This window comes from Pteronotus mesoamericanus, unplaced genomic scaffold, assembly GCF_021234165.1.
Source record: "Pteronotus mesoamericanus isolate MK-2021 breed Mesoamerican mustached bat unplaced genomic scaffold, CSHL_Meso_final contig_116, whole genome shotgun sequence".
Taxonomy (NCBI): Eukaryota; Metazoa; Chordata; class Mammalia; order Chiroptera; family Mormoopidae; genus Pteronotus; species Pteronotus mesoamericanus.
In genome coordinates, this window is record NW_026555027.1 from 29,927,090 (window position 1) to 30,071,268 (window position 144,179).

A 144,179-nucleotide genomic window follows, 5' to 3' on the forward strand; every position below is an offset into this window, starting at 1 on the left:
AGAGGGCTCATGCTCAGCTCCCAGCTTGCTGTAATAAGACAGCCCGGAGTATGGCACTGTGGAATTGTGGAGTCAAGTTTTGTTTATATGTTCCCACTTTGGCTGGGGTCTTGCTGTGGTTACAGTTTGGGGTTTTTATTTTCATGCTACCGGGGTTCTTTTGTTTTGACTCCTGAAGGGAGGAGACCACTGGGACGAATTTTGGCAGATTTGTCCATGTACAGGTGTCATCCAATGTCTAAGAAGAATTTCTTTTCTATTGTAATATTATTCGGCCTTTGTATACTTTAGGCTACGAAGAAAAATGGCCTCTAAATGGTTTCCTAAATTACTACATGCTCATGTAATTGGGATTGTTTTGCCAAAGCTCAGGGAAATGGTATGAAATCCTTTATATCCAAGAGTTGACATCTTTACGTCATAAGGATTTGGCAAAGAAAGGGAACACACTATTGATACAGAGAAGGGAGGTGGCTCCAAAAAAAACCCTCCCTGATAACAAATCACAGGAAGAAAAGGAAAATGAGAAAATGAGTCCATTTAATGCCGTGAACCCAGAGTACACAGGATTAGCAGCAGGAATATTTCCCCTGTCATCACCCCCATTACTAGATACCCCTAAAATAAAGCAAAGAGTGGAGGCAAATCCACCCCTGTATGAAGAAGTAATTGTGTCCCCCTTGAAAACCTTGTAAGGCACCCAATTTGACCAGGGAGCATCCATAACCAAAACGGGAGAGTTCCTTTTAAGATATCAGGTGGTAAGCATGACTTTTATTGGGCAAAGTGTCCTGGATATCAGAAGGTGGCTCCGATGTTTAGATAGAGCACTGGAAATTAATTCCTCCCAGCTGGTGGACATAGACTAAAATTCACCATGTCTGAGAAACAAGGAAATTACAACACCCCAGTGTTTCTTAGAAACAGTGTGGGGCAACCAAAAGGAGAGGCGGGACCCAAAAGGAAAAGAGAAAGACCCACTAGGTACCAATCAGAGTGCCTACTGCAAAAAGAAAGGCCATTGGAGAAAGGACTGCCCAAAACTCAAAAGAAGAAATAGAAAGGATTGAAACCCTTACCAAGAAATGTTAGATGGCGGGTACCGGCAGATGGCAGGGTGCATGGGAAAATATCAAGCCATTTTATTAGACAACCCAAACGTTGCTTTCCAAACAACCACTACCCTAAAACCAGCCACCGTAATCCCAGATTCAGAGGGAGACTCAGACGTCCAGCATGTTTGCTTAAAAATCACTTGCCAAGTTTAATTCAGCAGACTGGGTCTATTGGGCCAGGTGCTGACAAGACCTCACTTAGAATTATATACAGATGGGAGCAGCTTCGTGGAGAATGATCAATGATGAGCTGGATATATTTTAGTCACCATAGGCAAGCATTCAAAGCAACAGTGGCCAGTTGTTCACTTCAGAAATCTCCCAGAAGTCAGAACAGGCACTACAGATTCAATCAAAACTATATACATCTTGGAGAGCCCAATCTACAAGGAATACAGAGAAAATGAATCATACAGTAAAAAAGATCTTGGTAAAAATAGGCCAGTAAACTGGAAAGTACTACATTAAGCAAAATAAGCCAGGTGGTGAAAAGCAAATACCATATGATCTCACCTGTAAGTGGAACCTAATGAGCAAAACAACAAACAAGCAAAATAGAACCAAAGGCATGGAAGCAAGGAACACACTGACAGTGACCAGGGGGAAGGGGAGAGGGAGATGATGGGGAAAGAAAGGGAAGGGGCAAACCAGAGAACACGAATGGAGGCCTCATGGGCAGGGACAATGGGGAGGAATGACTGTGGGAAGGTTGGGGGGATTGAGGCTTGGAGAGCAATGGGGCTAAAGGAGGGGCAAGTGCAACTGAACAACAATAAAAAAAAACCAAACAGATTTTTAAATGGGACGAGACACTCCCTACTGCCTTACAACTGATCAGGATAGCACCCCAAAGCAAACTTAAACTGAGCCCTTTTGAAACAGTTTATGAGATACCCGTCCTAGTTTCTGTTTTTAGGAACACCTCTTTTTGATTTAAAGCATGAATCAAATAATACGTACAATATCTATAGCAAACACTAACATATTTGCATAACTTTGCTCATTGCAGGTCCATCTATACACCCGATGAGCCCTTACACTTGTTCCAGCTGGGAGACCAGGTCTTACTGAAGACCCGGAAGACTCAGGGTCTTCCCTGAAGCAATGGGTTGGTCCGTATGACATCTTGTTGACAACATGCTCTTCCTAAAGGTCGCAGGGGTCAAGCCTTGGATCCACCACACACAGACAAAGTGGTGTCACCTAAGGAGGACTCTGATATTGCGGCTGCCGTTGACACTGCAAAGGAAAGCTGAACCTGAACTCCTGACACAGGTTTAAAATTCTTCTTTTGGAAAAGGACAGTACCTCTCAAAACTAAGTGACAATGTTATTTTTTATTTTATTCTGCACTTCCCAATGAGTGAATCCTGGGAAAATTTATTCTGATCCTGGTGTGTGACTCAAAGCCCCACTCAAGGTTAGATCATGGGGATCTTTTAGTCTCCAGTTTCTGACCCCTCACTGCACACTTGAGTATTTACACATATGTCTCACATTGAATGCTCCTCAGCGACACAATCTTCTGAATCATGAAGCAGTCTACCAGCTTCGCTTATTAGAGCAGTGCAGTCCTCTAGACAACCTGTCTGCCACCGTCTGAATCTTTCTTCCTTGTGTAAGGCTTCCCTCCATTTCTGGCACCCACCTTCCTTTTTTAGGTAGTAAGTATCTCTGGACCCAGAAATAGGTTAAACTACAACCTTTGACAGCAGGGAGTAACTACAGAAGAAAAAGATCTTCATCCATTTACCCTTGTAATATTACAAGGAACCAGAGTTTTGAGAGGGAATTAGAACTATAAAACAGTCAGCTGGAGCACCGGGGAATTTCCTCCATTGCCCAGGATGATGGTAGGGGGAGGTTCTTACACTGCGCATGCGAAAAGCTAGCAAGATAGTTGGATAGGGGGAAGAAAAAGCCCTCTCTCCTCCAGTACCAGATTGGAAGTAAGACCAGGGGAAAGCAGGCACATGTGTCACAGAAGTCAAAATGGCAGAGGGCAAAGTGCTGGGACAAAGAAGTCTGTCAGTGTAGCGTGGGGAAAGATGGGATTGGTTGGGAGGCAGACCTACCAAAGTGTGCAAAAGTTTGAGAAGTTGATTGGTCATTTTGAGAAAACACCTGGTCCATCTCACATCCAAGCTAATATAACCCCAGAGGAACAAAGAATCTCTCTTGCTTTGTGACCTGCACTCACATGCACACTTGCCTGTTCTCTTCATGGCCACATGGCCTTAGCAGCACCGTCACCTGTGGCCTCCAGGAAGGAGCCTCTCTTTCTCTCTCACCCGCCTGGTGATGAGCACACAACCATGTGGCACCAGCAGCGGCATGTCCATGGCTTTGTGGGCTCCACATGTAAGGTCTAGGAGGGAGCCTAAAATAGAGAGCATCTGGGAGCAAGCTAAGCTACCTTGCTGGGGACTAAAACTGCTAGTAGCCATCTGCAGGCTCCAAAGGACTCTACCTCAAAGTGGAGCAGGAACTCTGGACACTGTTTTTTTTCCTGGACTTGCTGAGAAAATGGTTGAACTTTTTTCATTGCTGCAGAGATGGGCTTTGGGACTAGAATCCAACATTCTTCCAGATCACACATCACCTAAATAAAACTTATATCATTTACATCAGCATCAGCCTCACACATTTGGCTTTTGTGACAACAGGCACCCAAACTTCCATCTTTGTTCATTACAGACTTGGGGTGGTAAATACACAACACCATATACAGAGGATATATTGTAGTATTATGCACCGGGAACCTACGTGGTTTTATTAACAAATGTCACCCTAAGAAATTCAATAAAGTATATTTTTAAATAAAGGAGGAATGAGAATAGGTAAACTGATTCTTTGTTTAGTACTTGAGTTTTTCAGATTCCATTAAAAAGCAGAAGGTGGGAGAAAGAAATAGAATTTTTGTCTACAAAAATGAAAGAAAGATTTTACTTCTGTTTATTTTAATTTACTATGCACCAACGAGCATGTCAAATTATAGTACCCTAAACTCTATAAATGCTAGTAGATAACATAAGTGAGGGGTGATAAATAAAATGTATCACACTGAAATACAAAAATTAAGGGCTTTAGACTTAGGCAACCCAGAAAGATCCTAATTTCCTCTGTTTTGTGCAATTTGGTAGCTCTTCCAAATTTCTGCACTCTAATTTTTCCTATCATACATGGCTCTCTGTTTTGTGATCTAGTTAAATGAAGTATAAAGTTGTTGACTTTTTGATGAGTAAGTACTCAGTAAACATTAATTTTCTTGTTTAAGAATGCTAGAATAAGAGAAGGAAGTTTCTATTGAACATTATTGAAGAGTTATGGCTGCACTTCTTTGCTCATGACTATTTAATATAACTTATAACCAGGAGCTGGGTGTTAACAACTCAAGTACTTACATAAGTCCAAATCTCATGCTCTTCTATTTTGCATTTCTTAAGTTAACAAGAAAACTAAATAGATATAATAAAAATATAAATTAGGTGATGGAGATAAGATGAAGGAAATCACAGATTTAATAGAGAACTGCTCACTTATACACAAAAATGCACCCACTATTATTTAGATATTTATGTTTTTGACTAAAATTATTCTCTTACTCTATTAATTGAAGTTTAACTGATAGTTTCTGTTGACAATATCTTAAGCACTTTACCACAAACAGCCAGTTATTAAGCTGTCAGTTTAAGGGAAAATGTATAATGTATATAGCAATTTTTCTGTCCATTTAGAGATGTCAAATGAAGACTATTTTTGAGAAGGAAAGTAAGAAAAATCATTTTCATCAAGCTATTCTCAGTTGTAAGTCATAGAGATTTTATTAGAAAAACATTATTCTATAAAATAGTAAACAAAAACATAATTTAAGTTGTCATATGTAAAAATAATGAGCAATTGTTGCACTGATCATTAAAAATGAAAACTCTGAGAGAGTTTTAGCAAATTCTGAAGTGCCTATTCCAATTTCTTTCTAGTCATTAGCAGGAGCAGATAAAAACACAAACCAAGACAAACAAGTTTAGGTCTATAAATCAAATTTCTGGAATGACAAATGGCCACCCTTAATTCCAAAACAAATACATCATATTTTAGAGATTCTCTATTTTGAATGGGATCATTTATCAATGACTTGAGATAACTTAGAAAACCTTAAAATGTGTGTAATATATTTAGTAAAAAGTATTATTGGTTCTGATTTATTTTCTTTGCTATTCTTAGATTATAGAAAATAGGTAAACACAAAATTTTCAAATTTTGGAGTAAACCAAAATTAATAGTAATAATAGCAACTAGTATAGCTAACTTATGCTTAGTAGAGTACAGAATACATATTTGAATTAGCTACATAATCTATACAATAAACATATTAGGTAACTCCATTATTACCTTTATTTTTACAGATAAAGAGGATTATGGACAAAGTCACTGACATATGTATTTTTCATAAGATTCCTAGATGACACTGATGAAAATCAAATTTTCAAATGCTCCCTAAATAATATTTCTCCTAAATTTAATAAACTAAACATTATCATTTTTTCACTGTCTTTATTTCATATATCACAGAGTAAAATATGTTTTGATTTTATTATGGTCTTTTGCTTGTACAGTTTATTTAACATCATAATCCTTCTTTCCATTCACACATTTGATGCAAAAGTATTTAAAATATTTCAACTTCAAAAATTACTTGAGTATACACATTTAGAAGCAAACATGTTTTTACAGAATAAGAAAAACCGTACTATAAATTCGTTGACATGAGTTGAATTTTTGTTCATTGTGAAGATACGGGCTCTAAAAATAATATAATTCATATTCCAAAGGAGGATATTGATATAATGTTAGTGCAAGTATAAGAGGTAGGAACATTCATCTACTTCTACAGAGAAGTGAATATAGGGGTAAATTCTTAGGGGCAGCAATATTTTTTGGATGTACTTAAAATATGCATGATGATAAGTTTCAGGGACATTATGACCTATATCACTTACTTGAGACCAATGTGTTTTGGAAAGAGAATATGCTGAAGATCTCGTTTTAAAGTAGAAAACAATGGTTTTTATTTTGCATATTCTTTGAATTAAAGTGGGAGCAAATATACATAGTCGCCATGAGCAATCTGTACACAAAGAACTTCGGCATATTTGTAATTAAAAGAATAGAAGATACTATTAGCTCATAATCATTAAAAACATATACGATTTTATTTTTACTTGCCCTTGCCCTGATTACACCTTTCTTTGAAGAGAAATGCATTATATACTTTAAATGCTAATGTCGCAACCATTTTTAAGACATAATTATTAGTGAAAGCATTTCAAAAAATTTTGTCAGAATTTATATTTTGTTTATTTCAACTTAGGCATTTAATAATACTGCGATGTTAAGCACAGTTTCCAAGAAAAAACAAAAACAAAAAAACTAGAGAATCATGGAGTGCTTAATTATGTTACATGAGTAAGTACATTACATGTGAGGTTTTTTTCAGCAATTGAAAAACAGCTACCAATATATCTTTTAGATGTTAAAGGACCACTTGCTTAAATCTGTTTTAGATGGAAGCCATCTAATTTCCTTCAATATTCTCTGTAGAGTATACTTTAAAATTTTTCAGAAGTCCAATTCATTCTTTTTTTTCTTTTATGGTTTGTATGTTTTTTCTGCTTATGCTTAGAAATCTTTGCTAAATTGTCACAGAGAATTTTCTCTTATGTTTTCTGAATTCAGCTCTTAATTTAGAACTATGAGAATATTTTTATAAATTTATTATTGTGTATAGATTCCTTTTTTATTCTTTATATATATATATATATACATTCTTTTTTTAACTCCAAATATCTTAAAACTACCTTTTTTCTATTGAATTATCTTGTCAGTTTTGTCAAATTTCAATTTAGCATAAATGATCTCTTTATTTTGTTTCATTGATCTGTATGTCTGTCTTTATTAAACATACAACATTTTCTTCACTGCTACAGCTTTAGAGTAAATATATTTCATCCATTCTGTTCTTATTGTTATAATTATGTTGTTTATACTCAGTTTCTTACATCTTGATATACAGTTTATAATCAATCATTTTCTATGAAATATTCTGCTGGAATCATAATTGTAATTGTCTTGGTTGTATAAGTCAATATATACTTTATCAAAACAATATGGCCTCTTTCATTCCATAAACACTTAAATCTCCATTTACTATAATCTTTATCAATTTTTTCTCAGCAGTATCTCACAAAGTTCAGGATACAGATATTGAACATGTTTTGTTAAATTTACCTTTAAATGTTTCATATTTGGCCCTGGACGACTGGCTCAGTTGGTTGAAACATTGTTCCATGCACCAAGAGTTTGCAAGTTCAATTCCAAGTTGGGACATATACATACACACGCTGCGGTTTCAATCTCCAGTCAGGCCGTGCAGGAGAGGCAACTGATTGATGTTTCTTTCTCCTCTCCATTCTCTCTCTTTAAAATTAATAAACATATCCTCAGGTGAGAATTTTAAAAAATGAATGAATGTAAAGAAAGGTCATTGAGACATTAAAAAAGGATATTGAAAGTATATGTGAAAAAAGAAGTGAAAAGTATTTGGCAATGTGCAGAATATATGTGTCACAAAGCCAAACAGCTTTTAAACACATTCATAAACATTCTATTTTACTATTACAGGTTGTTTCTTTATGGGGAAAAATGATATATTTAAGAATCCATCCATATATATTTAAATATATGCAAATATATAACTGTAAATGGATATAAATATACATAAATAAAAGCATATGCACAGACATGCACATGTATATACATTTATATTTGAGTATCTGGATAAATAACATGATAATATCAAAACTTCCTGGAAATTAAGTGTATGTATTATCTTAATTAGGTAACATTTCCCTTAAACATAACCAGGTACTGTTAACTAAAATGCCTGAAGGTATAACATCTTCCAACTCACCTACATGTGCAGTTTGGGGCCTATTTAATTAATACTTTTCATCTGTCTTTCATCTGGGGGAAATTTAAGAAAATCTTGCTTTATTGTTGAATGAGAGAAAACACAGCATAAGTGTCATTTGAAAAATTAAAAGCTCAGTATTCAATAGTGTTTTCATTTCTAATGAAAGACAGTGATATCTGGCATATTGTCTTTATTTTTTACCAGGGCTTTAATTTTTACCAGGGTAAGAAGTTCCAAACAGAAAAGATTATTAATCTAGATGAGATCGGGCACATTCAGGGTAGTATGGCTTTAGATGAAAAGATTATTAATCTAATACATTCGTTCAGCATGGATGGAACTGGAGAGCATTATGCTAAGCGAAATAAGCCAGGGGGCGAAAGACAAATACCATATGATCTCACTTATAAGTGGAACCTAACCAACAATACAAAGATGCAAGGAAAATAAGACCAGCAACACTGAAAGGAAAAGAAATCAACAGAGACAAGAGGGAAGGAGGAGGGGCGGGGAAAAGGAAGGGAAGGGGAAAGTCAAGGAACATATAGCAAGGATTCATGGACAAAACCAAAGGGGAAGAGCTGAGGGAGGGAAGGAGGGAGGGGGCAAGGGAAAGTGGTGGGGGGTAGGCAGAGACAAATGTGTTTGAAAAAATAAATTAAAATAAAATTAAAAAAAAGAAATTATATAGTCTTTTGTTTTACAGATTCCAATTCATAGAAATTTAGTTACTTTAGTTAATGAAACTTTTCTCAGTGTTCCAATCTAGCTGTCTGTACAAGAGTAACTTTGAACATAACCAAACAAACTAGCAAACTAACATTCATTCAGCATTTATCTTGTAATACAGTATTGGTTAAATAACTAGTTTCTTATCAAAGAGACAACAGAAAAATTAGTGAGAGAAAAACTTTGAAGTCAGATTGCTTGACTCCATTCTTTTGTCCATTTTCTTTATATTTAAGAAATTATGCTGTTTACTTAAGCCTGAAGAAAAAAGTACACCAGAGTCTGAAGTAATCAATGTTAACTTGGTAATGATTATGTAAATATTGTTTATTAGATGTTTAATACAATTTATTAAAATAAATACTGTTTATTAGTTTTTCAACTAAATTCTGTAGCAATACAAAATTATTTTTCTCTTTTACTTTATTTTTATAAATAAAAAAATTACAGAAATTAACTCATGTTCAAAGTAATCACTAAAACACTGAAATCATATTGTTAAATAGTAACTCATCTCCTTATTTTCTCATCTTTGCCTTACTACACTTCAAACACAAAACTAATGAAATAAAGATCCTGGTGTGTTGTGTATATATTAGCTTACACCATCATCTAAAAATTTAATACAGAATCATGTGACTGAGTTTTACCTGTGAGCTATTTACAACTATGTGACTAAAACTTGGATACTAACACATTCACACATACCCAGGTGTGCATCTTGTTTCAAGCTGTAAAAATTATGATTACTTTAAAAAATCTTAATGTTTGTATAATGTAATTTATTTAAAATATTTATGTATTTTTCCCATTAAATCTATACAAAATCCTATAAGACATAAAGAAGTGAGGTCATTTATGCAAGACTCTAAAACAGGAAGTGGAACAAACAAGAGCCCAAGCCTTCAGTTTATTGTAAGTATATTCATTCCCTCCTCCCCTCACTCTGAAAAAAATATAATGACTTCAGTGGAGAGATCCTGTTAATCCCTGAATATTTTTAGAAAAGTATATAACATCTGATTATTTTTTCGAGTGTTTATTTTTTCTAAATTGCAACTGTAATTTTTTATGGTAATGTGTTTATTAGTGTTGTAGTGTTAAATTTATGACAACATGCACTAATATTAATTGGAAAATGTCTATCATTAGTATGCTATTATACAAACTGCAAAGTTTAATATTAAACAAAAAGGATAATACTAATATTTAGATTATTAGTAAATCAAAAACTTTCGTTATAAATAATACTGAATTTTGGAATCTATTACATAAACCTGCTGTTTAAGTTCCTAGAGCATCATCTTATGAAAAGATCAGTAAGGAGAATACCATGTAGTGTTATCTTTGAAAGACACAACTTTTAATCTATTAGATTGGGATGAGATCCCCAAAGACCATGCATAAAGATATAATAATTGTTAAAGCTACTTCTAAGAAAGGTGACATTCTCTAATGTGAAGGGCTTTGATTTTGCTCTGTGGGTAATGTGCTCAGATCAAGAGAAAGGACAACAGTGGTACTATTGTTTTATTGTTTATTCAATATTATTCATGATTGCAAATATTTTAAAATATGGTTTTGAAGAGCCTACCCATTTAATCCAGGGTGGCCTGGCCTTGCCCCAGAATTTAGAGGTCTGCACTGAGACACCTCTACTGATACTTGCGAAAGACCTTGCAAGGCATTTTTGTATACCATTGAGACACTCCTTGGGCCACAGCTTGAACCTGCTGCAGATCCTTCTCAAAAATGACAATCGTCTAAGTCACCTGGCAGATAGATCAGAGGAGTACTCCCAAGCGATACTATACATGATGTTTCCAAAACTGAAAAAAAGTTGATCAATCATTGTACTTCATTTGATTGTGGGAGGTTCAAGATGAAATATATCGATTGCCCTTCTATTTTCAATGAAGTATCCCAGCATGCTCACAAACTTCTTATTTCTAACTATCTCATGGATCATGAAAAGCCTTTGGAGAGTTTATCTTCCTACCACTGGTATGCAGGGTTTTGGGGATATTTGTGGATCATCTAGTCTTATTTAATGTGATGTCACTAAGATAGTGCACCAGGAGATGTTCTGTGAAATGCATGTATATGAATAATTGATTTGCACTATATAATGACAGAGTGCAGGAGAGTTAACACTGACCCAGGGCCAGACAAAAAATGACTACTACAGTCTGACCTTATTTCTTTAGGGGACTGAAAAGAAAGCATTTGTCAGGCTAATAGCTGGATAGCAAGTGCCAAAGGCTGTGATTTAGAAAAATATACTACAACAAGTAAGAGTGCAAATTAGGGCTACAAAATCTTTTTAAGTTTTAGTTAGTTTATCATGTTCTGCCATAATTAATCTAGCTTTTGCAGATGCCACTCAGATACAATAAATGTGAATATGAGGGACACCACCAGTTTTGCATGCTTTAAGTCTGTGTGAGTGGTTCTAATGTCGGTTATTGCACCTGTGATACAGTATTGCTTCTGTTTTATTAATTTGGTCAAAGGAGGGAAGTTTTAAGGACTTTTATCTCGCCTCTTCCCCAGTAACAGATCTTAGTCCCAGTTATACACTCAGGGATAAGTGAAATAGCCGCAGATTGAATCTGTAAACTCATAGACATCCTGTGAAATAAGCTAGGACCAGAACCAAGAATTTATCACAGTGCTTCGATACAATTCCACTGTAAGAGGGCAACTGTGATTTTAGTTTGGGCCTTTTCATAGCAATGTCTCCCTAGATACTATAGCCAACAGCCTTTGAAAGATATCTTTCCTCAGTATATAGCTACTTGACAAATGGCCATCAGTATTTTGGGGGAAAACCCAATGTTTATATTTGCTTTAATATTATAAGATCCTTCCAAAAGGAGACACAGCCACCTCCTTTGAGATTCTTTATGACTTTTAAGTTCATTCTTCTTGTAAATCCCTTTAATCTATAGAGTAGATTGGCCATGATTTAAAACATATACTTTGCTACCCAGAGTGTGAGTAGCATAGATTGTTCTACTCAGCATGTATGACCAGGCACCAAATGTCTTTGGCATCATCTGGAAGACTTGTTATATCACTTAAACTTCTCAATCAAAAACCTGCATTTTATCAATATCCTTAGATACTACCTAAGTATATTAAAGTTTGTGACACATCAACTTTGTACAAATATATTACCATTTTTATTAACTAATATTTTAAGTTCCATCTTTTCTTAATCTTGAAATGAAGATGTGCAGTTGGTTGAGGATAAGGACTTAGAAAATTATTTTTTTACCTTGAAAAACAGTCAAAAGATCACAAGTTACTGAATTAAGAACTGAAATTATAATTTTCAGATACATGTCTATTCATGTATAGTAACTATTTATACTAGAGTTTTAGTTTATAAATTATGGATTCATATATCTGTTGTCTCCTTTGTATGAATATTATTATTAAACATTTCACAGAATATACTCACAAAGTGTTCTGTTAATAAAAAGATATATGATTATAAAGAGAGAAATATAACTATTTTTTTATTTCTAAGAGTATTTTAAGTAAAAGATCTTTTGCTCAAAAGGTAATAACTGAAGTACATTTTGAATCAAAATGCAAAACTATACTTGTATAAGATAATACATCCTTTTTATACTTAATGGTATGGTAAGTTAGACAGGAATTCTTGTGTCCCTTGAGTTCAATTAAATCAAATAGTTTGTTTAATGTTTTTAAATTTTAAGGTAATTTTTGTTTAACAGCATAAGAGCACATTTTCCAAATAAACTATTGAGCTTTTTTTTAGGACTCTGTGGTATAAACTGAAGTTTCTTTATTCATTATAATCTTTAAAATAGTTTGAATGGAAAATAAACTTGTGCGTCATGTTCCACAAATAAAATTACAGAAAAAAATTCTATTTTAAATACTCTTAAACTATATCACATCTATGCATACAACATCTACATCTACATATGTATATATGGGGAAACATGCTAGGAAGATAGATACAGCTAGCTATACACAAAGACATCAGTATAAACATTTAGATAATAAAGTATTTCCTGCCTATTGCAAAAATTTATAATTTGGTAATTATCATGAAAGTTACAAGTCAATTATCTTAGACTCACAGAAACACTGAAGCTCAAAGTGGTGAACTGCCTCTTAAGAAAACATTTAGCCAACAGCAGAGCAAAGACTAAAATCGGGCTTCCTGACTCCTAGCACAGTAAACTCTTCTGAGGTTTTTTATTTAGTTAGTGACTTTCTATTATGGCTCTTCATAGTGCTTGACTGAAGTATATTTTAGAAGGCTGAAAAAGACAAGTAGATGCTACCAACAGAATATATGCTCATTTCAATGTCAAATAATCCAATACTTTATGCAGTGTTCTTCCCCTTTAACAACCCAGTGGGATTCATTCTGCCACTTTACTGTTCACAATAATAAGTGTACCAATTGCATGTGAAATGTTACACTGATTAGCATGAAGGCATAATCAATAAATGGCCCATACATTCAGTATTTTGAAGACTTTGCAGAATGGAAGGTCATACCTGATGAGAATACAGTAGCAAAAGTGTTACCAATTGATTATTGTGATTCAACAGTAACTAAAATATTACCTAAAGTGAAATTTAATATTGAGCTCTCCTTGCATTAAATATTTTATCAGCATCCCAATTCCTAACAGAAATGTAAAATCAGTATCTAACTATAAATATCCTTGAAGTATCGTCCATCTTTATGAGTAGATTAGATCAGTGAGCATAAGCTTTTCAGAAAGTGATGTTGTAAAACATACCTAAAGAGGTGTATAGTTAAATTTAAAACAAATTTTTTCAAGACATATTTATTGTATTCCTAAGCATAATGTTAAATTTAGTATTAAATTTAAAACAAATTTTTTCAAGACATATTTATTGTATTCCTAAGCATAATGTTAAATTTAGTATTATAATAAAAGGGAACAAATACTATGACTGTTGTTTAAAAAGACAATAGTAATAACAATATAAACAATAAAATTTAATTGCTCTGACAAGATTTTCCTTAAGCATTATGATATCATTTTATAAATGTGCAAACTTAGACAAAGAACGGTTAAATTACCTGTTTGGCATCATATAACTATATGAATGTTCATGTTTTTAATATTTATTTGCAAGAAAACTATTCTGTATATGATAAATTGAAGAACCACTGGTTCCTGCTCTTAAAGAGTTCATTATCTAGGGATGCATAGAAAAAAGCACAGGATTAGCAACACAGCTAAGCACATTTTGGTGAATATATAAAACTTTAAACAAAATGATAAGTCTCTATAGAGTTAGTGTTTAAATCTGACTTTTGCAAATGTAGAATGATTCACACATAGGGTTGTATTTGAGCATGAACTTAGGCGGTATGTTTTGATAAACAATAAAAAAATGTTTATAGACTATTTCAGCATTATCGAAGGGTATGAGAAAAGGCAATAAGCAGGACAGGCCCTGGCATTCCAGGTTTTACAAGCAGTCTGTTATCTGCAAAACACAAACATATACACAATAGCAGAAGAGGATATAGTAGCTAGAGACGAGATTATATCAAGTTTTAAGAAGGATCCATATGAAGTACTCTACTGTCCATGCTGAACTATTCTAAAGTTTTCCTATTGGCAATACAAAAGATAAAGAAAAATGACCAGGAAGTTTAATCTGGCAGTAATCTTAAAGTAAAAGGTTATGCAGAGTGGCTGAAATCAGTGGTGTCACTGGGAAGAATGTTGCAAGAACTTAACTGTAGCTAGGTACACTTCTCCGTATATCTAATAATAAATATGTATACAAAATCATTCTCCAAATTGGTTGGTAATGTTAATTATGATAATGACATGCATTTGGATATCACTCTATGGCCCCAATTTGTTTCACATATTACTATATGCAATCCTGAGGGTGAGAGACATTAAAAAAGCATGCAGGTCTTTTATCAGTATCTTGGTGATGCAGAATTTATATTAGAAAAATACCTACTCAAGTTGTACAAGTCATAACTGAAGAAAACAAAACAAGATCTTGGTCTTCTTGACATTATCATATCTTGTAACATTATAATACATTCTAAGTAACAAAGGCAAAATATATCACATTTTAATCAGCATTTGTACATGTTAATATTTAAATTGGATATATATATTTGAAACTGAATAGATTAATGCTTTATATACATTTGCTTATTTAAATTTAGAACACCACAGTAATAATTAATTCAGCAAATACTTATTGTTAGCACAAATAAATCACTGATTAGGAAAGAAACTACCTATTGTTTAACGAACTCCTTGTAGAGAAGAAAAAAAATCAATCTAATAATTATTAAAAATAGTAATTTATCTTTACTCTTTACTTCATTGTAAAAATAACAGTAATTTACATCTTCAATTTATATGCTTGCATCCACAATGGAACAGAATACATTGAGGCAAAATGTCATTGTTTTAAATTTTATAAACTATTGGAAATGCTGTCATTAGTATGAGTCCAGTTCTCATCATCTATTTCAGAAGCAGTCTGGTTGCAGGACATTTTGATATGTTCTTCAAAACTCTGAAATCAAAGTTTTGCTGGAAAGAAGATATGGCTTATGAAAGAATGAGAAAGTGAAGGATTTATTTATAAAAGGTTCAGTTTTCCCACGTAACCAGACAAAAGAAATCAAGGACATTTTTCTGTCAAGGAAATAGATAGGGTTCAATCATGATAAAGCTTTAAAATGTATCTCTAAACACATCTAGATCAGAATGGCACATGGTTGAGCATCCACCAGTATAGTGTCCCAAAATTTTTATGTGTGGATATATAGAAAAGTGAAATGCTCAGTAAGTTGGAAAAAAAAGGACCAGCAAACTGATAAAATATGGGGGCAATCTCCCATTAATAATAATAAAACATCTAAAGCTAAATTATGAAAAACCTAGTTATACTTACAACAAATGCCAACATTGTTTTATGAAAGTACCCCTAGAAAAAAGTTAGAAAGATGTTTAATTTTTGCATGCATCATTCACCATTCTCTGACTCAGATACTCGGGGCATGGGCTGCTGAAAGAAGGCAGTCATTTATTTCCTCACTTAGGAAACTGACTTGTAAGGTAAGATCACCCCTTCTTCAACTTCTGAAATTCCACTTTCTCCAGTATATTTTAAAAGTAAGGTAGGTAGTTGTAAATACCCTAAGTCACAAGCTAAAATCAGGAGTTGACTGTCATGGCATTACACATTTGGAGATGTCTAGTCATGAAGTGAAAGTGAATTATAACTTTCTGTGTACCATAAAAGCTTTAAGATTTTGAAAGCCAGCAAAAAGAAATAAAAAAGTCCTGTAGAAAAGCGAAAAGATTAAAGTACTAAAATCAAGGAATTGTGTCCAAAATCCAGAATTTCTTGATTTTATCTCTGGCTTGAGAACTGAAAAACAGGACTAAAAATCCTTGCTAGGAGACTGAAAGAATAACTATGGGTACTCTTAATTTCTGGAAGATCTTAGTATTCCTTTCTTTAAAAAAAAATAGAAAGCAAGAATATGTGGCTTCATTGCATGCCCTCTAAAATCACAAGAAGAAAACTCGCTAACATTAAATACAAGACAATATCAAATATTTACCCAAAATAGTAAGAATCATAGAATTGAAAAATTTATCCAAATTTATGCTAAAAAAGTAGAGAATAAATTCAGTTAATACAATAAAAAGAAAAAAGAAAAGAAGCAAAAAAATGCAATAAACCAATAGATCAACTGAAGTTTTTGAGCAATTTTGAGTAAAAGCTCTTAGATCCAGTGTTTGAATAATGAAATACCAGATAGTATTATACAGAAACTAAATTCTTCTATATAGGAGAGATTCATAGAGACCCAGCTAAAAACAATAACAACAATGTGCAGGCAAATTTTAGATATTTAGACATGTGAGTTATACAGGTGAGTTTGCCTACAGAAATGCAGTTAGGAAAAATGCCCGGTTTTAAACAAAAATTACTACCTTAAAAAACCTTGCAACTAATTGTATAAACATGTGCTAAAGATCTAATGAACAACATAGTAATTGTAGTCAACAGTAAGGTATTATAAATTTAAAAGTTACTAATAAACTAGATCTCAATATTCTGACTCCCTAAAATGATCATTATGTAATGTGATAAAAGTGTTAGCTGACACTTGAGTGTTAGTCATGTTGCAATATATAAATTTATTAAATCAATAAATTGTACACCTTAAAATTAACACAATATGAAAATTATATTTTAATTAAAAATAATAATAAATAAACCAAATGCTTTACTAGACATGCAAGGAAGCAGATAAACATGCCCCACCTTCAGTGGGGAAAAACAGTAAGTAAAACTTGATTTTAAGAGAGCTAATAAGACAAATACCATATGATCTCACCTATAAAGCGGAACCTAACCAACAATGCAAAGAAGCAAGGAAAATATGACCAGCAACACTGAAAGGAAAAGAAATCAACAGAGACAAGAGGGAAGGTGGGGCAGGGAAAGGGAAGGGAAGGGGAAAGTCAAGGAACATATAGCAGGGACTCATGGACAAAACCAAAGGGGAAGAGCTGAGGGAGGGAAGGTGGGAGGGGGCAAGGGAAAGAGGTGGGGGGAAGGCAGAGACAAATGTATTTAAAAAGTAAATAAATTAATTAAAAAAAAAAGAATAAAGTGACATAAATATATAAAAAAAAGAGAGCTAATATTTTTAATTTGGCAGAAAAAGACTTCAAGAGCACTAATAAAAATCTGTTATAAATTCACAGAGTAAGGCAAGGAAAATAAATGAAAGCCATACTTATCATAAAGGAAGACTTTTTAAAATTTTATTTTTAAAATTCAATGGTGTATACAATGAAAGTATTAAGAAAATTGCAAAAATGCTACTAGAATTAAGTAAATGGATTTAATAAGCTTGTAGAATACAATATCACTTGTAACAATTTATTTTGTCTATACTAGGGATGAGTAATCTAACATTAATTTCTAAAACTCCACTTGTAATATCAATAAATATACAAATAATTTAGCATGACTTGTAAATCTTATACACTGAAAACTACACATCACTGAAATAAAGACGACCTAAGTAAATGGAACACTACATCATGTTTATGATTTCTAAGACTCAATTTTGTTAAAGTGATAATTCTTCTCAAAGTAACTTATATATTCAACTTTATTCCAAACAAAATTTCAGCAAGCTTTTTATAGAACTTGACTATTTTATTCTATAATTTACATACATAAGCAATTGACATAAAAAGTCAACATAAGTTGTAAAGTTAAAAGAATGTAGAGGGCTCACAATACACTATAACTATGCTGTAAAGCTGAAGTAACCAGGACAGTAGGGGATTGTCATAAATATACATATATATCATTGGAACAGCAATGAGTATCTACATGTTGACCCAAACATACATGAATTCAATTTACTTCTATTTGTGTACCAAGGTAATGCATGGAGAAAATATAGTCTTTGCAACAAAAGATGCTAAAATAAATGGCTACTCTTTTAAAAAAAATAGAACATTCACGCCTACACATGTCATATATAAAAATTAATTCCAAATGAATTTTTCTCATATTCAGATTTGTACATCAGCAACAATCAGAAAATTCTAGAAAAAAAACTTGGGGAAAATATATATGACCTTAAGTTAGCAAAGATTTTTTTATAGGAAATTACACAAATCTTTAACAAAAAAGATAAATTAGACTGTCAAATTTTTTTCAAAAGTTTGTTCATTTGAAGAAACTATAAGAAAATGAAGGTAGGGACAGAGAAAAGACCTTTGTACTTGCCTCTGAGACCTCTCAGTGATTGGCAGCCTCGATGGCGTGCTGACTGCAGTCCCATCGGAAAAAAGTCAAATGTTTTCATGACTTGTATATGCTCAGCAGGGAATGCAGCAGGATCTCCATAGTCCTCCTCCAGGTGGAATCTGGAATCCCATCCAAGCTCAACTTTCCTGCAAATGCATTCCTCTCACCCCTCCGGCATTTCATTCCCTGCATGGAAGATTATCTGGGGCCACCTCACAGGAAGACCGTGATGTGAGCAGTCCGCATTCCCATGACCCAGAGCCTTGCTTACTCTCAGAAAGTAAGAGTGGCCTCATTTGTACCCTGGGAGCCAGTAGGTCCAGTGGACCTTGTTCCTGGCCAGGATTTGGGTAGGGCTCAGCTGCTCCAGCTTCTGCTGCTGCTCAATGTGCTCCAGCTCCTTCTTGACATTTGTCTGAGTGACCACGAATGCAAAGTTCAACTGCACCTGAATCAGCATCATTGTGATCTGCCTGCACAGACAAGGCAGCGTGAGGTATGTTCAAGAGGCTGCCTTCCCCCAGCCGATAATCCTCCCCATGTCTTGAGAGCTATCAACCAATAACCAAACTGCTGCACTGCATTCCTCTCTGACCACAATATGATGGTTTGTTTTTCAAAATCTGTAACCAATAGTTCCCATACCTTATCTTGAGAGTTGGCAGCACTCTCCGAACATGGCTTGCTCTTCTCATTGGGCAATGGTTTGGAGAAGCTGAGTCTGGCTGGAAAGCTAAGGGCCCATAAGCTATTCCTGGGCAGACCTGAGAGCTCTTTTGGGATCAGGGGGACTCTGTCCCCCAGCTTGTGTGGTCTGGCCTCCTCATACCAGTGTCAGCAACATTATTCGTTCCTCTCTGACCTGGCCCCCAGTTTCTGGGTGTGTATCAGCTGCTTGGAACCCCGGCTAACTTGCTCTCCAACATTCTCTGGCATTCATTTTCCTCCTACATGCTCCCTTATAAATGTTCTTCCCTTTCTGGAAATTCCAAGGAAGCAAGATCTCAGTGTCCATTGGGACTCCATCTGGGTTTGGAAAGAGTGCCTACAAGGAGAAAGTCTGTGAGGTCAGCCTGGCCAGGAACTCAGCCAGGCCCAGGAACTCTGGCTCACCTGGGAAGGAGCTCAGCAAGTAGAAGGTATTTGTGAGGTCAGCGCTTGGAACAATCAGCTGCTCAGGGCAATGGGCAGCAGAGCTCTGGACCCTGCCCTTCCCTCGGTCACCAGATTGACCCCCACACCTTTTTCAGCACAGTTGTTCATAGCCTTATACAGTGTCAGGTCCAGGGACCCCTTACCCATCCTCTTAAGTCCACTCCTCAGCCCCTAGCCACTTGCCACCTATCGTGGCCACTATTTTGTGAATATGGCAAGTCATGCAATATTGGAAGGCTTCCAAGCCCCAGTGTCTTCATCTTTAAAATGGGTAATGATAGAGAAAACACGCAGCTTGGACCCTAGCCTCCTTCACTGTTATTGCAATCACCATACTTACTTCAAAAGCTACAGTGTAAGGAGGAAAAGCCACTGAAATGTCCAGCACAGAGTTTAAAACATAACATACTGTGAAGTCTTCAGCCTGACTTCTTATAACACACTGTCACATAAGCCCTTAGAAAACATCTGAAATGCTACACAAAAGGAAATAAGAAATACATAAAAATGGCTTAATATAAAATGTGAACATGAAAGCAGTAATGGAGAAAATGAGAGACAAAAAAAGGCATAAGACATAGGAAAAGTAATTTTTTATTTGGAAATACTTTCAGAGGAAATGGCTTAATCATCCAGTCAAAAACCATAGATTGGTAACATGGATAAAAAGGACATGTTTCAGCTACACACTGATTATAAGAGATTCACTTTAGACTCAAATAAGTTGAAATTGAAAGGATGAAAAATATCCCATGCGTGCAGTAACCTAAAGAGAGCTGAGATAGCTATACTAATATCAACCAAAATATATTTTAAATAAAACACTTATTAAAGACAAAGAAGAGCATTAAAAAGAGACATTCATCCAGATCTATCAATTATAAATACGTATGCACTAAAAGACAGAGACTCAAAATATACAAAGCAATTATTCATAGAATTGAAGGGAGGAAAAAAACAATTTGACAATAAGAGTTGGAGATTTCAAAACTCCACTTTCAATAATAGAACTTCTAGACAGAAGATCAATAAAGAAATAGAGGACTTCAAACAGGTATGTATATAACACTTTCTCCAACCAGGGCAGAATATACCAATATCCCAAGTGCACATGGAATGTTCTCCAGGGCAGGTCATATGTTATGCCATAAAAGAAGTCAATGCATTTAAAAGACTGGTAACTTCCCCAACCACAATGAAATGAAGCTAGAGATCACAAATTAAGAAAAACTATAAAATTCACAAATACATGAAAATTACACAAGATAACTTTACTCAATCAAAAGGTCCAAAATGAAATCATAGGGGAAATTAGGAAATACTTAAAAAGGTATAAAAATGAAAATACAACATACCAAAACATATGGATGCAGGAAAAGCAGTGTTCAGAGGGTAATTTATAACTGTAAATGCCTGCATTTTTACTAATTTGAGAACTAAAATTAATAATCTAACTTTATAATTTAGGAATTAGAAAAAAGAAACACAAATTATCAAAATTGCTACAAGAATAATGAATCTAAATAGTCCTATAATAACTAAGGAGATTAAATCAGTAATCAAAAACTTCTCAACAAAGAAAACAACAGAACCAGATAGCGTCACTGGTGAATTCTACCAAATTCTTAAACTCTTCAAAAAAAAAAAAAAAAAAAAGAATGAAAACCAGCAGAAGAGGGAACACCTCCTAATTCATTTTATGAGCGAAGCATTTCTTTGGTACCAAAGCCGAAGACATTACAAAGAGACTGTAGACTAATATCCCTTATAAAATAGATGTAGAAATCCTCAACAAATTATTAGCAAATCAAAATCAACAGTATATTAAAAGGATGATACACTGTGACCAAGAAGGTTTATTCCCAGAATTCAAGGTGATATTCTATTAATTGAATGTGTGTGTTCCCCCAAAATTCATACATTGAAACCCAAATCTCCAATGCAATGGTATTTAGAAATGGAGCATTTGATAATAGTTCGGTCATGAAAGGGGAACCTATATAATGGAATCAGTGCCCTTTATAGCAGGTGACAGGAGAGGACTTGCTCCTTCTCTCTCCATTCTATCAGGCGAAGCTGTGACAAGAAGATGACCATCTCTAAATGAAGAAGAGGGCCTTCACCAATAACTGGACTCTGCTAGCACCTTGATCTTGGACTTCCCACACCTTCAGGAACATGAATGGTATAAATGCTTGTTGTTTAAGAAAAAAAAACACAACTCCAGTTTGAGACAAAGTAAATTTTGCAAAGCTTATGTCTAATATGAAACATGTATCTGGACCTATAAAGGACACATAATAAGATGTTCGTCAATTTAAAAAGGCAAACAAAGCAGGTACGATACAAAAAAATGTATGAATGCTAAAAAATATATGAAAATAGCATAAACATTACTTTTCATTAAGTGAATTCAAATTTAGACCACAGTGAGAAACCACTACAAAACAACTGAAAGCTAAAATTAAAAAGACTGACATCAAGTATCAGTGAGGATATAGACATATATTAATATTATTAAAAATCAATACAGTCATATTTAAAAATAATTTGGGACTATATTTAAAAATTCAGGCTCACAACATCACCCTGGAATTTTACTCATAGGTTTTTATACAGGAGAAATAAAAACTGCATTCACATATATTAAGATTTCTGTGCAAACGTTTATAATAGTTCTCTCCCTGTCTGTCTGTCTGTCTGTCTGTCTTTCCCCCACGAGGGGACACAGCAAGAAGGTAGCTAACTATAAGCTAGGAGGGACTGTCACCAGAAACTGTGTCTGATATCCTCGTCTTGCACTTCTCAGCTCCAGAACTGTTAGAAATAAATGTCTCTTGTTTAAGTCATTCAATCTATGATATTTTGTCACGGCAGCCCTAACAGACTAATATACTTATGAGTCTCTGTCCATAAATATTTCAATATGCATTCATTTGTATCTATATTAAACTTAAAATGAGTTCATATATATGTCTGCAACTCCAGCCCAGTACCACATGGATCATTCTAACTTTTTCTCCTTGCTTGTCTATGATTTTCCAATTTGACAGTGATGAAACTGGCTCTCACTTTCTGCTATTTAATTTTTCAATTTCAGTTTATATGTGCAATGGTTTTAATCTATTAACTGATACTTTTATGGAAATACATTTATCAGCTATAGTTGAGTGTTTATTTACAATTTCTTTTGCCTGTTTATTTCATATGTTTAAATCAGAATTTTTTTTTGCACAGAATGCATTCCATCCTGTAATCTCTTGACTTCCTAAGTAACTTCTTTTAGATTAAGCTTCACTCTTTGTGCTATAAAGTTCTATGTCTTTTGACAAACACACAATGTCGAGTGTTCATCATTATAGTATCATTCAGAATAGTGTCACGGTTCTAAAAATAAAATGCCCCTGAGCTGCATTGCACACAGTAGAGTTTCACAGTTCTAAAACGCCTCCTTTCTTAATCTATTCAGCCCTCTCCTCTCCCCAATAAAAAACTGTAATCTCTTTATTGTGTTTACAGTTTTTCCTTTTCAATAATGTATCTTATAACTGGAAACCAACAATACGGAAATTCCTTTTATGTTCGCTACCACTTCATAGGCTTTCCTAAATCTCTCATTTATTTTTCTCTTTATGCATTCTTTGTCCTTCTCTCATCTTTATATTAACTGTACTCCAATTTCCTCTAAAGATTTTTCATTTTATCCTTGGTAAATATGTTTCCAGAATTGTTCTCCAGATCATTTCCAAAGTAACACTTTCAGCTCAAATTTACACTTAAATTTTCCCTGAACTTTTCATTACTGGTTCAACATTTCAACTTCTATGCCTGACTATAACATAACCAAATTAGAAATAAATATTTATATTTTGACCATTGTCTATGCCCAAGTCTAATGCTAGTGTTTCCTTCAGGTTTCTTACTGATTAATTTCTATCTCTCAAAATATTGAATGTATAAACAGGACTACTAAACTGCTTAGTGGGAAAAAATGTTTAAGTGATTTATGTACCCTCTAAAATGGCATTATTTTTTGTAAAAATCTATTTGTATTTTAATCTTATCGAACTGGTTAAAAATTACTATTTGAGACATATTTTTTAATATTTTCCTCTACCTCATAGCAAGATTGTGAGAGTAAACATTATTTAAAGTCACACACACTTGGATAATTTTTCTGCTTGGTGTGAAGAAAGAGGAAAAAGAACATGAAACAGAGTTAACAAGGACCTGTATGTATGCCCTACTCTATATTTAGGCTGTTCACATATATTCTGTGCCTTAGAGATGTTTTCTTTGTATTGTTTAGCAATAGAACTTGCTTTAGTGTCATGATATCTGATTATATGGCAGTGAGTCAAACTGAATCATGGAAAAGAATATCTACATTAATGGACTATATGATGCCTCAATTTGAATTATTTCTTAGCTGCATAAAAGGCAGCTCCCACTATCTCATATTGGTGGGTACTAGTGTGGATAATTTTATTAAGGTTGGGTTTGAAAGGATTAAGTTTGTACTTAATATATTCTTTTTCCTTAGATGATGACGATTTTATTTTTTCTATGTATTTTCATGATATACCAAGACTTTGTTTACTCATTAACATGCTCCAATAGTTTCATTAGCTCTAAAAATAACTTCATTGTTTCCTTTTAATGTTTTTTCACAATTATCTCTCTCTAATCATGGATATTCTATGTTTTTCTTCGTTTATACATTAGCTTTGCAAGCATTTAACAAATCACATATTGTCATGATTCTTAAATTATTGAATAAACATTCTTAAATGGATAAATATTGATTTCATTAATGTCTTTTATTATATCTCTTTATTAATAGAAATCTATTTTCTCATAGCTCTGGAGGAAGGAACTCCAAGATTTATGGTCAGAAGAGGGCTGTCTTTCTGGTCAGCTTCTTTTCATGTGCTCACATAAAAGAGAGAAAGAAAGAGTAAGTTCACTGGTGTCTGTTTTTACAAGGGCCTCATGCTAATGACCTCTTTAATATAATTATATCCCCAAAGCTCCACCTCCTAATACTGTTATATTTGGGATTAAAATTTCAACCTACAAATTTGGGGGGGAGGCACAAATATTCAATCTATAACATTCCTTCCCTGCTTCCTGAAATCCATGTCCTCTTCACAAACAAAATATACTCATTCATTTAATCATAACCATCCCAAGAGTCTCAAATTATTTCAACATCAACTCTAATGTCTAAATTTCAGTTTTATTCTAAATATCATGTAAATCAGATGATATTATGGGTGACACTCTATGACTCACTCTGAGGCAAAATTTCTCAGAATGAGAAAACAGTGAAACCAGACATATTCAATTCTTCCAAAATACAGTGGTGGGACAAGCATAGAATTGACATTCCCATTCAAAAAGGAGAAATCACAAGGAAGGAAGGAGTGGTGAGTCCTGAGCAAGTTCAAAATGTAACAAGAAAATTCTCTTAGATCTTGTGGCTTGAGAATAATCTTCATTGGCTCAACATCTTATCTTTTAGGTCAACTGGGATGGCAAGGTCACCGCTATTGATGGGGTCCTTGGAGGGGGTACTGCCATCCAAGGCTCACCCAGTAATCCCACCACCAAGGCTCTGGGTAGAAGGCGTCCCACCTCCTGAAGCTGAAGCAGTGGCCCTGATGATCTCCGAATCACCTTCAGGGTCAGTGTTCCCTCTTCTTTAATAATACTGCACATATGTAGAACATTAGCTCTATCGTTCTGTCAGGTCAAGTCTAAGTCCAACATCTGATCTCTGTCCCCTTCAGTTCAATCTGGCAGTGTTCCTGTTCACATAAACTCCAAAACTCTTTAACAAATGATTCTTTAGCCACACCCTTAAGTGTTGTCTTCAGAACAAGTTTTCTCATTTAATACCTTGTGACATAGGTTAAGAATGTTTCAGTCTTCAAGTTCTAGTTTATGTTTGCCATTTCAGCTTCAACTTATCTTTGTCTGTTTTTCATTTTACTGTAAATAGTTAAGATGGACTGAACAGTTCTTTTAACACCTAGCTTAGAAATGTGTTGAGCTAGATATTCAATTTCTTTACACCCAAATTCTACCATCCATAAAACATTAGAACACAGTTTAACAAGTTTTGTACTACTTTATAATATGATTGTATTTCTTCTAGTTTCCAATAAAGTAACAAATTTCTCATTTCTATCTGAGACCTTACCAGAATTGCCCTTAATGTCTTTATTTCCAGCAAAAGTGCTTCACAGTATTTAGATGCAATTCAAGTACCTATTCTACTGTCAGCCTTGTAATATGCACCCCAAAGAATGACAGGCAATGGCTGTAACACATTTTAAAAGTTTTGGAATAGTTTCAATGTATTCCTTCAAAGCTAATGTTTTTATGTGATGTATGTGTGTGTGTTTCATGTTTTACATTTATGGAAGCATTATGAAGATTATTCCATAGACATGTTGATCATCAAAATACTAGTAGTGTGTTTCCTGTCTGATAATATCTTGATAAATTCAAGTTCCAATGTCCTCTGACTGACCCTAGATAAATTATTTTTTCAGTGAGACTCATTTTATAAATGACTTCACAGTCCTTGAGCACTAGGCCATTCAGAAAGTGTTACTGGATAAATCATTGAAAATCTTAAAATCTGATAGAGCTCAATAGCTATAGGTAATTCTAAGAAGAGCTAGTGTTTTAAAGAAGAAATGTCTAATTTTCAATACAGTTAGGGTGGGCAACACATTTATAAAATAACCTTGTGAGTTTAAATTAACGTTTCAAACTTTTTTTAATCTGCACCCGAAGACATACTTACTAATTTTAGAGAGAGAGGAAGGGAGGAAGAAACAGAAAGAGAAACATTGATGTGAGAGAGAAACAACAATTGATTGCCTTTCGTACATGCCCCCACTGAGAACCAAACCCACAACATGGGGACTGAACTTGCAACCTAGGCATGGGCACTGGCTGGGAATCAAACCCATGACCTTTTTCACCCAGAGGGAAAGGGAGACAGGGGGAGGTAAAAAAGTAAAGGGGGAATAAATGGTAGTAGAAGGAAGCTTGACTTGATGTGGTGAACACACAACACAAAATACAGATGATATATTATATAGAGTCATACATCTGAAATCTATATAATTTTATTAAGAAATATCACACTAATAAATTCAGTAAACTTTTTTAAAAACACAATTCTTCTGCCTTGATATAACAAATAGTTTAAACTTATTTTATCTCAAATACAAATAGATTTTAAACACTTAAAATAATCTCATTCTTATGTCACTATAAATGAATTTAAGACAAGAATGTGTGATAATATGAATTTTATCACCTTAGCTTATTTAATTAAATTAAGATATATTAGAGGGTAAATAAATAAAATATTAACAAATATAAATTTTTTTGCTTTTTACTCCTCTGACCTTTTCATTTTTAGTGAAATCACTATATATTTAATTATTTTGCTGCTGCACCTCATTTAGAATAGTAAGTTCCAGAAAGTAGAAATATACATATACTTTTTAAAAATATGATCACATTTTCTTTTCCTTTTTTTATTATATTATTTATTTTAAAAATTATTTTTAAAGGTATGAATGACCTTTTTAAAAATATTTTCATTTATTTAGTTTCAGAGGGGGGAAGGGAGGAAGAAAGAGAGGGAGAGAAACATCAATGTTTGGTTGCCTCTCACACACCCCGCACTAGAGACCTGGCCCACGACCCAGGCATGTGCTCTGACTGGGAATCGAACCAACAACCCTTTGATTTGCCTGCTGGCATTCAATCCACTGAGCCACACCATCCAGAGCTGCACATTTTCAATATACTTATTGTAATTTTTAGTTAAATTAATTAAAGGATGATTTTTTAATAAAGTTACAAATAATTAAGAATTATGAATAACCCTTTACCCTGTAAATTGATGAATACATGTAATGTGCCCTAAATTAGCAGGTGAGTTTCATAACACTACATTTTCTTGCTCCAGCACCAACCCTCACTGCTCTAATACAAGATGGTAATTGAGGTGCCATGTATAAGTCACTTCAGATTTACTAAAATATTTTTTGGGACAAGTGTAGGAGAAATATTTTAAATAACATATAACTGTTTTCAGAGACTCCTAAATTATTAATTACAATTGTATGAGTACCTAATATTTAAAGGTATAGACATAGGAAAAACCACACCATTTTCTGCTTTTGTGAGGCCAATAAAGAGGTTCAGCAGAAATAACACCTGCTTGAGTGTGGCTGATAGGGTAATAATACGGATAAGGTAATTTATAGTTTTAATTTGAATATTTCACCTAAAATGACATATGGTGTGCTTGAGTGTAATATTGTTATGTTACAGAATTACATGCTTATGATTTTGTAATAAAACATTTTGTAATAAAAAGAGGCATTATTTGTGCCAGGCATGTATTTTGTTTTGCTTAAATAGAAGTAAAGGATTTCCTTAGATTGACTGACCAAATTTAGGTTTTTCAAAGAGTGCCTTGATTATGCAAATTTTATCACATGTAAGTGTTTCTCCAAAGGACAAGAAAGAGTTTTAAGAAAACTCCTACAAGTAGTAACACAGATTATCCTTTCAGGATATGAGCTAGTAAAGACTTGAGAAAAGCCTCAGAGAAAAGTGAGGTCAGCAGCCATATATAGAAGCATCTAGTTAATACATGGTTGCTGATAAGGACAGAATGGAATCTTATTCCCAGATGATTATTGTTTGCTGAAAGAGTAATTTTTATTTGTATTATGTTGAACTATATGTTTGTAACAATGTCAGTTTCAATAACTAGAAAAATGCATAAGAAATTTTCCATGTTTGAGGAGCTGATGGGATTTTGGGGATACATATTGGTAGTTATGAAGTTACATGGCAGTATCATAAGTAGTACATGCGTTCATCCAACCCAATTTGAGTGGTTGGGCTAGAGTTCTAAGAGCTTCAAAGGTCTTGGCGACTTGTACGACATTCAAAGCAGTTCAGAGGCCAGTTCAGCAAATAGGCTCTAGGAATAAAGAACCACAATTTACTTTCCTCAAATTCTGTTCTACATAGAAAGAAGGCATATTAAGGATAAAGGTAACCATGGTGGCATAAAATCTATAGTAACTCCCCTGAATTGTTACAGGATCAAAGCATGAGACCCAGGGAACTTCTATCACAGCACATAATTTTTGAAGTCAAAGTGAAATGGAGTTCAGAATTTGGAGTGCCTGAGAATCTAGGAAAAACCCTCACTAACCTGGCTTGGGAGGTGGGAAAAGTGGAGGATGGTCATTTAGAGTTACTTTGCTTTACTATGTCAACTTTGCTGGTTTCCCAGTTAGGTTAAATAGCTGTGTCTGCCACTCAGGGCCAGGGAGCTGGGTGTGACTAACCTGTGAGGTAGCCAGGGGCTTGCAGTGCCTGTGGGAGAGCTTGGAGGTGGTTCTCTGGGCATCACGGAGGCACAGAGGGCTCAGACTGAGAGTGGCAACCAGGAGAATGTAACTAGACAGAGGACTGGCAAGTGCCGCTCATTCTGGGAGGAGCTGGAAATGAGGCCACACCGGAATCCAGGTGGGGATTTAAAACTAGGCACAGCAGCCATTTGCACTCTTGGCCATTCAGGTTGAAAGGGTGCATTTTGGATTAAGAGCTGGAGGACAGGGAGGGGGGGATGATGAAGAAGAAGAAGAAGAAGAAGAAGAAGAAGATGATGATGATGATGATGATGATGATGATGCGAATCACGGGACCTGCCTAGCCAAACACAGAGAAGCCAGGAATGCTGAACTGAGACTGGGAAAATGTTCAGCCACAGACTTCTGTTTTGTTTGTTTGTTTGTTTGTTTTGTTGTTTCATTTGTTTTTTTTGTAAAAGATGGTACCTCTGACTGACATATTCTGAAAATGGCCTGATTTGACAAAAAGGAGGCATGCACGCATATGTTTGTGGGTATTTTAAAGGGAGTGGGACATGACAGTAGAATTCCGCCAATGTTCTAAATCTGTATAACTTTTAAATAAACAATTCCTTTCCTTTTCACCAGACTCTGGCATGCTTGGCAGCAGGCAATTGGGCCCACACATCTGTTTCAGAACTGCATGGGCTAGGGATCTGTAACAAAAGTGATGTTCTGCAACATTTTTTAAAATGTAAAATGAGTAAATGTTTTAAAAGAATAACACCAATAAAGACATGCTCAGGCATTGTTTCCCTAGCTGACAGCTACATTTTACTCCCATCCTCTGTGATCCTGTAGCTTCCCTGGCAACTCACTTATTTTTGAAATGACCTGACTACATGTTTTCTCATTATATTATTAACTTGATGAGGAATAGAGCTGTCTTATTTACCTTGTGATCTATATCAGAATATCATAATACATAGAATTATAGTAGTCACCAAATACTTTGAATTGAATCAGATTGCTTCAGTTAGAATATAAAAGGCAAAACATTCATAGTAAACATACCCCATTTTATGTCTGGGACAAAATTACATAGATAAAAATGTACAATATATACTAAAGCTAATTTTTCTTCAAAGTAAGCCAATTGTTACCTAATACTTTCTGTTATACATAAACACTTGCTCAGTGATTACAGGGAAACATATTTTCAATTATTTTAAAGATTCTGAGTGAAGAAATAATAGATGCACTGATTTTATATTCTTTAAATTAAAGGAGCTTCACTGGCCACAGTTAAATATTATAGGCTCAATTAAACACGACAGATTCTAGTGTTATATTTGAGACACTTTTGAATTGTTTATTATGCCATAAACATATGTGCTTTTCTGTTTTAATTATAACATTCCAACTCATAAGTTGTAATAATTATATTATATTTATGGATGTTAGTTTTTAGAGATATAGTGATATTTTGAATCAGAATATTTGCATTCAAGTCAGATCTGTCGATTACTCAGACTAATGGCAAGTCATTTCATAATTTTGAACCTCAATTACCCATTCTACCAAAGTTGAGCAAAAGTATGTGATATGGAAAAGTGCTTTCTAAATGTAAATTATTGCTTGAAATGAAATATATAAAGATATTATTCATGATCTTCAAATTTCTTAATAATTATCATTATGCTGAAAGGATGAAGTATGTTTTCTTTAGAACGTATTTTTATACAGATGCTAGTGCCATCTAATTATAAAAACAGAGCTACATTCATGTATAGTTGTTGAAATCAAATCTCTGGCAAAACCAGCAGTCACCACCAGCCACAAAATCAAATATATAAATATAATAAAAGGGAGAGAATATGGGTTAACAGCAAAAGTAAAAAATAAAATAACATATAAAGTATTGATCAAAGGCATAAAACTTGCCTGCATAACAGGATTCACCTCAAGGCATTTTTAATTTAATTTTGTTTTGTTTCTTTTGTTTTTACACTCAACCACATAGATTCAGCACCCTCTTCTGGATCCAACTTTCCCCAAGAGTGACCTTATTCATTTATATGTCTCAAGAGAGTAAACAAGTAATCATATAAAGAATATGCAATTCTGAATTCTCTTATGAATAATAGAAAAATTTGAAAATATACTGAGTTTACAAAAAATAAAAGCTATAAAATGCTCCACTAACAAAGTGATATTTATCACCAAGAAATATTATTGATATGAAAAAGAGCAAGGTATTTAAATTTTGAGGGAAGGCATTTACTACCTAGAATTAAATCAGTTTTATAACTTGCAAGCTGCTTTAATCTGTCACAGGAGGGAAGCATGATGATTATATATTATAGGTAGTTAAAGGTATGGTTTTTAAAAACAGTTATTTGAGTTAGGATGAGCCCCAGAACATAAAATAGTCTCAGGACCCATCCCATCCATTATGTTTGGAATAATAATCCTAGACAGTTATATGACATAATAATAAATAGTTTCTTAAGTTAACAAATTTAAAAGTGTATTTTTCATTATCAAGATTGCTAACTAGCAGTTATTGGTCATTTAATTGAAGCTCAATTCTAATGGGTATTGACCCTGAAAGAATAAAATTAATACAAAATGCTTTCCCATAAGACAGGCATTGTAGTCAGTCATTTCAAAAGGAGTGATTTTGTTTCACACAGTTTCTCTGTATAAAATCAGAAAAATGAGTTTTAATTCCTGATCATTTTATATCCGGTGGACATACCTGAGACAGCGTGGACTACAGAATTACATATATATTTATCATAAATATATTCAAGAACTTGGGAACTAGATGTTTATAAAGTTGTAAGCTACAAAATATTAAAATAAAAGGTAACTAAATCACTAGAGATCCTAACCACATATCTGTTCACTCATATCATGAACTGCACACTTTTCTCCTGGACACTGCAAACATGATTGCATCCAACAGTATGATGAAATTCCTTCTTAATGGATGTTAGTGACAGGACACAAATTCAGGCCCCTTCTCGCCCCACCCAACTCTTGACATTACCCTGTGCCCAGAAGAAAGTTCCATCATAAAGACACTCTTAATCTCTGTTTCAGCTGCTCTATGATCCACAGTGATGTCCTCAGCCAAATTCGTTGTCCATGCTATGACTGCATGTCTTGCTAAGTCATCACTACTATACTGAAGGATATATATATATATCCATATATATGTATATATATATATATATATCCATAGATATATATGCAACATCTATTGACTACTATATATGCAACATCTATTGACTACTAAGTGCTAAGGTTTTGATTTGTATTAGTGGATTCAATAATGAAAATAAATGTATAAATTATATAACACTTTTATACCCATTTTACAGATGAGAGAGTAAGGTGCATGAAGTTTAAGATTCTAGCCATAGGAAATAAAAGGGTAAAAACTGTACTTCAGAATTTAAATCCAAACAGTTCTATTCTTTATCCAGCAACGATATGGCCTCATAAGCTTTCAATTAATCACACAGTTACTTGAAATAACATTGTTTCTAAATTTTATCCTTTGTGTACCAAATCCTCAGGCCAGTGTTACATTTCTACATTGAACATTTTAGTAGAATATCACATTTTATTAAAAAACTGAGACTTTCTCTTAGATATAAAAACACATGAAAATATTCTCAAGGACACTTTTTAAATAACATGTCTACAATGATAAACTTTACTTTTTGGCATTAATTTATTTTGTTTATTGTTTTGTTGTAATGGAGTTCTTCATCTTTTGATAAAAATACAGTTGTTTCCCATTTGACATATAAACTTAGTTGAATTTATGAATAAAAAAATTATTATTCCTAAAATTTTTCAGGTCCAAAGAAAGAGAATGGAAAAGCATACTCCCTTCTCTCCATGAGGCATGGACTCCCATGTTTCTCCTATCTGTGCGGTTATATTGTCCTGATTTGTAAGGGATAGTAGTGGTTTTTGTTGCTGAGAGAGAAGAAGAAAAGGAAAAAGTGTAATCTCTTCTAGAGAAGCAGTCTTGAATCCTGATTAAAGTACATTGCATAGACATCAGTGCCATCATGGTGGTCAGAACTCAATAACAGTGTCCAGAGAAGCAGCAGCCTGAATGAGAAAGCAGAAGTGTGTATATTGGACTCTTAGATACCTCTCTCTTTATTTGAGTGATAAAAATATTTTGGAAGAAGTAAAGCTTTTGCACAGCAAAATAAACCATCAACAAACAGAAAGAGAATGTACTGAATGGGAGCAGATATTGGAAAACAACACCTCAATAAGAGATTAGTATCCAAAATATATAAACACATACAATTCAATAACAACAACAACAACAACAACAGAAAGCAAACAATCCAACTAAAAAAAAATCAGCAGAAGACCTGAAGAGACACTTCTCCCAAGACAACATACAAGTAACCAAACAAATATAAGAAAAGGTGCTCAGCTTCACCAGCTATTAGGGAAATGCAAATCAAAACTACAATGAGGTACCACTTCACATCTATTAGAATGATTATTATCAATAAGATAAGCAATAACAAGTGTTGGAGGGATTGTGGAGAAAAAGAACACTCATTCACTTCCGGTGGAAATGTAAACTGATATAGCCACTATGGAAAACAGTATGGAGGTTTCTAAAAATATTAATAAATCAAAAAAAAAACATTAAGAACAACCTGATTCCACTTATATGTGTGATATAAAACTGAAAGTAAAAATTAAAGAAACAGGGAAAACAAACAAGTACAAACATATAGACACAGACAACAGTATAATAGTCACCAGATGGAAAAAGGGTGTGGGAGATAGTAAAACATAAAGGGGGTCAAATAAATGATGACAGAAGGACACTTGACTTTGGGTAGTAAATACACAATGCAATATACAGATGATATATTATGGAATTGTACTTGAAACCTATATAATTTTATTAACCATTGTCACCCCCATAAATTTTATTCAAAAGAGAGAGAAGATAAAGAAGTAAGGTGAAAACTGAAACAAGTCATTGTTGAGTCAGATTCAGGTTGTTATAATAGGCAAGCAATATAATTGAACATTGCTATTTTGTTAGTTTTTCTTGTTTTGAAATGCGCAAAATAGTTTTAACTGTCTCCAGCATTTTCACAAACATCATCTGACTCTGTTTTGATATTTCTTATGTTAATTTTACAGGTATGTAACAGTTCTGCCATTTGTTTTTCAATACATTGCCAATTCTTTTATTATCTATTTATATAACTTAATAATGAAAGTGTCACATAAATTGATTTGCTGTCTTTCTATCCACCTATTTATCCATCCATCCGTCCATCCATCCACCCATCCATCCATCCATCTGGACCTGGGTTCACAGAGGTAAATAAAAGGCACATCATACCCATACTCAAGAAGTTTATAGTCAAGGGAGTCTGATGTTAAAGAAATAAGCAAAAAAATAAATAATTACTATGATGGAAAAAAAGGTTATTGTATGTTGCAGTGGATGTGGGAGCCTCCTGGATCTGAGGGTCACTGTCTGGGGACCAGCTGAGCAGGGAGTGGGGCTCTGAATCCCACAGAGCCTGTCCAGGGGTTGTCATGGATGGGGGAATAAACACGAGTCATCACAAACACTTCTCTGTTTGCCAAGAGAGGGAACATGGCTCTTCCCTCTAGTGGAGAAGGTCCCAAACCCCTTTGTCCAAAGGCTTTTATTGAAAGGGTTATTAGTGGGGCTAGGTAATGGGAATACACAGCTTATCTCATTACATCAGTATGTTAATGCTTACAGAGAATAGATGATGTTTTGAAGGAAACAAATGGCAGGAACATACTGATTTACATGGGTCCAAGAGGAGACTAGTAGACATGAGAATGTAGTAAACATAAGAGAGCCAAAGGGTATAGGGTTAAGGTCTGTGAATAATGTAAATTTCCTTCCCAGCATGAGCTGGTTATCCTAGCTTTTGAGGGAGAAATAAAGCATGCCTTAAAGAATTTACTTTTAGGCCTGATTTCCCCTGGGAACCACCAGATCCATTTTAGGGCTGTCTCCAGTATTGTTTCAAGCCTGAGCCAGGTCGGGGGACAGAGTCATCAAGAGATAAGGAGGCTTCTTTCAGAAAGAATGAGGACCCTGGCCATATCAAAGCTGAGCCGAGGGGTGTGGGTCTTTTTGCCCTTTCTCCATGTCCCCCAAGTTTTTTCCCCCCTGATGCCCACTTGCGACTGTGCCTGACTTAGGTTGTCCCTTCCATCAAGGGATTTTACCTGTCATTGACTACCAGTCATCTCCTGGGACCAAGCAGGGTGATATGAGGGTGATGTGGTGCAGCCTCTGCCAGGGGGACAGGTTTTGTCTCCTCAGTGGCCTATTTTCCCAAGGGATCCTTGATTACTTCCAGCCTTGTGGCCCTCTCATGAGTTGGCAGGGCTACAGTTCCTGAAACCAGACAGGGCATTTCCCAAAAATTGTATATACAATTTGGCTATTTACTAAAGGGTTTTCAAGGAAATTTTATCTAACTAAAATAAGAAACCTTGAGTTTGAAGGAGAAGGAAATATTTCAGACAGAGGAAACATAAAGACCTTAGAGTAGGAACAGGTGTGGTATGTACAAGAAACAGAACAAGATTCCATTGTTCTCACTAGCAGTAGAAAAACCAACTCTACCTAAACTTACCACACATAAACATCCAGCTTAGCAGGAAAGTAATAGTTCCCTCAGCTAAGATGCTTCTGAGAGGATCTCCACTAACAGTTATGGCTGTAAGCATTTTAAATAGAGAGAGAGCCCTCAATCCTGGTAGAGTTCTTTAACTGTTCATAGAAGTGTGGCTAGCTTAAACAGTTGACATTTTTGCTAAGGTCCTCAAGACTAAATTTTTCTGCTACTTTGCTAAGTTCCCAGACTTCCCTACATACATCTATACTGGAGAGAAGACAGATGGGAGAAGAAGAAAACTGGAGCTTAACACTGAAAAGAAAAAGAGGGTGGCAAAAACACAGGCCTATCAGAATAAGATTCTACTAATCCAGTTCCTAGGATTCTATCTTGCCTCTTGTATTTTTTCATTCTTTGCACAGGAATTTCATCAATGTACATTAAAGCAATTTTCAACTGGTATAGCATTATGCTGCATTCCACCAAATTTTCCCTCTTGATTTTCAGTCCAATTTCTATCATATCTGCAAATGCACAAATATTCCCTGAATCCTATTTAATTGTGTGATACTTCTCCTCTTTTATTCCTCCTTTTCTCCACTTCTTTCTCTTTTCCTTTAATTATATCATTCTGTTCTTTTCTTATTAATCATAAACATTACATTTTATTACATTATAAATATGTCAAGCTATTGTGATATTAAATGTGGAGTGTTGATTCCTTTTTCCATCTCTGAATGTTTTTTCTTTTACTTAAATATTTTCTTCCTCTTGGTTCATTTAGCTTTTGATGAGATTTGTCAGCTGTAGGGGCCTGAGCCATACTATTTATACAGTCACAATTTATTATAACTCTGTGATTGTGGGAATTTCATCATTCTTGTTTTCATATTTGTTTTATTTGCCAGCATAGAACCAAGAAAAACCTGTATTATTAAAATTCATACTTTCAGACACAAAATTATTACAAAAAATATATAATTGATTAATAAATAAAAAACTATCAGTAGCCCTGATATCTAAGAACTTTTTACACATATAAAATATTAATATATCAACTCTATAATCTATGTCCCAGTGTTGGTAAGGTGGCCTGCCATCTATTTGCACTATAATTATTTCTCTCTCTCTTTCCCTCTCTGTTGCTGACTTCCAAATGTTTTTTCTTCCCTCTACTCTTAGAACCATCTCTTGTCTCAGTCACTGGTCCCTTTGGTCTCCACATCTGTTATTCCAAATCATATTCCTTCTTCTATCTATTTCAATTGATACATTTTCCTAATATTTATTAACCATTGATTTTGTAGCTTATAATGTGTGGTTAAATGATTATTTTTTAAAAATTTATAAGTTAAATATTAGATAATTTTTGTAGTTTCAGTTTCTCTGATCTATTCATAAGCTTTTCCATTGTTACTCTTTTGTATAAACTCTAGCAAATATGTGATAAGTTATCTCAAAGTTATATGTAAAAACTTTCTCACTCATGTCTAGTTTTGGTTAAAATACAATTTATATTTTTCTTAGTCTTAAGGGAATATGTACTAATAGATATTATTTATGAGGGAAATAGGATTTATGGATAATAAATTAATATTTGTTAGTTTTTAAATGACCAGTTATCTCTTAAATGGAAATAAAATAACTATCTATAGTAAATAATATTGAGATAAGAGCACTAACTTTCACAAATGTAGAAAGAAGATAACTGGAAAGAATTTAATAAGAAGGTAAGACTATAAAGAGATAAAGTAATATGATAAAAGTGCAAAGATCTAACACAACACATAAGTGCATTAGTTTCATATTGCTGCTGAAACAAATTACCACTTATTTGCTTAGAACAACACAAATTTATTATCTTTAGTTGTGGATGTCAGAAGTTCAAAATCAATCATTAGGCTAAAGTCAAGGTGTCAGCAGGGCCTGTTCTTTCTTGAGGTTCTAAGACAATATTTATTCTTTGCTTTTTCCAGCTTCTAGAGGCTACCAGTTTCCCCAGTCAGTGACCATATGGGTATAATCTTTGCTACCATCACATTTTCTTTTTGGGGTTTTTTTTACCCCCTTCTATAGTAAAATTGTCTCTTACTATATAAGAAAAATATTCATAGGTGCCAGGTATTAAGGCATAGTCATACTTGTAAGCACCTTATCTCAGCAATATCTTGCTGAATATATTACATTTTTACTATTGATTATGGCATAGGGAGCACACTTTTGCTATAGATATCTATCTTCCTCTTGTCTTTTGAATTTTCCAAAGTTTTACCTTCCTGCTTCATGAAGTGAGCTAAAGTAGACAACTGACAAATGAGCAATATTGATCCACGGTGAATACGTTATACATTTACTTCACCATTTGTTAATCCTTGTTCAGACTTTACAATGTGTAGAATAGAAACAATTTTAAATTATCTAAATTATGTTCAATAATAAATTATCTTATTACATTGATTACTACTTTTTAATGATTAGTACCACATTTCCACTAATTTTTCTATGTATTCATTGTTTGAAGTCCACTGATTACATCTGTTGACTATTCCTTTACAATTTTCTGTTTGCTAGGACAGAATACATTATGTTTTGATGGTGATTCTTTAATGTAGACTAACAAAGTCATATGCAAACAATTTGATTCCCAAGCAATAGTGGCATTATTCTCATAAAAACTAACCTCTTTCCCATAGTATAGCTATTTCTTTACTCTTGTACCTCAAAGGGCCCATATCTGATGTCCATCAAATACTAGTTCTGAGGCCAAAAATCCTTAACTACATAATTCAAATATATTAATCCTCTCAAATATTTTTTGTTGAATTGGAATAATATAACTTATTTTTGCAGTAGTTTCTACTTGCTTCTCGAAGAGTCCAGCTTAAAAAAAAAGATTTTGTGTTTTATTGCTTATGTTCATATTTTACACATAATCTCTATGAAATGGTTGGGTTAACATATACTTAAAAACCATCCTACTAATCAAGCATGAGAAGCCAAAAAATATATACTGCACAGATGGGCAGTTAATTTCTTTCCCATTGAGTTTGCAATGTGCTCCATGATGTTGCAGCAGCTGTGATGAGGATGGTAGATGTCCCCAATCTATGCTTCATTTAACTTCAGAAATTCTAAAAGATTGCATTGTGTAGAAAATAAAAATATCTTTTAAAGCAATGGAGCTCGGAGTCCTGAAGCAGCATTTCATTTTTAACAACTGAAGTTTTAGTACAAATATTGAGACTTGTATATTTCTTTATTTTGACAGCTTTACTGTCAACTTAGATTGTATTTCATCACTAAATACATACTGCGGACCTAGTCCTGGACACCCTATGAAAATCAATGGGATCTTGAAGCAGGAAAAGAAAGAACTGTATGGTAAATATTGTGTTTCAATTGTATGCAATTTATTTACTTTTCATAGACACTGATAATACCACATTATATTTGTATAGCATTTTTTTATATTCAAAAGCATTCTCCTGTCAAATGGGAATAAAAATGCTTTCCTTACTTTTTTCACAGAGCTGATGATGTGATTACCTGACATAAAAGAAATAAAAACAGTTTCCAAAGTAAAAAGCACTATAAGAGATATGAGGTTGTCATTGTCATTATACCTGAAGTGAATATTAATCAGTAAACAGTGTAGAGGCTTTTTTAGTAAGGCTTGAATTTTAGTTCTGGTACAATTACTTATAATTACATGTGTGTCAAACTCAGCAATTTCCTTACTTTTGCTTGAAACCCTGGTATTTTTATTGTTTAAAATATTTAAATAATTACAAACTACCATGTAAAGGGTGCATGCGGGGCTGCATGTGCTTTCTTTAAAATTATAGTAGTTTATGTACAGAAAATGCATAGTTTGCCATTGCGTTACTGTGTGAAAGTCATTAAATTTTAGACATCATAAAATCCATTATTTAAAAGTATTAACTGTGAATAGACTGGTGCATATAACACATTCACAATAGATATTAAAGGTCCACATTAAATCCAAGAAGAGGAAATAATAATAGTTGAAGGGAATCATCTTTTGCTTTTCTTCTATTTAGTATACATGCCTAAATGCTATAGTATTTCTGTTTGGACAAAGCCATTTGATGATTGTATTTCTGGTGTATCTGTAATTGCTAAATTATTTATAATAGATCATAATCCTTTTATAAATAATCCCTGTTCAATTTCTAGAGAGAACTCAAGAATCCTCCATATTATCATCTTCCAATCTACAAGAATTGGTCAAGTCACTGTATCTCCAGAGAGGAAAAGTGTTACTCAGATTTTGAGAAAATAAAATATTTGAACTACTCTGACAATGGGTAACAGTGAAATGCTGATTAAAATTTAGAATGTACGCAATTATAGGCCTCTTGGAGGCATCCTCCAACATAACCAGAGTAGTAAAAAGTTGTGGCTACTTTCTTTGGTTTCCTTTATGTGAGAACTCTTTTGTTTTTGCTTCTCCCCAGCCCTCACATAATGGAAAACAAATATAGCAGGGTTCGTTTTCGCATGGAATATGCTCATTAATTTCTTGTATCCCCTTATTTGGAATCAATTCTCTTTCTTGCCTTTTCACTTCCCCAAGGCTCAAGGAGACTAGACTTAGGCATTTTCTAAGAAAGAAAGTCCTTCTGCCTTTTCTTTTATCTCATCTGATTTTCTAGACTCAAAAGCCTAAGGTTGATGAGCTAAACAAACCCCTTTCTTCTCTTGTGGGAAGGGTATCCTTGAATCAATCATTGTGTCCTCTTTCTCTTCTCAGTTTTCTGTTCAGCATGCAAATTTTGTACTTTATTACTTCTTAACTGTCTTATCTTTTATTTGTTTACATGTTTAATGGTTATCTCCCTTTTGTCCCCACTAGAATATAAACTCCATGTAAGCAGAGGTTTTTATAGTGTTTTTCATATAAAGAAGAGTGCTGGTAAATGTCAGGTGCAAAAAAAGTAATTGATATACAAATAAATCAGTAAATCAATGCACAATTTATATTTGAATTTAACGAAAAAACATATTTCCAGACTTTGACCTGCTAAGTATAGGAGAAAGATACTGTTTTTGTGTTCCAGGTAATCATACTAGACTTCTGTCACATAGTTAAGCCAAATATCAGTGAGCAATAAATTATTGCTTGAACGTCTTTGTTACTGTCTCTCTCAGGATCCCCAGAGCTTATGCTGACTAAGAATGGCTGGGTGAAAAATCAAGACAGCCTGACATTACATATAGAAAATGCATAGTTAGGTGTTGCATTAATATGTGATGGTCATTAAATTTTTTGACATCATAAAATCCATTATTTAAAAAAAATTAACTGTGGATAGACTGGTGCAAATCATATATTTGCATTGATATTGCTATCATTGCAAATGATCTATTGATATTAGTACCACTTAGTACTTCAATCGATATTTACAAAAATAGCATAGTTTTCCCGCTGACAAAAGAAATTGTAATCATTTTATAAAACAAAAAATTATAAAACATAGGAAAATTACACATATCCTAAAACATGTGACAAAACACAGTACACATAGAGTACGTTAGGCATTTTTCCTGGGAATATTTATATTTTCAATGTTAAGAAGGTTCACAATTTTTGTTTCTGGGATTTTTTATGCCATAATATCAATGTGCTGGTCCCTATCATGTGATTTATATAGCATGAATTCTAAAGTTTGCATAAGGCAACAGATTAAAAACCATATTGTATTCAGTCAATTCTCCAATGTTGGAAAATTGTTTTTTTTCCTGTTGTGTTCTCATTTCCATAGTTTTCTGTCAGTGTTTGACTAGAAATTATCTAGAAAAGATCCTTGATCTTAGGAAATAGAATTTGAACTCAAACTTTCATATTCTTACTCCAAAATTCTTAAGTTATGAACAAATAAGTTGTATTTCTTAGCATAAAATTACATTATTCTCTGGATTTCTGATGTTAAGGAAAACAGTGAGGATCATACTAGAAACACTGTACAACAGTTAGAAGAATTTTGCGTCAGAAATTTTTTCACATCAAGATCTTTATTTTTAAAGAAAATATACAATAAAAATAAGTACTTATAAAATAAAATGAGTCTAAAATAAGTCAATAATAAGAGACTACTCAAAGATAGGAAAAGGGATGGATTCTGCTGCTCAGAAGCCTGAGAATGATGTAAGAGATCTCTCTGTGAATACGGGGCTGTGGGACCTGTATTCACCTTTTATTAGTTCCTCAGCCTGTTATTTCATCTAGTAATGGGTTCCGTATGGTGTGAGCCTGCTATATGGAATGGATAAGAACACAAGGATAGGTAAAAAAAATAAGCATATATATATCACAATGTTATACACTATATTTATACATGTTGCCCAAGATAACTCTCTTAGGTTTAAAAATACTGGTTTAGATTAAATAAAAATGCATTTTGTTTTAATAGCATTGCAGTGGTTTTATTCCACTAAATATTAGTTAATAATGCTAAAAGAGAAATGAGAATGAAGGAGATTCTAGGAAATCAATTATAAAGAATAATTAGAAAACACTAAACACTAGGTCTTGTTTTCATTGTATTTAAAGCCAGTTTTTCAATCCGCTTATGATTACAATGTAAAATAATAGTTATTCAAATTAATTATAAATTATAATAAAAATATCATAGATATTATTACATCTATATTAATATCAAGTGTGTTTCTTTAGATGGATATTTTAACAATAATCACCAAAAGACCTGCTAGTAATAGGTCTTAATTTTTAAATATCACTGGTATATTTTAAATTTTTAACTGTGTTTAAATGTGGACAAGCCTGAAATTAAATGTTGAAAGCAGTCTTTAAAGCCAAACAGGTGTTCTGGTCAATAGCTTAACTTTGCTGAAATTCAGTGAATGTCTCGAAAACTAATTAACAGTTGAAAAAGAAACCCTCCCTTAAGAGAGTTTCGCTTTTCCTGTGACACCTTTTTGGAGCTGCCATAATCAGAGCTGGAATAACTAAACACCTGCTTTTAAGAGACTCATGAATGTTTAATCCTGATGAATATATTACTCCAGTGAGATCCAGGCAAACAGAGCAGATCAAGTAAACATGAAAACAAAATACTCGCTACTTCAGAGGCATTTCCTCATGCAACCTTCCTTCAATCATTTTATTTCGTTCCTATTAATGCTTGTATTTTTATTATTCATGGTTATATGTGTATGTATGTACATTCTTGCAAAGTAATAAACATATTTAACTATAAATAAGAATATTTGAAAGACTTTTAATCACTTTCTTAATCTGTTAATAATTTGTGTATAATACATTAAAATTGAATCCAAAGTTATTTTAAAATTATATTAACTGGGGCTAATCTTATGGAATTATTTTTTCAGTATAAAATAAAATACTTTCTTTGAGTAACAATTTCTTAGATTGTATCTTAAATATTCCTAATTAACCTTTTGCAAACATGGAAACCATATACTTAGTGGGTTATGTTATGTATGTATAAACCACAGATCCCATCTGATTTAAACAGAATTAACATGTATCATACAGAAATTGTAAAAAGTTAAAGTAACTTGCAGGTTCAGAGCATAAAGAAATGTTGTATGAAATATTAGAGAGCTATATAGATAGATAATAGGTAGATAATTAACAGATATAAACTGCAATTTCAAGCAATCAGATTATTGTGTTTATATTTTATAGCCACTCAATCCTTTTATCTTTATGCTTCTAAGAGAGTATAAATAAAAACAACAAACATATGTTTAATTAAATATTCAATGCTTCAAAAGTTTTGTACAACAGTTAATGTCAGCACACCCAGGAAGACTTTCTGCCAAATTTTTAATACAGTATCAGTTCACAGACATTCTGCATATTTTTTAATACAGCATTAGTTATATTGTAATTGTGTATTTTAGCAGATTTGAAGTCCTTTATTGGCAAAGATATAACAGACATTTAACATCACTTTTTGACACCTTAAATATAATATTTTATTTGGTTTGTGTAACTGAATCCAACTCTATACTTACTCTGCTCACTCAGAAGAAAACTAGAGCTAACAAAAGCGAATATAGGTTGGAATAAGGTGGAACAGAGGCACCTAAAGCCGCAGAAAAGTCAAAGCCAACAAGAATTAACAAAGCACAAGAATGACTGATTTTTTGCCTATACATCGAATCCCACAAGTAATGTTTGTTCCTTTATTTCCACATCTACCATTCATACCTCCACAGTAAGTCACTATCTCTGGTACTTGATTAGGAGGCTCTAGACTCCTAAACTGTTCTACCTTTCTTCCATCTTTCACTCTTGCCTATCTTCTATTTGCCTCAGAAGAGCTAGAGTGAACTCAAAAATACATTTCAGATCACATCAAACCCCTGATAATATAACTTGACAATCAGAAGTAAACCAAACTACTTATCACGGGCTCTGTGATCTTATCTTCAAATATAATGCAATCCAACTCAACACTAGAAATGAAAATCAACTGATAGCCGTGGCAACATGAATGAATTTCAAAGGCATTATGCTGAGTCACAAAAGTCAGTTTCAAAATATTACAGATTATATGATTCTATCTTGTGGTATTCTTGAAAAACCAGAATTACAGTGACAAAAAATTATTCAGTGTTTGCCAGAGGTGAAAGGTAGAAAGGGAGCATGATTTCAAAGGAGCAGCACAGGGAGTGTTTTCAGGTAATGGGATAACAATGCCCTGTTTGAGTGGTCGTGACACAAATCTACAAGTGTGCTAAAGCTGAACACCAAAAAGGATTCCGTTTCTGTTTGTTAATTCAAAAAATAAAATTAATTATATAATAATTGGTTTCAATTTTTTTCAGTTGGCCAAACACAATTTTACATTCTTGAATTAAATTATTCAACTTATCTAGTTAGAGATTATTCACAAATAAAATGAGAACAATGCTATTATTTTTAAAGGACTGCTACCTCTAAAGATATAAAGTGCTGTTTCTCTATCTTATCCACCAGTCTTCTTTGTTTAGTCTTATTTATGCAGTTAGTATAGAGAAATGCATTATTTATATTTCTCAGGAGAGATTCAATTGATCTACTTAGTTGTTTCTGTTAAGGCAGTCTATGTAGCTACCTCGTTTTTGTCAGGCAACCAATTTTGTTGGAATTACCATAGTTTTATATAGCAAAGTGGGTGCTTTGCAAATGATACATACACATTAAAAGTGAGTATAACTGCTAAATCTTTTTCTATAAAAATATGCTGACAGACTAAAATATTCTAATTTACTTTTCAGTGTGAAGGTAATATTATTAAATAAACACTTAAAGATAAGTCAAGAAGCCCTCCTAAAATTTACAAACTATATGGAATTCTATTTTTCTATTTCAGGTATAATAAAATGTTTTTATTATTATTATTGACACTGTAGACATGAAGTCCCTTTTTAAAACAATGAACCTCAGGTGTCATACATTTGTATTTCTTTTTTAAATTATATTATATTGATTATGCTACCACAGTTGTACCATTTTTCCTCCTTTTGTCCCCCTCCATCCAGCGACCCCTACTCCCGCAGGCAATCCCCACACCTCTGTTTATGTCCATAGGTTATACATTTAAGGTCTTTGGCTACTCCATTTCCTATGCTGTACTTTACATCCCCATGGCTCTTCTGTAACTACCTATTTGTTCTTCTTAATCCCCTCACCTCTTCACCCATTCCCCGAAACCCCACTCCAATCTGGCAACCATCAAAATGCTTTCTGTATCCATGATTCTGTTTCTGTTCTCATTTGCTTAGTTTGTTTTTTTAGATTCAACTGTTGATAGATATATATTTATTGCCAATTTTGTTTTTCATAGTTTTGCTCATCTTCTTTTTCTTAACTAAGTCCCTTTAGCATTTTATAGCTGTATTTAGATAGATACCCAACATGTTTATTCAGCCTTTTTGAATTCACAAGGAGCCATGTATTTCTTACCGGTTTAATATAAGGGGCATAGAATATTTCTCCAGGGAAGGGAGATTATTATATTTCTTATGTGTATGAAAGTCTTATAACTCACAGACATCACAAAGTACCCAACAGCTTGTAAGTTATTAAGGTCAACCATAGGATAAAATAAGATAATATAAGATAATCACTTTTTACTGGTGAAATATTCAATTTATTTTATGAGAAAATTTTTTTTGTTAATTACCAGTTTAAGGATGGCAGAAACTAATAAAGCACCCAAGGGATTTTTTTCATCCATCTGTTCATCATTCCAGCTGTATCTGTTTGTGCCCTTGATTGTTTTAGTAAGGGTCACAATTCAAATGATGGCAGAGAAGTGAAGTTTGATTTCATTTAAATTTTGAATTTTTAAAAAATATACTTAAATATTAAATTAGTGTTTTCTGCTTTATTCAGTGATTTATTTTCAGGAAGTAGGGAAAAAAAAAAAAAACAACCTGTCTACTCTGGCCCCAGTCAGTGTGAAATAGGGATGTAGTTCCCTAATGGGATTTCAAAATTAGGCTCTTCGAAAAACAAACCAGTAAAACAAACAAAAATCAAGGACTAGCAAAACATTTTGGCTCCAACATGTGAAGTGCATTTTTAAAAATGTGATATTTATTTTGATAAGGTTATGCTTATATAATCACCAAAAAAAATAAGGCTGTGATTTTGGTGACAGAATATTGAGCAGACTGAATGGATCCTAAATTTCCTAAATAGCAAATGATGTAGCATGTGGGATTAAGTGCGTATGGATGCATTTGTCCTCCGCCCACTTACAATGTTAAGACTGAAATTTATGACAGGGAAGCATGGTATGGGGAAATGCATACTTAATCTCAGAAATCAATGCCCTTAATTCTTCTCCCATCAATAAGCACTCCTTATTTATCAAGATGACTATTTTGTTTTTCTTGTACTACTGATTAATTCTTGGTCCATTCAGTATTTATTCATTCATTTCTTAGAAAGTTTTTAATTTCACTGAGAAGAAGTCCCCTCCTAGAAGTTTTTGTTCCCTGGAAATATTTTCATTCTTTATCAATACTTCAACAGCTCTATTCCAAAGATTGTTGAATTTATTAGGATGACAATGGTTAATAAAATTATATAGGTTTCAAGTATATAATTTTGTAATATATCATCTTTATATTTTATTGTATGTTCATCACCCAAAAGAATATATGCACCCCTGTTTATTTCAGCATTATTGACAATACCCAATATTTGAAAACAGCCCACGTGTTCATCAGTAGATCAGTGGGTTAAAAAAATGTGGCACATTTATACAATGGACTACTACTCAGACTCAGCCTAAAAAAAAAGAACTCCTAGTTTTTGGAGCAGTATGGATGGATCAGGACGGTAGTATTCAAAGTGAAATAAGCCTGTCGGAAAAAAAGTAATAACATTATTTCTCCTCTGTGTAAAATTTCCTCAAATTTATTTTTTACATAGTAGAAAACCAAAAGGTCCAGATTTTTTAAAACTTAATTTGAAGTTTTCTCATCATTCTACTTATATTTTTTTCTTATTTAGTTTAGTGTTTCTTGCAATATTATTTAAAATTGAAATTTCTGTCTGGCATGGACATAAATGTGAAATTTGAAAGTCAAATGCAATATGCTGATTGTCAAAAAAAAAAATTTAAAAAGACCTTGCCCCATGGCTCTTGAAGACTCTTACACACCTTTCTTCACCTGAAGAGTAAAGACTCAAGAGAGTAGAGTAAGGGAACTTTGTGAAGACACTTATTTGCTAAAAATAAGTAGGTTGTTTTAGATTTGCATGCTGCTGCCACCTGGAGGGCAGAAGCGCGGTGTCCAGATGAGGCTTACAGCGAACCAATGCTTCAGAAATATGCACACCCACTGAATAAGGGCTCTTTCTTTTGGGTAAAACGAACTGTTGATGGGAAATGCCCAATCATGAGGATCTCCATCTCAAGAAATCCCTGAAAACCCTATGAAAGAAAAGTGACCTTTAAACACCCAAGCCAGATTTAAAGAATACAGATATACCTCACTTTATTGTTTCACGTTATTGTACTTTGCAGATATTGCTTTTTATTTATTTTATTTTTATTCTTTTACAAATTAAAAATATGTGCTCACTTTGCATCCAGCAAGTCTATTGGCTTCATTTTTCCACCAACATATCCCTGTATCACATTTTGGTAACCCTCCTAATATTTCAGACTTTATTATTACCATATGTACTATCATAATCTGTAATCAATGATCTCTACTGTCACTATTGTACTTGGTTTGGGGTGCCAATAACCATACCCATATAAGACTGCTGACTTAATCGATAAAGTATGTGTGTGTGCTCTGACTGTACCACTGACCTGCTGCCCCCTCACCTTTCTCCCTTTCCTCGGGCCTCGCTAGCCCCTGACACAACACTATTGAAGTTAGGCCAGTAAACAACCCAGCAGATGCCAGAGGGGTGAGATGATTGCAAAAAAAAAAAAAAAAAAACTTACAAGCTCGCCCTTAATGTAGGTTATTGCCTATGCTTCAGATCATGGAACCTACTGTGGGATGAGAAGACCTATTTCGACTGGGAAAAACAATAGATTAAGACTTTCACTATTGTTCGGGTAAGGTTTTTCTACCATATGTTGTTATAAAGCTTAGTTTACAAATTAAATTCATTAAGATAAACGTAAAGTTACTTTGTAATACCTAAAGTTCTAGCCTGAGATTCATATCCTTTTAAAAGATTGACCTTTCTCCCCAAGTCACACAAAAAAACTTATAAATTAATAATTTCAAGAGAATATTACCAAGTAAACCATATATACTATGTGGTAGGAAATGAATAATATTAAGAACAAAATTTAGAAACCTATTGAAAATAATATTACAATAAAATAATCAGAAATACACAATTTATTAGTTAAATCTTTATTAATATTTTATTTTTTTAATTCTTAAAGATTTTATTTATTTATTTTTAGACAGAAAGGAAGGGAGGGCAAAAGAGGGAGAAAAACATCAATGTGTGTTTGCCTCTTGAGCACCTCCTACTGGGGACCTGGCCTGCAACGCAGACATGGGTCTTCAGTGGGAATCGCACCAGTGACCCTCTGGTTCCCAGGCTGACACTCAATCCACTGAGCCACACCAACCAGGGCTATTTATTTTTTAAATTATTTTTTAAAATGTGTATTCTATTATAGTTGTCCCAATTGTCCCACTTTGCCTTCCTCTGCCAACCCCACACTCACCCCCACTCCCACAGTCAATTCCTACACTGTTGTCCGTGTCAGTGTGTCAGTCATACATGTTCATTGTTTTGTGAATTATAACTATATGAACACGGCCCTAGGTATCTATTTACATCTATCTATAGCACTGTCAGGCCTAATAATGGAGGTGTGAGCCAATGGAGGTGTCTCTGTGAAAAGATATTCACATTAAAATATGAAAGATCAAAAGGAGATAAATAGGCAAGTTTGAATATATTAGACAGGGAACAGATGTGAGGAGGAAGAAAGAAGGATGAATGTTCAGTTAAAAGAAGAGTTTACCAAATGTCTCTTATCTGAGTCTCGGTGTATGTGCATGTGTGCAAATGTATTTCAGAAACAACTGTGATGATAAGTTTATTAACAAGAGTGAGATTTATTTTAAAGATTTTGACTTAGCTAAAGATCATAAACTCAAATTCCTCTATAGTCAAAAAGATAACTGAAATAATACTAGAAAATCGAGAACAAAAAAACTCATGCTCATCTAGAGTGAACAGTTACAGATACTAATAATAGTACCATTGAGTACCCATCCTAAAGACCATACCAAGTATTATGTGCTATTACTAATTGTGTTAAAAAACTACAAGCATGCATGGAGACAGATTGTGATATTGTTTCTTCTTTTACTGATGGAAGAAACAGAATTTAATAATGTTACCTTTTTAATACTCATCCAGTTTTAAAAAGTAATGATGTTCCACAGTGAAACATATGTTATTACTTTATCTATAGGTAATTAAATGAATTGATACCTATGTTTATATTTATGGTATTATGAAAGCTCTGATATAAGGACATGAATTTACTTTTGCTGAATAAGGTAAGGAATTGTTTCCTACTGCGCTACTCCACCTGTTCTTTTTGTGAGAGAAACCTGACTAATTCATGTAGGATTTCCTCATAATCTCAACCAATGTGCCTCAAGGGGAAATAAATGATAGGCTCTGAACACCCTAATCTAATCCTGATAAACCCATTCCCCCTTGCTGGTAACTGACTGGCCTAAAAAGGCAAACCTAAGCACCTTTGGTTACTTAATCTGAGAACAATTTAATGTGTTCCCTGGAAAGAAGCTTATTTACTATTCAACTACAGCCTGAACAAAACAGGCTTCCTTCCTCACAGCTATGCATGAGGAAGCCTAGCACCAGTGATGCTGCAGTTCAGAGTCCAGCCTCAGTTTGCAGCGCACATGTTGGGGGCAGGGCAAACGGGGAAGTCAGTGCATTTTGGGGACAAAATGAACTTGTCTTGAATGAATCATCTACCTTCCTTTTCTTTAGGCCTCTGGTTCTGTAAGTTAGTGTATGTGTCTGTGTGTGCATATGTGTTAGGCCAACTTAAGTTTTATTTTATTTCATTCATTTGATTAATTTACTACCAATAGATTCAGCCTCAAACGATAAAGAGGCAGTGTATTAAGGAGAGCTTTCCAAACACACAGGAAATTGGGAGGGAGGGGTAGGAATCTGAAAAGAATGGGAAGGAAAGGAAATAGCATGACAAGTGGACTCAAACTAAAGCAATTTCAATAAGCAGAAGTTAAAAGTAGACTGGTGATGACTTAAAATTTTGGAAAAATATTCTATTTAAATTGATTGCTTAGTTAACAAATGATTAGAAAAATTTATTCATTGACCAATGTAAATATATGTATGTTTAACCATAGATATTTTGACATGATTTTGTTGAGAAAAATAAGTGAAATAAAATCTGAAGAGTCATGGTACTGATAAAATAAAAATGAAAATATGTATAAAATCCTATAAACAAACATAGCACAAAATATTTTCTGAAACTGCATATATATATATATAGTTTCATATATATGTAATCTCCAAGGATGATACATTTCAAATATTAAAGTTTCAAGTATGTACATTTGGTGAGAGAAAAAAATGGTACCAGAGATCACTGATAATATAGAAAAAATAAAATATGTTGGTTTCCATGAATTTTTATTTATGGCATACAGTAAATTAAGTAGTTACTGTTCTTTACCTGAGGTCCAAAAGAAAAAAGAGAAAAAAACCCTTTGTGTATATGAGTATGTATGGTATATTAATATAAATAAAAATTAAATACTGTAGTAAAAATTATAACCTTTCAGTCTTTGTTATATAAAGTGGATAGTCAACATACATATAGATATAATTATAGGTTAGTATACAGAAAAAAAAGAAATCATGCAATAATAAGTGTGGCTAAAGTTTTTAATTTTTTTTTTTTTGAAATTCAGCTAGTCACAAAAGGGCAAGATCCTTTTTACCTGGCTTTTTACCTGGTTTTTCAAACTTCTTGGACCAGAAATGCAAAAAAGAATTGAATTATAATATTTTTTCTGATAATATCAGGGTAGGGATGATGGTATAAGTACATCTTGACATTGAAATACTTGTAGTATTTATCTTTACACTAATTAGTTTATTCTTTTCTTTGTTTCACACCTCAATAAAACAAAAAATAAGGATGTATATACCACATTTTATGGACTGAGAAAATATGGACTTATGGAAGTTTCATAATAATTCCATAGTAGATCATTTTCTAATTGATATGTTCATCCTCTGAATTTTCTTATTGATATTGTTAAAGCTACTAAGTCTCCTTAATAGTGTCTATAACATTAATCTTAATTATGCCTCTCTGTTTTTTCAGAATTACTGAAGTATAATTGACCAGTAAAAATGTATATACATATATTTTAAAGATATAAAACATGATGTTTTCATATGTTTATATGCATTGCAAAATGATCACCACAATCAACTAATTAACCCATCCATCACTCACATAGTTTTCAATTTGGGGATGTTTATGCAGTGAGTGTTCTCATTTTTGTTACATTTTTAACAAATTTAAACTGCACAATACAATTTTTAACTATAATCACCATACTGTACATTGTCTCTAACACTTACTCATCTTATAACTGTAAGTTTTTCCTTTTTGACCAAAAATACCCCTTTTCTTTCAATCATAGCCCCCAATAAAGCTACCACTCTACTCTCTGCTACTCTACATTACTATGAGTTTAACTTGTTAGAATTCACATATAAGTGATGTCATATAATACTGTGTTTTTGTGTCTAATTTAACTTAGCATAATGTCCTACACACACACACACACACACAAACACACACACACACACAAACACACACACATTTTTATAATAGCTGTTGACTGGTGTGAGATAATATCATATTGTAGTTTTGATTTGCATTTCTCTTTGAACAGTGATATTTTGAGCATCATTAAATACCTCTTAGCCATTTATATATCTGCTTTGATAAAATCTCTAGGTTCTTAACCAATTTCCTTAAGTTTTCTTTTTGTTTTTGTTTTTTTTCTATTTAGTTGTATGAGTTTCTCATATATTTTGGAGACTAAGTTCTCACTGGTTATATAGTTTGCAACTATTGTCTCTGATCACATAGGATGTCTTCTCATTTTACTCTTTGTGTCCTTTGCTGTGTAGAATCTTTTCAGTTTGGTATAGCTCCACTTATCTGTCTTTGCTTGTGTTGCCTTGCTTGTGGTGTCAAATCCAAATAGTGGCCAAAGTCAGAGATTATTCCCTATGAGTTCTTCTAGAAGTTTTATGGTTTCAGGTCTTATATTTAAGTCTTTAATCCATTTTAAGTTGATTTATTTTGTTTTTGATGTAAGATAAGGGTATAATGTAATTTCTTTTGCATGGGGATATCCAGTTTTCCCAACATTATTTATTAAAGATATGATTTTTCCCCATTGGGTATTCCTGGTAGTTTTGTTGAAGATTAGTTGACTGTATCGTATGGATATATTTCTGGACTCTCTATTCTGTTACATAGATCTGTATGTCTGTTTATGCCAGTGCCGTGCTGTTTCAATTACTATAGCTAACTTTGTTATATAGCTTGAACTCAGGAAGTGTGATGCAGTCTTAATTTTCTTAATTTTCTCAAAATTGCTTTGGTTACCTGGGATCATTTTTGTTGTTATTCTATAAAAATTTTAAGATTAATTTTTCTACTTCTATGAATAATGCCTTTGAAATGTTGATAATGATTGCTAAGGATCTATAGATTACTTTGGATCATGTGGGTCATTTAAATTGTTTTTGAGTATGCATATTATGTTTTCTGCTTAATCAAACCTGCTACTGACACTCTGCATTGCATTTTTATTTCATTTATTATATTTTTCAGCACCTAATTTCTACCTGGTGCCTTTTATGATTTTAGTTGTATTTCTTTTTAACCATTATAAATGACTTGAGTTTATCCCTCTTTAAAATAGAATTATCTCAATTTGTTTTCTTAGACATTTATCCAAATGAGTTATGTATATTTAATGCATTACTATATCCCCAATTGAAATTGTCATTTTGAGATATTTTGAACTTTCTTAAATTACAAATAAGATAATACTCATAAAATATATTCATTTGGTTCAGAACTATGCATGTGTGAATTTCCTTTCTGTGGGAAATAGCACTTATACTTTCAAATTTTTTTCTCTGAATTTAACAAGACATTATCAAACATACATCGATCCTACTCTTTTTTCTAAAGATGAAACCATAACAGACAAAACATTTACTCATTTTAATCTGCAGAAGGGAAAGATGTGGAAATGTATTCAGAGGAGACTGCACTTTGGGAGAACAACAACCATGTAAAATAAATAATTAGAATGCAGTTTTCTGAGTGATATATCAAAGCCAGGTAAAAATGTTGAGAGATGATAAAAGATATAGCAGTTAATAAATATGCTCATGTATTTATACATTCTTTCATAGAAGTACTTTCTTGCCAAGTATAATTTTTTTCTTAAAGTTGAGAGTTGTAATAATAAAATCAATATTCCCAGTGTCCCAACAATTTTACCCATAACAACACTCAATAGGCCATGAAAGTAATTTTAAATGCAGGATTGGGCTACTATTTTATTATAACCATAACCTAAAGTATGTATTAAAAATAAGTTATCCATTAACCAATGTATAATTTTAGTCAATTATAATATGCACTCATCAACTTTAGTACTTACAGAAAGTAGAGGAAAAGAAAAAGGATGAGGTTGTGGTGGTGGTGTGGTATTGTCATTGTATATTAAAACAAGCACAAATCCTAAATGTATGCTATCTCTGGAAAGCAAAGAATGTTCTGCCCATCATGGAAGTAGCTTCATCAGATGTTTTGTGGGCTGGCCATGAAGTAATGAAAACTTTAAAATACGCAATTGCAGCTGATATGAAAATGTATGCTATGACAAAATAAGTGTGTTTCTCTTATTTAATAGAGCTAAAATACTTAACTACTTTGGAAGTATAGCAATGTTGCTTTCTAGAAATATAAATGCAGTTCAATAAATATCCCAGATATCAAAGACATGAGTATACATTGATTAGTACCTTATTTAGCAAAATATGTTGTATATCTTTCTGAGTAATGTGTGTGTATACATGTGAAAGAGATAGAAAGAGAGGAAAGCAGAAAGAAGCAATTTTTAAAAAATTTTAATTGAATTTATTGTAATGCTATTAGTTAATACAACTTATATAGGTTTCAGATGCCCAATTTCATAATACATTACCCGTATATTATTGCTTATTGTGTGTTCACTTACCAAGGTCAAGTCTCCTTCCATCACCAACTCATCTCCCCTCTACTCTCTCTCCCTCTCCCCACCACTGTTTCCCTCTGGCAATCACCACGCTGTCATCCGTGAGTTTTTTTTAGTCCCTTCACTTATTCCACCCAACCCGCCAAACTCCCTGCCCTTGACAGCTGTCAACCTGTTCTCTGTATTTGTTGGTCTGTTTCTATTTCGTTTGTTTTCTTATGTTGTTCATTAGATTCCACATGTAAGTGAGGCCATACAGAAAGGTGTTTGCCTTTCTATGATTGGCTTATTTCATTCAGCATAAACTCTCCAAGTCCATCCATGTTGTCACAAAAAGAAAGAGTTCCTTCTTTTATACAGCTGAATAATATTCCATTGTGTAAATGCACCACATATTTTTTACCCACTAACATTTTTGTACAGCAAAGGAAACCATCAACAAAATGAAAAGACAACCTACTGAATGAGACAACATATTCTCCAATGGTATATATCTGATAGGGGTTAATATTCAAAACTTATAAATAACTTATAAAACTCAGTACAAACACAAATAAACAAAGAATCCTATTTAAAAATGGATAAAAGACAAGAATAGACACTTTCTCAAAGAGGACATACAAATGCCAATAAATATCTGCATAGATGCTCAACATTATTAATCATCAGAAAGCATACAAATTAAAAGCATAATGAGGTACCATCTCACAACCTGTTAGAATGGTTAACATCAATAGATCAACAACCAATAAGTGCTGGCGAGGATCTGGAGAAAGGGAAACCTTTTGCACTGTTGGTGGGAATGCATGTTGAGGCAGCCACCGTGGAAAGCAGTGTGGAGATACCTCAAAAAATTAAAAATGGAGCTGCCATACGACTCAGCGGTTCTACTTCTGAGAATATACCTGAAGCTTGAAACATTAATTCAAAAAATATATGTACCCTATGTTTGTTGCAGTGTTATTTACAATAGCCAAGATCTGGAAGCCCAAGTGCCCATCAGCAGATGAGTGGGTAAAAAAATCTGCAGTACAGTTTTATAATGGAATACTACTCAGCTGTCAAAAAGAAGGGACTCTTACCCTTTGTGATGGCATGGATGGAGCTGGAGAGCATTATGCTATGTGAAACAATCCAGTCAAAGTAAGACAAGTATCATATGATTTCCCTCAGATGCAGAATCTAATGAAAAAAAATGAACTAACAAGCAAAATAATGACAGTATTTCACAGAGAGCAGACTGACAGCTATCAGAAGGGGGAGAGGGTGAGGTGGAGGAATTAAGCAAAAAAGGCAAAAAGAGAGAAGAAATTCATGGATACAGACAACACAGTGGTGATTTCCAGGGAGAGAGATGATGAGAGGAGGGGGAGGAGAGCATAGGGGACACAAATGGTGACGGATGGAGACTTGACTTGGCATGGTGAACATATAACACAGTGTACAGATGATGTGGTGCAGGATTGTGCACCTGAAACCTGTATAATTTTGTTAACCAGTGGCACCCCAATAAATTTATAAAAGGAAAAAAATTAAAAATGTATCTTTCTTATTACCAAGTGTTTCCACTTTTGGAAATACAACCAAAGAAAACCAAAACACTCATTTGAAAGAATATATGCACCTCTATGTTAATAGAAGTAAATTTTTTTAAATGATGAAATAAATAAAGAAGTTGCAGATAATGCATCAAAAGTATATCACTAGGAAATACAGGGTCTGGCGAAAGTAAGGTCTTCTTAAGTGTGGTTGGTAAGGTAATAACATGGGTCTAAAAATTTATAGTTTTAATTTTAATATTTCAGCTAAAATGTCCTATCATGTTCTTGAGTGAGATATTGTCATGTTACAGAATTACATGCTTATCATTTTGTAATAATGATTTGTAATAAAAAAGATTTTGTAATAAAAAAGTGTCATTTTCTGCCTGACCTCGTAGTATACAAGTATAATATTAACACAAAAATACTGTTGTCTTTACTTGAATTTTACATTTTGAATGGAATTTTATAACATACTATTCCCATAGTGATAATAATTAAAACATAGAGGAAATTTACATTTAAAAACTACTACCAAATTTTCAGAACTCCTTTTTAAACTAATCATTTTGTAGGAACTCATGTGCTATTAGAATTGAGTTAGCATTCACACTCTTACTTTCAATTCCTCAGAAACGTAAATCCTTTGAAATGCAAGGGGATCCTAAAAATAGTCACAGGACAATAAGTATTAATAAGACTCTGCTCATGTTATCAGTTATTTATATTCCATTTTCCCAACTGAGCATCCTACCACCATAATGACTTGAATGCATGCAGTGCTCAGCTGCCGAGGCAAAGTTTACAAGCTGAGTTTATTGCTTTAGATACATTGAACAACAGAAGAGCCCATCAGCACAGAAATGTTAGGATGCCAGAAGTGTGTTCCAATTATCTGCAGTAAGAAATCACTCTAGAGTATGAATATATATCAAACCTTGTATTTTTTTTTGTATTTTCTTTTTCTAAGAAAATAAGTCTGTAACTACCAATAAACTGAATTATAGCAATCATGATAAATTCATTCTCATAACTGAATTGCAAACAATACCTAAATTTGATATTTAAGTTAAATAATCACCACTCCTCACTAATGGTTTTGTAGTAACTTCTTTGCATTACTGGCCCTACTAAAATTTGTGGGCACATTTAATTATGAATTATTTTCTACTGAGTAAGAAAAACAATCTTTATATTTGAGATACAGAACAGTACTTTTATTTTTGGGTTGCATCCCAGACCTTGCATAGAGTATTTCTATTTTTATACCATAGTAATTGAATTTGTGTTCCTTGTGAGTCATTGAGTTAGACATTTATATCTTATTTATCCTTCCTTGAAAAATAAAAAATGTTTTTACATACACATGTATGTAATATATCCATTCCCTAAGCCAAAATAAAGATGAAAGAATTTTCTCTAGTTTGCAGATTTACATGTTCAGCGTTTTCCCCTTAGAATTTCACATGCGACAATTTATAGTCACCATGGATAATGATTTTATATTGTGGTATGTTTCCTTAAGCAGAATATAACACATTCCAAATGCCATACCATACTAGCAAGTTGACAAAATTAGAAATTGTCATCAAAGCATCACTGTAAACACTTAGTTTGATATCACAATTGATTTTCTGGCAATGTAAAAATTTTTGATTTTTGGTAAAAATCTTTAATGTACTACTTCTTTGTCACAGCTTCATTGTAGAAAATAGCACTAGAAAAAATTTTGTTATTTCAAATCAAATAAAATACCTATTGTACTTAATTTTATGTTGATGACTTCAGCAATAGCCAAAGCTTTCAAATATTTGACAAGAAATTTTGGTGTAAATGAATAAAAAATAACTTTTTAAAATGTCACCATTCTTCTACTTCTATATTCTGTCATAGTAAAGGTATCTATATATTTAATTCATGAAATTTGTAATTTTCATATATGTTTCATAAGATAATAATATTGAAGTGTTCTATGTGTGTATATCACCACAACTTGATTAATTTATCAATACAAATGTCAATATAATCTTATTTCTATCTTAATTATTTAATACTACCTTGCAGGAAAAAACTGAGAGCTCAGTTAGAGCGTCCTTCTGAAATGCCAAGATTGCAAGTTCCATCTCTGGACAGGGCACATGCAAGAATCACCCAAAGCATGCATTATAAGTGGAACAACAAGTTGATTTCTCTTTCTAAGGCAAGGTGAATGATGGGTGGAATTTGGAGAAATGAGATAGCATGTAAGTATACAAAGTATTTATCCAGAGAGGTCAGAAAAAGAGGAAAAGGAAACAAAAGTATATGGACAAATACAGCAAATATCAAAATGGCAAATCTAAACTGAAACACATAAATAGCATATACTAAATAACAAGTAAAAATTTTCCAGACACCCCACTGAATGTAAAAGACTGTCAGATTGGAGCAAAAAGCAACATGCAACTCTGTGTAACCTAGTAGAAACCCACATTAAGTATAAATATACAAACAAATTAAAAATAAAAGGATACAAATGATACATCATGCTTACACTAATTAAATGAAAAACCTGGAGTGACTATACTAATATTAAACAAAGTATATCTCAGATAAAATAATAATAAAAGGAATGACTAAGTTTCTTTTATAATGGTAAAATGTCCTTTTTATCAAAATAATGTTGCTGAATTATTAAATATATATACAAATAAATAATAAAGAAATTAAATGCACACTATCATATATAAATTCAAATAGAATTTCAAAATGGATAATAAACATAAGTCTATACCTAAGGGTATAGAACTTAACAGTAAAATGAGAGAATACATCTTACATTAAGTGACAAAGATTTCTTAGTTTCAGCATCTAAAGCATGATCAATAATAGAAAAATTATAAGTTGAATATTATGTGTGGTGCTCTTCAGTGATGTTAAATGACTACAAATACAAAGAATATCTATAGAATGAGAAAAGGTATTTTTAAATCATTTATCTGATGAAGGACTTTTTCTATAATATATATAAAATATCTGAAAAATCAAAAATAAACCAAACATTCAATAAAATAATAGAAAAGTATTTGGTATTTGGATCAAATGATATTTGGATGACAAAGAAGCATGTGCAAATATGCTTAACAAATAGTGATTAGGAAAATTCAAAATAAAACCAAATGCAATACATCAATACACTTTTTAGAATACCTTAAATTAAAATGGATTGACCATACTAAGCACTGCTGAGACATGTAGATGCTGAAATATTCATCCAATGGTGGTAAGGAATGTAAATGCATACACTTTGGAAAACAGTTCGCAGTTTCTTTAAAAAAAAATCATTGTCCACACAGAAGTCCGCACAGGGGCATTTATAGCAGAATTATTCATAATTGTCTGAATTTGAAAGCAACCAATATGTATTTTAGTACGTGAATAGATAAACTGTGGAACATCCGTACAAAGGGATATTATTCAGCCTTAAAAAGAAGAGCTAGCAAGCTATGAAAAGACACGGAGAGAACTAAATACTACATGCTGTGCAATTTCAACTACATGACATCTGGAAAAGGCAAGACTGTGGAGACAATAAAAAGATCAGTGGTTACTCAGGATCTGTGAGAAGGGAAGAATGAATAGTTGGAGCAAAGAGGATTTTTAGGGTAGTGAAAATACTCTGTATGATACCATAAGGGTAGGTACATGTCATATATTTGTCCAAATCCACAGAGAAAAGTCCTAATATAATCTAGAGTTTTGGTGATAATGATATGTCAATATAGGTTCATCAATTGTAACAAAAATATCACTCGGATGGCGGATCTTGATAATGAGGAGGCTGTGCTTAGCGAAGAACAGGGAGTATATGGGAAATCTCTATATTGTCTGTTAAATTTTCCTGTAAATTCAAAAATGAAAAAAATAATATATTTTCCTGCATAAAATTTAATAAAACACAACTGAAAAAATGTCAGTGTTAGGGTAAAATAAATAAATCAGCAATCAACTATCTTCATGAAAAGCACAACTTGAGAAATGTGTCCCTGAAACCAGACAAGACAGAGACCAGTAGCTCACAGAACCTTTCAATTCACCAGTTTACACAGGAAATATCCATTCCACATAAAAAAAAAGAGTTATCAAAATACCAAAGTATCTTCTGCTTAATTACTATCTAGACAATAAGTTGGTCTTCTTTCATTCTTATACTTCATAAATGCCAACACATTAATATTTGCACCTACTCATTCATGTAAATGTAAATTTTTGAACATCAAAACAAAAGAGACAAACTGGGTATTGCATCTGATATTAAGTGTTTGCTTCCTTTTTGGGGCCAAATTTCAAAAATTATGATGTTTAAAAGAGGATTTCATCAATAACCAGAAAATATAACAATCTTTCCCAAATATATTTAGGACATTTGTTTGGTACTAATGCATGTACAAACATACTATGAAGCAGAATGTAAATCACCTATATGCGATGGGCCCTGGAGGTTTACTTCTGAGAGTTTTAGGAATGTTATAGTGGAAAATGAACTTAAGGATAAGCCTTTCTCAAAGTAACTATTAGAAAACTTGATGAGTTGGAGATAAAAGCAGGGATGTGTAACTTAAAATGCCCAACTAGAAAGAGATGAGGGGTGATGTTGGATGAAGTGAGCCAATTGTGTGGCAGCAAGTAAAAGTTCTTGCACGCATTAGGAGACTTCTTTATCTTAGTTGATACCTCTGTTGATATGGACTTGGCAAACCACCATGTATGCCCTCACTTTTGAGGTGGGGTCATACAGTTCAATTCAGTTTTGTGACGTGGGTAGAACAAAGATTGGAAATTGTCTTGATTTTGCTTAATCCTGGGCAGGTCATTTACTCTTGCCAGATATTTAGGTCTTATTTCCCCCTCCCCCGCTTTGTATAGTGAAGGACTTAGGATCTATGATCACTAAGAGTCATCCTTGCTCTAAATTCTGTGACTCTATGTTCTTATCTTTTCTGTAATGTTTCCCTTACTTATCTGACTCATAATGGATGACCATTCTTATGAAAGTATTCTCAGTGTAGTGCTGACTCTTCCTTCATTTTCAATCTAAGATTAAAAAATAAACAGATACTAAACAAAAAAAAAAACAAATATCCATCTAATATAAGACTAAGGCATCTTATTTCTAGTTATTTGTTATAGATAAATAAAAGCTGATATTTACAAAAATACTTTTTCACAAATGTTTATGGAAACCTCTTCTTCTAGTTATGGAATCCCAAACTAGAAACAACCCAATGTCCATATGTAGGTGAATGGATAAATAAATCTGAAAAATGAGTACTATTTAACAATATAAAGACATGGGTTGTTAATTAAGCAACATGGAGTAAATTCAAAATAATTGTGCTGAATAAAAGAACTCAAGTGAAAAGAATCCATTTATGTATATTATGGAATTCAATTCATATAAAATTTTATAAATACAAACTAATACACATTAACAAAAAGCAGACCACTGCTAGCATGAGTTAAAACATAGAAAAAGATAAGAAGAAAGGATTGAACAGATCATGAGGAAACTTTTGCAGTTGATAAATGTTTATTCTCCTGATTGAGGTTATAGTTCACATGTATACATGTATGTCAATATTTATCACATTTTACAAGTTTGCATGTGAAATTAATAGTATGCTTGTGTTACCTTAATAAAGTATGCTTGTGTTACTTCAATATCTTAGTTTTGTGAAAAATTAAGAATTATTCATTCCAGAAGTCTGAGGTAATTTATTGCAAAACATATTTCTGTAGGTTGATTTGAACTATTGACCATGCATAGTATAAAGATGGGTCATTTAAATTTGATGAATCAGTGATACCCTTAAATAATAACTTGCAACCAAGAGATATAGAAATCATGGAAATGTGCTACTGGTAAAAATTATAGCCAACAATTCAACATAATTCATAGCCCCAAATACTATTTAGTATACATACTATGCATATAAACAATGTATGACATGGCAATTTATAAATTAAAGGAGGAAGGATTATTCAATACATGATGTTCAGGTGCAATGCCAACATTTGAAAAAATCAACCAATTTAAATACACAAATTTCATGTAACTAAAATATAATAAATATAAAAAAACTATAAAATAAGAAAATAGCATTTGTCAAATACATAGAATGGAGACATTTATTATTGAAGAAAAGAGAAAGAGGGAAAAAAATCAATTCTTCTGACTACATGATAATGAACTAGTCATAAAAAATTAAACACCTAAAAACAAAATGGTCAGCAATAAAACAGAAAAAAAAATTCTAAGAAGTGATTTAAAAGGATACTTCAGCGAATTTGTGTATATTTTTAATGGGAGTCACCCAGTGACAAGGCCCCAGAATGAGGACATGACAGTAATGAATTTCCCATGCCATTCATATCAACTCATGGATGAACAAAAATCTTCAGCTAGGCCACTGAATTGTCACCAGAAAGCATGCTAGAACTACTTTCTAAGAAGCTGTATGAGTTTGATGGTGCAACTGACTGCATGGATTGTGGAATCCAGAGCTGTCTAGGGCCATCTTCAGTGCCACAAAGAGAATCTGGTTAAAATAGATAAAATAAAAAGGATGCTAGATTTTAAAGATTGAATAAGGGATTCTTAAAACATTGTTTGAACATTTGAATCTGTCTATGGTAAACTCCCTTTTAACTTCATTCAAGAAAGTTCTTTCATTTGAAAATAAAAGTCCTGAATAATAACAACATTATATTTCAAAAACAAAGGTCTCATACAATTGATGAGGAAAAATCCCTTAATAAACAGATAATGAACAGACAATACACACAAATTCACTTCTATTTATGAAACATTTTAAAAATTGATATTTATTTGTAACTGAAGCTAGAAAATTTCATCAGATCTTAATATTTTAAATGACATTTATTTTAATCAAGATTCTACACTTTGGAAAGTCCTTTAAAGGGAGAGATAGCATCTACTGCCACAGGGCAGCTGGCAGGCTGTTTGCTGATGTCATCTGATCTCTTGTTCGCTCATATGTCTGGAGACTGCACTAGGAAGGCTTAAAGAGCAGGACCTCCTTAGATATTGCTCTCTATCCCTATGTAGTTTCTACTTGCGTTTCTGACTGATCACATATTGAGTCATCCATCCTGAGGTGAAAAAAAGTGCATTGTCTCTTATAACCTAAAACTCAGAAGTAATGAAGCATCACTTCTGCTACATTCTGTTCATCAAGGCAGTTTCTGAGACTCTAGTATGTTCAAGGAGGATAATATACACTCTACTTCTCAATATAGTGGCAAGATTCTGAAATATCATTTAAGACTAAAAATGCTCTTTGGCCGGTTTTTGAAAGTACAAGGTGGCACAAGTAAAGCAAGGCTGGAAACTTTCATTAAAAAAATCCTCTCAGAGATTCTCAGTTACAAGTGTTTTAAACTTTTTTTTCTTTCCAAAACACTTTGACACATTTCATTTAAGACATAATCTTAATGAGATTGAGTTTACAGTTATTTTGCATGCATTTATCTCTTCAGATAGTTTTTTTGTTTCTTGAAGACTAAGACAACATCTCATTTAAGTATGTGTATATATGAGACAATTGTTAGTGATTATATGTGTGTGTGTATATGGATATGGGTGTGTGTATATGTATATGTGTATATATATGTGTGTGTATATAGTGTATACATATATATACAAGTATATATATGGATATATATATTCTGTGTGTGTGTGTGTGTGTATATATATATATATATATATATATATACACACACACACACACACACATATACACACAAGAGGAGGGTGTACTCAGCCCACACAATGGGCACACCTAGATGATCCAGCTTGGGTGATAGGGGAGGCTGTGTCACTGGATAGTCATGGGGTTATAAAGTACAGCATCGGGAATACAGTAGCCAAAGAGGATATATGAGGGACCCTAAAAAACTAGAATGTATTTTTTAAAAAATTATGCATTTGTCCTTACATGTTTAAACTTCAGTCATCTTCAAAATACTCTCCATTTGATGTAATATGCCTAGCCATACATTTTCCACTGCTCAAAACAAGTTTTGAACTCGTGAATTTAATGTTTTTCAGTGCTTCTGCCATTTTTTGCTTTACCTCTCCCACATCAGTGGAATCAGTAAATGTTTTCCTTTGAGGACTTTTCTTCTTCCAGAGAAGCAAAAAGAAGTCACTTGTGGTGAGGTCAGGTGAACAGGGAGAGTTGGACATGGGGTCATGCTGATTTTGGTTATAAACTGCTGAATGTTAAGCATGGTGTAGGCAAGTGTGCTCATAAATTACCCATCATGAAATGGGCAAACATATTGAACGAGTCTTCAAAAAATATTCACTGAAGCCAAACACAGCCTCTCATAACAACGCCAGCTGGTACACTGATACAGATGGGTTTCTAGAACACTCACTCATTGGGGGAAGTCTGTAGTACAAGGGGTGCAGCCTCCAGAAGATAATCTCTTCTTAAGGTCCACTATTGTATGCAAGATCCATAACACAGACTTTAGTGTGGGTATTGCCTGAGGGAGTGGAGTCTCGGGGTCTCTAGGTGGAAGGGGGCAAAGGGGGAAAAGTTGGAACAAATAATAGCAAACACACTAAAATATAATTTAAATTTAAAAAAGACCAGCAGTGCCGTGTGACAGAGAGATTTTTATGACAATGGTCTGGTTATATCACTTTGTAGTTGATATACCTCCTCTTGTAGTTGAGCCTTGATTGCTGATGGCAGGTCAATGGGAGGGATTTACCCAGGCCAATCAACTGCAAGGATTGGCTGTGATCTTTGATCACGATGGAGGATCATCTGTGCAGGGGCCCACTACACAGAACAGAACTTACTTCAGTAGGACTCTGGTATCCTCTGAGTCTGCTCCTTGAGCATCTTGCTTGTGCAGGAAGTGAAGTGGTGGTGCGCCAATGAGGTCCGTAACTCTCCACTAGGTGACAGATTCTGGGACCTCCTGGGAGGTAACCTATGTTCTGTCCAGGGCCAACCAGCTACAAAGCAATGTACAGATGTCTGCTACTTTTGTTGGATTCAGGGGTTCCCAACTTTGGCCAAATATTAACTAGGGCCAGTGTTCCTAGTGCCAGGTCTTCAGCCACTTAGCAAGAGGTATGGATGAGGCCAGATGCTGTTTGTTTGAGATAATGAGCCAAGACAAGCCATTTGCACGGAAAAAACACTGGAAACAGCTTGGGCTGGCCTAAAAGTTTAGTGGGTCAGAGTCTCTGGGAGTGACCAGGAGGGGCAAAACAGTGTGAGCCAAGTTGATGGAGTCTCAGACATAGTGGCTGTCAGCTGGCTTTGTGGGGGCAGGGCTCAGTAAAGGAACAATGGCCTCAGCCAACAGTTCTGTCTGAGAGAAAGTTGCCCCTCAGCTCTTGCCCTGATTCCAGATGCTTCAGTTCCTCTTGTATGCCTCTGGTGACTTCTAGGCAGCTTCCCCTGAACTGCAGCTCAATGGGAGTGAGTATGAGTAAGTCTATGTGTGGGCCCTGTTAAGAGGAACTCCCTGGGCTCCAGGAGTTTCTGTTTCACTCATCTTAAATCTGGTTTTAGCAGCCAGAAATTATGGGAACTTATCTTCTTGGCACTGGAACCCTGTGCTGGGGGACCGCACACTCCTGAGATAGTCCTCTTGATTTTTATCCATGTCTCAGCTGCTCTTACCAGTCTCAGTGTGGTTTCTTATTTCCATAATTGGAAGAATGATTTTTCCAGCTTTTCTGTGAGCTTCTCTTCTGAGGAGAAACCTAGAAAAGATAGGCTAATTGGAAAAAGTATGGCTTATGCCTCTAGCTCAAAGGGATAAAGCTATTTGCATTGCACCTCTAACTTAGAGAGGAGCCCTTTCTTATTATTATCCCACTGAAATCAGGCAGACATCTATGTTACAGAGGCAGGGGCAGTTGCAATATTCCTTGCTGTAAAACCTATTACCTCCAAAATGTAAAGGGGCTAACCACACACTATAGCTCTTTTTCAGCAGGTGCTATAAAATTTGGCCATGTACTTTTTACTTTGGAGGGCATTTCTTGTTATGGTCTGAATAATGGACTCTTAAATATTATACAGAAGTTTCAGATTCTACAATCTTCAAAAGAAGATGCCACTATCTGAAGTGCATGCAGCTTACCAAAGCCTCCAGTAGGTTAGCCATTTCATGTGTATCTAGTTTGATCAACATGATGACAATGATATAATGGATCAGTGCGATATTTGATGAAATTTCTAGATAGTCAGGAACACTTTGGATTATATTATGATAGAGGACAGAATATTTAGCATAGGCCTGGGGAAAAACTATAAATGAATATTATTACACAAGGTCTTCTGGGAGAGTCCAGCCATTGCTAATCTAATGAGAATGGTTTGGTGACATCAATGTAACTGTCAGTCAAGGAGAGTGCACTGAAATGCACATGCGTGAACAATGATGATTTCACTGTACTAGTCAGTGAGAGCGGTAGATGCCATTGAGTGAGCATGTATACTGTGTGGCCTTCACATTCAAAGTGACTGAACAAGTAGAGCAAAAAATCTACATCTAATTTTGTGTTAAACTTGAACATTTCTTTGCAGAAACTATTCAGGTGATTCAGAAGGCTGCAGCTATGGACAACTGGTGATTGGCAGCTTCATCATGACGATGCACCGACATGTGTATCATGTCTTGTTTAGAGGTTTTTCAAGAAACATCAAATTACCCAGGTGACTCAGCCCTCCTACAGCCCAGATTTGGTGCCCTCCAGCTTCTGGATTTTTCCAAAACTAAAATCCCCTTTGAAAGAGAAATTTCAATGTTGATGAGATTCAGGAAAATAATATGCCGAGGCCTTATTAATCTATAGCAACAATAAATATGGCCAGTATGGCAACTGAAATTGTGGCTACTACTTGTTTGATTTTCAGTGGTAACCAAAATCCATCAGATCATGGCAGAAGACTAATGGTGAATTGAATGAAGTTGTAATTGGGACCACCAAATTTAGATACTTTAGAACTTCAAGGATTACTTCTTTTATTTTTCTTACCATTACTCAGTCTTGCTCCCATTCCCCTGTAACATGCATTATTGTTTTGATTTACTCTCTTGGGTGAGAGTGGGGAATTTCAGAGATTTTTATTTTGTCTTTCCCTCTATTATAGCTCAACTTCTAGGCAAAGGTCCCAGTGTAGTGGTTATTCACATTGCTAAGGGTGTCACTTCCAATTATAACACTCAGGAGTAGGGAACATAACTATGGAAATTTAGCTAATAGTTTATTTAATACCTGAACCCTGTGTACCTCCACTCAAAGATGGGACCTTCATTACACTTCAGGTTTCTAGGCAAAAATATCAATTATGACCATATGTCTAATAGTCTTCAAGCATCTGGTTGTTCGTTTACAAATGTTATACAGTCATCTGAGAAAATATCCATGGGCCTGTTGGGGGAGGAGCTGAAGGAAGCATATTTGTTTAAGTCATGTTTTCTAGATCTGAAAATTGGTTAATATCTGGAGACTAAAACAGGGATGATAAGTTTTTACTGGGGAAACCACCTTTATATTCCTGCTCCACCATTTATGCTTTCTTCTGATTATAGATATCAAACAGCATTTTCATTTGCTGTCAATTTTGCTCCAGCAATGTCATGTTCCATTGACTAGCTCATCAACTCCCTCTCAGCAAAGCTCCATTTAACTTTCTCTGACCGTGCTGATCTTTATAGGAATTTGTGACTCTCTGGCTTCATGTGGTTATGCAACAACAACATGTGGTGTGGCCTCTGTTACACTTGAGACTCATCAATTCCTTTCTACTATCAGACAAATTCTGTCACTAGGTCTTCTACCTTCAGCTGCAGCCTGTGTAGGAAAGCCTCCTCTTAGTGATGCTCATGTCCCTCCCAGCGCTGCCTAAAGGTGAGTCTTCGGGGCCTTCACATGGAATGATGTTCTTTTGTGTGCCCTTTGACCTCACATTATATAATCATTTTATGAACATGCCCTTGAGCCTTTTTATTCCTTTGTCTGTCATTGGCCAAGGTAACTCAGGCACTTCAACCTCATCCTGTATCAACCATCACTTTCTCTAGATTTTAAAGGGCCACCCTGGCAGCTACTTGGCATAATCTCCAGGTTCCTTGCTGGGGGGTTAAATCTTGTGTTCCATGAAAGTGCCCCTAAACAAATGAATTCTTGCTTATTTTGTTTTTATTCCAGATCCCTGGAACTACAGAGTAAAAACCAGGTGGTGCTGCTTAACCATTGTAAAATTCAACAAGGTCAGAGGAGTAGCCAGACCTTACTGACAGGAAGCTGATATGTTAGTTAATAAACCATGGTGCTGCTGGGGACAAAATCCAGTATCAGCAGTACTCCCTTGGATCCTGCTGTTACATGCTAGCGAATTTTGTAGCTCCTTTGAGTTGCAATCTCTTTCCTCCTCTCAGACATAGCATATTTGCCAGGCTGGTTATGCTGAGATTTAACTATAATTAACCTAGGACATCTCCTGAGAGTGATGACTATTAGCTTGCAGTATCTCTCCGAACAAGGTAATGGCTAGTTCTCAATACATTAGATGGGCCACCTCTGCAGGCTCCACGTGTTCGGCCACGTCTGGGGAGCCCCAATGATAAGGATAACTTGCCTTATTGTCTTTATTTCTTATTTCCCTGTCTTAAGTAAGAGACTTTCATTTGCTAGGAATTTGGTTCTCCCTGGATCTCTACAGTCAATTAAAATCTGAGTCGGACACCTTCACAGATACTTTACTAGATTATATTATAATAAATGGTCATTTTTTTGTCTTGATTCAGGTGCATTAAATTTCAGAAACCAATATCCTACCTTAAAAGTTCACATGTTCACAAAAATTACTGACTTTGTTTTTAAGGTTTATGCAAAAAATCAGAATTAATAAGTTTTGTGAATTTAGAGTTGCAAAGTATTTGTCCCAGTAGATTTTTCCCTTCTAGCCAAAGAAGACTATGATTCCACAAGATATATTTTTAATATAACTACTGACCTTTGATTGGAGGAAAAACAGGATTTAGATTATAACTTTAATTACCCAGAAGAGTTTCTAAAGTGAGATTAATAGATGAAGTGAAATAAAACCTTTTTTTAATAGTTTTTTAAAATATTGGTTTGCTTTCATCTTCCGTGACATAAGTTTAATTTATTGGATGTGATTTATATGAACTGGTTTAATTACTGCTTGGTAGAAATTAGGAGTGCCTTGAGAGGTGAAATATGAAATACCTACTGACATCTTGTATTCCAAATTTTTTGAGGGATTAAAGTTTCTATAACATTCTTTGTCATAAAATATATTTCCTTTTGTTAGGGAATATTCACTAATTATATCTAATACTGATTAAGAAATTATATAAATTATTAATATAATCAGATGACACATTTTAAAACTAGAAGATAAATTTGCAATTCTATATTTAATGGATAAAATTATAATCTTAAATGATTTACTTAATGATTACAATGATATATATGTAATTGTATTTTACAGGTTCTAAAACAAAATGCTTCTTAAATAAGAAAACATAAAATGGAAAAAATATAGAAACCAAGTGGAAAAACAAAACAAAGAAAAGAAAATTAGGAAACCTGAATGAATTGGGCTCCACTGGTCCATCAGTTTAATAGCTTCCTTTGAGAACTTTGGATTTTATCCCCTTATTCTATCACACTAGAGATGGCTACTTAGATGTTGGCAGAGAAAACTCATACCTTATTATAAAACAAATATTCATTTAAAAAATTGATTCTCTGTCCAGGACAAAATATGACATCATAGGAAAACCAGATTTTTACAAATTAAACAATAACACTTTTCTCAAATAATATAAAATGTGAAATAATTATTCATTTGTTTAATGATAAATAAAATTAAATCTCCCCATTTCATCCTCATATAGTTAGCAGTAGTTTTGTGTGTGAGAGAGTGAAATGATTTTCTGTAATGGCAGTAACATTCTAGCAAAAGTAGAAAAGAAAATATTTAAATGGATATGAATAAAGAATTTTATAAAAAATCATGTATAGAATTCTTTTGTGGTCATGTATGATAGTGTTTATTTTGTTCTATATTATAATTCTTCTATAATTTAAGTTTAGGATAATAATAGGTTATAATCAAAACAACATATCTAGTTGTATTTTTGAATTGTTAATTTTCATGTTGATAACACAGATAATACAGAATTTGGTTTATCATTATATGGTTCAGCTAATATCAATCTCTGATAAAAAGATCATGAGGAATAGTATGTTTTGTCATAAAAATTCAAATGTTTGTAAGATTACTTAAAACATGGACCCTTCTAAATTATTTGAAGACTACCCCATTTACAAGCCCATTTGTATTTATATGTATACATATTTTTTCTCTGTTCATGACAATATTTCAAAGCTGATGGAAGCTTACTATCAAAGTTATAGAAAATTAAATGGTGAAACAAAAATTAGAAAATCATAACCAAAGAAGAAAATAGCAAATGTACCAAATACGCATCTCAAAGTTCTTTTTATGCAAATCTTCAAATGTATGTCAGCATTTCACAGACAACCAGGCACAAAAAGAAAAACAGTTATATAGTTCCCATTGGAAAAGATAAGAAATACTAGTTCCTTAGAAGAAAGCTCTATATCACAAAAATTCTGAAAGATACTTCTCATTGGAAGCATTATTAAAATGAAGAATTATATAAGAATATGATATAGTCTTAATATTTCAAGAAATTTTAAGTCATTTTCACTTAGTATTTTTTGTCTTCTAACAAATTAGATAAATGTTAAGGAGATGATATCAATATGTAAATACATAAGGATATGTTTTCTGTTATCCCTTGTTGATCTACTGTTGGGACTTAAACTAAAGCACTGGAAAACATTTATTTTCATAAATACCAGTTTTATAATTTTTATTAAGTGAAAGACACAAAATACTATGAAGATTTATTTGTTTCAAGGTATGGGAAAAGACAAGGATGGAAAATAGTGACTGCTAGAAAGACACACATGACTTTTAACTATCCATTTGGGCTCACTGAGTTATGTACCTTTCCAACAATGCAACCGGACTTATAGTTGATTTCTTGATTCATGTTGAACATGTTTGTTTTGTTCTTAAATCACAGGTACAGAGAGATGAACAGAAGAGCTGGTTCTAATGGAGAGCCAGGTAAAGCATGAGGAATGAAAAGAATGGAAGGAGTCAAGTGGTAAGGAAAGAAAACAAAGTCAAGGAAATTAAAGAAAGGTTAAAATGAGTAAAGGCTAAAAACAAAATATATATCAATATTAATATTGATAGAAAAGAGACAAGCATAGTAAAACCAAAGAAAGAGACAAAATGATGCAGATTTTATTCACTGGTGCACTTTTGGTAGGTTGGACAAACACAGAAAATTTGATATTGCAAACTTACTAAGGTAACTAATTCACTGAAATTGCACAAACAGATCCAAAATAACTTCAGATATTGAAATTATCAGGCAAAAATATACAATTACTATGCTTAGTACACTTGATGCATTAGAAGATAAGATTAAAATTGTGAGCTTAAGACAAGAATATTTGAAAACAAACATAATGAAATAAAAAATATATTATTGTAGTTTAAATTTAAAGCTCAATGGCCTAGCTAATTAAATACACCTAAAACAATAATAAACAATAAGATAGAAAAATGATATAGAATGCAGTTTAGGGAGACAGAAAATATAAAAGAAACTTAAACAATATGAAAGGTAGCATGAGGTACTTAAAGTATACATCAAATCAAATTTAAACAGAAATATAAACAGGTTCAGGAAAAAAGTACTCAAAAAGATGATGGCTGAAATTTTCAATTTTAGATAAAAAACAATACTCCCAGGATCCAGAGGCATTCCAAAGATCTAAGACATTCCATGATGGCACCTAGGGACTAAAGAAAACATATATCCCCCTGGTGGAGTAATTGGTCACTTACGTAGTCCTTTTCTGTTGTTTAATCACTTCATTGTGAGGTAAGTCCTCTTTCCTGAATTTAGGTCATTGCTTTCTTTTCATTATTTCTAAATAAAGACTGTTTGTAGCTAATTTATGGTCCCTATATGCATGTAGTCAGGATCCACTGATCTTTTAATCTGTCCTCTGCACTTTTGATTCTGCAAATACCACGTTCTTAGCTAAGTCCTTTATATAGTCTTTGGCTAATTTATGCACTCCACAGATTTGAATTCCCCATCCTTTGAATGTCAGCTCTCCCTTCCATATCTATCTATCTATCTTTTGCCTTCCTCCTAAGAACCTCTGGATCGCTCACTAGCCACACAGGACCTGAGGAAAGGCGAGGTGCCACAATCTCAGAACCAATCTGTGCTTACCCGTGTTCTGCTTCCATCTTCATAATGCCAAAACTATACAATGTTGTTGTGGGTTCCCAGGATTCCAACAGGAAATAAAGTTCAAGTCTCCTCCATTTTGGCTTTATGTTCATTATATTTGACTTGTATTTCCACATGCACCTCCTTTCCACATAGGTCAAAGTTAGAGTGGCAGGGAATCTGTATACATGAGGTAATGAACTAAACATGGTTTTGACTAATTGTTGAGAGCTGCAAGGAAGAGAAAAAGAAGCTGACTTCCAAAAGAGGAAATATAAGAAAGAATATGACAAATATTTTACCGATGAGAAAAATTAATAAGCTCACACTTTTTTTGTTTTTTATTTAAATGTATATTTTAAAAAGCTTACTTTTAATTGGAAGGCAATATTAATTTTAAATTATTATACCTTTTATAAAAGATATGTACAACAACTTTTTCTAATGAATTAGCCCTTAATATAGTATAAGACAAATATTTTAGAAATAAAAAAGATGAAAGATATTTTATTTTTTAAAAGATTTTATTTATTTATTTTTAGAGAGAGGGGAAGGTAGGGAAAAAGAGAGGGAGAGAATCATCAATGTGTGGTTGCCTCTCATGTGCCCCCTACTGGGGAGCTGGCCTGCAACCCAGGCATATACCTAGACTGGGAATAGAACCAGCGACACTTTAGTTTGCAGACTGGCACTCAACCCACTGAGCCACACCAGCCAGGGCAGATGAAAGATCTTTTAACCAATTTTATTTTTTACTATGCAATCATTACACTTTATTGGGTTCTTAATAAGTAACAAACCAGTATTCATATATTTTTGGTGTTTTTACTAATTCATGAAACGGCATCTTATTTATTTGATATAAAATTTAATGATAATTCATTACTGATGTTAAGTGAACAGGACAATATTTTATGCTATCTCAAGACTGCAATATTTTAATAATTGATGTGTAATAATTTACATATTATTAAATAAAATATGAAGCTTATCCATTATGACAAAGAATAAAGTTACATTAAATTTTATTCAATGATTTTATTAGGAAACTAAAGCATAATTAATAGGAAAATCTTGTTAAAATAATTCAAAGATATTAGAAATTAACACCCTTGAAAACCTATGAGATTTATAATTATTTTAAATGCTATCTATCAATCTTTATACGCAACAACTATATTGTATATATCAAAATATATTCATTTTTTTAAACATGTTAAGGTCATCATCAGGCAAAGGATATTTTAAACAAAAAAAATTTGTTAACCTCATGAAAGTCGCATTTTTTTTTATTAAAACCATAATTCCAGAAGCCTGACTTGGCTTTGAGATATTCATCATTTTTCCACTTAACATTTTATTTTAATGAAAAATTCCTGTGATGTCTGAAATATCACATACCAACTTTCAAAAATATGAAAGAGATATAGTATAAATCATAAATATTTAAAACTTGTAATGAAAAATAAGTAATAAAATCTGATCATATATTTAGCACATTTATGACAATGCTGGAGAGTCCTATGATTTTAGATATGATCACATTCCAACAACAAGAAATCTCAAAGTTCTATTGCTATTCAATAAATGGATACTTAGAAGCTTTTGCCTATTACAATTTATGATTATGATTATTTAGGAATGGTAATTATGATTAAGGGAGTTGAAAGGGCAGAGACATTGGCAAAGAGAACATAGTGGAAGGAAGGTAATAAAACCTTGTGAGTGACATTTTATTGCTAACATCTCTATATAACAAAGGTTCTTGATTGTTTTCTTTATAGTGATGAAGCAACAGGCTATTCTTTTATCTGTTAACAGTTTTACAATACTTGTGATTCTCAATAGGAGGAGACTCTTGTTTGTATGTCAGAATGGACTTTTGCAATCTGAATAATTACATTGACTATAGCATGAGACTAACATCTATAAAAAATAACACTAGTTCCTCCCTATCTCTATTCTTTAACTTGCAAAACTTCTGAAGACATTCTACAATAAAATAATAAAAACCCTATATCTCAGCATGTAAAACTAGAGGCCTATATCAATTATTGGATATATTTGAATATGAAAATGCAAAGCATGATGTTTATGGCCTTAAATGACCATGTGAGTCTTTATGTGATCTAATTATTTAATATTGAAGTTATTTATTTTTATTCAGAGACATACAAATAACCATATTTATCTATATGCAATGAAAATGGTTGATTTTGATATATGAATGTGTACATAGCTATATTGATACTTATTCAGACAAAAAATAGTTTGAAAATGGAAGTCTGTTTTTGGTCAAATTTTGTATTGAGTTACTAAAATGTAAACATTAAAGTAAACCGAACAGAATATCATAATAGCATCTACATTGCATGAAGATCCATGTGGGCAAAATGGTGACACTGAGGATGATATGCCCATATTCTGTGATACCACATACCTCCTCTTTTTCTTCCATTTCTTTCTCTCTCCTTATTCTGTTTCAGATTGTGGTTTTGGAAGTATTCACAGAGTCCAGGGGAAGTATGAAAAGCAAGGCTCAGTGAATTTATGAACGAAGATAATTAATACTTGGTACTGAGTGGTTTGGACAAAAAAATGAATCTTGATCATTTCCCAAATGGACTGAAATCATCATTGATACTATTAAAGTATTAGTGACTGAGTGGTGGTCTGTGAAAAGCATCATTCCTTAATCTTTTTGAAAGCCAGAGGAAATAATAACAGCTGCATCATGTCAAGATAATTTATGCATGAGAACTGAATTTAAAATACCTATATACATAAACTTTTACTTGGTAACTCTTGACTGCAAATATCTCAAACCACCTAAAAAGTTAACAGAATTACACTATGAACTTTTCTGAAATTCATAATACTAATTTAACCTTTCTCTAATATACTCCCATCTTTTTGACATTTGAAGCTCCCTATAGAAAATAAAATGTTCTCCATTGAGAATCATTATCTGAAGGATTTAAACAATATTTATTGTCTAAAAGTACAGAGTATTTTATTAATAGATTAAGCAATATGATTTAAAAGTATATTGGAAATATTTTATTAATGCTACTTGTTTATACATTTAATAGAATTCACATTTAAAAAATACAGTTTATTAATTTTAATCTCCTTAAACAATAATTTCACACTGTTCTACTTAGTTACGACAAGAGCTAACTCCTCACAGTCGTGGTCTTCATCAGCTTCAGTGGCCAAAAGACAAAACTATTGCCAAGTTCCAAATTGAAGAATCGGCACAATAAAACTGGGGAGGGGGGATGTGAGTATATAAGTTAATAATAAAGGTCTCTAAGAAATATACCATCATTTTTTTTCGTTCCTCAAAAAACCTGAAAACATTTACTAGAATTACCTCATATTTTTTCCTCTATTTAAAATAAGTCTTGTCATCTTATTTAAATCTTTTTTAAGACTTAAACCATGTTATAACTTTTTATTGACTTGGCTTACTTTTTCTTAAATTGTGGGAGTTCTAACATTAACTAATGTAAGATTTCAAATGAATTTTATTAATATTAGATTTAATAAAAAATATTAGCTCGTTAGAAAGATTAACCTTGTTTTCTATGTTCAAATAAATTATTTTTGGTGTCAAATTCTTTCATCTAGAAAAATAACCTCATCACCTTTGTACAGCTAATTTTAGGTACATAAGTGAAATGTCTAAATATGCCAGATCAAGGCAATGACAATATCTTTGATTTAATAGAGTAATTTTTATTTAATTATCTTAAAAATGATTTCTTTTGTTTCTTAGATAAATGCTTTAAATGTAAGAATTTTAAAAATGTACTTATAGTTGGATTAAGGCATCTAATTCCAAGACTTAACAAAGTACTACTTTGGGTCTAATATTTCTATTTCCTCTCACCCACCCCAGAAAGTGTCATTAATGATGAAAATTACTGTATTTACCTGTATCAACAATTATAGAGGTTAATTTGTTTCCCTGCCTATTATTAACATATGTGGTAATGCATAACACATGTGATTAAAAATCTTACTGTTAGATTCAACAAGGCACATACATTGGGGTGATTAACATGCATTGAAAAGAACTTATTTTGTAATGAATATATATATTTTTAAATTACATTTTCTATCACACATATGAGTTTTAATTACTTTATCACACACATAACCATGTAAAAAATACTGAGTTTTTACTACTTACATATTTAATCCTCTCTAGTTCTTAGAGATTATCCAGCAGGTTTAGAAAAAACAGCTTCTCTTTTGTCCCAGTTTCCCTTGATCTTAGTTACGGCCAAATGAATAAGACTCAGCCACTGAATTATTAAGAATAGTGATGTATGCCTCTTCCAGGCCAATTTAAATAAAACTTACCATATTAACCTCATTTTCAACTCTTTCTCTCCGTAGTTTCCACTTCCAGTTGTATTGAGGGTGACTCTCAGGGAAACCTTGGAAGCCAGATATAAAAGAAGCTCAGTCTCTGTCCCTGAGTCCCTGAATTCCTGAAGGACCCTTAACCACCAATAATTGGAATAGTGAACAATAAATAAATATATTGTGTTAAAATGTTATTTAGGGTGTCTGTTATAAAAACTTGTGTCACTATAACTAATAGAAATTCTAAATCATTATGACCTTAATTGTATCTATGTTTCTTTGATATTTTATGGTTTCATTGGACATTTTATTAACCACTTAATCTAAAAATAATGATAAATTGTTTATTTCATTATCTCATTTAAAAATAGAGATAGAAGGGACAGGAGTGATTGTGAATATAGTCATTGTTGAAGTGATATGTGTAGTTACGATTTTTGTGTTCTTTGTATTTTGTAAAATTGATTATAATAGAGGAGCACAACAGCAAACCAATATTCACTAAACACCTATTGCATTAAGTTACTATGTGTCATTTGGTTTGCCTGTTATTTTAAATTAATTACCTCCTTTCATTCTCATAAGATCTACTTAGATATGAAGAAACTGAGGTGTGAAAGGAGGACATTCACAAGGCCCAGGGACATATGAAAGGATGCTCATCATCACTAGCCATCAGAGAAATGCAAATTAAAACCACAATGAGATACCACTTTACACCAGTCAGAATGGCCATCATAAACAGATCAACAAACAACGGGTGCTGGCGAGGCTGTGGAGAGAAGGGAACCCTAGTCCACTGTTGGTGGGAATGCAGACTGGTGCAGCCATTGTGGAAAGCAGTGTGGAATTTCCTCAAAAAGCTAAAAATGGAACTGCTCTTTGACCCCGCGATTCCACTGCTAGGATTATACCCTAAGAATCTCAAAACGCCAATTCAAAAGAACCTATGCACCTCAATCTTCTTGGCAGCACAATTTATAATAGCCAAGTGTTGGCAGCAGCCTAAGTGCCCAACCTTAACTGAATGGATCAAAAAACTATGGTACATTTACACAATGGAATACTGTGCAGCAGAAAGAGAGAGCGAGCTACTACCCTTTGCTACAGCATGGATGGAACTGGAGAGCATTATGCTAAGTGAAATAAGCCAGGGGAGGAAAGACGAATACCATATGATCTCACCTATAGGTGGAACCCAATCAACAAAACAAACAAGCAAGGAAAATATAACGAGCAACATTGAAAGAAAAAAGAAACCAACAGAAATGAGAGGGAAGGAGGGAGGTGGATAATGGGGAAGGGTAGGGGAAGGCTCAAATAAAGGAAAATGTATGAAGGACACATGGACAAAGCCAAGGTGGGGAAGGATTGAGGTAGGGAGGTGGGGGTGGAAGGGGCAGGGGAAAGTTGTGGCGGGTAAATGGAAACAAATGTATTTGAACAATAAAGCATTTAAAAAATAATAAAAGTAAATAAATAAAGACATAAATTGTAAATGAATGTGCTGAGACCTGAAATTACATCAAAGTTATAATTATAGCATTATTACTTAAATATAGAAATACAAAAGTTAAGGGTATATAATACTATTTTACTGTTATTTTATAAAAATTAAAATGTATTGTGATGCTTTTACTTTTAACTTTTTATTATTGTTTTTCTGTCCTAAAATCATAAATGAGTCATTTTCTTTTCTCTCTAATATTTTAAAGTACATTTTCTTTCTACTTCCTACTGCTTTCTGCAGATCTTGACTGTTTTTAATTTCTGGCTGCCCTCATTCAGCTTATAAACTGTTTTAGTATCATTTCGTTAGGTACACATTTGTTTTTGATTTTTTTTGAAGGGATTGCATAACACGTGGAATTTGTAAAGCTCATTCTGCAAAATAATGGACTAGAGAGTTTTGATTTGCATTACTCATATTTAATTTGCATATATCACAAAAACCTGAAAACATAAATTTGACACATTCTGTAGGTCAGAGTATACATTTCAATGATAACAATATACACTTCAATGAATGTATACACATAATACATTCTGTGCACAGAATAATATCCAGGGAGAGATTCACTAAAGAGGATATTGGTACTCAGTTTCAATATCTAATCATAGTTTAGCACTTAATCTTTAATCATCCCTCTATATCTATAGTTGTTGTTTACTTGTCAGAAAAAAGATACTTATAAGGATTTATTTGACAGTGATTCTGAAATTCAGATAGAAGCCCTAAATAACTTCATATTTTAGAGTTTAGCCTTAACTTCTTACTCCATCCTCTTCCCATCACCGTTTAGAAATACCAGGCCATTAAATAAATAAGGAAAATGCTTGAAAGTTTGAGACTTCAGTGTAGAATTGGAATCCACTTGAATTGATTTTTTACAGTGTTGATATTACAAAGCTTACAATCCTGGCTGCTGAATTTTCAAGTAGGTCATGTTTCTTCTGCATCTGTTTCAGATGCTTTGTCATAATTAGAATACAAAGAGAGAAGAGCAGGCTCAGCAAATAGAATGAACTAATTTAAATAGCAAATGTAGAGATGATTTCTCCATGCATGTGAAATGACCAACTCCTTTAAAAAGTACAACTTTTAAATGAAAATATGAAAGTTAACATTAACACATGATTGTGGATTTTTATTGTCTGACTATTTTGGAAAAAGCTTGAAGACAATGTCATTCTCATGAAGAATCTGTTTCTTATAATGGTGGCTATGTCTATGAGTTTCAATTTTATATCCCACATATGAATGAAATCATGTGGTTCTTAGACTTTTTGACTGACTTATTTCACTTAGCATGATATTCTCAACATCTATCCATGATACAAATGGCAGTTTTTCATCTTTTCTGTTGGCTGAGCCGTATTGAATTGTAAATATGTGCCACATTGTCTTTACCCAGTCATCTATTGAAGGAACTATTTTTTTGTAGTGTATATTTTGTTTTTATTTTTACTCTAATTTAGTCTTCATTTCTAAAATGGCTTTTAATTTTTAAAATGCATTTTCTGATTTTCATCAGTTCTTTTTAAATATCTTTATTATATCAATAATCTCATTACCAAGCAATGGTTTCATATTATTTGTAGTCCCAATTTTCTAAGATTTTTACCATAAAGAAAAATTCAAATTTTTTGTTGGAATAATTTTAAATAAATTATTTTTATTTCTCATATTTGATTAATATTAGTTTCCAGCAAAAGGAGTGGTAAAGCCAGAGCACCTTTCAAAGTTTCATAATCTCAGTGTTTTCTCATCTATTATTGTCATAAACCACTCAAAATGTAACCTTTCTGAATAGTCACTTAAAGATCTATTAGCCTTATACTCATTCAGAATAGTGTTGTTGTTTCCTGTGTTTTCTTGTCCACAAATCTTCCTAAAACTCTAGAGTTAATCACATTACAAAAGGCACCCTGAAACTTTAGGTTGTATTTTAGTATCACTGTGCTTTATAGTGTCTGCTTTGTTTCTACCCCTTTCACATTCTAAATTAACCTATTTTTTTTTCATCCCAAGTTTTGTGCTTTGCTGACTTTGAATGTTTCATGTGGGGTGTATGTTTTGTCCTTTTGAAGGCATAGTTGATGGACATTTCTGAGCTCCTTAAGGGCTCTACTGCCACAGCCCTGTTTGATCACTTGCTGAGTTTATGATCATTTTTTTCATTTACTCACAACTCAAGATCTACAACTTCTTTTCCAGTACTTCAAATCATTTCCAAATTCATTACCCCATGTTCTCAGTCACAGGATAACCTCTCCTTTGGGGCTCGACAATTTGTTAAAGCGTTCATTAGTCCAAAATTCTTAAAACTTGGTAGCACTTTTCACCAATTCCTGGACAAACCCCACTAATGCTGCTCTGGCTTTGATTTTGAGATGATGATATGGACAAACTGACCACTAGATATACGTAGTTATTTTCAAGTATAATGAAGAATTCTCATCAGATAACTCTATTGTCTCTGTAAATCACAAAGCAATCTGAAAATGAAAAAATGAAAGAAAAGATTTGTTTTGGTCAGTGTAGAGAATTAGAGAATGATTAAAGAGATGGTAAGACTCTTTGGTATTTCTGATGGCCTCTTTTTTTCTATGAAACATAGAACATAGAAACATAGAAAACATAAATTGTTTTCTATGGTAGAAACAATTTATGGTGTTACAATTTTTTTTCTAAAAATGCTTGACACTTAGGTATCAATGTAGAGAGAATATCCAGAATTAGATTCATTCAATATTGGGATTTTTTTTCCAAGAAAGATTTGTTAAAAATTAGTATAGCAAAGATCTCCATGAATTATGAACCTAAGCTAGATAATGATATAATTTAAAATAAAAAATAATTAAAAATTATGTAATTGGAATGGACTAAAGACTGATGAGTTGCCTATTTTGACAAGGTTAAAAAGAGGCCGCATAGAAATGAGCAAACTGTGCATAACCAAAGGTGAATTCAGAGCAGGATTATTGAACGAATGACTTTCGAATTGGTTTGATTTTATCTGTTGGCAGGGTTTGAAGTGTAAGTATGACGTGCATAATTGAAGTAGAGTAGAGAACTACGTTAGTTGTTATGAACAAGCTAAGAACGTCACTGAATAAAAGGAGTGCTGAAATGTTGTTGCTCATAGAAGCAGCACACTAACATAGCAGGGCCTGCAGTTTAAAGAGAGACTAAGTCACATGTAAACATTTGGTGAGTTATTGGTTGGAGGGATCAGCAATTGCTACCATAATGATGTGAGGAGAACCTGGTAGATATCTTAGTCTGTTTGTACTGCTATGACAAAACATCACACACTGAGTAGCTTTTAAACAACAGAAATTTTTGAGGCTGGAAGTCCATGAAAATTGTGCCAACATAGTCAGGTGGTCAGGTTCTGGGGAAGGCCCTCTTCGGGGCTGCAGACTTCTTATTTGATCCTCACTTGGTCAAAGTGACTAAGAAATTCTGTGATAGCTCCTTTATAAAAACATTACTCCCGTTCTTGAGGGCTCTACCCCCATAATCTAAATCCTTCCCAAAGTTTCCACCTACTAATATCTGTAGAGGTTGGATTTCAACATACAAATTTTAGGGGGCACAAACATTAGACCATGACAACAGGATTTCTTTTAAAATTTGGCATTAGCAATAACCTCTGAATACTATTTGTAGAGATAATGCAGAACATTGATAACAAATTAAAAAACCTTCACTTAAGACAATGATTAAATAGCTACCACTCAAGTGTTCTCAATACTGTGTCACTCAAATAAAGTGTGGAAGGGAGAAAGAACTTTTAGATAAGAGACTAAAGATTCGGGGGTGCATTCTTGGTCATAGTGTGCAGTTCTTGAGAGGACAATGGAAAAGTTTGGTATGTAGGTAATAAGAAAGTTCAGAACACGTAAGGGTAATAGGTGATAGGTAGTCTGGGGAATACCTTTTAATATTAACTGGTGAAGGCTGGAATAAATCGTGTGGCAGATGCAGTCCTTTTTGGGAGAGTGAAACCTGAGTGATGTTCATGGGTCCTGCCCCAGTCAGGAGTGCTGAGCAATGCATTTTTTGAAATATATTTTCAACATATTATTAATGGAGACAATATTTAAGCATAGGCATGACACTCAAACTATGAGCTTTAGTTTCTTTATCTAAAAAGGTGACCATAATATCTATAATAAAAAAAATCAGATTTACGTTTACTAATAAGTATTTATAATATTACCTGAAACATAAAATGTGCTTAATATTGTATAATTATATCATTGGTCATTTTTTATTGTACACCTATTTTTTAAGACCTAACTAAAATTATATGAAAATAGTGGATTCTTTATGTGAAAAGCCTTGGTATTTTATTTTTATGCAATTATTTATGTTCAAGATTGGATCCTTTAGGTACTATAGATCTTGCTAATAATGTATATAAAAAGTAGAAATCTACATTGTAGCCTGAAAGTCAGATCAAGGTGAAATTTTTGGCTCGTAAACATAAGATAATCATTAAATTATATACCTAGAAACTTAATCATGTAATTGCTAAATGCATTCAGTATCTGTATTGTCAAAACATTTTGTGAGAGTAACTTTTTAGGTCATGATAGAATCAAACAGTTCAAGAAATGTTTACTGACTCTACTAATAAATATTAAACAGTGTAAGCATAAGACTGCATGTAAAAATAACAAATGTGTTTTCTAACTCAAATTTATTAACCCCTTTGGCAGCCTAGTTAGGGAATTTCCAGGCAGAAATGCTAACATAAAATGTATAAGCTTCCATACTGAAAGCCACTCAGGGCCCTGTTGTAATGCTAGCAACAATTTTTAACAAAACATTGGCAAGAATTTTCCACTATTGTGAGATGTGTAGCAAATGATCTACATTTTTTTAAATTTGGCATTCCAAGAGAAGTTTCTACACAGTAATTCATAGATAATATTTATGCATACGTTATTTCACATTTATTTGCATGATAACACCATTCATTCTGTTAAACCAATTACATGCCTTGGTAACAAAGGTACGATGAGTGGGAGGATGTTGTGGGAATAGTGTCAGTATGAGAAACTGACCTTGACTGTACAAAAGCTCATTTATTAGTCTGGAGGGCCAGAGCGAATAATGCAGAAAATTTAGCAGAAGATATTCTATATGCCACAGCACAAGTTCTCTCCTTAAATATCGATTTTTCTCCCATGTTCACTGAGGCATTTCTCTCTCTAGAAAAATACAGGGTTTTTTATGCCTCAGTTTTCAGCAGATTTTTAAAATACAATTAATATCTAATTGTTTGAAATATAGCAGCTGACTACCAATTTATTTTACCTATTTGATATGCTTTCTTTAAAAATTTCCATTGCCTAAGTTTTGAATGAACAACCTTGTATTTAGATTATAGGGAAGCATATTTGCATTGAGGTCACACAAACACATACACAGACACAAGCACACATTTGGAACTTAAGTTAGTATTTATGCAGAATGATCTAGTAAATGTTGTGTTTGTTTAAATAAAAATTCTGATTGAAAGACATTTTCTAAATTGAGGTACAGTAAATTGCCAATATTACATATTACCTAAAGTGGCTAAGAAGCACATAATGTTGCAAGAATTCTATGTGAGAAATTAGATGAACAAAATCTTGATTTTTTTTTTTGCCAATAAGTATGTGATCCTGAATAGTTTTTTTGTTTGTTTTTGGTTGAGTTGGACACCAGTTTTCAAATGATCTTGAATGAGAGAGTTGGAATAGATGACCTCCAAGAATGATGCAATCTACAATTTTTATTATCTTTATTGGGAGCCTGGTTTGTCATATTGCATGGCATCATAATTTCTTGCTACAACTCTTCCTGAATGTATTTCTACAAAATTTAATCTTTAAAATATAAACATATAAATATAAACACCTAGTATTATGCACTTCAAGGGGAAAAACCTAGTATATAGAAGTTAGAGTTGTTTAAAATTTTGTTGTTTTTATATGGGTAAATTGTTAGGTATTAAAATTTTATTCTCAAGTAATCTTGATAAAGCCTCTGTAGACTTTGTCTAACTAAACTATGCTTGAAGTCTAGCTTCCAATTCTACTTAAATAGAGATTCAACCTCTATTTCAAACTAAAACTTTTAATGGACAGAATAGAGAGATATATGTGGTCCAGAAACTATCTAGCCATGTAATAAGGAAAATAGGGACATTTATTGAAGAAGATGCAAGATACAAGGAATACTGTACATAAGACAATGATGTTTCAGGCCCCTTCAAAGTTAAGACCTCCTTGAGGAAATCTGATTCACTGATAGTGTTTTGTATCATGTTATTAGCAATTACAGCATGAAGTTCTTTCTGCTCTGGTAGCAGAAGCCATGGACCAAATTTTGCCATGACACTTTTTGTACCAGTATCTTGTGTCAAAATCATGGACACAGTAGTTTTCAAAACCCCCAAATCAGCTTCTAGTTCTCTCACTGTCAGTTGTTGATCTTTGTTGATTTCAGCCCATAAAAGTTCAACATTATCAGGTGTTCTGCTTCTTCTGGGCCTTCCAGAACGTGGATCACTTTTAACAGATTCTTGACCATCTTTGAAGCATTTGTGCCATACTTTTGTTTGCGCTGCACTCATTGCATCATCCCCGAAAGCCTTCTGAATCATCTGAATAGTTCCTGTGGAGGAATGTTCAGGTTTAACACAGAAGTTGATGCAGATTCATTACTCTCCAGGCTCAATCATTTTGAATGTGAGGACCACACAGTACATGCTGACTCAGTGAAGTCTACCATCTCCACTGACTGGTACAGTGAAGTTGTCATTGTTCACACAAGCACATTCCAGCCTACTTTCCTTGGCTGACAGGTTACATTGATGTCACACAAACCATTCTCTTTATATTAACAATGAGTAGACTTCTGGACAGATCCTTGTATACTCTTTACCAGTTACTCACACACAGGACAATTATATTTTTAAGCACTGTTAATAAAAGAATCTTTCACCAGTTCCTTTACTTCTATCACTTTAATCTATAAATGAACTAACAGAATGAAATGTCCAGTGTCAGACTAAAAGTTTCAGTATACTTTTAACCTCATGTATTATTTCCTTCCCTCTGTTTTTTTGTCATTGTATATGCTGATGGTGCATTTTTCCAGAGGCATAATGTAAAAATTAAATTTATATTATGTTAAAAATAGACAATATGACCATGGATGTCCCTTTATTTATTTCTTTTATTGTATGAATTACCAGAGAACTGATAACTCTAAGTAATATAGATTAACCCAGATAATGGAAATCTTGGCAAAATTATTCATAAAGCATTCTTCCTGTAGGATAAAATTGCTTTAAATATTGCATAGTGTAATCTTTAAAAAATTGAGACTATTGTATAATTGAAATAAGTAAACCTGTACAAAATGAACTGTGAAAAGTGTATCTGGCTATCCTTTGATTTATCCTCCCCTAATTATGAAAATAATAATTAGACAATAGTACAAATATAAGCTTTTAGAGAAAAAAATGACTGACATTTTAAAATTATTAATTTATATTTCATTGTAGAAAGAGCAACAATATAGAATCTGAAAGAATAGTTACAAAGCACATTTAAAATTCTTCTGAAGTTTAGCATCCAGTTTTGACTTTTCTTTATTATTCAGTCTGTAAAGAACTTAGGATATAAAAAGAACAAAGTCATATGCAAATTAGGAAATAAGAGTTCTTGAAAAATGTACATTAACTTATTTTAATTAACTCTGTCACGGGAAAAAAGCATATTCAGTGTAAAAAATGATATACTTGTCTTCTTTGTATATAATTAAATAAGTTTCAACAAGTAAAATTTATAAATCCTAATAGCTCGTCTCAGATTTGTATTGTTCTGTGTCTTGCCCCTCCTCCCAACCCAATTTCCAAATCAAGATTTACAACAGTATAAAATCTCGCTGCCCCGGCTGATGTGGCTCGGCGGATTGAGTGCCAGCTTGTGAACCAAAGGGTCACCAGTTGGATTCCTAGTCAGAGCACATGCCTGGGTTGTGGACCAGGTCCCCAGCAGGGAGCACAAGAGAAGCAACCATACATTGATGTTTCTCTCCTCTTTCTCCCTTCCTTTCTCCTCTTTAAAAATAAATAAATAAAATCTTTTAAAAAAAGGAAAGAAAACATAGCAAAAAAAAAGGTTTGTCTCTCTGAATTGAGGGTCAAGAACCCCAGAGATATATCACAATGCAGTATGCCTTTCATGTTAATAATTGTTTCAAGTCTCAAATAAAGCAGTTGTTGCCATTTACCTAGTTAGAAATCTACTGTGTCTGATTTCTCAAAATTTCTCAAAATACCCTTGATATTCTCTGTAGAAAATAACTGAAGATAGAGTCCTAAAATTTGTTAGGGACAGGACAAATAACAGTGAAACAAGATCATATAACTTAAGAACAGCCTACTGACCAAAAACAAACTGCCTATCATTTTCAACTGCAACTAGAATTATGTCTTTATATATGTCCTTATATTACTACCACTTTGAGTTGGGAGGTGGATGCACTTACAATGAGGATCTAGGATTATTAATTATAAGATAAGATTCTCCAGCTCTTCTCTGCTTTCTCTTTTTTTTCCTCTTTTTCTTTTTTTAATTGTATTTTTTCCATTCATTTACCCTCCCCATACCCTCTTCCACCTCCACCCACACCCCTCCCACACCCCAATTACCAAACTATTGTCCAATTTTGGAATTGTCTATTTTTAAGTTCATATCTAATTAAGAATTTATTAATTCCATTTATACACACACACATATACAGGGTCCAGCACAAATAGTGCCCCTTTTTTATTACTAAAACTTATTAAAAAATCATAAGCATTTAATTCTGTAAGATAAGAACAGAATTTTCATGAGGATGCAAAGTACAGCTTAGTTAATAATAATATATCAATAATATTGAAATAACTATGTATGGTGTCAGATGGGCACTAACTTTATCAGGGTGATCATTTCATAAATTAGATAAATGTCTACTCAGTTGTACACATGAAACTAATAATGTACATCAACTAGAATTTAAAAACATTAAAAAATTATAAAAAGAATATCACACTCAAGCACACCATATGACATTTTAGGTGAAATGTTCAAAGTGTTGCTCATCTCATGCAAGATATTCACATAACCTACCAACCACACTCAAGCAAGCCTTACTTCTGCTGGACCCTGATATGTGTGTGTGTGTGTGTGTGTGTAAATGAATTAAATATATATATTTATATATATAAATTCATATTATTCCGTAGATAATTCACTTACCTTTTGTTATTGTCCAGAATTTTAGTACTTAATGTATGGGCACATCCTACCAAAAATATCTAGTTTCCCTCAGCAATTCCATTATTGCAGCCGTTGGACAACTTATGGCAAAACATAAAATACTGGAAGAATTTGTGCTTTAACACTGTTTGAATATAGACATGTTAAATATAATGTTTCTCAGAATGCTCTGAGAAGGCATTCTACATTTTTTTTTTTTTAGTGGCAGTAAGTTAATAGAAATCCTTTGATTGATATTGGGGAAAGATGCCTTCTCCGTTTCATATTTTAATTTAACACTTAAGTATTTCTCAGTACACATTAAAATTCAGTAATTCAAATTCATGGCATATTTCTTAAGTAAATCATTTTGGAATTCCTCAGTGATTAAGCTAAAAAGAAGTTCCTTATGCTATAGATTTAAAGAGTGAGAAATGATAAATTAAAATGTGCTCCAGAAGGAAAATTACATAGTTTATAAATGTCTATTAATGAGATACTATGAAATCATTATGTGTTAAAAACTGAAAATTTAGTATGTTATTGTGTCATGTTCTTTGACAAAAAATAAAATTTTATTGATACAAAGTATCAATACACAAAGTATTGACACACAATGGCTGCAAGTATGAAAATACATATCTTAGGAAGGTTGTGGAAGGTTAAATATGACCACATCTTCTTTAACGTTACTCCCATTGAAAGGTGGAAAGTATTTTCCCTCCTGTTTAATCTGGGCAGACGCTGGACTACTTTAATCATAGTATATTGGATAATCAGTTGTATGCCAGTTATCCATCCCACGCTTTAACTAATTAACAGTTTACAATTTTCACTTCCTTTCTTTAGAATGCTCTGGGGGAAACCAGGTACCATGTATATAATCCAACTATCCTGACAATCATGCTGTGAGGAAGTCTAAGCTAGCCATGTGGGTAGTTTGTTTGGACAGAGAAAATGACAGAGAGAGAGGGAAAGAGGGTGAGAGAGAGAGACCTGACTACTTCTCAGTTCTTCACCAGAAACAAGAGAAAGACAGGTGAGGAGTGAAGCCTTCAGGTGACTCCAGACCAACCAACCATTAATTTCAACCATATGAGGGGCACCAGCGTAGACTCAGCCTGCAGGGCTTGGCAATCCACAGCACTCTGAGACTCAATGACAAATTATTGTTTTAAGTTTTTACTTATGGCGTGATTTGTTATACAACCATAGGTAACTAATCTATTAGACCAATCACAGTGCTGTGGTTTGGTTTGGTTTTGTTTTTTCTGTCCTTTCTAAATGTCCACAAATAATGTATGTTATGTACTACTAATAAAGAGATATTTAAAATATCTCTTTAGTGAGAGTAGTTAGAATTAAGAGTTTGTGGTTACAGTATGATATTGCCCCCTTCTGTTTTTTAGCTGTAACTCTGCTAGGTTTACTCCGTGTCAGTTTTATGTATGGACAACTGGTCATATCCTACCAGACATAATTCAGTTCTGATAAGACGTCACCTCTACTGCAAGTGATTGCTTAAGATCCTAGTGTTGACATCTTTGATTAAAATATTAAATTAGTATGTGATTTTACTGTTTAATATTAATGGATGGATTAAAACAGTGTCACTGATTTAAAAGGCAGTGAAATAAGGGCTATTTTTTTGAAGAACTAATCCTCTACCAGGCACTCCTCTAAGTACATTAAATGTATTTAATTGTAATAGTAATTTTTAACATAAGAACTATTATCATATTCGTCCTATAGAGCAGAAATGGAAGCCCAGAGAAAGAAAATAATTCGCACAAAATCATGCAACTTGTTATCAACTAGATTGAAAGTGCAGATTATATAGTCGGCCTGGTTTTAAAGCATCTTTAAGCTTCTATGTCTTAGTTTACTCATCAATGAAATGGGGTAAATAATAATAATGCACTTCACAAGTTTAATGTGAGGAATGAGAGGTTAATAGGAATCTAAATTTAATTAGCATATTTATCCACTCATTGCTGGGAAGGTTAAATTAGTTAATAAAATTAAAGCATTTGGAAGGAAGTCGAGAGTGGATAAACATTTAATAAATGTAAAAAATAATGAGAAAAATACTTTAAATGCAATAACAGAAATCTCCAGATAAAGACAATAGTGCTTTAATGTCAATATGGCTTAACTAAATGCAAGATAATGGAGTGCAGGGAAAGATACTGGGCTAGTAATAGGAATAACTAAACCCCAGATGAACTAGTTACTAGTCAAACTTAGGGAAGGCACTTCACTTTTATCTTGTTCCTTTGCTTATAAATAAAAAGTAATATCTATCTTCCATACTTCACAGGCTGACTAAACAGTCTATGTATGCAAATATGTGGTCTGTCCAGAAAAAAATCCAGCCACTGTTAATATGACAGGAATGGTTTGCACTATATCTATGCACCGGAGAAGGGTGGACTGGAATGTGCGTGTGTGAACAATGACAACTTCATTGTACTTGTCAGTGGGGGCAGTAGACACTATTGAATGAACATGTATACTGTGTTGCTGTCGCATTTAAAATGACTGAGCAAGTAGAACAACGAGTCTCCATCAAATTTTTCAGCGCACTTGAATGTTCCTCCATAGAAACTATTTGGATGATTCAGAAGGCCACAGCTATGGGCAGCTGGTGACTGGCAGCTTCATCATGACAGCATGCCTGCTTATGCATTACAGCTTCTGGAGATTTTTTTAACAAAACATAAAATCACCCAGGTCACTCAGCCCCTCCTCAGCCCAGATTTAATGCCATGCTATACCCAAAACTTAAATTTGGGCTTTACCCAAAACTAAAATTACTTTTGAAAGGGAAGAGATTTCAGAACTTAGGTGAGATTCATGATAATACAATGGGGCAGCTGGGGGTGACTGGGGGAGCTGTGTGAGGTCCCAAGGTGCCTACTTTGTAGGGGACTGAGGCGTCACTGTCCTATGTGCAATATTTGTTGTATCTTGTATTTTCTTCAATAAATGTCTCTATTTTTCATATTACATGTCTGGATATTTTCAGAACAGACTTTGTATGTACATATATAAATATGTGTATATATATAAATATAGAATATATATCATAATAAAGAAAAAAGAATACAAATATCACAAATTTTACAGTAAATATAATAGTATAGCCATCTAAATGCAACATATATAAAAACAAATGTGATTCATCAATAAGGGGTTAATGTTTTATAATGAACTTATAAACTCAACACCAAAAAAAACAAACAATCCAATTAAACGTGGGTAAAGGACCTGAATAGACACTTCTCCAAAGAGGACATTTAGATGGCCAATGAAAACATATGAAAAGATGCTTAACATCACTAAGCATCTGAGAAATACAAATTAAAATTACAATGAGATATCACCTCACACCAGTCAGAATGACTATTCTCAATAAATCAACAAATACAAGTGTGGGGAGGATGGGGAGAAAAGGGTACCCTTTTGTACCATTGGTGGGAATGCAGATCGATGCAGTCCTTGTGGAAAGCAATATAGTTACCTCAAAAAATTAAAAATGGAACTGCCTGATGATCTAATAATTCCACTTCTGGGAACTTATTTAAAGAGACCCAAAACACTAATTCAAAAGGCCCTATGTTCACCGCAGCATTATTTACAAGAGCCAAGATAAGGAAGCAGCCCAAGTATTCATCAGTAGATGAGTGGATTAAACAACTATGGAACATTTTAAACAGTGGTATATTACTGGACCATAAAGAGAAGAAACTTTTATCCTCTGCAACAGCATAGATGGACCTGCATAATGTTATACTAAGTTAAATAAGCCAGTCAGGGGAAGGCACATACCATATGAATTTACTCATTCTTGGAACCAAATGAGCAGACTGAACTAACAAGCACAATAGAGATAGACTCGTAGAGAGCAGGCTGACAGCTCGGGGGTGAGGTTAGGAAGTGGAGGGATGAAGCAAACCAGAAAAAGGACTCATGAACATGGCCAATGGTGGCATGATTGAAGGCGTGAGAAGTGTAGGTGGGGGTAGAAGAGGGTATAAGGGGGATAAATCGTAATAGAAAAAATACAATAAAAACCACTTGTGACTCACAAAAATGTGGATTTCTGCAATTTATAAATTATTTAAAAATATAAATACATGTAATTATATCTATATTTTATATTATACTATATATGGGCTATTATTAAGGTAAACATTTTATGGAAGTAATTATTTTATAATTTTATTCATATATATGTAATATTCATGAGGCACAAACTGCTATAGAAATCTAAGGAATCCTTGTTATTTTTTTCTGTGAATTTGAAGAACTCAATTTTCTTTTTTCAGGAGAATACCTGAAAGTTTTCCAACCAGAAAGTAAAATTGGTAATGTAGAGCTAAAGAAAAATTAAATTTAGGTAATACCCCTTTCCCAAGTTGTTTATGTGTAGATTCTTTTATGTGCTCAGCTCTTATAAATACCGGTGTAGAAAACTGCAGGGTGTATAAGACCTGTTGCATTCATTTTCCCAGACAACCATCTCTTTAGAGGGATGTCATTATTCAGGAGTGAGAATGCTGTGGCTGTTATGTGGGAGTTGTATGAAAATAGTTAGTAGAGCATAGGATAACTACAAAATAATGACATAGATTTTCAAATAAATTAACTTATTAAGTCCCGTTTTTTATGTGAAACTTTTACCAAACACTGTTAATTGGAGGAAACCATTCATTAATCTTGATACAGAGCCCTGATTCTAAGCCTCTCACCAACTGGAAAAGAAAATCAATCACACTGAATGATTTTGTTCAGAACTTGAAGCAACTGATTGTCCTAATAGCTATTAATAAGTACATTTAACTTATTTTTTAAAAGTAAATGAACTTACAATGTACTGTTATCTTTAAAAGAAGAGAAATTTACATATATATCTTGGAAGGAACAAAATAATAATTTAAAATAAGAAGTGTAAGTTCTACAAATAATATTAATTTTAATTTGTGTATTGTTTTCTCTCTTTATGAAGAAAAACATACAGAAAATGAAACACATTTCTAATTTAGAATTTTTTTATAAACTAATATCTATTAGAGGATATCACTTTTCAGTAATAATAAAGCTTGACTAATATATACTATAATTATCATAAATATATTACAATTGTAAATGTCAAAACACTACAAAGTACACAGCAGTTGCATATGTCCAGTTAAGTGGCTATATAACATAAATATTATAAGAGACGCTGAATGATATACACATACATATATGAAAGTAAGCTGTTTTTAATGTATGTTACAATTGCAAGAAAAAGTACTAATAAATACAAAATGTTAATTTCTAAATTTATTAGGAAAGGTGAGAATTTGTACCATTACCTTATCTATGATATTTGATAACATTTTGTGCAGGATCAAAACATTTAGTGTTTATATTTTGTGATTTTATTGGTTGTAGTTTTTTTGTTTTTTGTTTTTTTCTTTTGTCTTATTTCTTACGGTGCTTTATGTGAGCAGACAGAGAATGCCAATGAAACTACTGGGGCTGATACCCTTGCATAACAACAAAGCATGGCTCATTAGAGATAGGTTATTATGATAGTGGAAAACAAGCACCTTCCATGAAGTTAGGTCTGGTTAATTACATTTAAAAGAAAATAAAACTGCTTATAATATGGCAGTGCAATGGAAATGCAAAAAGCCAAATAGTAGTTAGAAAAGGTTGTTTGGAATCTAGGCAGAGAAACATTTTAAACACCCATATATAAGAAATTTTCTCACCCAAAATACAGTGTTACCTTGGTACTCATTGGCTTCCGAACTTGTCAAAACTGATCACACTTTGATACAGAAAAAATGTTTCAGTACTCGGTGCTTGCTTGCCACTCATCTACTTGCTAGAACTGGTATGGGTCACGAGGCCACTCTGCAAGAGAAAATGCTTCATCAACTGACTCTTGCTCACCACTCGTTGGAATGAATGAATGCTGAGTACTGAGGTACCACTGTATTAAAAATGTACCATTGTTCATTTACAACTTCTGTGTTTAGTGTGCAAATTTTGTTTAAACCCTGAGAGTGCTCTGTAGACAAAAATGGGGAAGACAAAAGTGCCTATGACAAATTAGTGAAAATGAAAATGAAAGGGCCTGTAACAAGCAAATCTCAGCAGAGAAATGGAACCAGTGGCTTGAGTGCTGTGTTTTTCTCTATTTCTCCTTTTTTTTTCCTTTTAGCTCTTCTCAGTAAATTCTTTCCACCGTTATTTAGATGCTTCCAATCTCCCAGTTCTAACGGGAAAGCAAATGAATGAAAGTGAACAAAACTTACATTTCTATATTTAAGAAACAGGACACAGTGGATTTATAATTACAGATCCCAATCCCACAATCTCTAGAAGGGATTTTACTTAGTCCAGTTTGGGTAAGAATTGGATCTTAAGTAATCAGCTGTCTCATAGATTGATAATATTGAATTTGAGAAACCTTAGTCTTCTTATAGAACTTCATCTTTGGGTGTGACAGAAAAGATTATTTCTAAGATGGTATAGGTAATATTATTTCTAAAATAATATGGTGATGAAGGGATAAATGCATAGAATAGTCTCAGCTAGCAAATGATTCACTGTGAAATTCTCCTCTAGTTAAAATTTAAATTGCATTAACATAAATTAAAACAGGCAGTGATATCAAATTTGATATCAGTAGTAAGGGCAAACTTAAACCTTAATCTACCGCACTTCCAAGATGCAGGGAGAAGAGGGACATGCTTGTTTCCGATTGACCAAATGCAGTCCACTAGAGACAGGTAAGTAAGAGTTCATATGATGACTTCTCAAGGAAACGTCTCTTTAGTTACCTAGGTGAGTAATCATATTCTGACAAAGAGAGTCTGTGTACAATGGATTATTGCCTGTTCAGAGGCTGAATATAAAAGTAATAAATAATCAGGTACAGACGAACACATCAAATATTACAATGTAGAAATACCTGGGAGAGGATTAATACTTCTCTAATAAATACATAAATGCATTCCTCTGTTTCTTACGGGAACTTATTGTTAAATTATAATAGAATGTGTGTTTGTGTGCATACCTGCACACATCCACATACATGCAAATGTATACATAAGACTAGATAAATCTTCAGAGCTTATAGCATTCATTCATCTATTCACTTAAAAAGAACTGGATTAAAATATTTGGGAAAAAATGAGAATTGGGTTTGGAGACAGGTTTGCTTGTTTGTTTTTTAATATTGCCATTTTAACCCAGTTATTGACTTTGGAATGCTCTTTAACTTTTCTATGATTCATTATTCTTGCTACAAAAATATGATAATAAGAACTCTGTATGATAATGTTTTCAAATTTCCAGGCACTCAATATGTAATTAATCAAGTGCCATTGTTGTGATTAATATTTTTAGGTTATGAAGCTTAATTTTTATTTTTTATTAAATATTTTATTGTTGTTCTATTACAGTTTCCCAATTTTCCCCCATTTTCTCTCCTCCATCTGTACCCCCCCACTCCCACAGTCAATCTCCACGCTGTTGTCCATGTCCATGGGTCATTCATACGTGTGTCTTGACTAGTCCCTTCCCCTTCTTTCCACCCACGTCCCTTTCACCAGTCCCCTCTGTTTGCTGTCAGCCTATTCCTTGTTTTCCTGCTTCTGGTTCTATTCTGCTCTTTTGTTTGTTTTGTTCATTAGGTTCCTCTTATAGGTGAGATCACATGTATTTGTTGTGATTAATTTTGTTATTAATAATGGTCATCATAAATAAATTATTTAGTAATCACTGTGAGGAGGAGTTATAAATGATGATGGGAAATAATAATAAAGCATTTAATTTTTTTGTTCCTGTTGTTCACACAGAAGCCTTCATCTTCTAATGAATAGCTGATGATAGATTTGAACCGCAGAGTTCTCATGAATGACCCCTTCTAAGGAATGTTGGGTTAACATTGCTGTTCATATGCCAGGAATTTAGAGCAAGTGCTACCAGTTGTGATATTCCCAGATTCAAGTCTTTCATTACTGAGTCTCAGCTTTACAAATTTTCAAATTTGTAAAACAAATTTTCTTTGTTTCTTTTCTCCCTCACAACTATGACTTTAACAAAACTAATCCTAATATATTCCTGTATTTCCAACTACAGAAGCAGTACTAAATATGAGATAAAATACTTGGAACAAGAAGTAAGAGAATTATCTAGTTGCTAATGTTACATATTAAATGATACAAAATGCAAACACAATGGATTGAAATTTTACACAATATTGTAAAAGTTTCAACATGTGTTCTTGGAGATGATTTAACAAATTCTATATTGGAATAGGTACCTAATAATTTTTATAAGGGTTATTTACAATAGCCCAGATCTAGAAACAACCCAGGTGTCCCTCAGTAGATAAGCAGATAACAAGCTGTGGACATTTACACAATGAAATACTATACAGCCATAGAAAGGAAGGAAATCTTACCTCTTGAGACAGCACAGATGGACCTGGAGAATGCTAAGTAGAATAAATCAGTTGGTGAAAGACAAATACCATATAATATCACTTATTTATGGAATCTAATGAACATAAAATAAACTGATGAACAAAATAGAGACAGAGGCATGGGTACATGGAACAGACTGAAAGCTGTTAAGAGGAAAGGGGGAAGAAGGGGCCTGGATGAAAGAAGGTGAAGGGATGAACTGAAGAACACATATACACAACTCGTAGACACAGACAACAACGTAGTAATGGCCAGAGGTGTAGGGGGAAGGGCAGAGGGAAAGATGGGCAAAGGGATGAAAATGGGGACGTCTGTATAGTGTAAACAATAAAAATAAAGTAGAAAACAGCATTATGTCACAATACAAATATTATTATAATTAAAATTTTAGTACTAGAAAGGGAACATAAAATTTATAGATGATGTTAACTTAATCAGAGTATAGTGAAATATAGTAATATTTTAAACATTTACAATGTTAGAAGAATCCAAAGAGAAAATATGTCTTAAGTGATAACTTGCAAACCAAATAATAATGGAAGCAACCCTGGTTTCTAAGGCATTTCTCTGTTTAAATTTAATTACTTTCACCCTTTTTCATTTGTAGATGTTATGATAGATTCAGTCTTTATGGGAAGGATATTTTAGTTCTCAGCTAACAAAATTATAATAAAATATTTTTCTTTCCAAATTGTCTTTTATAATTTCACTCAATTTGCTTATTATTCTAGATTATGCCCTTTACTTTTGATATTGCTTTAATAGTTATTTTTTGAATAATTTTTTTTGACATTTTCTTGTCTCTTTCTGGCCTCGTTTTATGTCTTTATTTTTTTTTCTGCCAGTCCCAAATCATTTACCTCCTTCTGTCTTTCTCATAAAGAGAATAGATGAAGACTCTATTTTCCTATTGTGCAGATTAAAAATTTGATACCATCCTGATCTATCTCCCTCTCCTCCTTCCCCCAGCCCTTGTGAAATTGTTTATGTCACTTTTCTCTGTCCTACTCATACAGAACTCATGAGGCTTCCTTTGAAATATCATCAAAATACAACAGCCTCACTGCCCCAGAGTACACTTGCTTCCACAGCAGCCCTCTTATATGCTGATCTCTACACAGTAGCCCTTCAAATTCAGACTATGCTTTCATTTCAAAAATATAAAGAACTCGAAATCATCGCTTTTATCCTTACAACAAGTACAGAAAAAGATGGGCAGAATGTAAATCAATGATTCACTTCAGACTTTTCAGAAACTGATTATCTTGGGCTACCACCATCATAAACTCCTGAAAGATTGGTGGACCCAGTGAGTCAAAGTTAGCATAGCTTAACTAAAGGAAAATTTAGTTAAGTGGTAAAACTAACAAATTTTTGCAGGCTGAATGTTAACAAGTCCTAGGACGAGAACCTACTGCAGGTATATTGCAAGTTTGGTTGCAGACCACTGCAATAAAGTGAGTATCACAATAAATATCTGTGATATGCAACAGTGTAAAATGCAATAAAATGAGATGCGCTTATATTGAATGGAGCAGAAGAAATATTTGATGTGATAATGGCTACGATATATTCAAATTAATGACAAACACCATATCACAGAATTAAGAAGCTTAGAGAACATTCAACAGCCTAAACACCAAAAACATATATGCTCAGGCATATCATATTCAAAATGTAGAATATCAAAGAAAAGAGGAAATATTTAAAGAAGCCAAAAGAAAATACGCCTTACTAATAAAAGAACAAAGATGTAAATTAAAATAGATTTCTAATAAGGAGCTATACAATGAGGAAGAGCCTGAAGTGAAATATTTGAGGTTAAAAAAATGGATAATTCTATAGCCAGAAAATTATCTTTCAAATGTGAAGGAGAAATAAAGTGTTTCACATAAGCAAAAGCTGAGGGAATTTATCAGCAGATTATCACTGCAATAAATATCAAAAAGAACTTTTTCAGGGAGAAGTAAAGTGATATTGGTCAAAATCTCAAATCTACAAAGAGAAAAAAACATATCAGTGAAGAAATATAATTGAAGGTAAAATAAAATGTTAACTTTCTTAAGTATAATTGACCTAATATGTAACTATTTAGAGTAAAAATAATAACGATGTATATGGTGATTATAGAATATGGCAAAACAAGATGAAAAACAATACCACAAGGAATGCGTAGTAGGAATCTGAATACTCCAAGACACATGCACTACATATGAAGTGGTATAGCAATGTATGAAGATAGACTTCAATTAGTTAAGTAGATTATATTGTAAACATCAGGGACACATTAAAGAAACAATTTTAAAGAATATAATCAATGTGCTAAAGAAGGAGAAAAAATGAAATTATATCAAATGTCCAATTAAAACCAGATAAAGAAGAGGTAAAAAAATAAGAAAAAATAAATAAAATAAAAATCATATATATGGTAGATATAAATCTAGCTATATTAGTACTAACTTTTAGGTTAATGGCCTAAATATAATTAAAAAGTCAGACTATCAAAGTAGATTAAAAAATAAAAAAGACCCAACTCAAGGCTGTGTACTGGAAACCAACTTTAAATATCAACTCTTACATACTTTAAAAGTAAGAGCAAGAAGTATATACCATGGTAACACTAAGTAAAAAAATAAAGTTAGCTTTAAGAGGTTACATTATATATATTTCAATTCACATGAAATTCTAGAAAAGGGAAACTTTTATTTTAAGAAACTTATTAGTGTTTTCCAGGGAGTGAGTGGGGAGGAAGCATGATTAGTTGAAACTCAGGGAACTTTCAGGACATAAAACAATTCTTTATGATACTGTAATAATGCATATATTATCTTATGCTTTTGTTAACAAACAGAATTTTACAGAATATAAAATGAACTTTAATATATAGAAAAAAGTATATAAAATATTGTTAATAGGCCAGGAGTTTCCAGAATGATATGCTTAAAGTTACAAATGAATATAACTTTATTATAAATGATTTATGAAATAATCTCACTGAACAAGAATGGGGGAAACTAAATAATTTTTGTATTGAGTGAAAACCCTAAGAATAAAGGCAAAAGAAACTGTTTGTAACTCTGTACACTAGGTAATAAGTTGTTTCCTAGTAGTTAATAATTCTGAAACCATGCTACATATATATCAGAACTGAACATCATGAATGACAGATGGAGCAGTTTTGTCATAGCTAGAGTTGGAGATTACAGATAAGCAAAGAAAGAAGGCCAGAGAATATTCCATTTTGGTAATGGTTTATTTTGGAAATATCACTGTGAACTCATATTATTTTAATATAGATATATATGGACACATAAGAAATATTTGTAGTTATTCACATAGCTTTTTCTATCTGATAGGGGGACCTAGAAGCAATGACACATCAGTAGCAAGGGACTGAATTAGTCTCCTAATATGACTTTCAGTTAAAGGAGCCAGGGCTCTTTGGAGAAATGGCTGACTCTAAAAGAGAGGGATTCAATAAAAAGGAAGATGGACTCACGGACATGGGCAACAGTGAGGTGATTGCTGGGGGGACAAGGTATAAGGGGACCAAATGGTAATGGAGAGAATATAATAAAGATTAAATTAAAAATAAAAGTATAGGCTATTACTAATCCCATTTACAGATATGCAGGCTAAAATTTAAAAACAATAACCAATCTTATTTTCATGTGTCGTCTCATACTAGTTTTTTACTAAGCTTTGCAGCGTTGTCATGACACATGGCTTATTGCTCCATAAAGAACTCACCGTTTAATTTTAAAAAAAGATTTTATATTTCCTTCTTCAATACACACAGCATCCTCAAAATGGGTTTTTCTGATATTTGAAGAGATTTCTGACAGAAACACTAGCACTGACATATGTAGTATATTACTGTTACAGATTTTGTTGTGATTTATATTGACTGTAATTCAACCATATTTTGATCTATGTTTAAAGGGTGAGAAGTGAAATTCCAAGTTTTTTCTCAGGTATAAAATTTATTAACTACCATTAAACTCAGGGCAAGTTATTTGTTGGGATTCAATGCTGCTAGCCACAATCTTTTAGAATTGCTATGATATGTGACTAAAAACATAATACACTCAAAGTAGAACTTTAAATTACAAGTGTTGCATGAGAAAAATATATTGTTTTGTCTTTATATTTTATATTGAATGAGGACCTATAATATTCTAGCTAAAAATTTCAATTATTGTTTATATTTATACTTAGAGTTCACTTTAATCATGGCATTCAAACCTGACTTACAGCAAGATTTTCTTAAAAAATCCATGTTCTAGTCAGGAGAATACTATTAATGCTGGACATAACATTATAAACTTTTAAGTATGCTGATTATGTATTTACATTATCAAACTAAAAATATTTTTGCATTTTTTCTAGTACATATAACATAGCTATTACATTGATTAATAAAACTACTCTTTTCCATTTAGGTTCTACAAACTATATCTTATTTGAGATATAATTGGACTGCTAATTTATAGAAAACTATTTCTTGGGTGCTATGTGAAGGAATACTTTAAAAAACTGATAAACTCCTTAATATTTAGTATTATGAGTAAATTATTCATGTGAATAAAATTTAATGCACATGTGCCATCATACAAGCTAAATTACAAGGCCACTAAATGCTCATAGTTTCAATTTTGATTTACCAAAGTGTTTCTTAGAAAGAAGTAATTACATTTTGAAAACAACAAGTTACCTTGTTGTGGAGTGGATTTTCCTGATATATGTTTGGAGACATTTCCCCTTAACAATAGCATTTAAAATTATATTATGTCAACAGTTGTCTTGTCTTTTTCTTTAGGGTCACACATATCTTTAGCAGCCCCTTAAAAAAGATTCAACTAAATTAAACAATAAACCAAGTGAACTCTGAGTCTACAAGTTGCATGACTTTTAGGTTTTTAGGAGTTTATAAGATAGCATTTTCTCACAGAGTTCTGAGAATTTCTAAGGGATATTTATTTACATATCCCTTTTTTAAATCACCTATTTTATTTACATCACTTATTACTTTTTTGTTGTAATGTTTTCTTTTTATTAAGCTTATTGGGGTGATATTGGTTAATAAGATTATATAGTTTTCAAGTGTACATATCTATGATACATGATCATATTGCATTGTGTCGCTACCACACAAAGTCAAATCATCTTCCATCTTTATGTATTTGTTTCCCTTTACCCTTTACTCTCCCCATCCCCTTCCCTCTAATAACCACCATACTGTTGTCTGCATCTATAAGTTTTTGCTTGTATGTTTTTCTTATACATATATGCAATGGAATACTATTCAGTCATAAGAAAAGATAAACTACTGGCATTTGAGACAACATGAAGGTATCTTAAAGATATCATGCTAAACAAAATAAATCAAAACAGGAAAAAATTAAGAACCATACAGTTTTACTCATATGTGAGTTATAAATCTGAAAGCAACAAATGAACAAACAAGATATTTACATAATCTGCAGAAATGTCCTGATTTCCTATGGTCACCTTACCTAGTCATCTAACCTTAGAAAATCATTAGCTTTTATGGCATATCACATTTTGCAAACTCATAGCTGTCTTGCCAGAGTGATAAAATTTCTTTAAAAAGACCATTTTCTCAACGCAACAATGACCAAAGATATTACCTGAAATTTTGACATAAAAATTAGACCAGAAGGACTTAAATTAAAAAAATAAAAAATAAACAAGATTTTATATGTATTTATATATGTGTGTGTATATTGAAAGTATCCAGCCATGCAGCCATGTTATCTAAAAAATAGAGACATTTATTTAAAGATACAAAATACAAGAAACATTGTATATAGGGCAATGAGGCCTCAGTCCCCTTCAAAGTAGGCACCTTGGGACTTCACACAGTTCTCCCCATCACCATCAGCTGCCCTCTCATATTTTCAAATCTCATTGGCCATCTGAAATTTCTTCACTTTCAAAGGTAATTTTAGTTTTAAGAAGAACCAAAAGTCCCAGGGTGCCAAATCTGGGCTGTAAGGGGGCTGAGTCACCCGGGTGATTTGATGTTTTCTTGAAAAACTCTTCACAAGACATGATACATGAGCAAGTGCATTGTTGTGATGAAGCTGCCAATCACCAATTGCCAATAGCTTCAACCTTCTAAATCATCTGAATATTTTCTGTGGAGAAACATTCAAGCTTAATGCAAAATATGATGCAGATTTGTTGCTCTACTCAGTCATATTGAACACTGCTGCCACAAAGTACACATGCTCACTCAACTCACCAGTGTCTACCACCCCCACTGACTAGTACTGTGAAGTTGTCATTGTTCGCACAGGTACATTCCAGTCCACTTTCCCTGGCTGCCAGGTTACACTGATGTTATGCAAACCACTCTTGTTATATTAATAATGGCTGGACTTTTTTTGGACAGACTATACATATGAAATTTTTATTTATATATTTATATATTCTCACCTGAGGACTTTTTTCAGTATTTTTTTAGAGAGAGAGGAAGGGAAAGAAAGAGAAAGAGACAGAGAGAGAAAAACATTGATGTGAGAAAGAAATATCAATCAGTTGCTTCTCACCCACGCTCTAGCTGGGGATCAAACCCACAACCAAGGTATGTATCCTCACTGGGAATGAAACTAACAACCTTTGCTGTATGGGATGGTGCTCCAACCAACTAAACCACAACGAACTGAAACAAGGTATTTTCTATCAAGCCAATGGGTTGTTTGTCTTTATTACAGAAAATAATATTGATTTTGCCTTCAAATCAGTAAAAATATCATTAAGAATTTATTTCTCAATACTAATAATCTCATCCAAAAATACAAACTAAACATGCCTTCAAATGAAAATCTGAACCTCAGAAAAAATTTAGCCAATATAATTTGGGCAATTTCCCAACACATAAAAGTATTTACAATAATCTAATGAACTCTTTTTTTTGTATCCAATACACAGTATTAATGATAATGAAATCATAGTCAGTCTTGTTTCATCTAAACCCAGGCTTAAATCCCAGTCACAACCACTAACAATGTTATTTGACCCTAATATTAGACACTATATGATTTTATTCACTAATATTTTAGTATGTATCTCTAAACAAAAAAGAATCAATTGTAGAAATATTACCACTTATTTGCTTTTGTTGATATTAAAATTACTTCTTATTTCTTTGAATTAGAATATAAGAAGTCCATACATTCTCATTTAGTATTGCCTTACAATTCTTAATATGAAACCTTTTTGCGCAAGAGGCAACCACTCATTGATGTTTCCATCCCATTCCTTCTGTCTAAAAACAAATAAATAAAATCTTTAAAAAATATATGGTGTATAACTACACATATTTTTTTACTTTTCCCTTTTATAACCCTGCTGATAAAGTTGATGTATTGTTTTAATGTATATAGTTCCAATGGCAAAGTGTTTGAAATTTTTAAAAAAATATCAAAGATTCTGATAGACCTGAATTGGATTGATAAAAGGTATCAGATTTAGAGATATATAAAACTGAGCAAGAAGACCATCAGGACTAACAGAGGGTAATAGTGAGTCAAAGGAAAGAAAACAAGATCACATGATTCTCCACAATGAGGGGCTGGCACCCCAATTCCTCTTACCTAAAATCTCCAGTCCAGCATAGTCCTTTAAAGAGTAATTTGCAATATCCTTTATTTGAAAATCTGAACTGCCCAAGATCTTCAGATATCTATTCTTTGGTTGTCACCCCCCAAAAATGGTTAGGTCACTTGACAGTCATCCTAGGGTAAAATCCAACAGTGGACAAACATTTTCCTGGAATTACATTCTTTCCAATATTTTTCTTGATGGCCCATTTGTACATTGAAAGAAAGAGCCATGGATTTTATTACACTTGAGGAAATTTTGAATGGAAACATTAGAGAGCAAAATAGATAAAGTTGTCTGGAGAACTGACATTTCAGGGAATGCAAGAAAATTTAAATCAATAAGACAAATATGGTAAAGAGTATATTTATATAAAAATATTGCTTATATTACATTAGTGCAGAGAAAAACTATTTTCTAAATAAGATGCAGTCAAAGAAAAAAATGCTTTTAGGACAAAGGACTGGGAGCTGGTAATGAAAGATAATTAAAATGTCAAATAGAAACAATCTATTTAAAAAGGTAAATGTTAACAATTACTTCCACGGAATTATCAAAGAAGTCATGCGAAAACTTTTTTCTAAAACTAAAGGATATGAATTTTCGATCTGAAAGCATAAATGAAGTGTCTAAAAGAATAAATATAAAACAATAAGAAAGATCCTAAAACCTCAACTGAGAAAGTCATAGCCATATTCATAGGAATACAGAAAAATAATAATCACTTATCTTCTAAATAAAAACTCTAAATGCTAAAATATACAGAATAATAAGGAAGAACTTTTTTCCCAGCAGATATCAATCAGATGTGAGATAATAATAAAGACATTTTCTTATGCAAAAATGGTTAAAAATTTAATATTCCCAAAACTTTTTCACAATAAGCCCCTATAAGATGTGTTCTAGCCACAAGAGAGTGCAAATCAAGAAAAAAATAAAACTCTGTAGGAAGTTAGGAAACAGTTTAATGAATTATAACTAGTGAATGCACTCATGTAATTAATTCTCCAATCCAAACACAGAATATTTTTATCACCATTGGATGAATGCATCTTGTGCAAGGGTGTGATAGATATGAACACAAGTCTGAGAGAATGTGACCAAACCACAATGAAACAAGGAGACTGAGTAATTCAGAAAAAGAAAAAAGGAGTTAAATAATTATAGAATGCTGGACTTTTGTGGAAAACAAATAGATTCCTATTTATTTGGGAGAATGAAAGAGCAATAAGTCAAAATAAGAATTAGTGTTCAGGAAATTCTGCAGGTGAAAAATAAGTCAGTCATTAACTAAAAGAAAATCAAAACATTACAACATTGCATGCAAGTTAGAAAGAATCATGGTACACTAATTGGGGAATATGTCGTGAGAGTAATTAGAGTGTATTGTGTTGGAATAGGAATCTAAATGTTCATCTATAATTGACAAATCACAAAATATCTGTATAAAAATATTACCTAGAATTATCAAGATAAATACCAGCATAAATGGATAACACACTTAGAAGCTGTGTCTTGTAACAGTAGAACTAAGAACACAGAGGAATGAGATGAGTTATTTTCTTTTAAGCATTATATTGCTAATTGTTACATATATAACAATTATATATGTGTAAATTACACTTATCTATTTATCTGCTTATCACTTCAATAAAAATAAAGTTGGTATAGATTTATCGGGTTAGTCAATTTCCAGCATAGTTGTCCAATAAAAGAAGTCCAATTGGATGTTAGCCGTGTTCTTTGGATTCAGTGACTTTGGCTGATTACTTCAAGGTCCATCTATGACTTGTTTTCTTAGCAAATCTGTCAGTCTTACCATCACCAGTTTTGGTAGTTTCTTTCTTTCAGTTTCATTTCAGTCACAGATATCAGTGAATCATAAGAAAGTGTTAAACAGAAAAGGATAGGAAATATCTCAAGTACAGTCATTGAACAATGTTAAAGACTAACTGCAGTAAAATAATATTAATATCAAAACCTCCTTGAAAATAGGAAAGTTTTCTTAAGCAACACCTCAGGCTATTTACTAACTAAGGAAAAAGTTGTGAAAACTAATATCTTTAAAAAGTGACATCAATGGAAATTTTCTTAATAGGCATTTCCAGTGAAAAAACTTGCATTTGATTGTATCTCATAATAAATTATACTGGAAAACATCATCCACTTACACTGGATAGCACAAATATAAATCATTCTATATTCATAAAAGACAGATATAAATCAGTCCACATTAAAGTCAGTGATTACAATGCAGGAGTTTGTATTTTGTTTTTTGTTTTTTATTCTGAGTTGCTATCTAAATTTTTCCTACAAATAACAGGAACTCATGAAGTTGTAATAAAACTGAAATCATATGCACAATTCAAAGGCAAGCACAGTCCTCTAATTACTGCTTAGTAAACAAAACTTAAAGGTCTCAAATGAGTTTCTTACAAATCATTAGCTGAATAAAGAAGAAAACGTATTTTTAATATTGGCTCTGTTACATGGACCTTTATGTACAGATATCCTTTACCGTTGCTTTGAGAAAGAGCAAGCAAATTATAGAACATAAGCATTGTAAAGTTAAACTAAGACATTTTAAAAAAGAAAACAAGATAATATATCATCGATAAAATCACATTATATGAAATGCTAAGTGAAATTATTCAAGCTAGTCAGGAAGAGAATTATACTGGAGAGAAGGAACTCAGATATTTAGGAAGAAATGAAACAGCAAATATGTGGGTATGTACAAATAATATTTTTGTTCATGTCTTAAAAATAAATACTACTGTGTAAAACCAATACTGTCATGGCATTTTTATAATGAATATAAGTTTTAGATATAAGAACTTTCATATAAAGTATGATGGTATGGGGGCTGTATCTCTATATCCTTGCAGATTCAGAATTTTACCTGAAGTGACACAATGTTAACTATAAGATGTGAAAACTAAAGATAATCATTGCATTTCATATCAAAGATAAAAATAATGCAATTGGCTCTATCTAAAAAGTTGTTATTTAAATAAAACTAGAATCTAGAAATGGGAAAATCATTTAATAAAATACAGAAAAGAAATAAGAGAGAGAGGAATACAAAATAATGCCACCATTCTAAATTCAATCACACCAGTAATCACATTAAAGTTCACGGGCCAAAACCAGAGGTATACTATAGGCCTGCTGGAGAATATTATGCTATGTGAAATAAGCCAGTCAGAGAAAGACAAATACCACATGGTTTCATTTATATGTGGAATCTAATAAGCAAACAAAATAGAGCTAGACACACACACAGACCAGACTGATAGCTGTTGGGGATTTAGGGAGTGAGTTGGGGGACTAGAAGAAAAAGGTGAAAGGATTAAGGAAAAAACAAAAACTCATAGGCACAGACAACAGTATGGTGATTACCAGTGGGAAAGGTGAATGGGGAGAGACAGAAGAGAGTAAATGGGGGATAAATGGAGACAGAAGTAGACTAGACTTTTGGTGGTAAGCATACAATACAATAGAAAGATGGTGTATTATAGAATTGTACACTTGAAACCTTAATTTTCTTAACTAATGTCACTTTAATAAATTTAATACAAAATTAAAAACAGAGATGAAAATAAATGGAAAAATATACATTCTAGTAAACTATATAGAGTTGCTATATTAATATTAGATAAAATTACATTTCAGTGAAAGAATGTGACCAAAGATAAAAAACTTTAACAATAATAAAAAGTTAAATTTATAAAGAATATCTAATAATAGATGAGATTATACATCATAAAACATCATCAAAACTCTTGAGGAAAGAACTGACAGAAATAAATAGAAAAGTGGTCCTCTCTGTAATCATAAATGAGGCTTTAGCAATATAAGACATAAACGATCTAAGCAACATGAACACTGTGCCCAATGAGTACAAACTGCATATTATTTTTAAGTGCACATAGTACAGTCACTGAAATAGACTATATGCTAGATTACAAAACACATCTCAGTAACTTTAAAGCACTTAAGTTTCCAGAGTGTGTTTGTTGACAGTATTGGGATGAAAAAGGAAATCACAATGAGAACTATAAGAAACACCAAATATTATGGAAATTAATCTAAAGAAGAAGTAAAGAAAAATAGAAAATATGATAATGCAAACTATACCATACTGAAAAAAATTGGCATACAGCTAGTGCATTATTTATAGGGAAATTTATAGTTTAAACTGCTTATACCAGAAAAGAGGAAAGGTTATGAAACAATTATTTAATGCATCCCATTAAACAACTAGAAAAAGGGAACAAAGTAAACTAAACCTGTGTAGAGAAAGAAAAATAATAAAAGTAAACCTGGAAATCAACTAAATAGAAAAGTCCAAAAATAGGTGGAAAAACCAGTGAAAAGCATGTTGATTCTTTCAGAAAGGTTATCTTACAAATCATACACACATAAAAATTGAAAGTGAATAATATAATAAAATAAACTTGATTTCAAGAAATTTAACAACTCAGATAAATGGAGAAATTAAGGTATCAGTACAACATTGACCCATCTGACACAAGGTGAAATAAAAAATTATAATAGCCTGAAAACTTTAAAAAATGTATCATTATGAAAAAACTTCTAAAATAAAACTCAAACACGGTTAATTATTTTATAGAAATCAATAAAACCTTAATGAAAGAAATTACACCAATCTTACACAAACTCAGAATACATAACACTTTTCAACATCTTTTCTGAGGCCAATACAACCTGATTAACTGTACAAAATAAGAAAGTTGCAAAACAATGTCTTTCATGAAGATATAAACAAAAATATTGGTAAATCAGTTACATAAATTTATAAAAATAATACAGCGTAACAAAACAAGGTTCATCCCAGAAATGAAAGATTGATGTATGTTTGAAAAATATATTAGTCATTTGATAAATTAACAATGTAGAATAGAAAATCATTTAAGGAGATGCAGAAGCATTTGAAAATTTTAATTCCCCTTAAGGAAAAAACATTCAGCCACCTAAGAATGAAAAGAAAGTTCTTCAATCTGATAAAGGGCTTCTGTAAAAAAAAAAATGCAGTGAATATTGTACCTAATAGTGAAATATTGAACTCCTTTCTCCCTAATCTTTTTTTAATTTTTTTAAATTATTTTTATTTTTTCAAATACATTTGTCTCTGCCTTCTCCCCACCACCTTCCCCTGCCCCCTCCCCCCTGCTTCCTTCAATCCCTTCCCTTTAGTTTTGTCCATGAGACCTTGGTACACTTTTCCCGACCTTCCCATTCCCTTCCTTTTCCCTCGTCCCCCCCTCCCTCCATCCCTCTTGTCTCTGTTTCTTTTCCTTTCAGTGTTGCTGGTCTTATTTTCCTTGCATCTTTGCATTGTTGGTTAGGTTCCACTTATAGGGGAGATTAAAAGGTATTTGTCTTTTGCCCCCTGGCTTATTTCGCTTAGCATAATGCTCTCTAGTTCCATCCATGCTGTCGTGAAGTTTAGTAGTTCTTTTTTTGTCTGCTGCATAGTATTCCATTGTGTAAATGTACCATTGTTTTTTGATTCAATCATATACTGATGGGCATTTAGGATGCTTCCAACATTTGGCTATTGTAAATTGTGCTGCTATGAACATTGGGTGCATAGGTTCTTTTGAATTGGTGTTTTGGGATTCTTAGGGTATAGTCCCAGCAGGGGAATCACTGGATCAAAAGGCAGTTCCATTTTCAGCTTTCTGAGGAAATTCCACACTGCTTTCCACAATGGCTGCACCAGTCTGCATTCCCACCAGCAGCATACTAGTGTTCCCTTTTCTCCACAACTTTCGCCAGCACCCGTTGTTTGTTGATCTATTTATTATGGCCATTCTGACCGGTGTGAGGTGGAACCTCATTGTGCTTTTGATCTGCATTTCTCAGATGGCTAGTGATGTTGAGCATCCTTTCAAATGCCTCTGGGCCCTCTGTATCTCTTCCTTGGAAAAGCGTCTGCCCATTTTTTGATTGGATCGTTTGTCTTCTTGGAGTGGAGTCGAGTGAGTTCTCTATATATCTTGGAGCTCAAACCTCTAACTGATGTATCATTAGCAAATATATTTTCCCATACGGTTGGCTCCCTTTTCATTTTGCTGATGTTTTCTTTTGCTGTTCAGAAGCTTCTTATTTTGATGAGGTCCCACTTGTTTATTCTTTCCTTTATGTCCCTTGCTTTAGGAGACACATCAGTGAAAAAATTGCTGCGTGGGATATCTGAGAGTTTCCTGCCAATGTTCTCCTCTAGGACTTTGATGGTGTTGCGACTTATATTTAAGTCTTTTATCCATCTCGAGCTTATTTTTGTGTATGGTGTCAGCTGATGATCCAATTTCAATTTTTTGCATGTAGCCGTCCAGCTCTCCCAACACCATTTGTTGAAGAGGCTATTATTGCTCCATTTTATGCTTCTGCCCCATTTGTCAAATATTAGATGCCCATATAGACCTGGGCTTATTTCTGGGCTTTCTATTCTGTTCCACTGGTCTATGGGCCTGTTCTTGTGCCAATACCAGATTGTTTCGAGTATAGTGGCTTTGTAGTAGAGTTTGATGTCCGGTATTGTGATCCCTCCTACTTTGTTTTTCTTTCTCAAAATTGCTGTAGCTATTCGGGGTCATTTATGGTTCCATATAAATTTTTGAAATGTCTGTTCTATTTCTGTGAAATATGTCGTTGGTATCTTCATAGGGATTGCGTTGAATCTATAAATTGCTTTGAGTAGTATGGACATTTTGATGATATTAATTCTTCCAATCCATGAGCACGGTATATGCTTCCATTTATTTGTGTCTTCCTTAATGTCTTTCTTCAATGTCATATAGTTTTCTGCATACAGGTCCTTTATCTCTTTGGTTAAATTTATCCCTAGGTACTTTATTTTTCTTCTTGCTATATAGAATGGTATTTTTTTTCTGACTTCTTCTTCTTTTTCATTGCTGGTGTACAAAAATGTCTTTGATTTCTGAATATTGACTTTGTATCCTGCTGTTTTGCCAAATTCACTTATTAGGTTGGGTAGTTTTTTGGTGGAATCTACAGGGTTTTCTATGTACACTATCATGTCATCTTCAAACAGTGATAGCTTTACTTCCTCCTTTCCTATTTGGATGCCTTTTATCTCTTTCTCTTGTCTGACCGCTGTGGCTAGGACTTCCAATATGATGTTGAAAAGAAGGGGTGAAAGCGGACATCCTTGTCATGTTCCCGATCTTAGTGGAAAAGCTTTTAGTTTTTGCCCTTTGAGTAAGATGTTGGCTGTAGGTTTTTCATATATGGCCCTTATTACATTGAGGAATGCCCCATTTATTCCCATTTTGCTGAGTGTTTTGATCATAAATGGGTGCTGTACCTTATCGAATGCTTTTTCTGCATCTATTGAGATGATCATGTGGTTTTTGTCTTTTCTTTTATTTATGTGATGGATTATATTTATTCATTTGCGTATATTGAACCATCCCTGCATCCCTGGGATGACTCCCACTTGATCATGGTGGATGATCTTTTGAATGTATTGCTGGATGCGGTTTGCCAATATTTTGTTGAGGATTTTAGCGTCTATGTTCATCAGCGAAATTGGCCTGTAGTTTTCTTTCTTGGTAGGGTCTTTATCTGGTTTTGGGATTAGGCTGATGCTGACCTCATAAAAAGAGTCTGGGAGTCTTCCCTCCTCTTGGATTTTATGGAATAGTCTAAGAAGAACAGGGGTTAGCTCTTCCAATGTTTTGTAAAATTCTTCTGTGAAACCATCCGGCCCTGGACTTTTGTGAGCCGGGAGTTTCTTGATGACTGCTTCAATTTCCCGAGCTGTTATCGGTCTGTTCAAGCTTTCTGTTTCTTCCTCCTTCAGTGTTGGAACATTATACTTTTCTAGAAATTTATCCATTTCATTGAGGTTTTCAAATTTCTTGGCATATAATTGTTTATAGTAGTTTCTGACAATCTTTTGTATTTCTGTGGTATCAGTTGTTATTTTTCCTCTTTCATTTCTGATATTGTTTATTTGGGTCCTCTCTCTTTTTTTCTTGATTAGTCTGCTTAAAGGCTCGTCAATTTTATTTATCCTTTCAAAGAACCAGCTTCTGGATTGGTTGATCCTTTGAATTGTTCTTTTTGTCTCTATGTCATTCAGTTCTGCTCTAATCTTGACTATTTCCTTCCTTCTACTTGCTCTGGGATTTATTTGTTGTCGTTTCTCCAGTTCTTGAAGTTGTAGTGTTAGGTCTTTTATTTGAAATGTTTCTGTCTTTTTTAGGTAGGCCTGTATTGTTATGAACTTCCCTCTCAGGACCGCCTTTGCTGTGTCCCATAGGTTTGGGACTGTTGTATGTTCATTCTCATTTGTTTCCAGCTTTCTCCCTAATCTTGAGACCATGGTAAGGATATCTGCTCTCACCATTTGTATTCAATATTGAACTGGAATTTATAGTCATGACAGTTTCAAAAGAAAAATGAAGAGAAGGATGAAGAGTGCAAATAAATACGATCTCTCGTTACAGATTACATGACTATCTTCATACATCATTCTTAAAAACAAGTCTACAGACAGCTTCTAGGACTAACAGTAACTTTAGTAACATCACAGGATAAAAGGAAAACATACAAATGTCAAGTGTATTTGTATATGCGGACGGAAATTGATTAGAAAACTAACTTTAAAAATTTCTGTTTGCCAAATAGTCAAAAAAGAAAAAGATGCATAGGTATAAATCAAGCAAAAGTCATGAAAGATTTGAATTGAAAATTAAAAAGCCTTGTTGAAAATTGTAATTAATTTTGATTTGAATTAATTTTAGAAAAACCAAATAGTTATTTTATAATAATGTATTATAAGACTTAGTTGTATGTAAATTCTCTCTAAATTAATAAATCCAGAACTATCCCAATAAAATCCCATCAAAATTCACTAAAATTTGAATGTCATTTCTAAAATTTGTATGTAAATCCAAATGAACAATTCCCTGTCAGTCTAGGTTCTGGACCATCTATATGAGCAGAGCTTCTTCCATTCTTAACTCATAAAATAAGCATTAAAAAACAAAACAAAACCTTTGTGTACATGAATGAGACATTGAAGTCATTACTGACACATAACCTAGTGCATAGTTACTCTACAATCACGTGGAGGACAGACATTTATACATCCTGAGGGTACTGTGAGTATTCCCCAGTCAGAACATTGTTTATTACAATCCCATAGTATTAGTTAATCTGGCCCTTTGTTTTATTTACATCCTATAAATTCATAGTTGGAGCTAGAGTTGTTTGTTTGTTTTGTGGACAATTATGTCATAAGGGCCACTGTGCTCTCCCATGAAGAAAGTCACAATTTGCTACTGTCTCTTATTTTCTCAGTACCCACTGTTCTTAATTATTTGGTGTAGAAAAACAATATTTAATTCTATTATTCTTTTTATGATGTTAACTAGAATATTTCTATAAAAAATATCTCATTTGCTATATGCCTTGGTTTATATACATACAGAGACATTTCTTCCTTATCATTTTTCCTTTACCCTTTACTCACTTTCTTACTTTTATTTTCTAAATGCCATATTATATTTTTTATTGTATTTAGCTCCACTGGAGACCTTGTAATCTAATTTCAGAGATTATTATCCTTCCTTCTAATTTATTTAATTTAGTAAATTCTTATTTTTATATCCTTTTATTCATTCATTTGTAGTCAGAGTCTTTGTATTTCTGACTTCTGGTGTTATTTCAGTTCTGGAAATGAGTTCTTAATTACATTTAATTCACATTAGAATCATGTGTTACATTTTTGTATCTTAGCTTTGTTTTGAGAATTGTTTTAATTAAAAAATAATGTTCATGCTTTTTTTTATTCTTATGTTAGCTTTGATTAGTTCAGTGTTCACATTTTGTTGTTATTGACTATTAGTGCTGATTTTTCTGGAACTAATGGTAGAAAGATTTTATAGGAGTAAAGTTTGATAACTTCCTTCATTTCTCAATTCAAGAGCAACCTCTGCAGTTTTTTTCTTTTCCAAAAGGCAATTGATGGCATCTCTTCTTTTCTAACATTTCGTGATTCTTGGCTTTTTTCTAATACAATGAGACGCTGATTTTCAGCTACTATTTTATGTTTCTTCACCACCAAGTCTGCAAGGATCCCATTTCCAAAGATCCTCTATTGTCCCCAGCATTGATGCATGCATGACATTGTCATCCTTGGTACCACACATTTTTGAAGTACATTATAGCTAACTCCCTATTAAATGTTTTCTGTGCTTTCTTACCCTGGTTAGGATCTTCTACTTCTGAAGATGAATATTTTAGATGATTTCTGTGCTCATTTCCACTAGGACCCTGTAACACTCTACTATATTCATCACAGTGGTCTGTGACTCTCCATTCAAGTGTGGGTTCTACTAAAGTACATACTCTGTGATCTTGGGTGGTTATTTAACATCCAAGTAAACTGAAGTGTATCAAATTCTCTCTGTCTTAACAATGCTGACAGTCTTAACTATGGATGAATTTAATTTCTAACTTTATTGATCTGCATTTTGTCCATAGAGGATGTGTACAGATTAAAATTTTAAAAGCTCCCATTATCTTGAAGCATTTGGTAATTCTATGATAATAATTTGAATAGAACAAAGGTGTTTTAGTTAAGAAAGAAATTTAAATTGCCAAGTCCTCCAGAGAAGAAGACAATTACAGTATACAAAGCAAAGCATTTACTGTTAGAATAGTTTCTCTCACTCAAAGGCCTTTCAATAGGGAGAGAATAAAAATTAGAATATTGTAATCAATACAGGCAATACTGCCCTGGAATCTAAGCATGATGAAACTAAAGAAGACCAAAGAGACTGGGAATGCTTTATTTTATCAAAAAGCAGAACTGGAATGGGTTAAAATGTCTCATTGCTTTAAAAAATTAAAAATATATTTATGAGATGAAATACTATTTAAGGTTAATGAAATCATATACAACTATTTATAATTACCTTTTTAACAATCTTTCCATAATTCCACTTAACGAGTAAAATGCAGGAAGCTTTTTATAACAGCTGAAAAAATGGACAAAAGAGTATTTCCAATTTGCCAAAGTACTATGCCGGACTGCAGTTACTTAGCAAGGATAAAGCTGCAGGGTCCACATGCACTACACTGCAGAGCCCAGGAATGTGCAAGTGCTGGTTTGCTGGTGGACAATGAGGTGGTTAAGCTGTGAACTCACTGGAGGAAAGAGAAGACAAGCCTAGGAGAGTTACAGGAGCCATTTCAGCAACTGCCGTATTTAATAGCAGGTTTGGAGTCCATGGCAACAAATCTGACTTATTTAGAAGCTAGTTTTGAGGAGGTAGAAAACCACCTGCTGATCTACAAGATTTATCTGCACTGTATGAATTAAAAAGCTACAACATATGGTAGTTCTATGTTTAATTTTTTTGAGGAACCTCAAATCTACTTTCCCACCAAGAGTAAACAGGGTGCCCTTTGCTCTACATTCTCACAATCACTTGTTATCTATTCCACTACTGCATATACATCTGAATAAAACAAAATCACTGTCTTGAATAGACATCTGCATCCTCATGTTCATTATAGTAGTATTTACCACAGTCAAGACATAGAAACAACCTTCATACACATCAACAGATGAAAGGATAAAGAAACACACACACACACACACACACAGAGTGGAATACTATTCAGCCATAAAAATAAGGAAAGCTTGTCATTGGTAACAACACGGATGGCCATGAAAGGGCATTATGCTGAATGAAGTAAGTCAGACAAAGACAAATAATGTCTGACTTCACCTCACTGTGAAATCTAAAAACAAACTCAAGAAACAAATCAGATTTGTGGATGCCAGGGCTGGCAGAATTGGGTGAAGGTGTTCAATAGGTACAGATTTTAGTTATAAATAAATTGTCAGGATATAACATACAACATGATGACTATAGCTAACAGTGTGGTTTTCTATATTTGAAAGTAGCTAAGCAAGTAGATTTTAAAAGTTCTCACCACAAGGAAAATATTTTGTCACTATGTGAGGTTTGGAATGTTAACTAAACTTATTGTGGTAATCATTTCACCCATATATACGTATGTCAAACCATTATATTGTACACCTTAAACTTACACAATGTTACTTATCAAATGTATCAATAAAACTGGAAAAAAGACTTTAAAAAAGAAAGCTACAAACAATATGCAGTGGCAACAACTGAAAATTACAAGGAAAATAAGAGGGAACAGGAAACCTTCAAAGCTGTAGTAGTTGCAGAGCACAGGCAAAGCTCCTGGGAATGGAGGACACCCAGCAAATGAAGCCGAAGGAGCAGCAGACGTCTTGAGGAAACCTTCTGTCAGGACATGAAACAGTAAAACCCGGAGACCCGAGCAGTAACAGGTCACTAGCAATTCTTAAATCCACTGTCACAGGGGAAATTTCATTTAACACTCTGATTCTACTCTCTGGGGAAAAAAAACAACGCTGTTTCTATTTAGCTCTGATGTTCTTGAGTACCCTCTTTTGGAGGTTATAATTCATGTATTAACTTTTCTGGCTATATCTAAACTGGACGCTACCAAATATATGCCCTCCTTGATTACTGGACAGCTTCACAGGCGCTCAGCAATTGCTTTAAGGTGAACTGAAGAGCCACAGCATTACAGCATGTTTCAGATCAGGCTTATACTCTCCCTGGCAATTCAGTTCTCTCTAAATTCATGTCTTAAAAAAATAAAACTTAATCTGGTTGTTTTTGCACGGTATTTAATAGGTTTTAGTGAGCTTACACTGCTCAAAAACTTTTTTTAGCTTCTACTTTATTCACCAAATCTAAGGCAAATGAACATGTTTAATACTGTTGTTTTTGCCTTCCTAACATTCAAAAAGATATTTTGTTATAATTTTAGCTATCATATTTATGTTGTATGATGTATTTTGAATTAATATTTATATGTGCAAGATAGTAATGAACATTGTTTTTATCTATATAAATATACTATAGACCATAAAACATTTATTGAAAAAGCAATCTATTTTCCCACTAAATGGTGGTACTGTCTTTCATAAATTAGGTTACTATATATGTATAAATATATATCTCAATTGTTTTTGTTTCACTGCCTGTATAAATTTCAGAACACCAATATCATATAACGAGTCTTAATATTTGGTGGATAATATATCATCTAGTTTTGGTATCAAAAAACAAAATTTGGTTAAGAATTTTCCATGTAAAACGCAGCTAGAAATAACTTTCCTTAGCCAGATATCTATTAAAGAACCACAAAATTATCATATTTAATAGAAAATTAATTGAAGGCATTTACACTAAAGAGTAAGAAAAGATACTACTATTTCCTAATAGTATTCAACAATTGGAAGCTCCAGGAAATATCCAGGCAACCAAGTATACATATTTAAAAGAAAAAAAATATTATTATTATTAAAATATATATTTAATAAATATAACTGAAAAGCTTTTAATCCTAATTGGTTTAAAGAGATAACAAATGCAAAATCCACCAAATCAATACATTTTTAATATACTAGTAATAAAAAATGTAAATATAGTGAAAGGAGGATTTACCTAATGTATGTGATGTTTTAAAACTGAAATCAATCTCTATGTACTTGCAAGGAAAACAAAAAGAAAGTGTTTGAACACAAAATAAATTGTTTAATAATTTATTCTTAGTGTAATCTTATTTATTTAAAATGTACACACAGTCAAAAGCAAATTCTAATTTCTCTGTTCCCATGAATTTATTTAAAATGTTTGTAATTATGAATAACAACTGTGTTTTCATCTGGGGAAAGGAATGGAATTTGAGGGAGATAGTAGATCAAAGTATGCATTTGCCTTTTCTCTTATTTTTCATGTTTATGAGAATATAATTGTAAAATTTAAATTATTCTTAAGGCATATTTCAATATATTTATTTTGGTAAAAAATTTTAATAGGACACAAAGAGATTTTCATAATAGTTTTGAAAACATTCCATTCACTTAACAACTGGATATTTTTATTAGACAAATTTATCCTAGTCACATGCATTTGTACTTCTGTAGAAGTCAATAAAAGCTCACCGATCTTCTTTTCTTCTTCTGCCAGTTTCTTCTTCTTTATACAGATCATTTTTAGTTGTACTTAATTCCTTTTCTACCTTTCATGGTGTTTCATCTACTAATTGTTGGATGACATAAATTTATAGCATGTGTAAATAGATTTTTTTCTTTGGTGTGATCCAATTCAACAATATGCTCTATGGAGAGAAATCATTAAAGCTAAAATTGCGTGGTTCTTTTGTAAAAAAGAAAGAAGAAACTTTTTACCCAGGGTATAAAGAAATATTTTTCTTTTGGTTATATAATGAAACAGAAAATTGTAAGCAGAGATATACTGATATAATAACATAGCTTACTTTGTCCATACTGGTCACTCCTAAAATGTGATCAATAAAACAGTTCAGTATTAAAATCTGTTGCATACCCAAGAATTTCTAAATCACTACTTGAGTGTGCGTATTTTGTAGGTAAAACATTTACCAAGATGTTTTACTGGGATTTACTTTTCTTAATACACATATTTATAGTATTTGAAACTGATAGATTTTACAAAATATATTTAATTGACATTTTAATTTTCACAAAGAGAAATTAGTGATTATAGAATAAGCAACTTGTCCATGATGAAATTGTCAGTTAATTATATGCATGTATTTGAATCTAGTTCATATGCCTGGTACTAGTAAAATACATTCATTTTATTTATTTACTTTTTTTATTAAAATGTGGCTATGTGACTCTTTCTGTTTCATAGAAAATACCCTAATTTAAAAAATTAACATATAACCTGCATAAATCATTCATGATGAAAGAATCATACTACACTGATATACATAGTCCTACTTAACAACAACCATTCAACTTGAAATGCTGTGATTCAAAAGATTTACTTATGAGTCAATTCAATTTATCAAAGAATGATTCTTCCTAAAAGTGCATTACCACAAACTTTTATATGTTCACAAGCCAGTTTCACAAAAACCTATATAGTCTGTAACATCAAATTCTGAATTTTAGAGGCTTTAAGATGATAGACTGGGTAAAAATTGCAATCCAACAATATTAGTCAGTGGCTTAGAGCAACAAATAACTTATGGTTTTCAGGAATGTAATTCACCAGGCTCCAGGGAGACCATAGTACTCCAATAAATGACTCAATGTTGTCCTCATGGCTAATGGGAAAGCATTTAAAAGAATCATCTAATGCTACCACATGTTACCCTGAGATCTTTATCTAAATTTATAATATTAAAAAATCTACATCATTAAAAAATGCTGAAGGGTTAAATAGATTAAAGAGTATTATTTTTGGAATAGACTCTATTCTTAGTTTTTCTGTAACAAATCATAACTATCTCTTCTATATCAACTTGATAGTATTTTTATTGATACATTAGTAGATATAATCTATTTTTCAGTGTTAAAGAAAACTAGTACACCCATACTTACATTTATGTCTATATGTTTATTAAGACAAACACATTCTATGATGCTAAAAGGCTGTAAGACTGTAAGTTGGTTTTTGTTTCCTCAAAAAGTACAAAAGTCATAAGGAGTCATTGACCAATGCATTATTTCTTACTTTCATGTCAATGATTTCCAATAATGCTTCTCCTAGGCTTTTCAAAGATTGTTTATATACATTGATGGTTTATAACATGAAGTGAGTTCAAAACTAATAACTCTATTCTTGAAAATAACACCATATGTTTCATTTGCAGTTTCATTTAAGTGTGATTAATGTTTTCACTTGGGGGTTATTAAGCCATTTTGGGGTTCTCAATGCTGAAACAATTTTTCACTATATTATGAACAAGTGTAGCTTGGTTTAGAAATTTTGCAATGTGCATTTCTTCCCTTCCTTCTATTTCTGGATTATGAGCATGATCCTTAATGTCTATTAGACAGAGTTGAATGGCAAGTTGCTCCCTATATTCTCATTCTAAACCTCTAAAGCTGAATTATGGTCTAAGTAAATACATCAATATAAGTATTAGACCATGCAATGGTGACTAAGTTTCAATTGAGTTGTGTTCTTATAAATCATGCATTATATGTGAGAGCAGATAATATATATTTGAAGTTAATGTTTTCATGTACTATTTTGGTTCATAAGAGAAATAAAAACAGAACAGAAGTACACAAACTGGAAATATATCACTCTGCCTTTCAGCTGTAGAAGAAATTCGAAAATTTAAGTAGATGTTCGCCAAACAAAATACAGGGCTAAAAGATTCCATAGCCCTGATGGTTAAAATTAACAATTTTGGACATATCATGCATAACAATGAGTAATAAAAAGCAACCAATTAGTGGCCAATGGGGATGAACATGCACTGGAGAACAGAAACCCATAATTTACTGAGAACTCAGAGAGAGAAAGAATCAAATTGGCTGCCATATTATAGTAGCAAAATCATCATGTCATTACTCTGAAAACTAATAGATAAAGGGGAAAAATCAGGTATTTAGTCTACTTTTCATGTACAAATTCTATTTCAGAGTAACTACATTACTGATATATGAAGTTTTTCTTTAGGAAAGAATTCTAGCTAATAAATGCAAAAGAAATGATAAATTACAAAACCACTATTTTGAAGTTCCTAATGGCAACAATAGATCTAAGAAACATCATCAGTGACTGCTGAAACCTTTAGGTGAGAGATTGATGGGCGTCTTTATCATAAGTAAATCAGGCTAAAATAACTTCATCCACTTGTATTTGTTTCCCTCTCTTTATGTCATAACAAATATCTCAAATTTGGCAACTTAAAACAATACAAATTTAATATCTCACAGCTCTTTAAATGGAAAGCCCAGCTTAGCTTGAATAATTTTTCTGCTCCAGACATCAGGAGGCCTAAATCAAAGGTGTCAGCCCGCCTAGTATCTTACTAGGAGGCTCTGGGAAGAAACTGCTCCCACATTCACTAAGGCTGATGACAGAATCAGGTTCTGGTATCGGTGGGGCTGAGGTCCCTTTCTTTTTCTGGCTGTCACCTGTATTCTGTCTGTAGTTCTTAGGGCCTCAAGTCACAACGGTTTATTAAGCAGGTGGTACAAACAGCATTAGGCCTATAGTGAGAGAAGAGGTTGTTTTCTGTCTCATAAGGTGAAAAAATAAATAGTAAAATAGCAAAGACTAGAGTGTAAACTGTAGTAAGTGTCATTTGGAAGGCAAGGTATAAATCCTTATGAAAGTTTAGAGGAAAGGGTATTTTCTTTCCTCTGGGGAAGGATTAATTTTATTAATTTTGTTAGATTAATTTTAGATTAATTTTTTTTAATGGCCAGATAGTAAAAAGTTTTAGGTTTTCAGAGCCAAGAGGCAAAATTAAGACTGGTATTCAGGTACTCTTATATAAAAAAAAAAAAACAACCCAAAACAAAAAACTTGTTCACAAACATTTCATTGTTAAAACTTAAAAACAGAATTGTATTACTCAGCCTGAGTTTTTATAGTAAACAGCACAGACTGCTGGCTTAACCAGCAGCAATTAATTTTTCTGTAGCTCTGGTAGCTGGAAGTCCAAAAATAAGGGGCTGGCTAGTTTGATTTCTCCTTAGGCCTCTCCTCTTGACTTGCAAACAGATCACTGCTTTTTTGCTGCTCTCCTCCCATGGCTTTTTCTGGGGCCACACAGCGCTGGTGATGCTTGTGCTTCTAGGAACAGCAACTCTATTAGATTAGAGACCTGCCCTTATGACCACATTTAACCTTAATCACCTCCTTAAAGGCTTCCGTAAATATACAACTTGAGTGACACAATTCAGTACATAACAAAAATAAAACAACAATAATATTAAACAATCCTTTTATACTACAAATCTAAGGAGGAGAATGAGGATAGTTGTTAGGGGGAGGGGATATAATGTTTTGCGTAATTAGGGTTCAAAGTTAATGTTCCTTACCTCAAATCTATTATGAAAGTTCATCTGTTAATGGTCATCTGTATGAGATTTTGTTTTTCATTTTTAAAAGTATATTTTCATGCAGGTAAGTGACACAGGTGACATTTTGAATATTATCTAATTATTACTGTGTCAATTAGTTTGTAATGTAGGAAGGAAGGGAAATGAGGAGGCAGCCAAGCAGGTACAGGAAGGGAACAGAACAGAACATGGTATTTTTATCAAGCAGTTTTCCTACTGTCTTTTTTGCAAATACCATTGAGTCTGCACTGTTAGAACCACTAGCAGAATAATGGAAAGTGAATACCTTATCTAATATAATTAAACTCCTACATGTTAAATGGCCGATCTGACTTCAGTGCAGGTATTTTGTGCCCACCACACAAAATCAAATCATCTACCATCATGCAATGCAATATATAGATCATGTGTCATAGAAATCTACACTTAAAACCTATATAATCTTATTAGCCAGTGTCACCCCAATACACCTAATAAAATTAATTAACTTAGGCAGGTCATATGCAATGAAATTGATTAGAGTTAGAACCCCAATTAATTAAAAGATACATTTCTAAGCAGATCCCAAATGTATCTCTGTGCATTGCATCTGCCAAGTGACCATCTCCTTGAGCACACCTGGTTAAATCAATGTTTAAATATCCTTCAATTATTTCTATTTTATCCCATTCCCTTTTATTTCTATCCTCTAAAAAAGTTAACCTGTTTCTTCTTATTTTTTATTTGCATTAAAGTTTTTAAATTCAACAATTCATTTTTTAGTCTAATGTTACTTTTTAATGTCCACAGAATTCAAAAAGTGATATAAGCACATTTGAAGTTAGACTGATGAAGAAATGCAAGAAATAATGTGGCTAAATATCCATTTAGTATTGAATATTACTCAAAGAACATTCATCAGGAAAGGAGAATACAGAAAATGTACTACTTTAGGATCCAATATAGTCAGTTAATACTTTTAGTCAAATAAACATATACTATACTCCAAATGTTTAATGACTAATAATTCAAAAATATGTCAGAATAAAAGTAATAAAATGTGCACACCCTTAGGACATTTTCAAAATACATTCTGATTTTCAAAATTGCAGTGACATTTTCAAAAATCATACATTTTATGAAAATTTGTAAGAGTTCATCAATATAATCAATTAAATTCTTGTTAATTTATTGTATCAAAATATATTTAATTAATATTGAAGGTTTGAACTTCCTCTGATGTAATTTTGAAAGAAATTATAGTTAGATTTTTCATAACTGTCTTTTAAATGTTCCCACCTACTTAAATATGTATATTTAAAATATAAACTATAAATAATATTTTAATAAAGCAATTATACTAAAGTGCAGATGTATTTTACAATTCAGTGTAGCACACAGATTTCTCTGAAGATTTATTTTATGGATTATAATAAAACTGTGAAACTATTCAGAGACAGAGTTGGAAAAGAACAATTGTATGTTATAATTTTTATTTCGGCAAGGGACATATAAAAGCTTCTCAGCATTATCAACATTTACTTTTTCATAATATTGCATGAAGAACCTCTTATCATTAGAAAGGAAAATTATATAATTTTGAATTATGTTGTTGAAATTTTAAAATTAGACATTAGTTGCTTTATGAAAATATGATTACAGACATTGCCCAAGAGACTACTTTTTGAGACTTGTAACAGAAGTTTTCCACTACCGTAGAAGAAAAAATTATAATAGGAAAATAGGAAAGAGTTTGATAGACATTTACATTTCTGAAATATAAAACATAACTTAATTAACATTTAATAAAATTATATTTATAATGTATCTATGTTATGATCCGTGTTTAAGGCCATTTAGTCCAGATAAGACATGATCATTTTATGTCCTATACATTGATATTGCCAAGTGATCATCCCAATGAATACATTGAGTGATGAGAACTCAAAACATTTAATAAGATAATGCACTCTATCTTTGAAAAATATGCTATTACAAAACATTTTTCATCGGAAAAAATAAAGACAACAGTAGTTGGAAAATCTGGGAAAGAATACAAGTTTTCTATTTATAACAACTATAGCAATTTGAAATCATAAATGCTTTATTTTTATTCCATTCATTCTCCCTTATATATATAAATGGAAACAATATACAATGTTACAACATTTTAACATATTGATTCATAGGATGAAATGGAATCACTGCTAATAATTTTTACATTTGAAATTTAAGTTAAAGCATATAGTTTTTTTAAATTCGTTTATGGCATCAGAGTTGTCCCACTTTTACCCCCTTCACCTCCCTCCACTCAGCCTGCCCCTCACTTCCATAAAAAGCCCCCGCAATGTTGTCTATGTCATGGGTTCTTCATATATGTTTATTGACTAATCTCTTCACCTTCTTTCAATCAGTCCTCACCTCTTCCTCCTCACTTATAGCTGCCAGTCTTTTCCATGATTCTATGCCTCTGGTTCTATTTTGCTTATTAGTTTATTTTTTTCATTAGATTCTTCTTACAAGTGAGATCATATGATATTTGTCTTTTATCAACTGGCTTAATTCACTTAGCATAATACCCTCCAATTCCATACATGTTGTTGCAAAAGGTAGGAATTCTTTCTTTTTATCTGCTGTGTAGTATTTCATTGTGTAGATGTTACACAGTTTTTATTTGTTTGTTTGTTTTTTTTTAATTCACTCATCTACTGATGGGCACTTAGGCTCTCTCAAAATCTTGGCAATTGTGAATAACGTTGCTATGAACACCAGGGTGCATAATTTCTTTAGACTGGTGTTTCCATATCCTTAGGGTATATTCTCAGCAGTGGAATATATAGGATTTCCACTTGATAATTTACATAGTCTGCCCCAAAAAGTCTAGTCATTGTTAATATAATGAGAATGGTGTGCACAACATCGATGTAAACCTGGAAGCCAAGGAGAGTGGACTGGAATGTGCATGTGTGAACAATAACAACTTCATTGTACTAGTTGTTACAGTGGGGGGCGGTAGATGCTGCTGAATGAACATGTGTATTATGTAGTCAACACATTCGAAATGACTGAGTGGAGCAACAAATCTGCATCATATTTTGTGTTAAACTTGAATGGTCCTCCACGGAAACTACTGGAATGATTCAGAAGGATTTCGGGAACAATGCAATGAGTACAGAGCAAATAAAACCGTGGCACAAACACTTTAAAGATGGTCGAGAATCTATTGAAAGTGATCCATGTTCTGGAAGGCTTGAAACAAGCAGAACACCTGAGAATGTTGAACATATACAGTCTGCAATCAACAAAGATCAGCAACTGACAGTGCAGGAACTAGAAGCTCCTCTGGCAATTCCAAAACAACGATGTCCAAGGTTTGGATTCAGGATCTTAGCATGAAATGCATTGTGGCAAAATTCATTCTCTGGCTTTTGCTACCAGAGAAGAAGGAACATCATGCTGCAGTTTCCAATGACTTGATTAAAAGTATTAGCAATGAACTAGATTTCTTCAAGAAGGCCATAACCATAGATGAATCATGGGTCTATAGCTATGATCCAGAAATGAAGGCCTAGTCATCCCAATGGAAGTCGCCTGATTCTCCATGCCCAAAAATGGCGTGGCAAAGTTGCAGCAAGAGCTGGAACACATTAACTGTGTCTTTTGATTGGGAAGGTGTTGTCCATCACAAGTACACCCCTCTAGGCCAAACAATTAATAAAGAGTGCTTACTTCAATATTATTCTTGGCTGAGAGATGCAATACCATGAAAATGGCCCCATCTATGGGCAACTGGCAATTGGCAGCTTCCTCACTACATGCTCACTCATGCATCACATCTCATGCAGAGTGTTTTGGTGAAACATCAAATCACCCAGGTGAATCAGCCCCAGTACAGCCCAGATTTAGTGCCCTGCAACTTCTAGCTTTTCTCAAAACTAAGATCACCTTTGAAAGGGAAGAGATTTCAGATCGTCCATGAGATTCAGGAAAATATGACAGGGCAGCTGATGGTGACTCCAACTAAGGATTTCGCAGAGCGGAAATGCTGAGAGAATTGTGTGAGGTCCCAAGGTGCTTACTTTGAAGGGTACTGAGGTGTCATTGTCTTGTGTACAATGTTTCTTGTATCTTGTATCTTCTTTGATAAATGTCTCTATTTTTCATAGTATATAGCTGAATACTTTCTGGACAGGTCATTTATATATACAGATCATTTATTTATATTTATATGTTCATATAAATATATGTTTATGTATAGAAATATATATGATGTAAACTAAGTATATTTACATATATCACTTTCTTTTTCCAATAGTAAACTAATAGAAAAAAATGTGATAACTTCTAATTTTGTTCTTCACATTGCTCTTTAATGAGTGCTATACAATACACTCAATCCTCAGTTATGTTGCAGCCTTTTTTTAGGGTTCAAAACAACGTTTTTATTAAATTTATTGTGGTGACATTGATTAATAAAATTATTGCATTATGGTTTACAACTCAAAGTAAAATCTCCTTCGGTCACCATATACTTGACTCCCTTTACCTTTTACTACCCCACTACGTCCATTGCCTGGAGTAAGCAGCATATTGTTGTCTGTGTCTATGAGGGGTTTGGGGGTTTTTTTGGTCTTTTTGTTCATTTGCTGTTTTCAGTTTTGTATCCCACTATGAGTAAAATCCTATGATTCTTAGGATGTTTTTGTCTGACTTATTTTGCTTAGTTTAATATCCTCAAAGTCCACCCATGTTATTGCAAATGCAGCCATTTGCAACATGTCGTAGCTTTTATTATCCATCTTATTTCCCACTATGGTTTTCATATGTACATTTCCCCATGTTAATTAGAAATTATGCTTTATGTAGTATCAGATATTCACTATGCAAAATTTCTAAACCAAACCCCAAAAAACACTGTTGTGTATCTAAGATATATTGTCAATAGCTTTATTTATATTATAATCTAGAATTTCACATAATAACACAACATATAATCCCACAATGAACAATTATTCGTCCAGAAGATTGCACATGTGTGCTATAGTGTAACAGCTGCTGAGTATCACTGTCCCACAGTACTGTTCTTGTAGTACTCCATATGAACACAGCTTTCAAAATAAAACATTTGTCCAGCCCTAACTCAAGTACAGCTATATGTTAATCATTTTATAAACAAAACATTTATCCTTACACATACCTCCATAAAGGTAGATCAATTTTGATGTCAGAAAAGGAGTCTGATGCTTCTTTTATTATCACTAAAAGGGTTTAGAGGTGACAGAGCTGGTAAAAAAGAGCTAAGAATTGAAAAAGATTCTGTCCTAACTGAGATGTATAGTCCTTCATAACTACTTGTTTATAAAATTGAGCTTTCTATTCAAAGAGCTGGAGTCATATATTCATCTAACTACATATTTCATACTGCTATAAAAAGATTTCTCCTCTTTAATTTTTTAAATGAATGTGAAAAAATAGGAATGGATTTAGAATAGAGCAAAAAACAAGATGACCCATGATTCAGAAGTAAATTTAATAAGTCAGGAGGAAGAAAGAAGATCAACAGCCAAAATAACTGTGAAATAAAATTTCTAAAAATTTGATCTGTTGCCTAATGGCTGGTTTGATTGCTAATTTTTAGTTTAAGGGGCTTGGATTTTCATTAAAATTTCTGGTATTCATATCAACATAGTCAAGTGGAGTCAAATAAGATGAATTATTATTTAATGAAGGGAAGACATTGTTACACAAGTTTAATTATCTTGAGGTTGAACATAATAAATAGTAAAATGGGTAATTGACCTGTAATGTCCTATTTCTTTAAAAAAGTCAAGAAAAAAATGACACAATACTGTGGTAGACAGAATAATGACCTCCTCAAATTGTTCACATCTTTGTAGGTATGATAGTTTACATTGCAAAATAGAACTAAGGTGCAAATAGAATTAAGGTTTCAAATCAGCCAACTTTAAAATAGATAGATGGTGCAAGAACATTATAAGCATGCTTAGAGTTGGAAGAGGAAAGCAACAGGAGTTCAGTAATGAAATGTGAAAAAGATTCGACATTGTGTTGTTGTGTTTGGAGATGGAAAAATAGGGTCATGAGCCAAGGAATGGCATGAAAATAGAGTCTCCCATAGAGCCTCTAGAAAGAGACGTAGCCCTGTGTATATGTTGGTTTTAACCCTGTGAAACATATGCCGGACTTTCAGTTGTTAGATACTAAATTTGTATTTTTTTAAGCTACTAAGTTTGCAAATTTTTCCCATAGATGCAACATGAAATTAACATAAAACTCTAAGAAACGGTATATTTTATTGTAATGAAGTTTTCTGTTATTTCAAAATAATAACATATTTTATTCCAAAACAACTTTTGGAAATAAAGCTAGTTTTAATCCAAAATATTCAAACATATTTTAAAAATTAAACCAATTAATTATAACAACCATCTTTTTTTAAGTTTACAGATTATCTCATTTTCTCAGTTACATGCAGGTATATAGTCTAATTAGGAGAGTATATCTAAATTGTCTTCTTGAAAATACTGTTTTTGTATATTATTTTATATTATATTTGTCTTTTTTCTGCACTTTGATGTAAACTTAATGTTCATCATGATTGAGGTTTATTGTTTTCTTGAATATGTAGATTGAAGTATTGCATTACTTTTCAGATACTTTTAGCTTTTATTTATTTATTTATTTATTTTTAATTTTCCTTCTGTCTTTCTGGAAATCCAATTAAAATATTTCAGATAATCTATTTTCCATTATTTTGTCTCTCCAGTTCATTTTTGGACTTAAATCCTGATATCATTTCACTAACTTTATCTATATTTAACCTATAGGTAGACATGTCTAGCAATTTATTAACTTTAACTTTTTTAATTTTTGTTCTACATTTATTTTTTATTAGTTTTTTTCCTTTGGTCTGCTATCGTTCTTAGTACTTTGATAATATTCAAGTATTTTCCTTTATCACTTTCAACATAATATTATTTTTTAAAACAATCTGTATCTAATAATAGCAATATCTAAATTCCATGTTATTTGATTTTTTGATATTTCTGCAGTTCTCATTTATATTTTCCTAATCTCTCTGATATCCTTTGTGTTTGTCATTGTTTATATTTCTGTAGAAAGATATGAGGCTTAATGATATAAGCTCATTATATCATACTCTTAATAATTATTCCCCACTTCCCACCTGCTACTCACACTCATGTATTAACACATGCAATCCTGTTTCTCCACAAAATAACTTGGGACTGAATTTGTTAATGTCACACACACATGTGTTTAAACTAAACTGCATTTCACATAAGAACTTGTTTACTTTTAGTCCACCCTGAATCCTACAGCACAACCCACTGCAGTCCCAATATAAAGCACAAGACATTTACCAGTGCCTTAATTCTTGGAAAGGTATAAGTTGCATTTTTCCCCTAGCCTCTAAGGCTTTGGGCTTGGTAAGCCAGAAGAATGACTTTTGCAGAGAAAAGTTTAGAGGCAAGTAAAAAATTATCAATTGGTTAAAAGGTAAAAAATCATAAGACTTTTGTGAAAAATCAATTATTGCAATTATATAGTTGGGAAGAATAAGAGTAAATTTTAAAGACTACTTAATGAAATTTCAAGTGTATTTATAAAATCTGATATACACATGTATGCACAGTTATTCACCTCTTCTGTAGAATTTAAAGCAATAAAGTGAAAATCATTCATGAAATGATTAACCAAATCATTCAGGGCAAATATGATAAAAATGAAGATTCTAAATCTATCTAAAAAGTGGTAATGTGCATCTATTTAAATAGAAAGGTATTGTTTTAGACTCCACAGAGAAATGGTTTAGAAAGCTTTTTCTCTTTGTCTGTTTTGGACTTCCAGGAACCATTTTAAAAAATTGATTTAAAAACACGATTTTATGTAATGTATCACTTAATTTATGTCCATTTTGTAGATGAAATTTTGCTTAGGGCTATTAAAGTTCAATAACCCCAGTTTCAGAAAGAAAACAAAAAAAGTGTTTTGAAATGTTTTTATAAAAATCACCTTACTATAAAATTTACTGAACTATTTTTGAGTGGATTGCTTAGGCACGGATTTAAAATCGGTAACACGCAATAAATATGTGCATAAAAATAAAACAAAGAGTAGGTTATATAGATGGCCACACAAATAGAATTGAAATAATCAGAAGACTGAAAAAGTCTTTAATTCTTCAGTCTTTATCTGCTTGAACCATTGAGATAAATGGCAGCTAGTACTCATTTGTTATAAATATTTGTGAGCTATTTATAGCTAATTTTCTCATGTAATTATTAATTTACATTTCTTTGTATAGTTTGCATTGATAAATTGTTTTGAATTGGTTTAGTCTATCCTCAGGTGGTCAAAGAATTGAACAGAATTCCATTATGGTATTGAGGGCCAAGAGAAAATATCAGAACTATTGCATTATTAACTTACAGACATAAAAATATAAATCTATAAGATTACAAAGGAAAATAAGGATAAAAAATATGTAATATGTAATATGGTGCAGCCATTGTGGAAAGCAGTGTGGAATTTCCTCAGAAAGCTGAAAATGGAACTGCCTTTTGATCCAGTGATTCCACTACTGGGACTATACCCTAAGAATACCAAAACGTCAATACAAAAGAACCTATGCACCCCAATGTTCATAGCAGCACAATTTACAACAGCAAAGTGTTGGAATCAACCTAAATGCCCATCAGTAGATGATTGGATCAAAAAATTATGGTACATATACACAATGGAATACTACGCAGCAGAAAGAAAAAAAGAACTACTAAACTTCACGACAGCATGGATGGAACTGGAGAGCATCATGCTAAGCGAAATAAGCCAGGGGGCTAAAGACAAATACCATTTGATCTCACCTGTAAGTGGAACCTAACCAACAATACAAAGATGCAAGGAAAATAAGACCAGCAACACTGAAAGGAAAAGAAACCAACAGAGACAAGAGGGAAGGAGGGAGGTGGGGTGGGGGAAAAGGAAGGGAAGGGGAAAGTCAAGGACTCATGGACAAAACCAAAGGGGAAGAGCTGAGGGAGGGAGGGAGAGAGGGAGGGGGCAAGGGAAAGTGGTGGGGGGTAGACAGAGACAAATGTATTTGAAAAAAGAAAGAAAGAAAGTGAAAGAAAGAAAGAAAGAAAGAAAGAAAGAAAGAAAGAAAGAAAGAAAGAAAGAAAGAAAGAAAGAAAGAAAGAAAGAAAAGTGACCAGAGGGGAGGGGGAAAGAGGGTAGTGGTGGAAAGAAGGGGGAGGGACTAGACAGAGAACATGTATGAATGACCCATGGACATGGACAACAGAGTGGGAATTGACTGTGGGAGTGGGGGGTGGGGTTGGAGTAGGTGGAGGGGGGTAAAGGGGGAAAAATTGAGACAACTGTAATAGAATAAATATGATTTATAAATTAAAAAATAAAAAATAATTTAAAAAAACTATAAATTATTACACCCATATTATTACCCTACCAACCATACTCAAGCAGGTGTTACTTCTGCCAGACACTGTATAACAGAATGTGGAAAAAAAATTTTGAAGTCAAACATAAAAATACACAAACCCTCAACCAAAATATTGATACATTGAACTATCTTCATTTTAACTTGAATAATGAAAAAATATGAGCAAAAAATATGTAATATGAAATTTATATTTTAATTTTTATTGAGAGACCATTGTAACAACCAAATCTTCCCTGCACCACCACTCCTCTAATGCTCAAAACTTTTGCTGAAAATCAATGTCAAACGTTAAAACCATTTGAAAGCTAGGAAACATTTTGGTTTTTTGTTTTGTATATTGACATATGCTATGCTAAGTTTCTATAACATATTTTTATCACACATATTAAATGATACTTTGCAGTGCTCCAAACATTGTGCTGAGTGACAATGAAAATATAAAGCTCAATATGACACAGTCCCTGACCTCAGAATTTGCAATGTTTTAAAAAACATAAGACACGCACACGAGTAGCACTGTAAACATTTTAAAGAAATATAGAATATTATAATGATAAGTGCCACAGTCAGAGTGCAGAAAGTCAATTATGTAGATCCAGGAGACTTAGTAAACCATAAGAGATAAGATTGTTATTTTCTAATGTTTCAGATATATTTATTTCTTGGACCTTGACAAGTAGCCTTTCTGTGAGTGGCTACAGGTATTTATTTTTTTTTGTAATGTGGTAGTTTCCAACAACATATTTTTAAAAGATTTTACTTATTTATTTTTAGAGAAAGGGGGAGGGAGGGAGAAAGGGAGAGAAATGTTGATCAGTTGCATCTCACATGCACCCAGTAGGGGACCTAGCCAGGAACCCAGGCATATGCCCTGACTAGGAATTGAACCAGCAACTTCTTGGTTTGCAGATAACACCCAGCCCACCAAGCCAGACAAGTCTAGGCCCAGCGAAATAATTTCTGTAATCACATTCACTATATATTCTATTTTTATCTTTCCCAAGCTTTACTCTTTGATTTCCCTAATTGCATTAATAAAGCCATACTTCTTTAAATACAAATCAATTCAAAATTCATACTATGAAAACTTTTAAGACTCTAATAATTCATTTAAAATGGAGCTGAAAAGAACGTGCATACTTCCAAGAAAGATGAGGGTAAAGTATAGGTAATCTAGTTATAGCAACAAATGCCATTCAACATTTTCATTACAATATAATATTTTTGTATGAAAATAAGATCAATTTACAAAAATTAGAAAACTTAGTATAACCAATAAATAATAATGTTATTTTATGAAACATAATTAACAATTAGACTAACTCAGTACACCTTACAGTATCGAGCATGTATATATAGCCTAAGGTAGGTGATCCAATTTTTAGTAATCTTTTTTTAATTTACTTTTTTATGTGAGATGCAAATGTCTAATCAAAATCTAATTCCTTGACTTAAGCCTAGTTCATCAGCCTTGTCTCCATCAGGGTAAGCTGTGCTAGCTTAAAACATTCAGCACATCCCAAGCACATTAGAGTTTAATCCTGTTACTCAGGCCAGAGCTAACTTTAAATTAAGGTGATTATTTGGACATTTCAGCTAAGAAAGTCCAAATAGTTTCAACACTACAAGAGTCCTTAGCATTTCTTGAATAAAGTAGTAAATAAGCTGCATATATTTCCTAGAAATCTAAAACGGTGTGTTTGTTCCAGGGGAGGATCACTATATTTGATCAAGAATATCAAGAAACAAAGAGTTCATTTATCCATATTAATCAGAATGCTTCAGTTTGGGTTAAGGAAGTTCACTAGATCACAACAAGCAAACCCTTATCACCACATTGCATCTCTTCACCTTTTTATCTGCCTTTTCATCTCACACAAAGCTCCCCCACCCCCTGCCACTCTCCAGGGCTTTAATCCTGTAATCGGTTTTATAGAAGTTCCCTACTCTAGGAAGTTCTATATAGAGAAATAAAGATGAGTTATATCAAAATCTGTTACTTATTAAACATGCACCCAAATTCATATGCATTTGGGGGTCAAATTTAAATAAAGTAAAACCATACATCTTAGATGTATAGTGTAAGGAGTTTTTAAAAATGTATACCCTGCATTCCAATCAAGATATGACTCCAGAATATTTCTTTACACCTATTTAAAGTTAATATCAGCCATTCCTAAGGCAGTTATGATATGATGATTTCTATCACCATAGATCAATTATGCTTGACTGTTAAATTTATATAGATAGAATGTTATAGGATTAAATCTTTTGTTTCTGTCTTCTTTGCTCTAAATGATTAAGAGATTCATCCATATATCAGTTCATTTTTATTGCTGTGTAGAATGAATATTCTAAAATGTATTAATCTACTTACTCATGATATTTGCTATTACTTTTTTTGATAATTTGAATGAAGTTTCTATGAAATTTCTTGTGCATGTAGTTTAAGGGAAATATGTTTCCATTACTCCTGAGAGTAGAACTATGAGTAAATTTCTGCATTATAGGGTAAAGGTATGTAAAATTTAAATGTATCTGCCTGACTTCTGATTCTAATCATGGTGGAGTAACGGGCTTAACTATTTACACAAATAATTAGAAGTGTGGACAATTTACATGAAAGAAATGTTTTTAAATATTGAAAAGTACAGAAAGTCCTCAAGATCAACAGTTTCTGTTTGGGTCTGTATCCAAAAAAGGTTGGTGGTGACTTTGCCAAGGACCTGGAGCCTGGAAGAGTTTAAGAATTACAGTGAAACTGTACCTTCTCCTTCTGCCCTAATCATCAAAGTCCTCAAAGAACCACCCAGAGACAGAAAGAAGCAAATCATCATCATCATCATCATCATCATCATCATCATCATCATCATCACAGTGGAAATACCACTTTTTTTGAGATTGACAACATTGCCCACATTATACATCACTGATCTTTAGCCAGAGAGCTCCTCGGAACCATGGGAGAGACCCTCAAGGGTGGCCCAGTCTGTGTCCTGCAATGTTGATGGCACCACCCTCATGACATCAACAGTGGTGCAGCAGCATGCCAAGTTAATAAAATAACACAAAATAAAATATTTAATAAAAGAAATTTTGACAGCCATAAAACAAACAAAATTACAGACAGCATGAAGCTATGACCCCTATGAAGCTAAACAAAGGAGAAAAACCAAATGATATGCCCCGTCAGCTAACGGCCTATGCTGAATTATTGTTTGGGGATGAAGGTTCCCCGCAAGGCACCGTGGTAGCCCTGAGATGAGAATCCAGAGAGTAACGTTAAATCTGAGGCATGTAGATATCAGAGGTAAAGTCCTGGAAAGGAAGGAGTCATTCAGACACTCAGAAAAGGATCTTCTGAAATTTGCATAGGAGGATATTTGAGTCTTTGTTAAATATTTGAGTGATCCAGCAAGAGCATCTGTTTCTGTCACATCTCCAACCCTTACTCTTTCGCTTCACTCTTCCACATTTGACATTTGTGGTTATATTGGGCCCTCTGTAATAATCCCAGAACTCTCCCCATCCCAACATCTTTGATTACATCTGCAAAAACACTGTCTATGTCATGTAGCATATTAGCAGATTCAGAAATTTAAACTGTGGCCAGATTAGGGTGTGTGTGTTTGTGTGTGTGTGAGGCAGCAAGGCATTATTCTGCTTAACACACCAAGCTGAATTATGTAATTATTTGGTAGGTCGTGTGGGATCCTGAAGGTTTCTGCTGAGAAAAAATTAAATCATCAGAATACCAAATTTGCATTATGTGATTTAAAAATATTTTATTCAAATTTAACTGATAGCATTATATGACCAGTCTCCAGGTAGCATTATTGTTGGTGAAAATTAACATATCATATTATTTAGTGAATCCTATTTGCGTATGCTATTTGTATTTTTGTGAGTCAGGTTTATCAAATAACTGTAATATTTAAAATGAAAAGGAAAATTTCATATGGAGTTGTAATTTCAGTATGTCACTTAGCAACAAATATGAGGATTCTTTGTATTGTGTGCCCACATAAATTATGATTGGGGTCAGTTTAATTTTGTCTGGGGTTACATATGAATGAGAAAATGGGTGTTAGCATTTTTATGAGATCACAAAATGTCAGTTATTGAGTAATGACTGAAAATAAATATCCTATCCACAAATTTTAATCCTCTTCCTGTTGTGCTTTGAAAGAACTGCTTTGGTAGTGGATAGATATTTACTACCTACCATTTCATTTCACAACTCATTTTAAAAATACACTTTAATATTTATCAGCTGGTTTATATTTTCACCCACTTTAAATTAAAAAGGTAATTATCTCCCTGCTGTCTTTTTACCTTGAATTCCTTGATATGACTTACACAGCAGTGTGATAAGAGAAATATAATATGATCTACACACACCAGACAGAACAATACTTAACATAATAGAATTGCTGTATCACATGTTTGTGTAAGTGGAGCATTATAAATATATTATATATTGAAAATCTCATTTTATGTGATGGTATGCAGGGATATGTCAAAGTCATCAGGTAGAGAAAAACAAGGAGTTCTATGGTCTAGAACTTTAAGAGGGTGATTTTCTATGAGCTGTGTGAGACATTGTTTTAGAAAGGTCTTTATCACCTACTTATGCAACTTGTGATCAATTGGCTGATGATTACACTTGGACTTGCGGAAGGACATGGCATACTCACTAGAGAAGGGGGCCGGAAAAAATTGGGAGGAATTATGGTGAGGAAAAGATTTCAAGTAATTATTGAAGGAAAAACAAGGTTTCTCATACCTGTGAATCTTGTCCCTTCAAATATTCTTTGCCCACTGATTTATGGCATCAGTATTTTTTATTTTGTTCTATTTCAATTTTATTAAGACATAATTGACATATAACATCATATTCACTTTAAGCATACATGTTGTTTTATATAATTATACACTGTGAAAAGATACAAGTTTAGTTAACATCCATCACCTCACACAGTTACAAATTTCTGTTACTGGGATAAGAACTTTTAAGATCTAGTCTCTTAGCAACTCTCATGTATATGATACATTATTGTTACCTTTAGGTACCATGCTGTTCATTACTAGCCAGATCTCTTTATCTTATAACTGGAAGTTTGTACCTTTTGAACATCTCCACCCATTTTTGCCCACCCACCATCCCCCTTCTTTGGCAAACACTAATTTGTTCTCAGTATCTATTTTTTTTTCTTTCTACATATAAATGAGATTATATAGTATAGCATCTATATAATCTCTCTAATGGGTCTGATGAATCAAGATGGAGGAATGAAAAGAACATTGGTTCTGGATTCAGAGAGACTGAGATGATTCCTGGTTCTGTCACTTACAAGATACCTTTTTTTAATAATTAAGGAGGTAGGTCAATAATACTCTTCATCCAAGTTATGCAAAAGTTATTATAATACAAACACAATATAATATAATAATATAACAATATAATCTAAGTAATGTATTTTTTAATTGTAAAGACATCCAATTTAAATATTACTGATTGATATGTGAAAACGGTATCTCCTTTTTGGAAGGTGTTACTATGGGTGCTTATAGCAGCTTGAAAAAAGTAAAACTCAATGCATCAGGCTGACATGTTAACCTTCAGTGAGTACATTTTATGGATCAAAGGTTGGCAAAATCACTGGAATTTTAGAAAATTTTTAAAAATCACTTTTACTCTACTACAAATAAAAATAGAATATTATTAATTTCAGCATAATTAAGTCTTCAAGATATAAACATCTCACCAGTAAAAATGGATTAAAATGGATAATAATTTCTTTTAAATTTCATGTCCTTTCAATCATCCTTATGCATCTTATTGTTTTCCCTTCATTTTCAAAACACAAAAGGAGAGGTTAGCCTCTCTTTTCTTACAAGTATATTATTCCCTATCTCCTTAAAATACAGATCTCCCCAACTTCACATTGACAAGAATCCTAAGCCTTAACTTGTTCAGAAAAAGAAAAAAGTGTGCTAGCCCTTGGTTCATGAGAGTTATCATCATTACTTTTGCTTCTTACAATGCACAATGGATTTGATTCCTTTATATCTCTTTTAGTCACACTTCTATTAAGCTCATAAGTGGACTCATAGACCATAGACTGGAATCAGGCCTTTTGATTATGTTTCAAGTATCTATTTACTTGTTATCCCCTGTCCCAACAAATGAATCTGTGTCATTATATTAGAGGTTAGCAGTACTCTCATGTTAGGCGTCAGATTATAAGGGTTCCATCATGAACTCACAGGTCTCTACATATTTGTGGCATTTATTATATTACTATATTTCCAGACTCTATCTTGCCCTCTTTCTCTGCCCCAGTTATATTTTCCAAGAGCAAGCAAGTACAGGTAAGTCAAATCAGCTGTGCCATCGGGGTCTATCTGCTTTCCAAACTTTTCTAAAATCTAATTTGCAAGGCTGAACTTTTGAACAGATACTGTGGGATTTTTCCTTGGATAGTGTCTGCTAGAAATACTCATTTTCTTAATTAACCAAACTAATAAAAAGGAGCAGCAGCTTGGTTTTGTCTCAGTTATATCTTGTGAATTGCTCTACCCTTCCCAGCTGAGTAATGTCTCTCGCATTTTTATTAGGAGTCTGAGCTTCCTCCACACTCAAAGATTTTCGAGACTCAGCATGTCAATGGTAACTTAAGGTGGAATACTGAATTCTTCTTGCCTCTGCAGCTCCTTTGAGGGAGCCTGAAGAAGGGTACACTTGCTGACTCTCCTGAAAGCTTGTAAATAGAATTCAGGGCATTAAACACCTTAATATGTGGCCATTTTGCCTGGATAGCAAGGACATCACCCCTTCTTTACTATGTTCCCTTCATTTGTGAAGGTGAGCCGCTATTTTTCATAGTCTGCCATTTTCAACTTAAGAAATAGATTGTGGTGGGGAAGTACCTTTTCCAACATAAGAAATAGATGGTGGTGGGGAGGGGTGCTTGTACTTAATTCTGCTTAGGTATGTTTGGAATCAAATATTGACTTTAATTTAGAAACAATTAATTCAGACAGTGCCCACCCGATTCTAAGTGATATACCAACTAGGATTAGGGATCCTTTTCCCATATTCTTGTAATCTTTTTTTAAAAACATATTTTAAGCATCCACCAACACACTTGCAGCTGTTCTCTGAGGAGTGTGCAGAAAGCTGACATTCACTTTTCTGGAGTTCTCCCTTTTCCAAATCTCTGGTTTAAAGTGCTTAGGTATTCAGACATATCTATTAGTCATCAAATAAATTTGGAAAACACTGCATAAATAATGTCACTCTTTCGAGCTTTACAATGAACATTAGCATCATAAATCTTCTAAACAAAACCGTGGTGGGGAATTATCCTTAACTTTGAGTCTTTCTCAAAGTTAGCTGGCCCTGGAATCTTGGATTTTCTAAATAATATCTCATAAAACTAGGATTCTAAGAAACAAATTCTAAGAAATGCTGCTTTCCGTTAATAACCTGGGAGGCTCATTTTAAGGGAAAGAAAAATTTGGAACACAGGGAAAAAATATGACTACAGAAGAGCAAAATTACCAGCTGGAAAAATTCATACATTTCTTGTCTTTAATCATACACACAACACACACACACACACACACACACATGCACGCATGTGAGCATGTGCATGTGTGTGTGTGTGTGTTTTTGCTGTTATTACCCTGTTATTATTGCCCAGTAGGTCTCAAATGAACAGGAAAACCGCATTGACAACCATGAGCTCCCACATGGCAGTATCTTTGTTTCCCCAAACCTAGATTGGGATTGTTATAAACAAAGTAAAAATGTAAAAGTTTGCTTCTATTTTTTTTTGTTTTATAATACACAGGATCTAGTTTATTTCAAAATCTTGTGATTTTATGTGAAACATATGATATAAAAACTGAACCTATAAGGTACTATGTTTTCCATGCATTATTTGTCTTTTTATTTTATTTTTTATAAAACAGTTTAAAGTTTACAGCAAAATTGAGAAGGTACAGAGATTTCCCATGTTTACCCTGCTGCAATACATTCATAGTTTCTTCAGTTATCGACATTTCCCATCATAATAGTAAATTCATTACAGCTAATGAACCTACATTGTCACTTCATAATTACCCAAAGTTTACAGTTTACATCATGATTCACCCCTGGAGTTGTATATTTTATGGGTTTGGACAATGCATAATGACACGTATCCATAATTATGGTATCATACAGAGTATTTTCACTTCCACAAAAAATCGTCTGTGCTCTGTTGATTCATTCCTTCCCCATCTGCTCTTTTGTCTTTTTAATAGGAATTTACAGTAAGAAAATATTTGACTAGATCCTATTTATCCCATACAGTACTGCCACAGTTGCTCATCAATAAAGCATATTTTATTAAACACAGTATATTGTGAAAATACAAAATACACAAATCAGACATTAAAATTTCTAAGACAACAGGACAAGCAACTTATAATTTTAATATAATAATTTAAATGCTTTCAAAAATCCCTTATCTCAAACAATAAAGTTATTTTTATTGAACATCTAAGCAACTGATCTGTGTCCTTCAAATTTTATCCCATTGTGTCATCTTAATCAGCTCACATTATAAAACATCTTCTCTGTTGATATACATCCGGTTCATCTCTTTATTAAACAATACAGTAGGATGAATTAATGATATCTTTTCACTTCCAGCCCTTAAGGGCTTTCTGCTTTATAAACTCTGCTTTGAAGCTAACACCTCCATTTACTTTTCTTTTTCCCCCTATTGATCAAATTCTAAACCTCATTTATAGCAGCAAAGAAAGACTAAGTTATTTGCATTTCAATTTAAATTTTCATTAGTATTTCAATTTTTCAAGTAGCTTTTCTTCCAAAGTAGCTGGAATTTTGGACAATGACAATTGTGGGGTGTGAAATGATGCTTTTCCATTAATTACAATTTTTCCTCCCTGTCTCTTCAGAGTTATGCCACGCCTATTCGGTATTTCACCTTTACAAAGTCTGGCTGGCCATGCAATAGCTAACATACAATAAAGTGTGCATTATGAAAGGCTAGTAAAAAGTGACAAAGTATTGATTAAAGTATATACTGTTATGTAACATTTAAGGTGCTCTAAAACTACACTTAGCGAGTTATTCCTCAAGTTGCCACATGGAAGGAAATTTTGTATTCTTTATATTTCAATTCAATTCAATCCATCAGACATGTGATAAAATCACCCTGAGCTTTGTCATACATTAAATAGATGCTGGGATATCAGAAATAATTAAGTGACTTTTCTTCTTTTCATATCCTCCAGGTTATGAAAAGTAGCTGAACATTTAAACAAATAGCTATAATTTTAAGTTATGATTTCTAAAACATCTGTAAATTTTATAGGGGATCACAGAATGGGAAAAATCTAGTATCACTTTTCCTCAGAAACAATTACCAAGAAGAGGCCACAGGGCACCTAGATCTTGAAGAAAGTTTTTTCTTATTTGCAATATTCTACCTAACTTGATATATTTTGCAAAGTGTAGACCCACCGCACTATTACTTATGTCAGTAGATCCAGATGACATAATGTTTCAGAAGAACAGCTACAAGTAATAATAAAAGACTCATTAGCAGCATGAGAGCAAACAACTTTCGAGAGCAGTACGATCAGAAAAAAAATTGGTTGTAAGTGTTAAAAAGTAAAACACCATATTTTATACTTCTCATATTAAAATAACTGTATATCCTCAGTAGTTGCAGACATTATGCCAGAGAGATTACAATTTTTAGGGAAAAAATTTAATTTTCTGAATCAGCAGTGTTATGAACATTATAATGTCAAAATAAGTACCTTTCACTGTTTAGTTTATATTTGATTGAATGAAAATGCAATTTTGATATTATAGTAGCTTTATATATGTATATAATGATTTTAAAAATATTTTATTCTAAAATTATATTACTATTTTATTGGTAAAATAAAATATATTCTATAACTTAAATTAACTAAAATGAAATTAACACAATATATCCACAATATGTCACACTTTAGAAACAATATATTTGAAGTAAATTCATGGAATGTTGTTTCATGCTCACTTATGTATTATCCCTAAAAACATCATGCTGGTTCATGAATCCTTAGTTATCTTTAGATTATGTTCTTCCAACTTTTGGAAAGCTCTTACCATCAATCTATCAGCTAAAGCCTTATCAATCTTTCAATCCCTGATTGAATAAAATCTCACTTGGAAAACCAACTACCTGAGTTTCTACTCTTTAAAGTGTTCACCACTATCTCCACAGTGCTAAGTATGAATCATATTCATATTTTATATTTCTCTCTTCTTACACTTTTATAGTAAAATTTGCTTACATATCTATTTTATTATGTGTTCTTAATCCTATTAACAGGCACACTATTTTTACTGAGTAGGGTGCACTAGGGTTTCAATATGACCAATCTAATTCAAGGTATATTCAAAACTATGTTTTACCTGTATAATAATATAGGCCTCTTGTATTGGTAGAAATAAGTATGTTCCAGCATTTCTTCCAGGCAAAATAGATCAGTCTGTTTTCCTTCAGTGTTCTGGGAATAACTCACCTGTGTCATTGTTGGAGGGGCATGAACAAGGGTATTTGTATTTAGGGGACAGTGAGAGGGGCGATGAGGTAATAAAGAATAAGAAGAATGAAAGTCAAATGTTAGATATATTAATCTAAGGATTATTTGTGCTAGAGGCTTTAATAACTCAATGATCAGATTTCGTAAATACCATCACCAATATATCTATTTTTACCATGATATATCACTCTGTCCTAGTTTTATGCTTTTCAATTATTAAATCATAGGGCTTATTTTCCTTGTTCTAATTTAATGCTTACAAAGCATCCTTTTTATTCTAATTTTGCTTTTCAGTTTTTGCCTATAATGAAAAATATATGCTAGCTTGACAAGTTGAATTTAGTTCCATTAACATTTAGTGATTTTATAATTAATGTGGCAGTATTATGTATTATTAGAAATGAAACACAAAATGCTTGTTTCTGTGGTATGTATCTTTTGGAAATATGCAGTTGTTTGAAAAGCTGTAAGTGTTTACAAGTGCTGTATAAAAAACGGTAATACGATGGAACTTAGAGTTTTAGTTCTCAATTGTTTAGGGACATTTAAACTTCTTATGCTTCTTCCACCTCTAGCTCTCATCCAAATTAGTGCTAAATTGCCAGCAGAGCAAGATCCAGAAAAGAATACAGAAAAAGCAAGAGCTTTAGTGGATAACCACATTTCACTGTACTGTAGCTTTTCCTCATTTACTCATTCACTCATTTGCTTACACATGCATCTATCAGCTAATCAATTATTTATTCCAGTGTTTCAGTGCTAATGGAACAGACACAAAGAAAAATAAGATACCCCCACAACATCCAGGAGGTTACAGATTAGTCAGATAAGAAACTTAAATGTGCTGGACACCACAGTAGATGTATGTGAGATGTAATGATGGCACGAGGGAGAGAGTAGTCACTTTGAAGGTGGAGCAAATGCAAGTAAATACTAATGAAGGTGGAGTAATACATGTAAATAGCAATGACAATTTGATAATTGTTTAGAACAAACTCAGCAGCCCCATCATGGGATATAATCTGTTATCATAATGCTATAAGTACACTGCTTTAGAAAACTCATTGTAAAGTAAATCATGTTCTCCCTAATATATTTGAAGATAATGTTGCTGAAACTGTAATCACTTCTCTCTAAAGGTGCCATAGCATTCTTGGTTTTTCAGGCTTAAATGCAAAAAACCTAACTTGCTCTTATTGCCTTTGTTTCTTTTATGGTATGACAGAAAGCAATTTTGAAACTGAATTAGAAACTAAGGACGAATAAAATAAAACTAATAGTACACATATGCATATACATACACATGGTAATACACACAGTAAGTAAAAAGTTCTTCATATTGATATATGTAAATAATCCAACTTGGTTGTCTAATAATAGTTTTAATACACAAATTTCCAAAGCAGAAATATTTTCAATGCAAACTTGTCTTTTTTAAGTGAAAAATCTAGAAACTGTCCTGGATTCTCTTTTTTCCAGAGTCTACATGGAGTTCATCAGCAAGTGCACCAGCACTTGGCACATATGTTCCTCTCACTTCTCTCTGCCTCCAGGCCCTGGCCTTAGCTAGAGGTGATCAGGATCACCACAGGGGCCGCCTACTTAGTCCTATGGATTCAACTTCCATTCCTAAAATCCATTCTGCACACAGGAGTTAAATTTATTTTAACAATATAAAATTAGGTCAAATTCCTGAAAGAGAGAGAGAAGAAGAGAGGAAGGAAGGAAAGAAGAAAGGAAGAAAGAAAGGAAAGAAGGGAGGGAGGGAGGTGGGTAGAGAGGGAGGGAGACATTACACATTTTCTCCATTGCCCTTCAAGTTAAATTTAAGCTTGTTACTGGGGCTTGGAAGACCGTCTTACCTCTGGTCCTTGCTAATTTCTTGTTACAGTTAACAATAGTACCTAGTATCTACTTGCTACTCTAGGCACACTGACTCCTTCAGTTTCCTCCCAGAGCTAAGCATTTTCACGCCTGTAACTTAAGGGTTTGTTCCTTTCGTGTCCCTTCAGTTCTCTCCCTTTAGTGTTACCCTTGGCTG